The following is a 144,179-nucleotide window of genomic DNA, read 5'->3' as shown; positions in this document are numbered from 1 at the left end:
GGGTAGTTGGGGTCTAATATATCACGTACAACTAAAACCTCGACGCGCATAAATACAGTATAAGCGTAGAAATCTGGCCGAGTTGGTGCTGCATCGGAACAAAAATACAGCGCAAAAAAAAACAAAAACGACGGACCAGTAGACGAGTGTACACACAGACAAGGCGCTGACTTACAACTGAAATTCAATCGAAAAAACATGAAGGCCGCGAAAAACCCCGAACAATCCATCGCACCCACGTCTCCACACACCACGTTCCCATTGGCCGAGATTGATAGAGGGCCACAGAGGGGTCACTGACACACGTGCCCTCCCTACATAGTGACATATAAATGCCTCCCTTATCTCCCTCTCCCTTTGGTTGTTGTGTCGCATCACTATTGTTGTCTCTTCAAACTTAGGGGCGCACCCACACCTGTCGCAACGAATCGCCAAATGACGATCTGTGAGGTCGTCTCCTGCCGGTCATCTGGCGATGCATTTCGACAGGTTTGGGTGCGCCCCTAAGTTTGAAGAGACAGCAATATTGATGCGACACAACAACAAAAGGATGAGGGAGATAAGGGAGGCATTTATATGTTACGATGTAGGGAGGGCAGGTGTGAGTGCCCCCTCTGTGGCCCTCTATCAAAGAGAGAGAGAGAATATCTCGGCCGATGAAAACGTGGTGTGTGGTGACGTTGGTGTGGTGGATCGTTCGAGTTTTTTTTGTGGCCCTCATGTTTTTTGCGTTAAATTTTAGTTGTAAGTCAGCGCCTTGTCTGTGTGTATATCCTTCTAATAATCCGTCGTTTTTTTTTTGCGCTTTATTCTCGTTCCAAGCAGAAATAACCTGTCAGTGTCCCTTTAATGTAGAAAAAAGACCGGTATGTATAAAAACATAGCCAATATGTACGCAAACTGCACTCTAAGTAGAGAAAGGATGTACATGGGTGTATCGCGCACCCTTACATTCCCCTTCGACCGGAGGCACCAGGACCAGCCTCAGGCAGCCTACTCGTAGACCCGTCACGCGAATCCTCCTCTTCCCAAGGAATCGCCGGGCTAGGCGAGTGTATTCCCACGTGCGCCATTACACCACCACGCACGAAAACCGGCTAGCAAGACCGAGCCGTATGGACTGAATTTAGATAGATTTTTTTAGAGCCCCTTTTGATTCTCACATAATTAAGAAAAAGTTTCCAACATATATTTTGATGTATATGTATTGCACTACAATACTTTGTCGTCACAAGAAAGGCCACATTCACAAAGCTATCTTACGACAAGAAACATGCGTACTAAAAAAACTAACAAAACCGTATTCACGAAGCGAAATGATCACGAGTTTTGCGTAACTTACGAAGGAATCCGAGAACACCTTCCGAACTGTCTTCCGCCACTTTTTTGCAGTCGACATGTCCGTCCACGTCGCTCGGTCGCTCGTATTTCGCCAGGACAAGCGACGGAAAATTTTCTAAATACTAGCACCGAAGTTGCTAACTTTTCTTCAAGTGTTTTGGCATCTGTTGAGTCCTTTAGTCAGACTCCGTGTCATTAGTGTTGTGCAGTGCAGGCGAAGGCAACGCCACACGAAGAGAGAAAAAAAGAGCATTTGGAAGACGGATTAGAGGGGAGGGCTACGGAAGACAGGGAAAGCACCTGGAACCTTAGATTAGGGAGGAGGTTACTCTTCTCACTCGCCTTTGTAGTGCTTGTCCTTTTCCCTCACCGGGCATTGCCTTCGACTGTGCTGCGCGCAACTGCAATGACTCGGAATATAGTCACTATTACCAGTATGCAGATAATGATGCTCTGGTAGATAATAAATAACTGTGGGTAAATTTAATTTGCTCAGTGCTTGGACACGCAGCCCGCGACTTATTTGGACACGGGCCACAGAAAACCGGCTGCAAGACACCGCTCACACAACGAGCATTACAAATGGTATGCATTATAATAATATCATGTGTCCAATTCATTTACGCCCACAACGTAGCCTTGTTTTTCTAACATATTCACGTAGTTAATATGGTTCCTGTTTTATTTGTCCAGGTGTCTTTTCCTGCTTTTTTTTCCCGTATTTTTTATGGTGTTTAGCACCCGTACGATGATTCCGCTTCTAGGCTGTAACCACGAGTTCTTTGCTGAAGGACACGCCTCAACTGCTCGAGCTCTCGCTTGACAGAAGCAACCGCAAAAGATAAAGCTACGAGCTCAGGATTCTCGCCCTAAAAAAAATATCACAATTAAAATACAAGTATTTTCTCAGTCTGGTGCTATCAACAATCCTCATAAAAGCAAGAACAGTCGAATGAATACTTTCTTTCGAGACATGTCGAGCTTGAATATTTCACGAGTGAAGAAGCAACGGGAACAACAGTGTAGTTGCCCTCTCGTCCACTTAAAAATAATGCCAGTACGTTGGAGGAAGTACCTTTTTATTTTTTTGTGATTGCATCAGGGAAGGGCCAAAAGTTGCGCTACAAACGAATCAAAGCTAAAACTGTCACTGTCGAAATTGAAAGTTACAAAAAGCAGAGAAGCACCACAGCGTCCTCTTAACAGATTTCTTGACACCCCCCCCCCCCCCCAGTTCTCCCCCACCCCACATTGGCCCCCTCAACCTTTGACGGTTGGGCTATCTGGCCCCCCCCCCCCCCCTGGCTTACATTGGTCCTCAACCTTTGGGGGGTGGGGCAATCTGGCCCCCGCACTTAAATGAGTTTGACAGCACTGTTTTTAATGGTCAAAATTTTGTATAAAGAAAGCTTGCATTAGGGCACTACTAATAGTGGTATTAGTTTATCTGGTTTGGCGGCCACTGAGAACAAAGTTTCTTGTGGCATCTCGCGGTTAGTTGTGTGTTTTAGTATTAAAAATAAACACAGTTGCATAAGAAACAGTCTGTATTTAGAACACATGCATTGTTTGTCTTTTTTGCTATATATAATTTGTGTTTTTAGTTTGCCAGCCTTACGCCTGTACCAAAAGTGGCTGCTTTTGCACCCGCTATACATCAATGGTGCTCAAATAATTTTTGAAATTGGCTCATTTAGGAGCTTTTGATAATGCCCATTAAGTAAGGCGTGGGGCCCTCACAGTGTCGTATATGTATCTAACCATGGTATGCAATTATGTTTTGCTTTTCAGAAATGCTTAATGGCTCTTCTTGGTGGTCAACTCCTGAGGTAAAAAACTAAAAGAGTGAGAGATAAGACGTGCCAAAGAAGGGGAAACGAAACAAGGGACGTTTTTGGCGCATGCCTTTCGTAAGACCACACAGGAAGCCACAAGTTTAATATGAATTTTTGTTGTATATATTTCATCCAGTGTTCATGAGCAATAAATATGTACGACCAGATGCCATTTCTTATAGCTCATTTTGTTCAATATTACACGATCCTGACAGCGTTATATTGACAGAAATGACACAAAAGATGCAGTCAAGCTGTTGGACTTATAACATCGAGCAAACCCGACATCAAGGAACAAGAATGGAGGATACAAACAACAATTCAGATTGTTGTTTGTGTCCCTCTTCTTTTCTTGATCTCAAGTTTCTACTGTTTTGAACTTCGCCTTGACGCAGCTTGGCTTTTGTGGAGTCTAAACAAATTTTGAGTATCACCGTTCGATTTCCAGCATTGAAAGATTCAACGAGATGATGGTAAAACAAGCCTACCACGACACAAACTTAGATTAAACAAAATTACGAGCACACATCATATCACGGTACGGTACAAGTGACAAGTGATTCACGAATACAGTAATATGACACCTAATCGTATAATGCAATGTCGTCGCATATACTCCATTCATTCATAAGATGAGACTGTGGTGGAAGCTAAACATGCTCGGACCAGTAACACGCCGCTCTTTCGCAACAGGATCATGCTCTTGCCCATTCCCACGCGCAGAGAGAAGACTCAGGTGATGAAATGGACGCGGCTGATTGGATGAAATGGACGCGGCTGATTGGATAAAAGGGACGCGGCTGATTGATCCCACCGCAGTCTCAGCTTATGAATGAAAGGAGTACAGTGAAATTGGCGACCGAATTGTATTTCAGATTGGCAAAGGCACGTCAAAATGACGTCGGACTGTATAATGAAAGGACGTTAAAACGTTGAAATGACGGCTCAATTATATTTAAGGTTGACAATTAAGACGTCAAATTACGCCGGACCTAATAATGAAACGACGATAGAACGTAAAATTGACGGCTTTAATGTAATTAAGGTTCACAAACCGGGCGTCAAAATGACACAAAACACTGCCATTTGAAAATGACGGCCTGCCGGTATTTGAAATAAAAAGCTTGTAAATAGACCTGTCAAGAGATTTCCCGTCATTTTGACGGAAAATGTTTTAGTGTTTTTTGTCGACTTCGCATAAGTACATCTAAGAATGGGGTGTATCTCTATTCACAGTTAGTGAAGAGGGTGAAGAAAACGGAATATATGTACACCCCTGGGTGGGGTTTGTCTGCTCTGTACACCCGCTGAGTATCTGGGTATAAGCAAAGGTGCACTTGTGCACCAAAATTAAGGTGCATATGTGCACCCCTTTTTGTGGTGTAACATATATGCCCATGGGGCTGTCGAATATGGGACAAGTCACATACACCTCAATGAGTGTATGGGACTTATTGTTGCATGTTGCAAATTAACCCGACCGAGCTGAAAAACTTTCATTTCACGCATAAAAAACAACATATACATCAACTCAGCTCTACTACGTCACGCCAGGGCGGTGTAGCGTTTTGCACACTTCCGGTCTCGGGCTTTGTGCGGAAGGCACCACGGGGTACTTGTATTCCTGTGTTGTTTTGGAAGAAACCGGCAGTAAACTGCCCTCTCGTCAATCCGCGACAGGGGCTGTACCAAAAAAGCTGGGAAAGAGTTTAAGATGAGTTTTCATGTGTTTGCCGCCTGCTCAGTTCGTCGGTGCACGAGGATGGATACCGTGAAAGAAAAAAAACCAGACACCGTCGGATCACGATTGCCTGTTCAAAGAGCACTTCGGTTTGAAAAAAGAAAGACTTGTGGTCGTCAAATTTATTTCTGTTTTTCCAACATGAACGCGGAAAAATCCGTCAAGCTGTCAGTTCATCTTCAGGTTTACACTGCCTGCTCCTTTTTCAAAGACATCTTTTCAAACTGCCTTCTGCACGTTCAAACGGCAATAAGCCGGAGACCGTACGTTGACGTGGTAATTGCGATACGAAGTAAATGCAACCTCTAGATGCTTTTAAGTCTAAAGGATATTTGGGGTAAGTAGGCTCGATGCAAACCCGGGATAAAAGGGTATATTTGTCATTGTTACCGATGGCCATCACCAACTTGTTATGTCGGTTCACACAGTCCGATTCTGCTTGCAATTTTCTGAATCGATGTCGAGTATCGCAGCTACCGTCCACGCTTCTTTTCTAGCCCGAGTGAAGTCACGACTGATACCAGCGAGCAGTACTTGATGGCGTAGATCAGGCTTCAGCGTACTTTCTGCAACGCCCCCAGGGAATGAATCACTGCATGCCATATTATTCCTGCCAAGCTTTCGTGTGTGACAAGGCTCGTTCATTTCGATGAGGCCACTATAGTAGTGAGAGAATGCCAGGAAGACCTTGAGTGAACAAGTCTTACGCGAAAAGGGGCAGGGGGTTGACACCGACACCGACAACATCGCATTCCAGTGCTTTGTTCATGGGTGATGACGCGTTTCTAGCCCAAACTCCATCGTGCATGCGCGCCGCTAGGCGCGCTCTGGTTTGTTTGTAAACATGAGTTGGTGCATACGGTGGAATGTAATCAACATGGCGTCTTACGAGACTCCCAACTAGAAGTGAATTATGTAAAAGCGCCATAAACTTCACCCCCCCCCCCCTCGGAAAATTTTCCAGATTTTCGCGCACCCTCCCCCACCCCCCTCTTGTTTCCCGACATTCGTTCAACTTCAGACACATATAAGAGGTGTTGAAGCAAAACGGGCTATGGTATCATGGCGTATTAATGCGGAGGGCAAGTTCGTCTGCTTCTTGCGCACAGGGTAGCGGTGGGATTACTACGGTTGATCGAATGCCATTTCATCGAAGCACGTTTTAGAGAATGGGCACGTTTTATCGAAGCAGGGTTTAGAGAAAGCAAAGCCTCAGTTTAAAGAAACGCCGTTTATCGAAAAGGGGACTCTTTTTTTAAAAAAAAGGCTTTCCTACTTCTCGCGTGTATCACTGGTGCGCGTGTTAAGCCATGCCCCCCGCTGCGCTGCCGCCGCGAAGCGGCGACCGTCTGCGGCGGCTTATTGCAAAAAATGTTCACTTACCTGATTTACCCGTACACGGTAAATCGTGTCCGGCGGCCGAATTCGCTAAAAGGAGGCTCATGGCCATTTCTCTAAACTGGGTTCTCTATAAAGGGATTCAATAAACCGGGGTCGGTAAAACGGCGTTTGCTAAAACGAGCTTCTCTAAACCGCCTGCCTCCGGGTAGGAGTGACGTCAGAACGCCGAGCCCTGATTGGCTGATCGCGACCCTCTATCTGAGCGTCGTCTGCTCCTTTGCAACGTCGTCTGCTCGCAACGTCGTCTGCGTCTGTCTTACCTTTCCTGCGACTTTCGGAAGCGCAGGTTTTTACGAGCGAGCTCGACTTTGCCTTCAGAGAGGGCAGACGAAATAACTCGAGCGGTACGTTATTTTCGTCTAACAACTAGCGGACGCGCATGAAGGAGAACGTAAAAAAAAAAACTCACTGGCGAGGTCTCCCGAGGCGCCGAGGTTTGTTTGCTAAGAACGGAGAGTGAGTGTGGCTAGCGTCCGCAAGTTCCCTCCCAAATACTTTTTCCCTCGTTTGGTGTGCGGCGAGATTCCTCACTCTTTAACGGCGTCGGCGGGTTGGTGCGGTTGGAGCAGTTAACATCGTCTGCTTTACGTCTGCTGGTCAAAGCGATGACTGCTTTATTTTTCCTGCGTCTGTCGGAGATTCATCGCTCTCTGAAAGGCGAAGTCGAGCTCGCTCGTAAAGACCTGCACTTCCGAAAGTCGCAGGAAAGCTAAGACAGACGCAGACTAAGTTGTGAGCAAACGACGTTGCAAAGCAGCAGACGACGCTCAGATAGGGGGTCGCGATCAGCCAATCAGGACTCGGCGTTCTGACGTCACCACCACCCCCGTGCGCAGGAAGCAGACGAACCTCCACATAAAGCTAGTTATGAAGAGAGATCTAGGTGTTAAAAAGAAGGAAAATTACTCACGTTCGTCCCTACGACCGATTTGCAGACGTCAACAGCCTTCAAAAAGAAATCAAATAATCGGTCAATCAGAATTGCTACCAGGGAGTGTACTGCCATCTGACATAGCGGCTTCGGTCACCGTATACAATGTTGCAACGTAAAATCTGGGGGAGGGTATCGGCCCACAGCATGCCTTTGTCACTTTTTGTCAGGCTTTGGCTCCAACGGGGCCCAAGTGCTATTAGAGGTGGAATGCCGCAAATCCTGTTCGAGTCCAGCCTCTACTGCAGATATTTCCTAGCGACAAACCACGAAACCACAAGTGCATTCATTTCTTCCATTTTGCAATTCGGTCACACTTTGTATAAAAAATAAAAAGTCATGCAGGTAATGATAAACTCATATAAATTGTAAAATAACTTTTCATTAAGGTCAAGCTTAGTGAAACGATTTTTTTGGGCAGGTCTTCGGCATTTCTTGAAGCCTGAATAAAAGGGCGAGGCTCGGCAGCCTTTGGCAGTGGCATATCGTCAGGGGGAAAGGGGGGGGGGGTATGGAATAGATAACGAACTGTGCTTGATCTAGCTATATATGGTATGTAGCAAAATACAAGATTAACGCATATGAAATATAGGTTACATTTCATACATGGTAACGGGAACGAGTTCCTTTCTCTCAAATGGAACTTGTAACGGGAGCCCGTCCCAAAAATAGTAAGGAACAAGGAACGAGCTTTCGTTCCTCTTTTTGAGAAACGTGTATAAGACGGGGCTCCGCTAGCGCGATACACGGAACACGGAAACGGTTAGCTAAAAACATTTTTACTCTACTAATAATAACCGGACCTTGTTATTTCATGACAATAGGTTGTACCCACACCCCTCTCGAATGAATTAGGCCATGATAGTATATGAAACCAATCAATCAATCAATAATTTTTTTTAGCGCTCGCATATTCAAAGCTGAGTCTTGAATACTCTAAGAAAAAAAAGGAGGAAAAATATAGCAACGGCGTGTTTTCCTCCCTTTTGCTGACGCACCCTTCATCCGCACACGAGGAGAAGGGAGGAAAGAGACGTTCTATTTCTAGTCCAGGCAGTCTGCACAAAAATTCCGTCCTATCTTGCGGTTTCGTTTCTTCGGGACGTTGTGCGAGCGTTGTTTGATAAACGTGTTTCAGCTGATAGAACATGAGTGTTGGCAAAAAACGCCTGTAATTCCGCCTCCCCATTCAAATAGTCAGAGCATCTCGGTTGCATTGATGTTTTTACCACTAATTTTGTCAAACGAACAAGCAAGGTCGTTAGGAACAGTGAAGATCAGAGCAGCGCCAGCGGCGCTTCGTACACTGGCTTAAGATGGCCGTTTCGGATTGCGGAAAGACCTTACAACGATACTGGACTTCGATTTGGTTTTAAGCGGCATTTTTGTATGGACAATTGACGTCAGGAGACGTATGATCACGATACAAGTGCACGATGACAAAGTGTTTTGACGGGGGGAGGCAAGTTGGGCTGCCGTTTCATTTGAAGTTCAGACACAACTCCCCTGGCGACGATCATTACTCAGAAAAGGTCCATTGCGATAGCATTTGTCATGAGACTAACGACGCAGCTCACGGTGAATACGACGACAAAAATTTTGAGCAAACACTTTATTTTATGAATTGGATTCTGTCACCAAATTTAGCGGGGAAACTGAAATGATGCGTACGTCACGTGACGTCACTTTCTCCACTAAATTATGCGGGGTACCTCAATTCGTGCATAGGTCAAGTTACGTCAACTTTCAGCTAAATCTAGCGGGGAACTTGACTCTTCTTGTAGATCCCGTGACGTCAGGTCACGTGACACATTTAGCGAGGAAACTGAATGGCGCATAGTTCATGTGACGTCAATTTTTCCGCTATATTCAGAGGGTAACCTTAATTTTTCTTTAGGTAACGCGACATCAATTTTCACGTCAAATTTAGCGGGGAAATTTAAAAGAAGGAGGCCAGAAACGTCCACTGAATGGAGGGGGGGGGGGGGGGGGGGGGGGAGGCGGGGGTGGCTAAACAATGCTATCACATTAAAAATTTCAGCCGGTACAGGAATTCAACTCCGGCCACCGGCGTGGATGCCGAGTGCGATAGTGACTGAGCTACGGCCCCAGGACGCAGGAGCGGGAGAAGCACAAATAGGTGGTATAGAAAGAGCACGCGAAGCGATGAGGACTGGAAAGGGCAGGAAAGCCCCTCTCTTGGTGACCCGGAAAATTTAGCGCAAAAGCTTTGTATCCTGGTGGTCCGGAAGGGAAGCACCCGCAGTGACACAAAGAGACAATGGTGTGATGTAATTTCTTTCCATACAGAACCCTGGCCTATGCACCACCTGAACTGATTACCGCCCACCCCAGGCACAATACTAAGGGTCATCCTGCAATAGGCACTACCCGAACAAAGTGCACCACCCAGCCAATAATTCTTCCAGATTTAAGCATTTTTAACCAAAAAAAGAACCCACAAAAACCAAGCATGCCGCCATTTTTTTGTGTATTTGTTGGCACTGGTTTAGGGTCGAAGGTGGTCGCGGGACGAGCTGCCTACAGACTGTAAAGTACGCCAGGTTGTAAGTTCGCGTTCGCGCTATAAGTTTGCTTTAGAGGAGTTTCTTGTTTAAAAGTTTCGCCTAAGATTGTTCCTTCAATTTTCACGGGCCATCTCGGTTGTAGTGCCTATAGAAACAGCTTGCTGTTCATTCCAACGTATTTTGCTGCACTCCAATGTGGCAAAATATTCGGCACCGGTCCGTGAACTTATGGAACCAAGACACTATGTGACGGGGCACCAGCTGGCCAAGCTTCTTACGTCCATGACTTCACCTCTATTTTATTCACTTATCTGGGAGCTTATTGGACGCCTGTCATGCAGTGCTAATCGCGAGTCGTATGCAATTTAAGTTATGGCCGCTGTAGCATTTTCGAAGTGAAACCTGCGCGCTCACATCTTCTATGTGAGCTCAAGGAACAGTAAAATATGTTCAGTTTCCCATTTCTTGTACTACGCTGTCAAGGTTACTGGTCCGAGCGCGTGCGAATACGCGGCCCTGACGTCACGTCTCTGCGGTGGCGCTGTGGTCGCCACGGCGCCTGCGCAGAAGCTCCACCTCACGCGAACCTGGTTTCTGGGCTTGCACAGTGCCCACACCTGGTGGGAACCGACGAAGGCTTGTTTGTAAACAGCGTGTCAGTCTATCAACGCTAAATGAAAACACCCATGCCAGCAGATTTCTCAGAGTTGTACACACATGAAACGTAGAGCAAGTGCACTTTGACCGTGTAACGACAGAAAGTTGTCCTCGTGCATACCATCGCCAGTATAATTCATGCTCTTTCACTCCTTTACGGTTACAAGAGAAAGTAAGGTGCATCTTGGAGGTTAGACTTTCCGTGTTATTGCGCACGGCGTGCTCTTTCTCATTTCAGAAGTGAATACATACATGCTGGGCTGTGAGAAGGCACTCTGGGCTGTCGATTTATTAACATTTTTAATGAAATGGATCGTCAAGATGCCGCCTGACCTCGGTGTAATGTGCATATAAGCGTGGAGACCGCGCGCGTCGCAGTTGTGAGATAAATTGTTCTACTCCACCTGGTTGCACGCGGCGCCAGCAGATGGCTGCTCTATACGCGGCTAATGGCAGCCTTCTTGAGGTCCGGTTTTCCATGCTTCTCTATGGGAGACATGCTTGATTTTAAGGCCGGTTTTTGGCTGCACCAAGTCATGTAGAGCTTGGTAATTGTGGTACGCGTGTTGCCTACGCTCTGCTTCGTCATTCACCCTAATGTCGTGCCTCAACGGTGATAATGACAGTTATATGCAGGACTTCATGTTGTCAATCGCTTCGTAGCATTCGCCGTGCTTAGCGTCCTCACCTGTAACCAAGGTGAGCGCGTCTACAGCTTTGCTGTGCTTCTCGTCGAGCTCCAGCGTGCCGTTTGGGGCCGGTTGGTAGTCCACTAATGTTGACGTTATGTGCAGGCTTTGTCTTCTAGGTAGTTATGCTAGTGCTAGCTGTCAGATCTACTCGCTAATAGTCGCCACTAGATCCCTAAAGGGTGATAAAAAAATTTCAAGTTGTCTACTCTTTTTTTTAAGGCGGGAGGGGGTGTTAAAATGGTAATTTTAGACACCTCTCTATACTAACCTTCAAATACCTGTCCCTCAGGAGATTCATGTCCATGAATCGTAGGCATCTTGCAATGCCAGCATAATCCTCAAGCACTAAAAGAAAAGAAAGAAAAAGAAATTGTCAGTGTTTAGAGAATTAATTTTGTATGTTGTTTTGCAACATGCTTTCGGAATACTCATAGTGAAGCTCATTCCTTTATTATTCATTGAACATCCCTCCCCATCTCCAGCACATCATACGGCATCAAAAGCAAAGCTTTCAAGTGAGGGACCAGGAATATATCAGTGCCAATCAAAGATATATCTAAGGGTGTGACCAAACAAAATGATGAAGTTGATTTTCTGTGAGGAGAGCAAGTCGTCTGCTTCATGCTCAGTGTTTGCGGCGACGTCAGAACGCGCCCATTTCTGCTTGGCTTTGATTAAAATGATAGTGGGTAGACCTCAATGCTAGATGCCTTGAGGCCTATTCACAATTTTCTTCAATCATCCAATAAGAGCTTAGCGTTTTGACATCATCGCAAGCCCCTCTGCAAGAAGCTGACTAACTTGCGCCCCGCATTAGGAAACGCACGTTTTTAACGAGAAAAATTTAAAGGAGCCGTGGTGACTTGCAATCAATTCCTTCTTCAGCATTGAAAAACATTGTGACGCGTATTTTTAGTTTTCTTGCGTTTTTATTAGTTTTTGTTTTATTATGTCTTTTATCGTGCACCACTGCAGGCCAGGACCAGTGGATTCTGTTGGTCTTCCATTAAACACCCCACAGACAACTCAACTTTCCAATTGGTGCGCATTCCCCTGTTTTTGTTTGTTTTAAGCTTTTTGCTTTATTGTGTAATAAACCAAGATCGTTGCTTGAGATAGTGGTCATTTATTTTGGCTACACGCAATGTTGGCGGAAACGCATTTTCTTTTTCAGTGACGTAGTGATGTTCTCGTTATATATATTTTTTTTTCAAAAGATTAACGGATGGTGTACTTGAGTTACTCCTATCGAGTAACGGGTAACGTATTTGTGTTATTCGTTTCATTTTCTTTCCCAAGTACTAAAAAAACCACACTTTAACTTCTTTGTTTCTAGGCGCCAAGTCATGTGAATTCTTGCATTCATCTCACATACCTCTGAAATTTTTGTATCTGGCTCCCCATGCCAATAATTCCACTTTAGAAAAACCCAACGCCAATGCCCTTTGTCTCGTCGAAAAACGCTGTACTAGTCAAGCGCAGGCAGGGTGGAAGGACGCCATTCAAGATCATCTCCTAATTTCCCGACAGGACCGTGGTCCGGGTCCATTCCAAAAGAAGCCAGCAATATCTTGTCGGCTTATTTGTGGCTGTGACATATACCGTGACATGGAATACGGCCGTTCGTCGAAAGACAATTCGTAATAGGGCAACTTGTATCAGGGCTATTCATCACATAAGGCTATTCGTAATAGACCGATTCGTCACTGGGAAAACTCGTCGAAAAACCGGAGATAATATTTTAAGAACTTGCTGCCCGCGTACGAAGGATTTTAGCTTTCGGTCGCTTTTGTTATTCAGATTCTGCGTAGTATGCACTTCAGAAAGATTAGTCTTTTTTTTTTCCTTTTTAGTTTGGTAAGGATTTTAGTTCACATTAGAGGCATATATACATAAAACCTTCAGGAGCGCGACACAGCTACTGCGCATGCGCGACATAGACGGCAGATACTCGAAACAAAAAGTTTCGAGTATCTGCCATCTAAATTATTGTCATCTGGTTTGGGGAACCACAACATTAACCAATATAAACAACCTTCATGTCTCTCAGAAAAAGGCCATACGGAGTATCGTCAATGACCCATATGATTCTCATACACAGCCCCTTTTTAAGACTCTGTATATCATTCCAGTTACCAACCTGTATGACTACACAATAATTTTAGGATACAGAGCAGGCATTAGACTGAACAATTCTTTATTTCAAGAGATCGCTGGTCTATTACGAAGTATAAATTTTTATTCTACTCGTAATGAGGATGTCTGCAAGGTACCATACAGCAGAACAAACCATGGAACGCAGATGTTGAGACACCACCTCCCATCATTATTGAACAGTTTAAGGAGCAACAACTACACCACAGAAACACTAACACCTCGTGCCATCAAAAATGTTTCTGTAGCTCACTTATTTTTGTATTGTGCCTCATGATATCAGTGTTCTACTTCGCGGTTACAAGTGTCTACATGTTTTTTATGTTTTTTTTACTCGTCTTTGTACTATATAACTATCGATTTTGTTTGCATTTTCTTACAATTTGCTTATCCGCCTCTGTGAAGACAACGGGGGTGGGGCCCAGTCGAGCCAACATGTGTTGGCTTTTTGCCTATGCCCCTGTCGTCTGTACATATAGACGAAATAAACTGATTCTGAAAATGATTCTGATCTAACACCTAGAGGTGCGCGACACCGCAAGCGGGAAACATCCAAACATGGCGCACGGCCGACCTAAACGTTTAACATACCTCCCCACAATTGCGAAGCGATTTGCAATCCCCATTTTGCAGAAGTGTCTAAGAGTGGTTTTAAGAGTGTGGTGGGCAGGACATAATTAGTCAGTGTCTATTAGAAATAACTAAAGAACTCATTTGTTTCGCCGAGAGAAAAAAAAGATTACATCACGGAAGGGGGTAGCTGGTAATTGTGCCCACTTGAAAAACTATGCTCGATAAGTATTTCCAAAATGCTACAAAAATATTTTTAACAGTTTGACGAATTGCCATATTGACGAACTGCCTTATGACGAATACTCTATGTGACGTATAGCCCTACTGCCAAGTTACGTGTGACGAACGCTCATTCGATGAGCTGTCCTACAGTCACGTTACCTAGATACCGCTGACTAGACACCAAAGAAGGCATCTTTCCATCTGCATGTCACGCGGAAAGAAAAAAAAAATGGTGACAGTTCTACTCTACTCTTGTACCCAAGTTTCTAAATATCGGAGATTATCAGGGCTGAAGTTAACGGAACTTCCTACAAAAAGTGAAAAGCCATCCTCATCGCAAGCTGTTATCGTGTAGAATAGTTTCGGAAAGTGCGCGATCCGCACCACGGCCAAAGCTAGCAAATATGTCCAGCTGCTCAAGTTAAAGATTAAATTTTAATTATAAGTGTCTTTTTTGTTCTATTACTCAAACTGAAGCTCTGCTTCGTCTTAAGCTGGTTCAATGAATCAGCGAGGATGTCGGCATTAGACGGGTGGAAACTGCCGAAGTTGTCATCCTACAACTATTTCCCCTGGGCAGTAAGGGCAAGAGCCGCTCTTGTACAGAAAGGATTCAAGGAAGCGATCGACTTGGCTGCTCAGAAGGTGTAATGAGTGAATAAGAAAAGAAGACTGGCATCAGGTGCTATTAGCAGCGAGATGTTTCGGTGGCGCCCTTGTTCGGTTACCTTTCGTGACGTCATTACCTTGTGAACAACAAGTTCAATGGTGTTTGTAATGGGCATGGTGGAAGCCTGAAATCATAGCGCTCTCAAAGCAACACTGCTAACACCGTCAAAATTGAAGTTCTTACATTCCTCTTATTTCCGTCGATGAGACATTCTTTGCTGACGTCACAGTCAGCATTCGGCCAATTGTGGAGGGCCGACCCCAGCGACGCTTTCGATCGCGCACGTCGCCAATATGTGTTGCAGGTGCTCGTGCCATGACGTGCAGCGTGCGCGCGAGGCGGTCGCGTGAAGTGTTTGACCACGGCCACTCGATTAGGTCGAGTGGCCGTGGCTTGACTGACTGCCTACTCCAGCGATTGCATGCAGCCGTGTTCCAACCGGGCTGATTTCTGTAACCCGTTTTTCTTGTACATACACTACATTTATTGGCGACGAGGGTGAGATTCTCGGAAAGAATTCCTGCTGCAATTGGGTCGACGGGTTTAATCATCGTCTGCATGCTGTGGCCTTGACTTGTGCCAAGGATGCCCAGAATCGAAAACCTGGAGCGGCCATCAAGCGTTCAACCCCTCACCAAGGACCACGAGTCTCATCGGGCACATTGTGTTTTTCGACAATACGATGAGCGACTGGCGCTCCTACAAAAAAGACTGGCGTCGTACCTCCTGGTAAACGAGGTTCCCGAATGTAATAATGTTCATGCCTTCTTGAATCATATCGGTTCGGAGACATACGCTTTGTTGGAGTAACTCACGGCCCGAAGTCACCGTCCGAAAAGTCGTTTACCGCGTTACTGAATCGTCTGGGCGGTCATTCTGCGCCGCAGTCATCCGTTATAGCGGAAAGGGCGAAGTTCTACAACCGGTCACAAGAAGAAAGCGAGTCGATCGCCGAATTTCTACGTGTACTTTAAGACCTAGCACAGAGCTTCGATTTTGGAAGCTTTCTTGACGAAGCGCTCCGCGACCGTTTTGTGTGTGGCCTTCACCGAGAAGATGTACAGCGCATCCTCTTCACAGAAGACAAAAAGCTGGGTTTCCAGAAGGTGGGAGAGCGGGCTCTTGCGATGGAAATAGCAATTAAAAGTGCAACGTTAAAACGACATCACAACATACGATGCAACGTCTTCAGGACTTGCTTTGCCGTTTTGGTGTACCTGAGAACATTGTTACGGAAAACGGCCACCAGTTCGTCTCAAGAGAACTCAAAAGATTTATCAAGAATCTAGGAGGTCGTCACATCTTGAGCACGGACTATCATCCGAGTACGAATGGCCTCCCGGAGAGATTTGTTCAGGCATTGAAGTCTGCTATCCGAAAATTACGACCTCAAGGCTCGCTGGAGTTGACGGTACAAACATTTCTTCTGATGCATCGCAATACCCCTCACAAGACGACTAAAGGAACACCTGCCAGTTTGTTCTTAGGCAGAAGACTTCGTAAAAAACTCGATGTCATCAAGACTTCAGTTGAGGAATGAGTAGGACATCAACAGTTCGTCCAGAGCTCACAGCGAGAGCCACAAAGGAGTTTTAGCGTGAACGACAATGTTCTCGAAAGGAACTATAGAGGCTCCGAGAACTGGGTTCTGGGCACGATTCTGAAGCAATCTGGCCCAGTGTCGTTCCAGGTTCGAGTCACAACGGCTCGGGGCACATATATCTGGCGCCGTGATCAAGACCAGACACTTCATCATCATGAAAACGCGATGCAAGGCAGAACGGACGGATTCCTGCGCGACCTGAGAGACCCAGATAACTCCGTTCACGAACCTGTGATCAGTGAGTTTGCAACCACTCCACAGACGTCAACATACAATCCCGCAGTCGAACACCAAAATGAAAAAGTCATTTGTATGAGAAATTTATTCTGTTTCATACATCTTGTATGATTCATGTGTTTATTGGGCACAGAAATTTCTCGTACAAATGAGATTTCTCATTAGGGCAGCGCTACACCACAAGACATCGTCGTCCTCCAGACTGATACGACGCATAACATTTCGGCAGTGTGTGCAGTGCTGCTTTTTGGGGGGTATTCTTCAATTACGCCTGGGAGAAACCTTATGTGTGTCGCAGGTACTCGCGCCATGACGTGCAGCGTGCGCGCGAGACTGTCGCGTGAGGTGCTTGATCGAGTGGCTCCTCGCGCTTTAGCATGCAGCGGTGTTCCAACCGGGATGGTTTCTGTAACTCGTTTTTCTTGTAAATACACTACATCAAGCTCCCGAGTTTTCTGTTTCTTATCGTCGAGGACAACTACCTGGATGACATAGGAAGAAGGAGAACTGCGAAGGAAGCCAAAAAAAATGCTACGGGAAATTCACACAAGGTTCGCACTAGTGCACATACATCAGTTGATCAGTGACTTTTTCAACATAACGATGAAAAGAGGCATGTCAATAGTAAATGGAGGACTACCTGTGGAGTTTGATGGAGCTCTATAGGAAGTTGTCCAACGCAGGCTACGTATTTAACGGCCGAGAGGTTGCATGAGTGACGCTAGTTGGACTTCCCGCTACTTGTGAACCGCCCGAGAATGAAAATACGCTGACGCCCAAAAGAGTGAAGACGAGGCTGCTAATTGGAGAGAACAGAAAGCTCCTTCGTGACAAAGACCTGGCAAGCGATTAAAGTTGTACAGGCTGCAAGCAACAGCGTTGACGCAGGGAGCCACAGTGGCCACACAATCAAGTTTGAATTTGAACAGAGCTCACGTGAGCCGCATAATGTAAGCAGTGCAGATACCGATCACAGTGATACTGAAAAGTTGGATCATCTGCTAATCAGGAAGCAGGAGCTACTGGGCGACCGTCCAGTGTCACAGATTGTGATACACAGATGCCAAGACGTTCGGGGAGACTGGTAAACAGGGTACCATGTTCAAGGGAATGTCACGAATGCTACATAGCCAAGCAAAGCAACCGGAAAGATTCAGACTGGATTCACGAACCTTATCTGCACCAAACAAGGCCGAATGGAAAGCAGACATACATCTTGAAGTAGACAGCCTCAAGGCTTCAGAGAAACGAGGAAAAATTCCACGATCAAAATATAGACAGGTCGTGAAATGTAAGGCTGTATTCCGCAAGAATTATGATGAAACGGTGACTTGAAGCGGCACAAAGCACGACAGGTAGAATGCGGATACTCGCAACTGAAAGACACCGATCACAAGGAGTCCTTCTCTCCTGTAGTGAAACTGAACTCCATTAAAACGCTATTCTCCATTGCATCGGAAGATCCACCAGGTTAATATGACGGGAACATATACTAAAATGGTCCTCTGAAACGGATCGATGACATGGAATAACCGTAATTCTTTGGTGGCTGTAAGAAGAATCAAGTCCACCTTTTCAAAAGGAGATTATAGGCTACCATAGTGAAAAAATCATTTTCATGAGAAACGTATTGTGTCCAATAAACAAATATGAATCATACAAATTATATAAGAACATTTAAATACCATATAAGGACTATATAAGAACTATATAAGGTATATAAGAGCATATAAGAACCGTATAAGAAACTTATAAGAAAGTTCTGACAAGTTTCTTTTTACGGTTCTTACATGTTCTTATATATCGTATATATATTCTAAAATAACTTGTGCGATTCACACTGTGAGAATCACGTGTTCCCCACATCCCTATTTCGGCCTAGCTCAGGCAGGCCGTGGGACGTCGCCATGTGGGGGCGCGTCCCGGATGCGAGGGCGAAGCCGTATTTCCTTGTGGACGGCTTTCTCTCGCCCTTCTCGGGTGATTTGCCGAAGGCACACCCGTCGGGATCATGACTTGGACGCGTCCGCCCCTTCGGGGAGCCAACCTACATCCGACCCACACGGGCGCGTCCATTCCCGCAGGCTATATAAGACGGCCCTGATCCAACGGGCAGGAACCTCGCTGGGGGATGCTCTGCTCGACGGAGCCCTCCTATCTTTATTTGATTCTCTCCCTCCGTGATACTGTCAATAGCGGCAGCGCGGACTCCGACTGGCGATCCTGTCAAAAGCGACAGCGCCGTCATCTCCACCATTGTTGGCCCTCGGGCAAACGTGTGGCGTTGTCGTGAAATAAAGACGTCATTATCCGGACCCAAGGAATCTTCTGTGTTTCTTAGTGGTACCCAAAAAAGGGGAAACCCACAATACGTGTTTATTGGACACAAAAGTTTCTCATACAAATGAGATTTTTCAATAGGGTTGGACAGTCTGGAAGGGAGTGTAAACTCATTTTGGGTACACTGCTGAAGTCGGAAGGGATGGCAGGATAAAAATTACACCCCTGTGTGTATGTCAGCCAGAAGAAGACGCTCATCGAAGGATTCTACGTTGTATACTTGATCTTCGCGAAATATGTGAAAGAAATGGACCAGCTCTGGAGCAGCTTGAATTAAGAATGTTTTTCATAGGATTTAGGGAAGCCATTCGCATATTGTCCATGCGACTGGGTGGAAAAATGAATAGGAAGCTGTCTTTCCATTAGAATGCTCATGCCAATCATATTCCATAGGGCGTTTTCAGATAAGATTGAACAACCATGTCCGCTGACCAATTTTATTTCGATGAAAAAAATAATTTGCTGGCTTTACGCATAGAAGAGTAAAAACAATCTTCGTTTTTGAAAAAAAAAAATTGACTTTGCGAAACAAAATTTGTAAGCACCCACTTGGTCACGTGTGCGTTTTGCGTATCGCGCGATATTGACATCTCGGGCGGCTTCCCCTCCCCAAACCGGTTCTGGTTACGGGTCTTGAAATATTCACTGTCAAATTAGACATAGCAAGGATTGAAAAAATGTATTAATCATTGAGTATTAGGGTAGCTATTTCGAGAAAAAAATCGCAAACACGGCACATATCGCAGTACCGCTCTGGATTAAATATTTTGCTCCGTGTCTGTACCGTGTCTATAAAAGCTAAGGTCTTCAAACTTTGCCAGTGTCTTGCCCTCTATACAGTTCATCTTTGCGTGAAATATTGCTTTCCTGGTTAGCGGGAGAAATTTAAAAGAATTGCTCACACAGGGGCACTTAACTAAAAATGCATGATTTTGAAAATCAATAAAAAAAAAGGCCATCTTTAATCATTTTTAAACTCTCTGAAATTAACGTTTATAATATGTACTAACAGAGTCTGTTAAAACATGATGCAATATTTGTGTGGCGTTTGTGTTATAAAGCGAGAAACATGGCCGGATTAACGCTAACGCGGTTGCTTTAAATGGGGCGTGCACATACCCGTTTTTTACAATTTCATTAATATGAAAAAGCGTAAAAATCCTACAGGGTGGTCTGGAAAAGACAAATTGACAGCACAGAGGTGGACGGTAGTTTTGAAGGGAACATTCCGAATACATTTTCGTACAACCGACCTAAAAATACCGATTGACCGGAGCGATCGAGGTGCGCTACCCTGTAACTTGCTTCGCGGTACCTGTTTCAACAGCCGGCGTATAGCGTTTCCGTCTACGCGACGTAAAGGAAGCCTTTGAAAACAGATCAGCCTACAACCCTGGCGGTTACATGATATACGAGGTAGGGCGCGGCAGCCGCCTGTGAGCGCCAATAGATCCGCCGCGGTGGAGGGCCGCACAACGCCTAGAAAAGAAAAGTTACTTAAACGCACAAAAATTTCAATAGCCTCAGATTGTTTGTAACGGGCGTTTTCGGATAAGATCGAACCATCATGTCCAGTCGAATTGTTTTTTTTTTAGCAAAGTGTATATCTTTTACTTGTTGTGCAAGCGCAAAAACATTTTAAAACTTTTTTGCGGAAAATAAAATTGCTCTTGAGGGAAAAAAAAATCACAAAGTAGCTGTCAGTATACGCTCTTGTTTTTGCGACATTGGTGAAACCGCTCGTTTCGATATTTATTAAAGAAAAACTGTTGTCGTCTTAGGTTTAATATTATCATTTTTTTGTGCAGAGACTCCACATAAAATAAAAGGAGGTAAACATGCATTATCGATTACGAAGCAATTTATTTAGAGCTTTATGGATCCGCATCTTAAAAGACTGGAAATGCAAATTTTTAAAATGATTTGAACGTGTCTGTTCTATATTCGCAAAAATTGTCATTGAAATTGAAAGCGATAGCCTTTATAAAATACATACACAAACATTAATAGGTTACCGATTTCGCAATAATTGGAAAATCAGTTTATAATGAAAGCCTTCGCAATTTTTCTTCTACTTTTCACAGATCAAGTCTCATAATCTGTCCCGCCAGACCCTTCAAAAATGCTTTGCAATATTTTATTTTTGTTTTACAGTGTTTTAAATATACAGAATTGACGTGACGGGATTGGAAAAAGATAGGACGTTTCCGATTTTAAACAAGGGAAAACAAGGGACTGAAAAAATGAAGGAAGTATGTGAAGAGAAAGCACTGTGACAGGAATTCGTGAAAAATTAGAATTCATACAAAAAATTACAGCTGAGTTTGAAGCACAAGTCAACATTTTAAATACAAATTTCTCGGATCAGTGAATTCCGGAGCCTACCCTTCGGGGGAGGCTGGGCTGCTGACGACCAGGTTTAAATAGTGATAAGAAAAAACACATGTTTAAAGTGGGACAATTAAAACGAGTTTAATTAATCAAGATCCTGTGCCCAGATCCGGAGCTTGTCGCGTGAATTCTTTCTGCCGGATGCTGACATGAGTCGATCACGGCGCTGGCCTGGCACTCCAAGGAGGAACCTTTTTTCCCGTTTTGCCTGTAGCGATCACTGTTCGTTTCTTCTCAGTGGCACCGCAAGCTCGCAACGTTGATCTGCTTGCGCAGCCGTGGGAGACTTTACTTTTAAAGATATATCTTTTCTGTGGGTACTGTTCTTGCTAAAACAGCTGTGGTTGCGAAGTGTCGGACCGCGTATACTGCCACAAAAGACAGGACTGAATTCCACGCACAACGGAAACAGAGTCCCAGTCCTTTGATTTCATGTCGCTGAACTCTTTGACGCCAGCTTTCGGTAGGTTGATTAGTTTCACGTTCGGCAGTTTAGTGTTCAGTGGAGTAACCATCTCTGACACCGACTTGATCACCGACTTGGTGGTCCGTCGGAGGCTTTACAAAGTTGTTTGGTGCTTGAAACAACCCACGACTCAACCACAGGCACTCTAGCCATGTCGAGCTGTGAAAAAAATACATATCGCTGACGTGTATTTGTGGATCTTCAGCTCCTGTAGTTGGTATTGTTCTTAAAGTGGCTTGTTGCACCATCACTTACCTAGGTCACATAGGGCATACCCGAATTGAATTTCACGATTCTCCGAACAGTTTTCTTATAAATTAAGTTACAGACAATCTCATTCAATCGAAATTCTTTTTTTCTTTTTTTTATGGATCTTTATTTTCTACGCGTCGTACGGCCCTCCACGGCGGTGGATCTATTGCTGCACACAGGCGGCGCAGGTTGAGGTTCTGCCGCGTCCTACCTCCTATATCATGTGACAGCCAAAGTCGTAGGCTGATCTGTTTGCAAAGTTGCTGCAGTTACCTCTTTTACGTCGCGTAGGCGAAGATGCTACACGCCGGCTGTTGAAACAGGCACCGCGAAGCATGTTACAGCTGGTGGCACACCTCCATCACTCCGGCCCATGGGCGTTTTTGGGTCGGTTGTAAAAAAATGTATTAGGAATTTTCCCTTCCAAACTACCGTCCACCTCTGTGCTGTCAATTTTTCTTTTCCTGTCCACCCTGTAGCATTTTTACACTTTTTAATAATAATGAAATTGTGAAAAACGGGTACGTGGACACCCCATTTATGGCAACCGCGTTAGCGTCAATTGGGCCATGTTTCTCGCATTATAAATTAAAAGCCACACACATATTGCATCATATTCTTGCAGACTCTGTTAGTACATACTATAAACGTTATTTTCAGAGACTTTAAAAAAAAAAGATGGAATTTTTTTTAATGATTTTCAAGATATTGCATTTTTAGTTAAATGCACATGTGTGAGCAATGCTTCTCGCTTTCTCCCGCTAACCAGGACACAAATATTTTACGCAAAGATGAACTATATACAGGGAAACACACTGGCAAAGTTTGAAGACCTTAGCTTATATAAATACGGAGAAACATATTCTTTATTCCAGAGCGTTATTGCGCAATGTGCCGTGTTTGCGATTTTTTTCTCAAAATAACTACCCTAATACTCGGTGGTTAATAGTTTTTGTCAATCCTTCCTATGATTATTTTAACAGTGAATATTTCGAGACCCTTCGCTAAAACAGTTTTTTTTTTTGGGGGGGGGGGGAGGGGGGGGAGGGGGAGGGGGGGGAGGAGGGGGGGGGGGGGGAAGCCGCCCGAAATGTCCACATCACCGATACGCAAAACGCGCACGAGACTGAGAGGGTGCTTACAAATTTTTTTCGCAAAGACAAACATTTTTTTTTAAACAATGATTGGTTTTATTCTTGGCATACACCCAAGCAGCACGTTGCGAATGGGCCATCGCAGGCAAGTGTACTATGACCAACCAGATTTTCGATGGCCCAAGCTTGGCCAAAGTGCTCGGCAACAGCAGGGTTTTCGTCCTCGTCTGGTGACTTGCCATTCACTTTATGCCAGTCGCTGGCCATTCCCTTTAGGCCAGTGACTGGCCATTCACTTTAGGCCAGTGACTGGCCATTCACCTTTGTCCAGTGGCCGGCCACTCACTTTAGGCCAGAGACTGGCCATTCACCTTTGGCCATGGCTGGCCATTCACATTTAGCCCGTGACTGGCCACTCACTTTAGGCCAGAGACTGGCCATTCACCTTTGGCCATGGCTGGCCATTCACATTTAGCCCGTGACTGGCCATTCACTTTCGGCCAGCCACTGGCCATTCACATTTGGCCAGCCACTAGCCATTGACTTCCGGCCAGTCACTGGCCGAAAGTGGCTGTAGTTATACACTTAATACATAATTTATCACAGACTGCCAGAAAATTAGGGTGTTCCTCAGAAGACTGTCAAGAGTTTTGGGAGGTCAAGTTTGAGAACTCAACCCCAGAAACTTTTACATAGTACGCGAAGCTGCTGCAAGGCTGCTCAATATTTATTGGACTTTTTGAGTACTAAGTCTTACGAGGCTGGTTGCGACCACCTTTCCAGTCGTCGTGGGTTCAGGGATGGTATGTTGTCCCACCATTAAGATCCCCCGGTAGTGCAGAAGTAAAAGAAAATAAAAAGAAGTCACTTTTGGTGAAGGGACAGTGCAACAATAGAGAGTTTTAGTTGATCGTTCCGAAACCTCCGATAGCCCCGATAACGATACTATGCATGCGCAAGGGAGGCGGTGGCGGAGTATCGGGTATCGTTATCAGAGTCATGGGAGCGATCTACTAAAACTCTCTACTGTTCAGTTACAATATTTTTCACTTTACACAAGCTTACTGGCACTAATGGGAAAGAGAAGCCTTGAGTACACAGTAAAAGTTTTTACACACTTAAGGGTGTAAATCAGTTTGTTTCTGATCTAACCCCCTTATGGCGTTCAGGCAAGCACCCTTCATAAAGGGTGCTTGCTAACACCCTTGGTGGTAAAGGGTGCTTGGCGCGAAATGGGCACCTGGGGCCCTAAACTCGTGGAACACAAAGTTGGAGCCGAAAGTTCGCGGAGCACGCCGATTGGATGTTGGCGACAAAAGCGCAAAGTCATCGTCGTGATCGTCCAATCGGTGCGCTCCCTCAACTTCGGCCCCAACTTTAAGTTTGACGAGTTTAGGGCCCCTGCTGAGGTGGTGGCCCAGTGGATGCTGGGCCACCCCAGCCAATCTGGCGCCGGGAGAGTATCATGCGACGTTTTGGTTATATGGAGTACAAGGTCACATGACGCCCTCTCGACGCTGGATTGGCTGGTAGCGTCCGCCGCGCTCGGACGAAGGGTGAAATGAAGTATAGACCCCAGTGAACATTTCATTGGAATGTGTCCAATACACATATCAGGACTTGTAAATTGTACAAAAATCATATATGGTATTGCATATTCTTATATTATTATTACATGATTTACAGCTTATCATGTTTACTGAACACATTTACACTTTTTTCATTTAGAGGGATTGCCACATCACCACATACGAGGCATGTGATAAAGAAATAATGAGTCACACTAAACACAATTCACTTCATGAAGTAATACAAAAGAGCTCCTTGCAAGCCACATCATAACCGCGTGGGCAATTGGGAAGTGCTACGGCACCCCCCACCTCGAACTCCAAGTGAGCAAGCAGTGGCCCCAAGCATCGCACTGCACGGCTGAACCATTGTGAACATCATGGTCTGCCACAAACGAAGCATGTAAAGCTTTCCTGTTTGGAGATCAAGTGACATGTTTTGTTTGTCTCAGTGGATTGCAGGCAACCCACGCTTCGCTTATCAATTGTCTCCTACTCGCATCTGGCTCGACTCACAAATCGCGCATTGTACCAAACGGTCCAAGAAGACGGAAAGGAAGGACTCCCCTCATTCTCGGACCCTCGTTCGTGCAACCAGAAACAGCCATTCTCCCCCTAGAAGATTAGCCCGTCGCTCAAAACTCGAACAAAAGTTGCTTTCCCCACCCCGTTCAGCCCTAAGCTGACAGTGTTGTAGAAGCTACGTGCTCCTTGGGCCAGCCCACGTGGGCCAGCCACACGCTCGTCACGCCACGGGTACTTCGAACGGCTCGGTTGTAACGCGCTGACGCTATTGACACCACCACAACGCTGCCAGCGCCACCAAGGGCAAAGCTGATAACCACGCCTGCCTTGCTACTCTACGAACGCGGGGAATCTTTTCTTTCTGCTTTTGTTTGCGCCGGATATCCCATGACGCATCGCGCTCTCCGTTCGCTTCTCTTCGAGCGCTTGCTCGAGTGCACCGTTTGGAACGCAAAATGTAGCCAGTCGTTCAAAATACAAACGTGCGATTATCATTTACGGTTATTATTCCTCATACTTGATTCACTTCCGAACGAAATTTGAATATTTCAATTTTTGTTTCCGTACCCCTTTAAAGAACACAACTCTGATGATGATTTAATGAATGATGATGATGAAATAATTTTGACTAAAGAGAGCGACCACAAGGGTATACTGAAATAACCACTAACAATGATGAAACCCAGAAATCTATTAGTTCCTTCCCTGTGTTTTGCCATTGAGTGGAAGAAGTTTCTCGGCTTATATTTTTGTTAGAAACAGGTGTAATGCGTCCGTCTGTTTTTTTTTTTTTTTTTTAATCTTGATGTTGTGCATATTTTTTATCTCCTAGGTTGAAAGCTCAAGGCATTCCCTGTTGTTTGTTCAATCACATTTACCCAAAAGTTAGTAGGTTGCTTTTTTATGTTTACTGTCCTTGGGTATGTCAGGGGTTGTGAACAGTAAAACGCTGTAAGGCCCAGGAAGGAATTTCCTTTGTAAAGTGGTGGCAAGCAGAAGAGAAATTGAAAGACTGACTTCATGTCTTCTCCTGCGTTTTCTTTTCTGGGTCGCCTATTCATTTTTGCCCATTAATACTCAGCTGTGTTTGATACTTCTCTGCGTTTGTGTCATCCTTCAGAGAACCCTTCTTTAATAAATTATGTGTTTAGCCTGTTTAGCTAGCTTGCACCCTCCTTTTTGTTTTTGTCCATTAATAAATGACTGTAGGATTCAACTGCAAGCACGGTGTTAATGCATACTAATAAATAGCAGCGTACTTTTATTGACTAGTGCTGATGATTGGACTAGTTAGTAGCCAATTATTGCAAAGAAATCATGAAGAATATGGGAACAGAGGATATGAACACAACACAGCGCTGTGTTGATCTCCTCCTTCTTGTCCGTGCCATTCACATTCCATGTTTTTAATAACACATTTATTAATAATTTCCTGCTTGGTATCATCTGTATAGGGGTTCACTGGAACGACCCATCTGCTACTCTTGACGGTGACAGCGCAGGAAAGCTTCCATCCTATCAAGTTACATCTGCTATAGCATTCACTTTAGGGCAGCTCCCCCTTCCTCATGGTGCCATCGTTCAGGAAGCGCAAGGCGGGTGTCACTCTCACTCTTGTGGTTCAGTTCCCCAGGTTCCCATAGGTTTCAAGCTGCTAGTCAAACTGCCTCAGGCCTTCCAGCCCTGCAGGAAATGTCAATTCCACTCTTTTAGACGTAGACACCCACATTTTGCGTGTACGTGAAAGAAGCTCTAACAGAGAGGAAACAAAATGATTGGCTCTTTTTTAATGCATCCTTTTCTTTTGCTGAGAACATACATAAACGTTACACGCTATTGTACATTCAGTGGTGCGGCTTAATTTAGGAAGAGCACTTTTTTTCATATAACTTTTATATAAAGAAAAAACTCAATATAATGGGTCGGGCATAAATGGTTGCTATGAACTGCCCTATACATTTACACATCATTACCTGATATCATCAAAAGAGTAGAGTAGCGTAGGGCTGCAGTGCACCAATTACGACTTTGTAACCATTTAATAGTTGGCATTTATTTGTTTATTACTATTGGCTATTATTCTTTGACAGAAAGGATAACCGGGCGAGTTGGTACGGTGGGAGTCTTTGAACACCATCAAATATTCAGGTTTGACATTAGTTAATTTTTTCCGCCTTTTTTCATGTTTTTGCTTTTTCTAGCTGCTCTGATTTTTGTAAGGGCTTTCGCCACTACTAAAAAACGCGACATCTAAACTCCTTTTATTTTTTGCATCACACAATCGTGAACTTAAAAAGTGTGCCGGTTCGGTAAACGCGAAGAGACCTAAATTCCGAGGGTGAAACCTCTAAAAACAACGGACAACTAAAAGAAACAAACAACACAGGGCGTTGTTTGTTCGTTGTTTTCAGCGCTTTTACCCTCGGAAATATGACGAAGAGACCGCGCGTCTCTACGGCACAGGCATTAGCTTATGCAAAAAATCATGCTGCATGCTCGCTCTTCTAACGTTTTCCTCGCTCCCACTTTATGAAACAAATCGGTGGCGAGCGGCTGTTAGGACAAGACGTCAGAACTAGCATGACCTGTGATTAACACTTTGGGACGGCGACTGAATGCTTGAACTGCCGCCAGACGGCACTTGAACGCTCCGCACAAGCGTCGTCGGACGAGCGCCGCACGACGGCGCAAAGAACATGCCCACGGTTCCGCCGCGCGGAAATCTTTCTCACACTGCGGAGCGAGCCACAGGTTTTGAAGATACGCTCTTTTCAAATAACTAAATAACACAGAGCAGAAGCATAGTTAGAATCAAGCATAGCTTAGCAAGCACACGGTACACGACAAAGTTTGAAACAGCAGCCCACTTCGCAGAAACAAAAGAAAGTTGCTAACCAGCGTTTGCACGAGTCGTGCATGGGCGGTTTTGAACTTACGGGCGTTGGCAAGACGCAGCGTCTCCCAGCTTTCAGTCATCGATTGTTATTCTTGAACACGGTATTCGTAAGGAAGATATTTAAAATATCCACTAAAACGGCTAAAACGTAAAAAAAAGGAGATTTCCGAGGCCTCTGGAACTTCAACGACCATTCAACCGAGCCCAACGGAAGCTGATTGCGATAGCGATGGTCTTGCGCAGTCTTCAAGAGTCTCTTTTCCTTTTTATTTATTGTTATTTTTTTAGAACGATTCTAAGCAAAATATTATTATATTAGTAACAATAAGAGTGTCACTAAAATGATAATGTAAAACATTACAAAAAGTGAGCAAATCTTAGGTTTTATTTATACTTTAGGTTGTTTCTTTTTTGTGTAAACCGACACCGAAACTAACTTAAGCAACGTTTCCTTCGTCGTAATTGTTTGCGTGTGTGTGTGTGCATGCGCGTGCGTGTGTTTGTGCGCGCGTGTGGATGCGTCCGCGTGCGTGCGCCTGTGCGTTTCTAGTTGTGCGTGCGTGTGCGTCTGCGCGCGGGCGTGGGTTTGCGCGTGTGCATGCGTGTGTACGTGCGCGCGTGTATGTGTGCGACTGCGAGCGCGCAAGCGTCTGTTCGTGCGTTCTATTGCACTGCGCCCGCAAGAAGAACAATTGGATGTCCCTGGACACTGTTAAAACACTAACTTATTGATTATTATTATTATTATTATTATTGTTGTTGTTTTCGAAACATAGCCCTGAGACTTTAGACACAGGGCCCTAAACTTTTCTATAGCTGGCTGTAGCTGTATCTATAAATTTCTAAGGCCGACCATGCAAAGCTACAGGGGGTGATAGCCTCCCATTAAATTTCCCATGGACGACCATAGGCCATTTTTTATGGGGTTTCTCGGACTGGTTTATTATGGGATTTGCCTCTTTATGTGTGTGAGTTTTTGTGCATGTCACCATATTCTCAAATGAATATTTTACTCGGGTTGACATGGTCATGAGACAGGTTCTAGCAGCATGTCATGAATATTTGTCAAGCATTTTCACAATATTTTGATTTCATGTTGCCAGATATAAACTCGAGACTACTAACTGAATTTCTTACTGTACACTTCCATCAATAAATATTTGTAAAAAATGCTAGTATAGAGCATTTCACCCTACTTTCCAATTTCTGAGCGTGGAGTGATTTGTAAGGAAATTAAATACGAACTCATATATAAAATTTTGTTTGCAAACATAAAAACTGTATGCAAAAGAGGCACTTTATTATCAGCTATTTGCATGAATTACAACTGACATTATAAGAAACTAGACTGCTAACAACTGTTGCTTTTCAAGCAGAAATCTTACCTGTGCATTATGTACAAAGCCATATATAAGCTTTCCAAAACCATTTCACATTATTTATTTAGCACCCTCTTCTACACACTTCTCACATTCTTCACTAAATGTAGGGTGTAACACGAAACAGCACCTTTTTCGGTAAAATTATGAGGTTGTATTCCTAGTTTTAGGGTGTTAAAAGGGTGCAGCCGAGCGTGTAAGTTGCTACAACACCTCTTTTACACCCTTAGAGGTGTAAAAACTTTTACTGTGCAGTACGGCCGAGCATCATTGGCGTCAATCACCACGATTGCGTCAATAGCGTCACGGCGTTGCCCACCACCCGCCAACAACCACGTTGTTAACAACAAAACCAGCGTTCTGCACATCTAGGTCGAGATGTTCATTTTCTTTTTCTTTTACGTGTGGTTCGATTTTGAACGTTTCCGTTGCGGTTTTAACCGAAGCTGTTAGCTTTCCTTGGCTCAGGAAATCAGTCTCCTAGCACCTATATAAAACATTACTGAGACTAGCTTAAGTTTAATCAATATATGAGAGACGTCTTGTTTAGGCTCTTCCAAAACACAAAGCCTGAAATATCCAATTTTATCCGATTCAAGCACAAGCTGATCGGGGTGCGTGGCTAGCGTGGCGGTTTACTAAGCTGAGTGCATTGATACACCTATAGGTTTTTAAGATAGAGAAGGGGGCTTATTGTCGGTATACAGGTACACTGGCTGGGTAACGGAGGGTGCGTCTTCCAGGAAAGGGGAGCATGTGCGCCCGATGCACCCGACTACAACTTTTGTTTCTTCGAGTGCAGTTGGGAAGTAAATATGTGGAGCACTAACCAAAAAAAAAAAAAAAACACGCGGATGTGGTATTTGCGCTAAGAGTGCCGCGCAGCGACAGAGCGGTATTGTTAGCGCGAAGATGACGTCGGCGCTGCTTTCGTATTTTATTTTCATAGAACAACGACGGGCACAATATTTTCCCACTTCTGGTAATGTTCCAAATGAACATATCACAAAACAGTGCTAGTTAAGACAATAGCCTTTTAAGCCTAACGAAAAAAAAAACTGAATAAAACGGTGATCGTTTGCTTGCGCTAACAGTGTTCGCGCGATGCACGCACTAATATCCTGCCAACCACTCGCTGATGATGCTTCTCTAGCTGCCTGTCGTTATGCCAAAGTTTTGTCAACGCGATGAAAGTTTAGATTATGGGTGTCCCTGCGGCGAAACTGAAAATCAGCACTTTTGGCCGAACACTTGTCGGCCATGTTTATGTCCACGGCGCCAAGCTGAGAATCAGCACTTCTGGCCAAACACTCGCCGGCCGTGTTTATGTTTCCGGCGCCCAAGCTGAAAATCAGCACTGCTGACCAAACACTTGCCGGCCGTGTTTATGTCTCCGGCGGCCAAGCTGAAAATCAGCACTACTGGCCAAACACTCGCCGGCCGTGTTTATGTTTCCGGCGGCCAAGCTGAAAATCAGCACTACTGGCCAAACACTTGCCGGCCGTGGTTAGGTCTCCGGCGGCCAAGCTGAAAATCAGCACTTGTGGCCAAACACTTGCCGGGCGTGTTTATGTCCCCGGTGGCCAAGCTGAAAATCAGCACTTCTGGCCAAACACTTGCCGGCCGTGTATATGTCCCCGGCAGCCAAGCTGAAAATCACCACTGCTGGCCAAACACTTGCCGGCCGTGTTTATGTCTCCGGTGGCCAAGCTGAAAATGAGCACTTCTGGCCTGGCGCTTGTCGGCAGTGTTTATGTCTCCGGCGGACAAGCTAAAAACAGCTAGTTTGTGGCCGGACCCTTGCCGGCCTTGTTTATGTCTCCGGTGGCCAAGCACTTAAAGTGGCCAAGCTGTCCAGACACTGGCCAACCGTCGGCCGATCGAAATTCACTTTCTGGTGCTGCTTGGGCAGCCAGTAAAATATTTTTTTTTGTCAAAATTAAAAATGGTCACCGGACATGGTTGTTCGATCTTATCTGAAAACACCCTGTGGTCGTTTGGCATGGCGCATGTAAAAAGGGCATCATCACCTTGAGATGCTGAAAACCAGCGTTGCGGAGTTGCCACTCTGTAATTGGTATGATTTCAAAATCCTTCGGGATTTTTGCGACTATAGAATGGCATAGGGAATGGAATTGCGGCTGCGCTGGGAGGAATAGAGCAAGCGCATCGATCTCAAGTATTTATTCCTGAGAAACAAAAATCAAAGAGGGACAGCTTTAACTGCAGTATTTTTAAATATCGAGTGACTCTGCAAGCGTCTTCCTCAAAGCTTCGGACGGGAGAAAGACTGTAAGCGCTGTGACAGTTTCTGTGTCAGAAACGTTTACAGGGTGGCAATACATCAAAGGCCAACTCCCCTTCATATTTGTTATTGAAAAAAATAAAAAATAAAAAATACAATGCAGTCCTCTTCAGTATCACCTCAAAACACAACACGTCAAATATTATGAGCTCTGTATAAAAGTTTCTTAAGCGTTCCGGCAAGCTTTGCAACGCACCTAGTTGCCGAAATAGGCTGACTATAACGGGCAAATTGAGGCGCAAACAACAGCACTCATGGCAACCGCGTTGGCGGTTGCCATGACTCCTGTCACTGCTGTTTAATCAACACCCCATCTTTAAATTGACTAATTGAAATTTAATTGATTTTATTAATAGACAAAATATGTACTAATATACCGAACGTTATTTCTTACCTCGTTATTTCTCTCCTTGGCAGCGACGAATTAATCAGACGTTAACCTTTTTTTTTGTTTGTTCGACGCGTTATTTTTTCAGGAAAGGCCCGCGACTCGAAAAACAGCCACCGTATCGAATTGCCAAATTTTGGGCGGAGATCTACGGAATCAAATTCCACTGACAAGAAACAAAGCTGCAAATGTGTTAGATTAATACAGCTCTCCATACAATTACAGCCATTCTGCTATATGAAGCAATCTACTTACATCGTTTAAAGTCCACGCCAAACATACCGAACCCACTGGCGCAGTATAAAAGGCACAATAGTACGAGAACCACACCCTTCATGTTCCTCGGTGTCCCTCTCGGATCCAGATATGAGCCTCTGTCTCCGAAGTCCTTTATATTCTTTCGCGACTTGTTTGTTTCACCTTTCAGAAAATGCATAGAGCGGCAGACAGTTGTGTGCACAATGGCTGGCGCTCAACTTTGTGCGTGCAGTAATCTTATAAAGGCGCTTTGGCACGATTGCACGCGGTCTCGTGAACTCACCTGCATGCCTCAGACCTAAAACCCAGTACTCCGGGGTCCGAATTTCCTAGTCTTGATCAGAAGCACTCAAAATAAATGCTCGTCTATTTTTGACTTAATAGACCCTTTAGGATGTCAATCTACTCACTCTTTGCGGAGCCAACCCAAGGCTCCCATGGCGGCGCTACAAAGCTTCTCCGCACCAGAAAAGGCAAACGTCTTTGAAAGCATACAGCAGGAAGGGGAAAAGACGTTGGTCCTCTATGCGTTATCGTCATTTCACGAAATCGAGAGTGCTCGATTTAGCCGAGTAGGATATCCTATCACTTCCATTAGAGCGGCAATAATGGAGATTTGGGAACTCTCAGAAGGTGACTCTGACATTTGAAAAGGGTGTTTTGTTCAAATTTTCCTTATAACTTTTTTTTCTTATATACGCCAGTAGGAAAGCTCACCAGATAAAGGCGTTATGGAGGTCCAATTACACACGAATTCAATAACGTTATTTGCGTTTAAAAAACAAACAAATGTGAGCGGATAAGATATTGTCCAGTTTGCACATAACTTGAACCGCAATGCTTTAGGGCCTGATGCTTTGTATGTATAGGTTATAAAGCATACGTCTAAAAATCTAATTAAAACACATTTTAACGTTTTGTAGATTGCTCTTCATTCTTTCATGATTGGAGTCACTATGCGTATCTATCACGCTAAAGTCACTGGATCATGGGAAAGTAGCCTCATTGCCTTCCCGGCCTGCTAGCCGAACACAAACAAATACTAACATGCAGACGACCAAAACCTCGCATGGGGATTGCCGAGTAAATCCCGAGTAAATCGGGGGACAGGAAGAAATGAACACCATCGTTCTCAGCGTGCGTGTGCAGGCAGCTCGAGATGCCAGACACTTCTTGTCTTTATTCTCGCGTCACGGATGCATGGCGCCGCTAGCATCATCATCACACTCCTCCCCTTTTTATACGAAGGAACAACAATACTGTCTCACAACCTAGACGTCAAAGTTCGAGTATCTATGTTCTAAGGCCTGTAACGATCTACGGGCTTTTTTACTGTCGTAGAGCGTAGCTTTTGGGGACTACTCGGAGTCTGGACGGGTGGCAACGTCTGGCATGAAACTTCCCGAGTTCGAGGAGGTCCTATGTCATGGTGTGCTGTTGTTGGTCCATGATGATCTTCGTTCCCGGAAGATCCGGTTGACCTGTCTCGTTCAGCTGTGTAGTCGGTTGCCCCGTGCTCTCTGTAGGGTGTCACAGGTGGACGATGATGTTCTCGAAGATGGTCACCATGACGGTTCCAACGAGTCCCATTTCTCAGTTCCACTTGCACAGATGATGAACTCGATGGTTGTATAACAACCCCAGGAAGCCATGAAGGCCCTGACCCGGAATTTCGGGCAAACACTTTTTGACCATGCTGAGGTAGAGGGCCTTTGCGTGCTCCTTGGTCACAGCGTAACGTTTGCTTCAGCTGCTTCCAGAGTACTTCACTCCGCATGTTCGGATGTAGGAGCTCTTAGGCTGTCTTTAGCTTTCTGCCCATTAGCAGCTCAGCTGGACTATGACCTGTTAGTGAATGCTTTGTAGTTCTGTATGTCAGAAGCATCCTGTCAATCTTGGTCTGAAAATCTCCAGATGACGCTTTCTTCAGCATTCCTTTCACGGTCTGCACGACGCGTTCCGCAGCTCCGTTTGATGCTGGGTGGTAAGGGGGAATCAGCATACGTCGGATCCCATTGCGGCTCAGGAATTCGCTGTACTTGTCGCTTACGAAGGCCGGACCGTTATCCGAAACGACAATATCTGGTAGACCGTGTGTCGAAAAGATGTTCCGAAGGCATTTGATCGTAGCGTCAGCAGAGGGTGACGATACCGGTATGACCTCAACCCACTTCGAGTAGGCGTCGACCAATACCAGGAAATAACGTCCTTGGAATGGACCACCAAAGTCAACATGTAAGCGGGAAAAGGCCACGGGGTTGACTGTACTTTCCGATCGGAACGGTGATGTTCTTGGCATTCACGACAATCTTGAAGCTTTGCCGTGATACTGTGGTCTAGCCCATCCCACCAGACGTGACTTCGTGCAATGGACTTCATCTTCTCCACTCCTGGATGGCTTTCGTGCAGTAATTGAAGTACATGCTCTTGTAACCTGAGTGGGATGATCACTCTTGATCCCCACAGTAAACAGTCTTCTTGGACGCTGAGTTCTGTCAGCTTTGTTCGAAAAGGCGACCACTGTGGTCCTCCTGGGAGATCGCTACCGGACCACAGTGCTTGTCTCACTCGTGACAACACTGGGTCAGTCGCGGTATGCTGTGCAACGACTGCGGCGGAGAGAACAGCAGGGTACGCCACTTCCAACATGAGTACATCAGCTGCTTACTTGGACTGGGGCCAGCTGAACTTTGAGGAGAGATGAAGCGTGAGAAACAGGGACAGAAAAAGACATAGACACTTTGCTGGACTACCAACTACGGTTTTAATTATTCTTTTTCTTTTTCTTTCCTCCCGTGATCCTCTGCTGCTTTTGTTTTCGAAATTCTTGCTTTCTTATCTTTTTCTTCTTCTTTTCGTTTTCGTTTCTGGAGCTCAATGTTTAAAGGACATTTGGACGCCTGCGGGGCGGAACATGCACCAACTGGCTCAACTGAAACCCGTTACATCAGCTGGCCGCGGAAGTTGGAAGTTGTCCACTGGTAACGGTAAGCGACTCAGCGCATCGGCGTTACCTATGCTCGGGCCGGGTCGGTAGACCAGCTTGTACTTGTACGCTGCTAGTGTAATTGCCCAACGTATGACTCGAGGTGATCCTCTCTCTGGAATGGCCTTGTCAAAACCCAGAAGTCCAAGGAGAGGTTTATGGTCAGTGACGGCTTCAAACTGGTTACCCAAAGGTACTGATGAAACTTCGTCACTCCGAAAACGAGTGCCAAGGCTTCCTTATCAAGCTGACTGTAATTTTGCTCAGCTGGTAGGAGGCTTCTCGAGGCGAAGCTATGGGACGTTCCTGTCCCCATTGAATCTCGATGGGCAAGAACAGCGCCGAGTCCGTAAGGAGATGCGTCACAGCTGAGGATGATCTCTTTGTTAGGATCAAAGTGTTGAAGTACTGCTGCAGACGTCAAAAGCTCTTTGCTCTTGTGAAAAGACTTCTCCTCTTGTTGCCCCCCTCGCCATGATGTATTCGCAGCGAGCAGGTGGTACAACGGTTGAAGTACCGAGGACAAGTTGGGAAGGAAACACCGGTAATAGTTGACGAGTCCAAGGTAGCTTTGAAGCTGCTTGAGGTCAACTGGTCGAGGCGCATTTAGGACAGCTTCTACCTTGCGTGCCGTTGGCTTCAGTCCTCCAGCTTCAATCACATGCCCAAGGTATTCCACTTCGGGTGCCATAAATGTGCATTTTTCTAGCTTGAGCTTGAGACCTGCGTCCTCTAGACGCTGCAGCACTTGTTCAAGATTTTTTAGGTGGCCTTTGTCATTGAGTCCAGTCACGAGAATATCGTCAAAGTATACGACGACATGTTGCATATCCTGCAGTAGGTTTTCCATTTCTCTCTGGAAGATTGCAGGAGCCGAGGATACTCCAAATGGTAGTCTGGTATATTGAAAAAGTCCTTTTGGAGTGTTGATGGTGACAATCTTCTGACTTTCAGGCTCGAGCTCCACCTGTTGGTATGCGTCCTTCAGGTCCAGTTTGGTAAACTTGACGCCTCCTGAAAGTTTGGCCCACAGATCTTCCAATCTGGGTACCGGGTACTTCTCGAGAATGGTTGCAGGATTTACAGTAACCTTGAAATCACCGCAGATCCGCACTCGGCCGTCATGCTTTAGAACAGGCACGATCGGTGCTGCCCATTCGGATGTTCTCACAGGACAGATAATTCCATCGCGTTGAAGTCGTTGCAGTTCTTGAGCAACCTTGTCCTTGACGCAAACGGAACCGTGCGAGGCTTGAAGAACTTGGGCCGCGCTCCCTCTTGGATGGTGATCTTAGCTTTCACGCCTTTCAGCGTACCTAGTCCGTCCGAAGAAACTTCTTTGTGATTTTTTAGAATTGCTTCCATGCTGGATGCAGCGGTAACTTCTTTCACATCGGCCAAACTTATTCCAAGGGCGTTGATCCAATCTCTTCCAAGGAGTGTAGGAGTCTGGTCACGTGCGACATACAAAGGAAGCGTTGCCTCTTTGTTTAGAAATCGAACAGCTACGACAACCTTTCCCTGAACCTTAGAAAGGTCACCGCGATACCCTTACAGAAATGTCATATATGACCCAGATATATTTGATATAGGGCCGTATATGGGCATATAAGTAGACATATACGGTCATATATTGCCATACAAGGGCTGAAATCAGGGCAGATATGGTAAGGTGACACCATATATGACGATATATATTGCCAGATAAAGTCATATATGGTGCCAGTGGCTGCCATATATGACAGTATAGGATGCCTGATACTCCTGTATATGGCACTATATGGTGCCAGTCAACGTGTAGATGCAGGTAGCACTCCGCGTCGGCCGGTATCGGGACTACGCCGGCCCGCCCATGGTAACAGGATGGCAGCGCCTGGCCATGGGCACCGGGGAGCTACCGGCCCCGCCCGGCGTCGGAATTTCGTCTTGCTCATTGGCCAGTCCAACCGTAGAAGTTACAGTGACTGGCCGGCGTCGGGTTTTTGCTGTCTTTGCTGGCTAGTCTTTCCTTGGAGGTTCCAGTAACTGGCTGGCATCGGTATTATGCTGTCTTTGATGGCCGGTATTTACGGAAATTCAGTAACTGGCCGGCACCGGTATTTTACTTTCTTTGATGGCCAGTATTTACTTGGAAGTTCAGTAACTGGCCGGCATCGGGATTTTCCTGTCTTTGATGGGCAGTTTTACATGGAAGTTCAATGACTGGCCGGCATTGGCGCTTTGCTGTTTGCAGGCTGGCGAGCCCCGGGAACTTCCGTTTACAGACCGGCATCGTTCTATTTTTTTTTGCCTGTTTTTACAATGCAGTCACGTCATTGAGATTCCGACGAATTGCGGCGATTCATATGTAGCGAATGGAAATGTTCCCGTTGATCAATCCTTCGTAAATGACTGCCGACGCTGGCGTATTTGATCGCACCATGGCAAGGCTGACGTGTTTTATCGCGAAACCGCGAAAAAAAAAAAAAAAAAAAAAAAAAACGCCGTGAGGAAAATTTGCAGTCCAGGATTTGAGAACCTGACCCCCTACGCCACGAAAATGAAATTTTACAACGCCGAACGACACTTTTTTCAGGGAGTTAGTTTAATTAGATGTACTATACTTAAGGTCTGGCGTTATACGCAGGTGTTTGGCTCTGATAAAAAATAAAAACGGTATAGCGGAGCCTCGAATGAAAAAAAAAAAAGACGTGGCATGATCACGCGCTTTGAGCTACAAAACAATAATAAACATTACTTTCCAGGAACTAGAAAAGTAAGAGATGTGTTTTTTGCTTATGACGCTACGAGAGGTACATAAATCTCCTGAGAGGTCATTTTAATGGTGATTTTAATCTAGTGTGAAAATATGCTATTTCAGGCAGGAATTGACTGTTTTATGTGGTAGTTACCATATAAAACGATCATCTAAGAGAAATATTTTAAATGTTCACATAGGCCAAACGGTATCTGTCTCTTTAATAGCTTATGTTATACGACATACCGTACCAGAGGAACGCGAATATAAAAACTTTTTTTCTTTACTCAAAAAAACGACAAACACCAATGCGTTCTGGATGTACACACTGCTGGGTTTGTGAATGTGACCCCTTGACACTACGAAAAATAAATGTCACAATGCCGAACGATAGCATTTCTGAAAGCTAGTTTAATTATCCGCGCTGTACTTGAATCTCAGGAATAAAAAAAAGTGTTTAGGCCTAACAATAAGTAAAACTGCGGAGCGCAACCTGTATAAGTAAGACCTGGCGGCACGCGGGGAATAGCACTGATCTACCATAACAAAATTAAATACTACTTTCCGGAAGTCAGAAAATTAAGAAACGTGCTTATGAGCTATGAGCTCAACTAAATTACTGCCTTAAAATGGCGGTATTTTTGTTTCAATAGTGGGTGAAGATGGACCGCTTTCATGACAAACTTTGGCTTCATCACTGTGGCAGTTTTATCACTTACATTTTCCCATTTTTCTCTAAATGTACCCATTATTATTAATTGCATTTCTTCGTTGAAAGGACTTGCGCTGTTTGCCTACTACACTGACCCACCTATTAGCACGAAGGGAGCGAATCATACCGGCAAAACAAGAGGGACAGGGTTTCTGAATTGCATCAATTCAAATGTGGGCTCGCACTTTTTATTTTCACCTTCTGCGTGATTGTTACCCCGAAGAATGGTGCCGACGGCAGCATACAGATAGAAAATATTTAAAATATAAATAACTAATACACAAAGGTGAAAAAAAATTTTAAAATAATAAAAACAATTTTAAAATGGTGAGAGAAAAATATAAATAATAAAAAGTAATACAAAAAGATGAGAAAAAATATTTAAAATAAAAACTAATACAAAGAGGGGAGAAAAAAATATTTAAAATAATACAAAATAATACAAAATAATACAAAATAATATAAAATATTACGAAATAAAATAAAACAAAATACAAAAAAGTGAGAAAAAATATTAAAAATAATAAGAACGAATACGAAAAGCTGAGAAAAAACATTTAAAATTAAAAAACAGTGTAAGAAAACAAATAGCGCTTACCGCGGTTCGAACCAACGACCACCAGCTCAGAAAACCAAAGCGTCAACGCACTACGCTATCGCCTCAAGGATGACCTCCGCTCCCTTCCTAGAAGGTTACATGTCCGCTGAATTAGCCTCTCATCATTGCAGGCTTAGTTTCGTATTTATTATTTTGCAACATGTTCAGCACTTATTCATAATATTGTCGCAAAATTGGCATGCGAAATAATTTAATATTGCTGTGTCTTTTATGAGTTTTATAATGCAGTTTGCTGATCGTTTTATTTCAAACGTGTTGAAGATACGAATACAATGCCATCGAAGCAACGGCCTCTCTTTCGCACGTTTTGCCGGCCGTGTGCGTTTGAATCGTTTGAATGCCTGTGATCACGGCCGGCTAACGGTCCAATTACCCGATTAGTGGTGATGCGTGGAGTTTGCCTTCGTTTCAAATGTGTCCGACGAAGACCGAAGCATCTGTGGGATGTGGAACTACGTCAAATCTGCTCAACAGCCAAGATCATGGCACAGGATCGAAGTAAGTTCGTGTTTTGTTCGTTTGGGCTAGATTATTTCCTGCGTTCATAAGGCTTGTTATTGTCTGTAGATTGCTCGCTTTTACCAGTATTACTAATTGTGCGCGGATGGTGTTATGCGAGGCTGTTTTTCTTTTATCCTCGATGCAGAGGCTGTCTACTCGCTTACCGCTCATTCACACTGGAAGCGGATCCGCGTTCGCAAAGCGGTTGCGAACGCGGTTGTATAATGATTCAGTACAATCGCACGCGCACTTGATATCATCGAGTGCGCGTGCAATTGTACTGGATCTTTATGCAACCGCGTTCGCAACCGCTTTGCGAACGCGGATCCGCTGTCACCGCTCGCTCACACTGGAAGCGGATCCGCGTTCGCAAAGCGGTTGCGAACGCGGTTGTGTAAAGATCCAGTACAATTGCACGCGCACTCGATGACATCAGTGGCGTTCGCAACCGCTTTGCGAACGCGGATCCGCTTCCAGTGTGAGCGAGCGGTCAGTGTGAATGAGCGGTTAAGGTCGATCAGTTGCGGCGGAACTCTTTGGGAGACGGATTGGGGGTGGGGGGGGGGGGGGGGGGGGGGTTGATTTCCTCCCTCCGCCGTATTGTTTACTGATCAGCTAGAATGTCTGGAAGAGCGCGGTGCCCCTCCATCGCCGATGCCACTCTCCGTACTTGCCTGCTGAGAGCTGGACCCGACAAAAAACAGCGATTGATTGATCGAGGAAGTCCGTAGCTTTCGCCGCCCCAGTAGTCTGCAGACGCCTTCATTTTCGCAGTTAAAAAATTGCCAAAAATTGGTGCCTCGATGAATTTACCCCGTGGTGATTAATGCATAGCATACCACTTCCGATCGCAAGAATTTGTGCCCGCGAAATAATTTTTACGCTGGCATTTATTCCTCGCGAAATGTCGAGCTCTAAAGATCATTTGCCGTACGCGTGTTTCATATGATCCAACGTACGTGTAACGAATTTCACACCTCCAGAAACACTCAGGCTGCTTTATATGGTGAAGTATTTTTTTCTCTTCCTACTGGTGTTTTTTTTTTTGAGGCTTTGAAGTATTAATTACAAGCTTCTAGGGAAATGTACATGCATGTCCTCAATTAAAGTAGTGTCTCGCCAGTTTTTGGTATCTATATTAGTCGAATACACAAGAGTTATACGTTCAGCGCGTGTGCTTGTCTTTCTGAGCATCTGGTGTGTGATTGTTTCCCTGCACTGTCACCGTAGAATATGCAAAAATGTATAATGACATTGGCATATTTGTCGTGCCAAAGCCTGTCACAATTTTTTCGAACTCTGATCTCCACGAGATCACAATACCATTGTTTCTGTTGTAGTGGCACGGCAGAGTCTATACTTGTTTCGCTCCCGTCTTTGTGAGGGGAACGCTGTAATCCGATTCTACTCAATTATGGTATACTAGATAGCACTATATTTGCAGAGATAGTCTTCGGTTTTTGTAGTTCCACCGAAATATATTTCAGCTTTTAAGTTACTTGTTATTTAGCATGTAAATTTACAAGCTTATCTAGATTCAAGGCAGCGAATATCTTGCCAGCACTCATGCTACGTGTTTGAAGTAAATTGCGTTAACACAATTGACCCACCCTTTGATTTTTATTTGTCAGTGCCTCAAGGGAAGCAAGGAGAAGGAGTGCATCCCCGCCCCTGCCCGTTTCGATCTGGATGAGCATCATACCGACGTGCGGTTGTGTATCACTACTGCGTGGTGCGCGTTAAAGACCCCAGGCTAGCGGTTGTACCGCGCTGCCTAAACTACTCTACAGCTGAGACAGCAGGCGCCCACTGAGGCAAGCTAACTTCTGACTGTATAAACATACACACAATTTTTTTTTTAGGAGTGGTGTTATGTAGAGAAGCTAGTGGGTTTTTCAATGGGTGGGAAGCTGTTCGAACTAAGACCAGAATGGAAAAAGCACCACCAAGTTCCGCCTGGTCCCAAACAGCCACAATAATGAACACGGAATTCAGAAGAATAGTAATACGAAGGACTTACGCAGGCAGCCACACTTTGAGTTCGCAATGACATTTGATTATGATCACAAATATTCCTGCTCTGCTCAAGGTGGCCTAGTTTACACACCATATTGGTAATCTTTAGCGCAGCAGGAATATTTTTTTATCAGAATTAAACGTCATTGTTAACTGAACAAATGAGGCTAGTCCGTCGTGTTTTTATTCTTTTTACTTCTGTGTTCGTTATTTCATTTTTTTTCTCATGATTTAGTCCTTTTGTTTTTGTTTCTTATGTGTTCAATTTTTTATTTTTTTATTCTTATGATGTTTTACTTTACTGATGATGCCCTCGTCATTTTCTAGTCCGGGAAACAGTGGTGACCTCGTCGTGTTCAAGGAGCAGTAATAGCCTTTTCATCTTGTATTGCTTCCGCGGCGAACAACGTTGTCTGTGTGCATGTGTGACGTGTTTATCACACGGGAAGATTTGGCGACCAAACGGAAAAACAACGCCAGCGAGGAGCGACTGGGGGCTTTGAGCATCACACGGTCGAAGAAAGGACTTCAACGACGAGGCTAGCAAGCAAGCCCTTGTCAAAACTGCGGTGCTCGACCGGAGAGTTGAATCAGGACTGTGACTCTGTGAGTAGGAATCAACGACTTTGAAACTTTCGTATAGTTTACAGCTTAATTGTTGCCTTCCGTTTGTTTTACTTTAATAGGTGTCTTTGTGCTATTACATTTTTAGTCCATTTTAATGTTTGTCCGTGCTATATTACAGTTTTGTTTCTTACCATTTTTTCTTGAATGGGGGAAGTACTTGTTTAGAGTTTTTGCGCTTTTATAAATAAAACTTTTTTTGCAAACCATATTCTCCGTCTGCTCCTTCGACAACCAATCCCATCAAAGGGCTGTTTACTTTCCGACGTCGAATAATACATTACAATGTTTCCGAGCTAGCGATCGCCTGCATTCGATATTTGTCGCATACATATTTGTCGGAACGACAGTTTCCCAACCAGACCAATAAGGACTGGTCAGTGGTCTATTCTGTAGATATATCTACGTAAACACGCGTTTGGCAGTGTGGGATAGCAGTAAAATGTATATTATGTGGATATTCATAGAAATGCATTATATGATCCCATGTCTGGACCTGGAAAGTATGGTACCTGCCCCATGGCAATAATTTTCATGTGATGCTAGAAGGAGCATCACATGAAAATTGCTTTTTATGGGGTGGATACCCTATTTCCCAGGCCCAAACAAGGGATCATATAAAGCAGTCCAGATATCGCATATAAGGAATTGGGCAGATATGGTTATATAAGGAATTGGGCAGATATGGGTATATAAGGAATTGGGCAGATATGGCTTTATCAGTCCAGATATGGCCTGAGTATGCATATCTGGCCATATCTGCCCAATTCCTTATATATCCATATCTGTATTTTTTAATATAAATCCAGATATGACATTTCTGTAAGGGTAGCTTCTTAGGATGACATTCGAAGGTTCACATTGAAGCTCTGGAAATTCTTCTACGAAAGTTCTTTGTCCGATGATGGAGACGCTGGCTCCGGTGTCCACTTCTAGCCGAAGTGGTTTCCCCGCCACTTCCAAAGTAGTAACATATGGAGGTGATGATATGGAGGATTTCAGTGACCACATGTTGTACGTCACGGGTGGCTGACTCGTGGACGACTGTTCGGAATGGTCAACAGCATAAACAGGACGCTTGTGAGCGTTTTTCTTCTGTCCGCCATTGTTGGATTGGCCTTGCTGCTTCTTTGATTTGCACACACTGGCAAGGTGTCCCGTCTTTTGGCATGCGTTGCACTTTGTTTTCGAGTGCTTGCACACAGACGCGTAATGAGGCCCTCCACAACGATAGCAAGTTATGCTCTTCGATGAAGTTAAGTTTCTTTGGCCACGTTGATACCTTCGGACGCCACTTGACATTTTCCTTGTTTCATTAGCAAGTTCGAATCGTTCTTCGCAGTTTCCATCGCTAGTAGAAGCTGTATCGCGGACTCGAACGTGAGATTGGGCTCTTCAAGCAACCGTGTCTGCATTGTGGAGTCATTGATGCCGCAAACAAGTCTGTCGCGAAGCATGTCATTCAGGAATGTTCCGTACTCGCAGTGCTCGGTTAGTTTCTTGAGTGCGGCAACATAGTCGCTCACAGATTCTCTCGTGTGTCGACATCGGCTGTTGAACTTGCAACAGGTGACTACCACAGAGGGTTTTGGGGTGAAGTGGTTGCTGAGAGCGCCAAAAATTTCCTCTATGCTCACTTCGTTAGGAGCCTTGGGGGTCAGAATGCTCCGCAGAATGGAGTACGTTTTAGCACCACAGGACGTCAGAAAAACTGACCTTCTTTTTGCAGTAGGAATGCTGTTGGCCTCGAAGAACAGCGCGGTGCGTTCCATGTACTCTAACCAGTCCGCTGGTTCCCCGTCAAAGACTTCCAGGGTCCCGTACTTCGGCATGGTGGAGCTGAACACGGCTAATGCTTGCCGTAAGGAGATAATACAGGTTTTACTCTCGTCGCCAATTTGTTATAAGCTTTCCCGAGTAAATCGGGGGACAGGAAGAAATGAACACCATCATTCTCAGCGTGCGTGTGCAGGCAGCTCGAGATGCCAGACACTTCTTGTCTTTATTCTCGCGCCACGGATGCATGGCACCGCTAGCTTCATCATCACAGTTATTTGCGTTTAAAAAACAAACAAATGTGAGCGGATAAGATATTGTCCAGCTTGCACATAACTTGAACCGCAATGCTTTAGGGCCTGATGCTTTGTATGTATAGGTTATAAAGCATACGTCTAAAAATCTAATTAAAAACACATTTTAACGTTTTGTAGATTGCTCTTCATTCTTTCATGATTGGAGTCACTATGCGTATCTATCACGCTAAAGTCACTGGATCATGGGAAAGTAGCCTCATTGCCTTCCCGGCCTGCTAGCCGAACACAAACAAATACCAACATGCAGACGACCAAAACCTCGCATGGGGATTGCCTAATCGGCCTTTGTTGCCATGGAAATCGCCATTTCGGCCCCTTTCATTCTTCGAAGCTTCGAGAGGGTCGTTCTAATCCAGTCGCACCAAGATCACCATGGAGCATCATCCTACTGAAGGCGTTTCTCGCCAGTGTAAGCGTCTTTGGCACTGTGTATGCAATCAACGTATTAATCAAGCCGATTTATACAGGTCTCTTACAATTATCTTGTTATTCTTGCGTATTGTTAAGCAGTAAAATTATTTTTCAATGCTTCCAAGCACCGACACAGCATGTGGTGGTGGTACAAAGATGTTCGCTTGTTTCGCCGGTGTGTGGATAGCGAAATCTCGGTATACAAGAAACGTGTCTATAAGGCCACCCGTCACCAGAGAGTTTAGATCGGCTCCCCAAGATTTTAAAGATCAAGAAGAAATTGTTCATTTCGAGGGCCAAAATGGCGCCCATACAAGTAGCTTGGCGCTACTTTGCCACGATCCTGTTACCTTATATCACGCTATAGCAGATGCTCTCAGTCACGTGCGCGCTCAAGGTAGTAGTGCAACGCATAGTTAGACAAGATGGATTGCATGCTGGGAGGGTACTCCTGACTGTGGAATATTTGTCAAGTTGCGCACTCCTGTTTAATATACATCTCAGCTGAGCTTGTTGCGAAGAGGGAACGCCTCGCACCATTTCTCCACCAGCGTCCGTGAGAAGGTAAGAACCGCAGAGCGGCAGAGAGGATCTTTAAATGTCCCGTGTCCAGCGAGAGCTTCCTAGCTTCGAAAACGTTTCGGGGTCTCGTGCATCCTAAGCGCGCTCGCTCGCAGCCAGAGCACGGTGGAAGGCATGGAGCACGTGCTGGAGGCAGGGCGTTTGAATGACACTTCCAGCTGTTCCTATTCTTTCCTTGACTATAAGTGTTCAAGGACGCTATCATTTATTATTGGGTAAGTGGTTTCGCTCTCTCACTAAATATGTTCAAAACTATGAAATACGGATAAGGACATAAAAAAAAGACTTGCTTTTCACCTTCAGTGACATTCATGTGTGTCTGTTTGTGGTTGTTTAAAATATTTCTCTACATCCTACAATTTGGAAATCGCTCTTCAAAGTGTTCGGTTAGAAAACTGCAATAAAGGTCTTACCCGTCGCAGTGCCATACTTATGTCGTCCTTAAAAAATGGACAGATAGGAGTTGTTTCATTTTTGTGAAATTTTCACTACTGCGAAACAGTTTCCAGCACAAACACTCCTGCACTATTTATTTTTAACAATTAATTCTTCTGCAAGGAGAATTGTGGAGTTATACTTCGTCCTACCTGTTCGTTGAATCACTGTCCTTAAGAATAAAGTAGCGGCAACAAGAGAAAACAGCTTGCTTTAGATGGTAGAGCTATTTTTTCCCTAATTTACTGCACTGGTTGATCCATGGCAATCGAGCCTGATATGCAGCTGACACTTCAGTGATGCTTTAATTGCGGAATCGTTCAAAGCGATTCCGTCAAATGCTATAACTACGAGCTTGAATGACCACGACCCTCTCCGAAATTAAGTACCACTTTGTGACTACAAATATCTGTTTAACCTTCCATACTCTAACGTTGGTGAAAATAAAGTATTTTTCCAGGTACCGTCAATTTCGTGCATCAGCGGCAGACTAAAATGTGTTGTTTTCCGCACACTTTTTCAAGATTTGTTTTAGTCTCAATCATGAAAAAGAAAGTGCCGGTCTGAATGAAACCCCAGATAAATCTCACCAGATGGAGGAGCTAATTGTGCGCCTAGTGCGTGTGAATCAAGATGTAGAATAAAAATCAAGATTATTTAAATCACGGTTTTAATCCGATCGATTAGGATATAATTTAAATCAAACACTTTTCGCCAAAACAATCGGAAAAAATATTTTTTTTTCTACCGTTTGTCTATCAGCGTTTGCTCCTCACACGGACAGTTATTAGAATCAAATAATTATTAAGCAGGGCATATTTATACCAGGCAGCCATTAAAAATAATATCTAGTGCTAAAAAGTGTATATTCTAATTGAAGTGGTTTAAATCATATGAGTGTTATTAAACACAATAAATTTTACTTAAATCAAAAAAGTCTAAGCGACATAATAAAAAAATAAGTGTTGGTTTCCACTCTAATGCCAAGTAAAAAATGGAAACGTACTAGGCTGACTACATTAACCAGTTTATTCATCTATACTTCGTTTCAGCTAAAGTCCAGACGCAGCCTATGCTACAAGCGCGAGTTCCGGTCTTTCAGCGTCCCTGCCACGCACGCGCGCTCGTGCAGTGCAAGCATTGTTCAGGGCGACATGCTAGCGCTTTTACCATCTACTGCGTCTGGACTTAAGCTGAAATGAAGCATAGTGTGTGGCATTTTGTATATCATAATGGCTGCCTTTAGGTTGCTCATTAATGAAGAAGTTGACAAGTTGAACACATACACAAAGAAGTGTACACGAAGCTTGAGCATTCTAGACGTTGGCACAACGAGAGACGCAAATTCTATAGATGCGCTGCGTCAGCGTTTATTTCGGGAGCGCACATAATCCGTTGGGTGGAATGTATTCCTTCGAAAAATCTGGAGCGTCCGGGTTCCCGAAAAAGTACATAGAAGATCCAAAAACTTGAATCCATGGTGAGAGCTCTGCGAAAGACATGACTGAAAATATGTTCACCAATATATATAATGTCTGCGTTGAGACACCAATTAGGGTGAGACATTATGCCCAGTGCCACAGCGTATACTGTTCTTTTAGGTCTAAACATTTTGGGAGCCACTGTTTCCCTCCCCCGAGAAGGCGTAAGCCGCGGACGTTCCGGGCGAAGCCGTCTGGTATCGAGCCTGGTCGCTCCGTATCAGAGTTGTGCCCGTTACTCCAAAAAAGCAATCAATTATAAGTACATATACGTGCTCTAAAAAGTAATATATTATCGTTACAAATTACGCCCCGAAAAAAGTGACTGATTAATTACTTCTTTACTTTACTCGATTACGTTTGCGTTACTCCACAGAATCATGCAAAATGCATGCAATGTCTACTGCCTTGTTGAGGGGGAAATTTTGAGCCCTATCTTTTGAAATAAACCACATTTTATATCTACCCATTATTTTAACTTAATAACTTTAGGAGGCCGAAAACATAAATTTTAAAGGACTTAAACAGGTGTTCGAGATAAACGAGTCTTGTGCCGTGTAACCGGGACAAAACTAAATCCCATGAATATGCGACGAATGCACTTGGGTGGTGGAGGCACGCAGAATATTCAAATGATGGCATCGGCGAACTTCAGAACTCTATTCCCCCGAAAATGTAATTCTTCTATGCTTGCTACATGTTGCCTAAATGGAGGCTGGTTTACCCTCTAAAACCTTCTGGCTGTGGGACCTAGATGCGGTTCTTGCCTTGGGTTTCAAAGACTCCTGCTTAATGAAGGTTGTTAGGCCACTGTCACCCACACTGTTAGCAAAAATAACACGCCGAGACGTGTAAACCGTTGTCCCATAGCGGACACGTCGAAACGTGTTTGTTTTACACGCATCTATCTGTGTTTTTCGTCTACACATGAGGTGCTGTGTAAACTTCACACGCTACACCGTGTCTGCCTTCAGCAAAACACGTTTCGAGCGTGTTCTTTATAAAACATGGCGGCCAGCGGCCGAGAACAGGCGAGAGACGAGCCCAGCGAGCCGCGCGCCTTTCACCCGAATTGAAAGCACACAGGGCGCGTTAGTTGTCGTTCGATGTCGTTTATACACAGTAAAGTCTCCAAGCGGCGGACGTACCTACGTGCAAAGGTACGTACTGTACGTGCGTCGTCGACGGTCGGCGGCGTCGGTAGCTTCAACGAGCCGCTGGACAAAAGAACGAATGCCGAACTCACATGGATAAATAACTTGAGCGAACTATTTAGGATCGGGTGGTAACTTGCGCCACCTATCGAGATTTCCAGCAGCCTGTATTTAAAAAAAAGACGAGTCTGTTAACACTGCAAACGACCACGACTAGAGAGCAACCCTACATACAACGCAGGCAAGCCAGTACCACATGCTACACAGCACCGACATGTACACAAACACAACAACGACACTGCGCCCGACACTTCCTTTTTTTTTTTTCTTTATTGCCGGAAAAAAGCACAAGCACAGACACGACACACTAATACAACGTAAATATAAAAAAAAAGCCAGTCAGCCTTTGGCTATCTTTGTACGGTTAAAACTTTTCCATCGTCGGGAGCCGTTCAATATGCGGCAGCCACTCAGGGACATATTGCTGGACCTTGCAAACTTCGACAAATGAAGTAATATTTTCCCGAAAGTACTCCCTTGCCTCACGCGCATCTTTGTCAGCATGGCGCACTGCCATCCGAGATCTCCAGATGCCATGCAAACATAATAACATTACCAGATCGTACGGTACACCGCCCTCGTTTTCTAACGACAGGTACCTGATCCCGTGTGGATCTAGCGGTAACTCCTTTTTCAGGGTGCGTTGAAGGACGTCCCACAAGAAGACACCGTGCCAGCACTCCAGGAACACGTGTTCAACTGTCTCCGGCTTTTTACAGACAAAACAGTGGACCCCCCAGGGAACGAACAGGCCCTTCTCCTCCATCCAGGTCTTTACTGGCAGAGTACCGGTGTGCAACTTAAAGAAAAAAGTCTTGACGCCAGGAGGCACTTGCATTCTTTTCACCCTTTTTAAGACGTCCAGGCCTCTTAGCGAAGAAAACAAAACTCTGTACATAGGCGCAGGGAAAACCACATCACAAACATCTTTATACAATCTTTTGCGTGTCACTTCGCTCAAATAGTCCAGAGAAAAACGGGCTGCTAAGAATCGGCATGACGCCACTAGCTCTTTGAAATACCCATGAATGCCGCCTGGCTCACTTGACGAAGATACTATAAACTCTGGCAGAGCCCGACCTAGCCTTACTTGGCATACGGTTCGCAAAAACGGATCACTTGTATCGCGAAAAAATATAAAACGATTTACTACCTGACGTAGAAACAAGTGCGACAAGCTTAGTCCACCCTCGCGCACACGACGAAAAAGATTAATTTTGCTCATTTTCTCCCAAGAGGAGCCCCAAATAAATACTGCGAAAACGCGGTGCAATTTCTGTACATTCACCCGAGAGCAGTGTAACACTTGCAACACGAACCACAGCTTGCTCACAAGAAACAAATTGCAAACTGTGGCACGTGCAAAAATAGAAAGACCGCTCCCCTTCCACTTTTCCGCTGTGTCACGGAGCTCCAATACCTGTCTGCTCCAGTACGGCTCACTATCGCGGTAGTACTCCAGGGGCTCATCTAAATACTTTACTGGAGTACACACCCATTTTATATTCGCGAAGACGCTCGGCGTTGAAAACCACTCCCCGTGCCAAAAACCTATACACTTGTCCCAGTGTACTGCGCTCCCACTGACGTTACAGAACCGTTTGATTATATTAACTGCTTCAACAATGCTTTCTTCGTTTGAACAAAACAAGGCAATATCATCCGCGTAGGCCAAAACGCGCACTTCGGATGAATGTAGCTTAAATCCACTTATTCTACTATATCTAATAATACTTAAACAAAATGATTCTGTGTATATACAAAAAAGGAGAGGGGATAAAGGGCATCCTTGGCGCACTGAACGCTGCACCTGAATGCGCTTTCCGACCGACTTATTTACTATTAGGCTAGTCGTACTGCCACTGTACGCCATTTTAACTCCTTCCCGTACAACAGATCCTACATTTACATGATCAAGGACGGCCAAAAGGACGTCATGTGGTACCCGATCAAAAGCTTTCTCAAGATCCACCTGAAGCATGGCAACGCGACTATGCATGGCATCGCAACACTCGAGGACACACCTCGCTGTGTGCGTATTTCTAAAAATTGTTCTTCCGGGTGATTTCAGATAAGATCGACCAAAGGGTGGCTGGTCGACATTTTTAAATCAACTGATGTTTTTATATGACATTGTCTAGTGTCTGGTATAAACGAATCCACACTTAGTTTTGACCAGAAAAAAAATTTGGAGACAAGAAAAATCGTAAGGCAGGGAGAGGTGGACAGTTGCAATAACGCGCACTGATGGAGGGGGCAAGTTTGAAAGTGAATAATTAAAACAATAAAATTAGGAGAATTTTAAAACTTTTTACAAACAAACTATGGGTACAACTTGCTTGTAATATAAAGTAATAATATTTATTAAAAATTTATTTAGTTTTCTAAAAATTGCCAAACATGCCTGCTCGAACGACAAATGGCAAACTTTGGAAATCTGTATCTCATGAAATAATTTAATCATTATTACATAACTTGCAGACATTATTTTACTAATATATGGCTATTATTGAAAAAATAAATAAGGTATCTGAGTGACACAATAGTTACAATATATTTAGGCAAACATGGGAAAAACATCAAACAAAGAAAAATTCCAATGCGAATAAAAAAAAAACACCACCTTCGATTTTTTTTAAATTTGGGTACCCTGTTATACTCTATTTCGGCATTCTTTTCTATTAAAAACATGTTGCATCATTTTCTTGAGAAAGAAGAAACAACTCCCCAAAGTAGGGTCCTTTTTCAAAGCCTACACTTAGCAGTGTCCTATACAAGAAGTGACTCTGAGTTCCAGTTTCATGAAACTTGCACAAATCTTTTATATACATTTATTCAGATGAGGTCATTGATAAAAAGAGCGATCGGTCACACAGTAAAAGGGAGGAGAAACTATATACAGCATTTTACATAAGCGTACAAAGTGGTATCATATTAGAGACTAATGATTTGAGAAAAGATGATGCAGTGTGAAGTTGTACCTTCCGGTATATTTTACATCTAGAGTAAAATAAATAACATTACTTCCACACATAAAAACAAAGATATAATAATAAGATATTTAGGTTGGCTGTGTATTTACGATTACAAACAATTTCAGGTGACGGATGCCATAGTGCCTAACTGGAGCAGCTTCGATACTCTCGGTGTATGAATGAATCGTGGCAAGCCGATATATTTTATCCTGCTCGAGGATAACATTTTGGGATTTTTTTTATAGTGATCAGATAAAAATTATTAGTAACCACCAACAAAAACAGTAGGTTAAATACCCCGTGAAGAAAAATGTGATAAATAAGATGTCCCTGCATTCAAAATGAGCAGTCCTTGGGAAATCAAATTCGGCACTTTACGCTGTTTTCCTTGCTGTACCCATTTAATAAAGTTGCTTCCAAGCAGATCCGACTGTCCGTGCTACATATACGTCACAGGTCCCTTCTGTTGATGACTTGCTGAGCCGCCACGCGTGCCAAGACTGAATGCCAGGGAAGGCGCGCACCGTCAGCCACTCTTCTTTTTTTTTTGTTCACGATACCGAACAACCTCATTTTCGTCCAGATATAAAAGATGCACGCCTTTCAGTTTCTTTGATAGAACGCTCACCATTGTCCTGGCCGTCTGAATTGCGCTTACTGAACGTTCTCTCAGGTTGTTCAGCGTGGCCTGGTGCTTCACGAGTCCGCCAACTCCGTCACATGCATTTTTCCCATGTCCAGATGCAGAAAATAACCACTGGGCTTGTGGGCAATCGTCCTTTGCAAATTGGTGAAGCTGGTAGCGATTCTTGAAATGACTGGCGGCGCCGTCACTTACGTACGTCACGTACGAGTATACCGCAACGTTGTCTTCAACCCACTCCTTCACTTTTTCTAGAGCCAAGCAAGCGAAAGCGGCGTCGTGACACAGGTCCTCACTGATGATGGCAAAGCTGTTTGTAGATTTTCTTGTCGTCACTACACATGTAAATATCGAAACTTGTTTTGTTTTCCAGTGATATGCTTGCACTTCGTCAGGAAGCACGATGGTCCAGTTTTCAGCAAAGTCAAAATGAAAGACAATGCTCCCGCGTTGCATGCACTGTTTTTCATCGTAGATCGCTTTACCTTGCGTTTGCCGGATATGGTTGTGAAGTACCCAACTTCCAACCGTCACTTGGATGACTTTTAGGAAAGTCTCAGGTTCCAAAGTTTTTTTCACAAGGTCGCCGGACTCCCATGTTGCAAGCACAATCTCTTCATCCTCCGGGATATCAAGTTCCTGGAGTGTAAGAAACTGGCCTTTTGGGCAGTGATCACAGTCTCCTTGAAGGCACAGTTCTGTTGCTGGGTCGCACAGAAATGCCGAGTTCATTTCACCAGTGTTGAACGTTGAGCCTGTAACGTTCTCTAGAGCGGCAATACAAAGAGAATAAATGGCGCAGCGCACACAAACGCACACTTCCTGGTGTGGAATACATTGGACCCATCTAGGGCGCAACGAATAAAATTTCGTTAGCCCAACGCCGGAATCGGGATGCTTGTCTTTGTATATACGGAAGGCCTCTCGTATTGAGCGTGTCATGAAGCGCTTTGGCACGAACGTTTTCTCTCCGTTGAGCATGACAGAGATGACGTCCTTCTGCTTGGGACTTTGGCGCGAACATTGTAGCTCGTCTTTCGTGAAGTACTCTAGGGCAGCAGGCAGGTTCTCAGGGCTCATCTTGCACCTCGTGTAAGGATACGGCTCATACCACACGCCATGCTTTTCCTTGAGTTTTCGGGATTTACTGATGAGGTACATTGAGGCCTGTGGAATCATCTTTTGAACCTCATTCTTCGTCAGTGTTGACGGCAGGAGTGTAAGCAGTTGACAACGTTCCCGGAGAGAGGTGGCGGTTTCAAAGGCCTGCCGAAAGTTGTCCACCCACTCAGTGCATGTGGAGCATGTTGGTTCGGACGACCCCGATGGTGCGTCCCTGTCGTACGCAATACGTAGCCTTGAGCGTATATTCTTGAAAGCAACCTGCTCCAGTTCTGTCTGCTTTCTCTTGACATAGGCAGGCCTGTCCCGACTTCTTACGACGCTTGGTTGTCTCAGCGGCGACACATCTGTAGGTAGTATGCTGCGATTTAGATCTTCAATTGCTTCTTCAGCTGGCACAAATATGTCAGGGCACTGCTCTGAGCTTCGCATCGAGATCTCCTTAGTGATGTGCATGAAGCAATGGTAGCACAGGTAGTCCGTCGCACTCACTTTGGTGGAACAGTCAGGCGGAAGAATTTGCTTCAACGAGTTTAGGTCCAACTCGCCAACACTTCAAAAATTCCGCTGCTTTGGTATAGTCTTTTTGTGTTTGCAAAAGTAATCTGCACAAAACACTCGTTCGGAGCTTCAGGACGTCTTCATAATGTATACATAAATAATAGAAATTAAACCCCAACTGATGGCATATAATTGCCAAGTGAAAGAACTACTGGGTGCACAAGTGACAAGTCCGAGGCTGAGGAGCTCACTCACTGCAAACGTACATTTGAAAAGAGAGGTCACAACTGAGGCTGTCGGCAAAGCTTGATCCACGTCAAAGGAAGAAAGAGGGAAAGTCTCCAGACAAAAAATTGTGGTCAGCGGCCTTCGAAAAAGACTTTCCGGAATCGCACTGTCGTCCCTCCACGCGCTGATATGAAAGCACCCGAGCTTCTACCACGTGGTTCATGACACAGCCTGAGCCATGTCGGCGACCGGTTCGCGAGGGGTTGGCGGTGGGGTTACGTTGATGGTCACTCGGATTAGCCCTTGCTGTACTGAGCTACCGCCTGCAGTGCCTTATCGCCGGCTGGTCCTCTCCCTCGACCTTGGTCTCTTGTAGTGCAACAATATCGAGGTCGTGGTCTACGACTAGGCGGTACAGTTGCCTCTGCCTTCGACGGTCCGCGAGCCCTCGCACGTTGAGGGTCGCAAGTCGTACAGGCCTTTCGATAGAGATCATGAGCTATAGAAGGGCCAGACCAAGCGCGCGGCGCTTACCTTTTAAGATCATCGTCGCACGGGGCAGTACGCTCGCACAGTGGCTTACTGAACCAGATTGTCGCAGTCCATCGGTGACGAAGACGGCGGCTGGCTGTTCGAGCCTTTCCAGCCCTCCACCACCTTCCATTTCTTCTCTTGTTGTCGCTGCCGTCCGTCCTTGGAGGGCGCTGGGAAGTCCTCACGCGGGCGCTTAGCAGAGCCAGGCTCGGTGTCCACCTCTTCCTGGGTGGGTCCCCCCTCAGGAGCCTGAGCCGCGCCCGCCTGGGTTCTCCCAGGCGCTGCGGCCGACTGGGTCCCAGCTGCTTGCGGAGGGGACGAGGCCGCAGTTGACTTAAGGCCCGTTCACACTCTTGCGACCGAGTACGACCGAGAGAGACCAGACCGGTTTTTAAGCCTCTTGCGATCTCTTAGGACCAGCCCCGCTGCAGCGCATCCGGAACTAAGAAAACCGGTCTGGTCTCTCTCGGTCGTACTCGGTCGCAAGAGTGTGAACGGGCCTTGAGGCTCAACTGCCTGCGAAGGGGCAGGAGGAGTGGTCGACGGTTGCTGCAGTGACAGGGTGTTCCCCACTGTAGGGACGATGTCGGTCGAGTCGTCCACTTCCTTCGGCTGCTCGGTTGTGGTTCCGGCGGGTGCAGCCGCTTTCTCCGCCTCGTCCTCGTCCATGAGGTCGTCAGTGTTGTCGTCGTACGCCCTTCGACCGGCGGCACGGGCGTAGGAGCGGACGCAGTCGGCCCTCTCGTGCCCGAAGGCACGGCACTCTGTGCACCCGTGCCGAAGGCCCGGCAGTCAAGTCGGATATGGCCCGTCATGCGGCACCGGAGGCAGAGGGGGGCCCGCCCAGGCACAACGACGAGCACCATGCCGCCGCCGAGCCGAAGCTGGTGCGGTAGACGGTCTAAGCTGACACCCTCCCGGAGAACAAGGCGCACGACACGGGTGGTTGACTCGACGCCGTCGAACCCCGGCACCTTCCAGCGCTCGTGCGCCACTTCCTTCACCTCTCCGTAGTCGGCGAAGGCCCGAAGGATGGCGTCGTCAGTGACGCCGAACGACACCCAATGCAGCTTTACCCGTAGCTCCTGCCTCTACGGGTCCACGATGAGGCACTTGCGGCCCTTGACAACGAGTTGCCCGGCCCCGAGAAGCCTCTGCTTAGCCGCATCAGTCCTCAGGTCGAGCAGCCAGACATGGGACATTTGGAAAGCCCCGATCCTGGCCACTTCCCCGAGGACACCTGCATCGCCGAGTGGTCTACGGAAGTCCTCGAGCCGATACGGACGAGAGGCCATGTCCGCGTGTAGCACGACGGCACGCTTCATCGCTTCTCTTGAAGGCAGCTGGGGTAGAGCAATCCGGTATTCCTCGTCACCGGAAAAAGCAGAGCCACCGCGGCCGGCGGGGGCCGTTATCACCGCTCCTGCGGAGCTCATGATTCTGCGTCCTTTCGCTACGGCGGCCGGAAGAAGAATGCGCCCGAAACTTCCTACTCCATATCCATTTCTCCCCGCGGCGCATATAAGCTTGACATGTGCGGGTGAGCTCTTTGGTCGCTGACGATTACAGATTTATAGAAGAATACACAAAACACGGCACAATGGACAGCCGTGTGTTAGAACTGTTTGCATTTAAGAAGTATGGAGGCAAAATCTATAATGTTAGTCCGTTGCAATAAATAATGATACGTTAACAATAAATCTTAAACCGGTCATGAAAAAGTTCAAATTTTTGTTATTTTCTTGCTTGACCAGTGTTATGAACATTCCGACTAGCTTGAATCAGATAGGAAAACAAATTATTGGGATTTTGTCATTACGTATACAATAATAAATGAAAATGATCCTTCTGCAAAGCATTGTTTATATATTTTTATGACGGACATCCGCTCAACACTTCACTTCCGCTAGTTGCAGTACGGGCAGTACGGGAGCAGACGCCTCCACTTTAGGGGCGTTTTGATGCAGTTTGTTGTCGTATGGGTGTCGAGTGGAGCGGTGGGGCTCGGGAGTTTGTGACCGGTGTTATTCGTAAACACTGGTGTGAGGCGCTGATGCGTCTTCTTTTTTATACTGCCACCACCCCGAACTTTGAAAAAACACGGGCCCGTAGCACTGCATTATGCTGAATCGCGAGCTCCTCCTCTGTTGACGTCGCTTTCCTGGTACCACTCGTGGATACTGCAAGTGTTTAAACAGTGTGCGCCGTCTCGCCTACATCCCCGGTGACGTACTCGACCTGTTGAAACTTATTGCTTCCGCCATTTTGGAGTACGCAAGGCAGTTACTCGTTGGTGTGGTTTCGGTTATAAAAGCAAGGCAAAACGCTCGTAGTTCCCGCCCTCAGTACACGTTGGACATCTTCCACACTTTGACACCGGATAACTGAATGAACTAGGATTTGCATTTACTTCTGAGGTTACTCTCGCCCTTCCTCACCGTTGAGCAGAAGGATGAGCTGGCGACAAGCCGCGGATGAAAGGCTTGAGCATCAACAGCCCAAGCGCACTCGGTGCCGATGCGGGCGACGCGGGTTTCTGTCAACCGGGAGGCCAGCACAAACCGTTACCGTTCCAGCTCTTCGTCATGACACGGTGTTGCAGAGAGCAGGATAAAATACAGCTACAGGGATCACCGAAGCAAACGGACTGCTATCGTAAATATTGGCTTGTGATTGCGCCTTTGTAGTAGATCCTTTTATTTGTTTTGCTGGAGAGACGCAAACGACGGGCATAACAAAATCGCTTGCATATTCGGCATACCTCACAAAAGCATTTACCCGTCACCTTGGGAAAAGCGCGAAACACGGAGTCCGCACCGTCCTAAGCTTCCCGTTTTTTAACTGCTTTAGAGCAGTCTGTACCTGCTAGTAGATATGCCTACTGAAACTGAAACGGGGCAGTGCCAGAGAGAAAGAGACAAAGTTGGGAAAGCTTGCTCGCTCTCCAATTTCTCAACTCTCAAGTGATTGTACCATAATACATGCACCAACGCCTCTTCCCAAAATAAAGAAAAAGCACTACGTTCACTACGTAAAAAATGGTCTCAGTACATGCGTCTGTGGGCAGGTAGGAAACCTTGCCCTAATTTATTCACGCCGCATGATTGGCGCAACAAACTCGTTGCAGGACCGAATCATCTACTCGAGAGGTGTACGTCGCAGTGCAAACGCAGTTCAACACGAAGCATAAAAACGGCAGATTTAAGACAACAATCCGGAGTCCAATATTCAATTAAAACGACGTAATTTTGTTGAAAACGCCCGCTGCTTCTTACTCACGGTATGTGTCGGGATATCTTCACAGTTTGAGACGGAACGAAGGAACATTTACTTTTAAAACCGCTCGCTGCGTCCTCCCGGACCAGCTGACGACGACGGGAGTGTAACCGTTGAACCTCCACCCCGCAACAAACAATTTGCGCTCCCTGTTAAAAGCGCGGTTCAAACAGACCCGGAATACAAAACATCGCACCACACACGACGAACGTTTCAGCTCTTTTTCGCATCGCCCTGTTGCACCAAACCAAAACGAGATCGCCGAAGTCAACGTCGCGCTATCGTGAACCTTGGCTTGTGGTTGCGTAATCGTGGACCCTGTGACTCCCTTCGCTTTCAAAGCACACAGGACGATTACGAATGGTACTTTCCGTCTTCCGGGAAAATCACAGGGGCACTTCTCCGGTCACGTCTTCACTATGTGCTCGCAAACTGCGTAGCTTCTCGCGTCCCGTCAAACCAAAACAATAGCGGCGCCATGCGTACTTGCCATACTTGCCAGATTTTCTCCGGTCAAACAAAAACAACGAAAGCCAACCGGCTCTTGCTTCCAGCGTACATCGGCGTTGCGCTTGCGCCGTGGCCAGATCGCTTGCAGTTGAAGCAAAAACGAAACCAAGTGCAATGTCACGTGTTCACATCGAGGACACGCTTTTTATATCCATTTTAACTGTTTGGAACGAATAATTAGACCCATGACTTTATTTGTGGTGTATAAGAAATTATTATCAAGACCCCTAAGCTAAATACAAACATAGGCGACATGAAGGAAGCCGCAATGCCATCGACCAAAAAATGGCGGCGAGTACGGTAAGCGCGGGTTACGCCAACGTCCTGCGACATGGCGCAATTGCTTTCGGTGCATATCTGTCTCCGAGACATGTTTCTTTCCGCGGCATTTGTCTCGACGGTCCTTTCTAGGTGTGTCCCCAAGCATCCCGGTGCTTTGACAGCCGGCAATGCCGCGGTCGTCGCCGGGGGCGATGCGCGTTATCGAGGCCGGCTACACGGTTATGCGTGTATGACCGAACCAAAACACGTTTTTTACAACCTTGCATGATTTCTGGACGAATTATCCGTTACTGATCGTGTAAAATTATGGTAATTTGTGTAAATAGCGTGTTTTTCACCCCAAATACTCGCCAAATACACGGGACTTGCTAACAGTGCACTTGGTCTTCTTTCTTGATCACCAAACTTATCAGAACCAATGCTCTACACAAAATATTAATTCACAAGATTTCAGCTGAACTGATTTTGTCGTTTAGAAATTATTAACAAAAGCACAATTGTCAGTGAACAGTAGGCCTTCATGTCTCTCACACGTTTAGAGCCGCCTTGCGCTGTCTCAACTCCAGTGTCCAAGCCAGCCACTGTTTCTTCTAAAAAAACTGGGGCTGGGCTCCCTTTCCCTAAAATTTCGATCTAGGTTCCCGCGGATGCAATCCATTGACAAGAACACCAGCATTCTCGCTTCTAAAAAAAATAGGGGTTCAGCTTCAAAGTCCCAAGCCGTTTTCGCTGTGCCCCCCCGCTCAGCTTATTGCCTGCTGTCGAAAGTTACTATTTGGACTGACAGTAGGTTTGATGCTATATTTACTTTTTTGGTCCAATGTGGTGCTTTCATCGCACCCCTCATGTTTCTGCTTTACGCATCCGCTTGTGCGAAATCAAGTGACCGAAGCTACATAGCTGCATGGTTGGACCAGGCAGCATTTAGCGTTCAACGAGCTGTCAAGGATGAGTAGGGACGTTGATTCATTAGAGCTTTATTCTGTGTTCGCGGGTGGGCGTGTGTCGGCAAAAACATCAACAAGCAAAGTACAGTTTCGCGCGACAACCACAAAAAAAAAATCCTGATTGGTTTTTGGGAGACAAGGCGCAGAGGGGTGCGGAAGAAAGGAGGAGGGAAGAGGCTTGGGGGAAGGGGAAGTGGACGTATGCAATACGGTCACAGTGTCCATGGTCCTAGTCCTCACGATCCTCCCGCGGCGCTTTTATGGACCATTAGTTTTGTGCGGCTTGATGTCCTTTCGGTTTCCAAGAAGTCGAAACCTGTTGCCTTTTTGTAGACAGTCGAATCCTCCCCAGCCTGGCTGACCGTACAAACGAATCCAGAAACGGGCTCTGGCTGGGCTGTCGTTGTTTCCGTGAATTAATTTCCCTCGCCAACACACCATGCTAAAAGTGCGAAGGCCGTTGCATCGCCCTTCTAACACTCTATTTCTCCCTTTGATGGGACGGAAGAATTGTAACGAGTAATTTCAGTTATTCGTTACTGAAAAAGTAATGAGATTACATTAAAATAAGTTTGAAAAAAGTAACCAATAAAATACAAAATTACAAGAAAAGTAATAATTAGAAGTAATCCCATTACTTGTAATGGATTACTTTCAGGTCTATTCCGTATCGTGTCGGCGAGAGTACGTCACCATGCTGGCCTACTCTCTCGCACTCCTCCACGCGTCTCCTATTTTCGGAGACGAGCGAGATCACGCGGGAGAGTTGGGCCTGCCCTCCGAGTCGATGGCCGTCTGGTGGAGGAGTTCTGGATTGGAGCCCTGGCGACGGGACGACTCGCGGCCTACGAGCTCGTCTAACCGGCGATGATTCGACGCTAGCGTTTCCCCTGGCTCTGACAGTCGGCGTCCCCACAACCTGTGGACGTCCGTCTGCCGAGAGCCCTGGCTCCGAACTCCTGCGACGGCGGGTAGCGGCGTGAGCCTGTCCGACCGGCGATGACTCCGCTCGCAATTACCCCATTGGCTCTCAGCTCGGCGGGCGATGCGGGCACACTGTGTCTACGGCTCGCTTGACCGCAGTGTCTTGTTGGGGACCCCTGGTACTCAATAATTAACGCTGTTGGATACCGGAATCATCGTGATTGGCATGGCGTTGGACCATCCCGGCGCGGCGATCGCTGGTAGCCGTCGGCCGCGCAAGTGGGACGGGCATCGGATTCCCACTTGAGCACCAGTCCTCGGACGTAAAAGTACGTAATCCTCCTTTTTCCCAACAACATGTCCTCAGCCTCGCCATTCTGCGAGATCCTTCCGTGGACTGCAGCATTTGACTCCACCACAAGTGCTTTGCGGCAAATTCGACACTAGAGATTTCTCAGAGTTTTACACACTCAGCCCACGATCAATTGCATGGGGTGAATTTTATCGTTGGTTTGATTCCGGTAGGCACTTTGTACACAACGCTAGCTTCTTCGTCGCCGACAAAAAATATCCGTGACGAAATTGTGCGGCGATAAACCTATATCTGTATTCTGTTGGCGTATTAGAGTCACGGTGCCCACTCAAGTAGACTACATTTTTTAAATCACTATCGAACTAAAAACAGAACTGATGTTTGTGGCCCATCAGACTTGAAAAAATAGTTGATTAGTTCCGACGTATTGGCCACACAACACTCGAAGGGATGTACCGCGCACTTCTTGCGGCGCAAGCAAGAGTATAATGCTGGATCGTCTCAGACAGGTCCGACCCAACTTGCCAGTCTTGGTCAATACTTACGCTACGCTACTTACAGAACACTCCTTCTTTTTTAAGCAAAATATTTCTGATAGCGCAGCAGGGGTCGCTTTTGGCGCTGAGGGTATCTAGAAACCATTGAAGTTTCAGTCTGGCTTGGTGATGGCAACTCAGATGAAGGGCTGCCAGGCGGGCGATGCAAAATTTTGGAACCAAGTGGTTGTCGTTCCCCAGACAGTAACATTTGGGGGATGTTTAGGGGTGGGGGTTGAGGGTTCTAGGGCTGCCTCGTAAGCGGGGACTGGTTGGAGCATCGCGAAATTCCAGTCTTGTAAACAACAAACTGCAAGATAGGGGCCACTGCACATGGTTGCGTCATAATAGCTAACTCCCCCGAGGACCGAGTGGGCTTGCATCACTTAGGAGTTAGCCAATGTACTGCCGCCATGTGTAACGATCCAACAGGTGAACACCTCTGTGCAGTAGAGATCTAGTGACGGGCCGATGACTTCGATCACCCGCTTGTTACTGCTTTGATATTTCTGTGAATGCACATCATCTACCAGGCAAAATTGTTAGTATTTGTTTAGAGCTGCACAGGAAGATAGGCTTGAAGGATGCTCCATTATATTTTTATTAGTTCACGGCGTCATTGCAATCATTTAACAACGCATTTTTTCATTTAACAATACTATCATTCCTTGGAAGGAATACAATAGGAGCGGCACAATTCAACACAAAATGAACAATGATAACACAACGTGGTCACGTTCCAATACAACACTACGATAGCAAATACAGATTAGAATCGACATCAGACAAGGCTTGGGTCAAAGCAAGTTGAAAAAAAAAAACTATGACAATACATGCACAAATACAAATTCAAGGTCCCGCAGCACCAATAAAGCAGAAGGTTTATTTCGATAAAGTAGTTATACTTAAAGCCCTGTTCCAGCTACAAAACAATCTGTTTAAACATAAGGTGCTAGTTGGCCTAAAAACAAAGAAACATTATCGCTGTCAACAACATGCCTGGGTAGCTTGTTCCACTCCGATATTGTGAGTGGGAAAAAAGAATATTTAAAGGAATCAATTCGGGACCGGTATTCAATAATCGTTTTCGGATACGTAAATCTGGTATTAGTTCTAGTCGTGAAAGTTATTTATTCGTCCTGTGGAATTTTAATGGAGCGATTGATGATTTGGAAGAGGTTTTAAGGCGGGCTATTTTTCTCCTAGTTTGCAAGTGTATTAAATCAGTTTGACACATTAGCTTTGTCCGTGAAAACTGGTATAGACCGCACTGTCCTCCTTAGCATGCCTGTAGAAAGCGAAAATCAGCTTTCAATCGCTTTGACATTTATATATAAGTACCCATTGGATAAACGATACAGCCTGAGTGACTTTCACTTTTAACTTCTTCAACAATAATTCGAGTCGTGTAATCTTTATTGTTGTGTTGAGGGTGTGGCTCTATTAAAGAATTCCGAACTACTTAAGGATTTTAAGTTATCATAAGCTTTATTTCATTTTGCACTGCGATAATAAATGCTGTATTTAAAGTTTAGTCGAAGAGTCTCTAACAGACAAGAAAAAGAGTCAATATAGTGGTGTCTAGCGTATTTTTATCATGCGATTCGGATCATAGCAGTTTCACCCAAAAATGTTCCCAAATTCCGAAATGTGCATCTTACGCTTACCGATAAAGTTCGGAGAGACAGATTGCGGAGCGTGTTTCGACCTTTGCTGGGAGAGCGTGGAACAAAAACGGTGTCACGTGTCTTTGTGACGACACACAGCGCTGCGACGTTAGGGGATACCCTGAAGTGTCGCATGCCGTTACTGCACGCCATCATGTCATCTTGTCAGGTCATGATGTGACGTGACGTCAAATGGACACCTGAACGGCAAATGAGTTGTTTCTTACCTCTGAATAGTGTCCACACGCTCCCCGCAATCTGCCAAGAGTAAATTTAAATATGAAGGCCTCGTCTCGATGTCTCTCGTCATTCGAGAGGTCTACCAAATTAGGTCGTCGTTGATAGACACACTACGTGCAGTGTAACAAAATCTGTTCCACTTTCCTTTTTGTGTAGTAGTCAATAAAAATACGTTGCAAAAAGTTGTATCTTTTTTTACTCAGGCTGCACTCTCACTTTTGGAGGTCAGAAGTCTGTTGTCTCCGCGCTGCTCAAACGACCTGGTTCCTAAGTTGCAACCATTTCGTGGCGGGCCTTGCTTCGTATTTACAATGGACATAAAGGACCTCTATTACTCGCTTAAACCTAAACTTTACTGAGTGGGGTTAGTCAATTTTCGGAAAAGAATCTCGACAGGTTTCAACAAAATTCTGGAATCGCTGTGTCGGAATTCCTCAGAATTTTAGAACTGTACCTACAGGCTACGGTAGTAAAGTACGGTGATAAAAATGTTATTAAGAAACAAGAATTATGTATTGGTTCGGCAGTAGCTCCAGTTTGTTCGGAAATTTACCAAAGTTCTTTAGATCTACAACTACATGGCTTCATTTTAAACGTGCATCCTGACGACGTCCTTATAATGCGTTATGTGTATGAAATTTTGGTTTGTAGTATTGATCCTTCTCTCTGTGCACCGCTAGAGAACTCCGTGTATGAAGGTGATCCAAAGCTTGTTTTTAGTGGAAAGGCCGAAAACGAAACCTGCGCTTGATTGATATGGGTATCCTCATCATCATCGTGTTTCTTTACCGAGCCTGTAAGCAACCAATGATCCGTGATGTGGCACAACGTATTGTATATGTAAAGAGTGCTCGACTAAGATACTAAAGTGCCTATGATAGATATCAAACTCACATGCATGAAACAAATACACTGAAAAATAATAAAAGAATCACCTCAAGGAATTTCGTCTGAATCAATTTTATCAAGCAGACTTCTCACCATTTGGATTTTCGATCCATATAACTAGCAAAATGCTTCAGTCTCTAAGAGATCAACCCAATCAATGTAAAAAGGAAACCAGGGTTCCTGGTGAGCCCTATGGGCCCACTAATACATCACTTAGGGCCTGAATAATGGCCTGGAAAACTCTGGGTGTGGAACTTACAATCAATGTGCGTGGAGATGCTAGGCCACCAAACTCTGCTTCGTCCAAAATGTTCATCCGTAATACTCCAAGATGTGTGGTGAGTAGGCTGTCCAAGTCTTGAGCCTTTGTGAAACCTGGAACTTTACTGGAAATTCCCCCTTTTCGTGCTGTATCATTAAAAATGTCATAAAATCGTTTCACGGTTTCGTATTTAAAAGGAAATTGAGGCAACGCAGCTCTACACCGATGCGTTTTTTTTTCCCATAAGCATATTGGCTCGCGTTTTCAGGAACATAAAGTACATCAATTTGCAACCTGCGCCTTTTTGTCTCTATTGACCAGGAGCGCAGTTCGGGTTGGCGTCATTCCAACTGCAGCTACCAGAAAAATAGAACATCAACTTTCCTAAAACAGCAACAGGATGGAAAGATTATATACTATATACTTATTTAGAGCGTCGTAAATGTTTTTCGCAGTTTTCAAATGAACCCCAAAAAACTAAGAAAAAACTTGCTGATATTTTTTTATTATTATAGATTACTTTCTATTACAATTTCCTTTTGACAAGGTGTTCCAATATTAACGTTAGTTTCCCTAGCATTCACCTTTTTATTGACCGCCTATACAGGGCCATACACTGCTGTCCTTCCTATGGAGATCTTCACAACATGCCTGAAAGGAGAAAAAATAGGAGTAGAGTGGCTGCACAATAAACCTTTTGCAAATATCCAAACGGCCACCCGCGAAGACCTGTATGCCTTTTCTGGATTTCAGGGAATTTACCAAGTGGGCCTTGAAAGAGCGAGTGGGTAGCGCTTGCCCCCTCGCATAGTGGCCTCCATATTTTGCCACTGTCGTCTGCTACAACCGATTGTACCTAGCGTTTCAGGAATTCATTTTGGGCACCACGGACGGCGCTGCATGTTTTGCAAATACCAATTTGCACGTGTGTGACGGTCAGTTCAGTGAAACGGCACATAGAAGTTTCCCGACAGACTCAAGCAAAGATGATCCGCTTCTTGCAATGTTAATTGTTGTTAGGAATATAGCGAATTTAGCACTTGTGCAAGGATCGTAGCGTTGAGTGCGGTGTGACTTGAAGTTAACCTGAGTGTAGGAATTCATATTTATGAATCTGCGGTTATTGCGGACAGAGCAGTGGCAGCCGCTCTGTGGCCTTGGCGGCAAGAGCGGCGACGCCTCGTTGCTAAAATTGTTTTTATGGCCTAGCGTGATAAAAGTACCGCCAGCGTAAACAGTGGCATTCATTGTTCATTTGATGAAATAAAAATGTCTTTAGAAATTTTTTAGTTTTAAAAACTAAATAACTGAAAATGTCTTCGAAATTAAGAAATCACAAAAACCAAGAACATACACACTTAAAGATTACGTGATAACAGCGCATGCAACGTAAATTATATTAATAATAATTTCAAAATGCAAGTGAAAATGTACAGCGGGAATGGCCAAAAGACACATCATCCTCGCACCAATATCACGGCGATTTGCGATCGGGAATTTGCCACTGCGCCTATCCTCAACTATGTAGTATCAGTGATGATCAGCAGTCTTCGCTTGGGCCAATTGTAAGCCCCTTCATCAGTGACGTCTTCATCACCAGGAGTTATAAAAGTAATCCACAGGGACCGCCAATTCCGTTGGCCTGGCGGCGCCTCGGAAATAACATGATGCCAAATCAGCTCGACATTTGTGCTCATGTTGGTGGAAACTATCTTGATACTAAGTCATATTGAAGCAGCAGCGTGTTTGCGGCTGCTGCCAGGCCAAATAGTGTCAAGAGTGCTATGTAATTTTAGAAAACTGCATGTTGCTATATGTGTTCACGTAGCATTAATTCTGGGTACTTCGATTTAGGAAAATTTTGAAACTATATCAAAAGATATTGGAGATAATAAGAAAACTGTGAAGCAGATATTAGAAATAAAAGAAAACCTAAACAGTATAGCTTCAAGGCGGAAATTTTTTTTTGAAGGAAAACCAAAAAAAAGTATAACACAAAAACACAGAAAACACTTCACACTGCATTCGTGCAGGACTGTAAAAGCATTCCTACACGCAGTCCATTCCTACAAGCAGAGCCCCACGTCTTCCTTTCCAACACGGACAACCGGCGGTAACATCACGACGGTTTCCCTGACGAGGCATCTGCGTTCCTGTGCGTTTCTTTTTGTTTTATTTCTGAGGAGCGTCCGTTTCGACCTTGAGCGCCCCCGCCGGCTTCACGGCTTCCCTGACGAAGCATCTGCGTTGCTGTGCTTTTCTTTGTGTCTTATTTCTAAGGCGCGTCTGCTTTGACCTTGAGCGGCGCGTGCTTGACACCCATTTTTATGGCCACCCTATTGAAAATAATTCTAAAGGGCCCATCAGCCTTGAAGGATTATGGGACCGCACAGGTTTTCAAAACCCTTCAAAAACACCCTTCAGGTATACCCCTCAGATAAAACCCTCCAGCCCCGCAACCCTTCAACCCAAACCCCTTAGCCCATCAACCCTTTAGACGCCCAAATGACTGTGAACCAGACAAAAATGCAGTTCAAATCGTTATTGAAAATTTATTGCGGACGTTGAGTTGTACATGCGCATTAAAACTCAAAAAGCGATAAAAACCAACGCTTGTTCAAACCCGGGCGCACGCAGCTGTCGACGAAAGAGATCATATCAAATAGGAACAACTAACTTCTTTAACACAACGAAAAATATCTTTCAAAGTACTCACAATGCCGTTGGGTAAATTCCTGATGTATGGTAGTTCTGCTAATAAAACGGAGCAGGTGCACCTCACGTACACATACACAGTCTCAGTAAGCACGTTTAGCGAAAATCACGAACTCGCAAGCAGATCACGTCACCGTTGAGAAATTCCGAGCACAGTCACGGTTTCGTCCACGATGTCGTCGGGGCGGCGTCTTCGGCGTATTTTTCGCTCGCTGGATGCTTCTGAGGCCGGTCGGCCGAAGAGGCGCAAAGAACAAGGCGGGACAGCGGCCGTCATCCACCGTCCCAGGATCCCAGGACCCACAGTGCTATGATCCCGGTGCGCAGGCACTGCGAGTAGGCCGACACCGGCCACCATCTCCATGAATGCGCTAAACACGATGGTGCTCGAGCGGTGCTGAAGGCGGCCAACGCCGAACTGGGGTTCACCTGCGGAACCAAGGAAGAAACGGCACGGATTAAAACAGACCAAGGGGCGAGCCCTCAAAGCAGTGCTTACCTTTCTGGATGTAGGAAACCGGTCCGTTCCAGACCTCCATGGCGGTGAGAAACAAACTGCCCACGAGCGGAAAAAAATGGCTATAGCGGCCTCCTGACTTCTTCAGCTTCCTCACACCACTCTCTCCCGCAGACCATTGGAGAAGCGTGCTGTCCGGAACTGGCGGTATTGCACCCTCTCCCCATTGCCGGGCGGAGAGAAGCGCAGTGTGTGTGTGTAGGCATTGTAAAAGGGGGGGGATTTGAGTTGCCTGTTCGTGTTTTTGGCGATGACGAAAAAGAGAGGACTTCCGACTCTGGTGAAAAGCAAAATGGTTTTGTTTATTTTTTTCCTTTTTGGGGACCGTCCCCCGCGGGGAAACCGGCTCCCGGCACGAGTCGCTGCCGCTTCGTCCTCGGAATCTCCCCAGCGTCCCTGAATTTGTGCAACGCGCTGCTCTCGGCTTGCCCTTTTTCATTATTATTAGTGCAAGAAGTAAATCTTAACGTGATTGTAAACCTGAGACTGGGGCAGAAAGAGAACACAACAGAAGGTAGTAAAAGAGGAGGCAACGTCTCAACTTGAGACGTTGCCTCCTCTTTTACTACCTTTTGTTGTGTTCTCTTTCTGCCCCAGTCTCATGTTTACAATCATGTTCAACTTACACCAGCTCGCCTGCACTTTGGCTATTTTTTCGTTAATCGTACCTGAAGCAGGCTTAATCGCTTTTTCTTATGAATCCACTCTTCCTTCGTCGTCTAATTTGAGACGTTGCCTCCTCTTTTACTACCTTCTGTTGTGTTCTCTTCCTGCCCCAGTCTCAGGTTTACAATGATGTTCAACTTACACCAGCTCGCCTGCACTCTGACTATTTTTTAAGTAAAGCTTGTTCGCCTCAAAACGCCGCTCGGCCAACAACACTCGGCCCGCGCCTTGTCAATTCTCCACATGGGGCGATCGAACCGGTAGCCCCCTTGGCGACCGAACACCCGGCCAGTGACAGACGGGTCGAGGAGCCCAGTTGTGTTTCATAGAAGAGCAGTAATAAAAAAACTGACCGTACACACATACGATCGACATTCTCCAGATAATTATTTGTTTTCCCTTTGTGAACAATACGTAGCTATGTTCGAATTCTGCGACATGTATTTTCTCCACCTAGGCCGTGTCCCCACAGACATCTCAAGAAGCCTGAAAGTTTTCCCGACCCCAATAGAAAAGTCCTTGACAGGCTTTCAGACATTTCAAGGCATTGTAAAGGGGACTTCAGACATTTCAGGAGAGCCTCTGACGGGGCCAACGAACCAACCAGGAAATATCGGTGCACCTTTCAAACATCACAAGAATTCCTGATGTCCCCTTCATACCCTTTAAAGAATTCCTGACGTCTTCTCAGAGCGATTTTCAATAGGGCATCTTTCGGGCACAACGCCGACATCCCCTTTCCACGTAATGGGAGAAGGCTTTCGCTTTATTAAGAAGAATGGAAATACAAAAAACTGTAGCAGTTACGAATAATGATATTAAAAACAGAAGTAGATGGGATAAAGTAGTTATTGACGACGCCTGCGAAATGGAAGAGGAAAGATACGATAAAGTATTTTTTTTTAATTTGTGGTGACTTACATTTTTCTTTCAACGTCTTGGGTTAAAGGTGGATGTTACAACAATATTGCATTGGCTTCAAAAAAAAGAAAAAACGGCAACGAATTTTGAGTCACGTATTATGACATTTATCGGCAACAGGGAAAAGGTTTCCTGTTAAGAATGTGAAAAACTCAGGGGGACCTGACTGCCGCATTACTCAAGATTACTCAAACTTGATTCGGATTGTATAGAATATATTTGAGGCAGTTCTCACCAGCAAAATAAAAATGGCATAAGTGATAAACTTATGATTGGGTAACATGATAGTAGATAACATAACTTATGGGTGGGACCACGTCAGGGATGAAAGGTGTCGAGGCTACTCCCCAAATAGAAAAAGACGAAAGCCACAACAGGCTTTAACAAAACCACGGACATTAACATCTGAAACATGAATGCAAGAGGTATTGTGAATGAAGTGTTAGCGCTTTAAAGTATTCAGTTGACGTATGATCCTGGCATTGTCAACGTAGCTGAAACCTGTCTTAACTGAAACTATCTGAACAACAAAATTCTACCTTCACACTACGAGCTAATTAAGAAAGATAGGAATACTCTTGGCGGAGGTGTTGGTATACAGTGCTTAATTGGGGATTCGTTTTATTGAGATAGAAGAGCAAAGAAATGCTGAGGTACTTTGGTGCAAACTAAAGATATAACTGCTACTTTGTACTGAGAGCATTACTTCCCAATGCACCCTCAGATGAATTAGATGGCATATATTTCAAAGCACAGTAGGAGGGACAGTACAATAATATTAGTAGGTGATTATTATTCGCCATTAATGAATTGTTTTTTTTACTAAAGATCCACGAGTGATAGGAAGTACCGAATGTCTTCTTTATTCCATTTACGTTTGAACTAACACACGTAGTACATTCTTTTACTCGGATCAACGGTAATTAATTGTCCATACTCGATTACGTTTTTCTTAGCAGCATCTTTGATGGGTTTTTGTGTGTCAGTGTTAGATAAGATTTTTGACCAGAAACTGGATTGTTACATTCTCCAATATACAAATATCTAAGAGCTAAGGTGCTTTATTTTTCCAAAGCAGATGACGTCAGTACGATAATTGTTTAGACTGACAACTTGATTTCCCCAAACTGTTAGAGAGTTGTACTAACATAGATGTGCTTTGGAAACGTTTTAGGTTGTAACACTCCTTATAATGTTTCTAGCTTTCCCCAAACATGATGAAAGTAATTATGGACAAAAACCGATGGATTAACCTTGAGATAATTCAAATGAAACAGGATCTCGCGTGCTCGTAAAAAGGCCAAGCCATCTGAGTTGGTCAGTCAAACATGTATATGTAATATGTCGCGGGGACTAAATACAAATGTTATCTGCTGCATAACTCCATGATCATAACTCTGCTTTAGAAGGATATTTGAAATCGTCCGTACTAAAAATTTGGATGCATCTAACACTCAAACCAAAGTGCACCTCTCCACAAAAAAAAAAGCAAAAAAAAAAAAAATTGGGAAGTTATTGAGGACCCGGCCATGATTGCAAATAGCTTTTATGATCATTTCAAGCCAGTTTTTATTCGCGATGATAAAAAAATAACAAACTTCGCCGTTGATCAAATTCGCCCGAAGTTCAGTGATATCGTTTAAAATAAAGAAGTACTTTTAGCTTGGTTTTAAGTGTCGATTTCAAAAGTAGGCTGGTCAAAATTTAACTTTATGCACTTAATTCGTACGTCACTCGAAGTGGATATCTAAATACTTGCAGATAATCTTTCTAAAATTACTGGCGTTGAGTGTGTTCTACTAATGAATGCAAAAGAGCTTTACTCCTACCCGTCTTTAAAAGGAATGAATGTGAAAATGTTCTAAACGACGTGCCTACGTTGGTAACAAGTTAGTTTTGTGTGTTATTAGAACAAATATATTCTAGAAATATTTATTACTATGTAGAAAATGAAAATATTTTGGTAGCTTTTTAGTATGAATTTAAGAAAGTGTTACCTACGGTAAACCAGGTACTTGAAATTACCCATGATTTTTCTCAAGTTATCAACAGCAGTGGACAATTCGATGTACTGTTCCTTTATCTATTTAATGCATTTGCCAAACTTCCCTACAATCAGCTTGTCTTAAACTGAACGCAATTATTATCTCACACAAACTAGAGAACTAGCCTCGCACCGAGAACGGAGAGAACAATACCTGTATTTCAAAGGCGATGAATCTTACTTGATGCTCGTTGACTCTGGTGTGCACCAGAGTTTTGTTGGGACCCTTTCTTTTGTGCTTTACGTTAATGATATGTCTAAGACTTGCATATCGAAATTCAATTCTTCGGAGACGATTGTTTTTCATACAATGATGTTAAATCTTCTCAAGATCAAACTGCATGAAATAATTGCTTACAAAAGACATTCGCCGGGTTTCGGAATTGGACAATGGAATTATATAGCTCAAAAACCGGGTCGATGTCAATCACGTGTAAAATATTTTTATGATGGAGTTCAAGTATACCATTTATTTATTTTATGTATTTATTTATTTTACCTCGGGACCGGAGTCATTAAAGAGCGAAGTGATGAAAAAAGTGAATAAAATACCAGTGGAAAATACAAAATAGTTAATAAACAGGGAATGCATTTCTTGGAACATTTGAACAAAATGGAACACAATCAATAATCGCTGTAAGTTATACAGAAAGCTGATTCCATTCATTCGAAACTCTAGAACAAATTAAGCGAAATATGTTATAATGGAAAAACGAAACGCCTCTATTGTGACGCTGATGGAAGCGTGCAAAAACCAGCGATGGCGAGGGTATCAATTGATTTCTGAGTACAGTGTTGTGGTGCGAAATTTAGTGAAAGAGACAAATACTAGACTTTTTTCGGCGATGCGCGAAACTGGTTAGTGATAAAGTATTTTTTATTGATGTTACGCTAGCGGTACGATTATAATTAACCAAAATAAAACTTGCGGATGTATTCCTAATTAATTCGAGGAAGTCAGTTAGGGAAGCCACACTGGGATTACAGATGGAGACTGCATATTTAAACTTTGACCTCCCGAGTGTTTTATAAAAAAATATTGCTCATAATGACGGAACTATGGATAAATTATGGGACCCTAAATAACCAAGCATACGGTTAGCGTTGTTAGTCACATAAATAATATGAGGGTTCCAAGAAAGATTTGAGCTTAGAATCACTCCTAGATATTTATAAGAGTTTACAAGCTCTAGTGTTGTATTGTGTTATTAAGGCTATACGCACAAGTAAATGTAACCTGACGAACCATGCGCATTCTTTTGAACTTGTTATTATTTTGTTCCATTCACCAAGCTCACACAATTTTAACATAAAATTTAAATCATGCCGTACTTGCTTGGAGTCAGAGTAATAAGATGAACTTCAATAAATGGCACAGTCGTCAGCAAATAATTTGCTGAAATAAAATTGCAGTCCGTAAGGGGTACCTGATCAAAGGCGACATGAGAATCGCTAGTAAGGCTGAATAGTTGTGTTTCACAAGAAGCGTTTTTTTATAAATCCATGTTGAAACGGAGAAACTAATGAGCTGAATTTATGGAAGGCAACTAGTTGTGTGTAGATGATGTTGTCAAAGACTTTACATGGAATGGTAATCAATGAGATGGGCTTGTAATTTTTAGGGGAGTGCTTTTCACCAGCTTTGTAAAAAGGATTTACTTTTCTGATTCTTCAGTTGTTTGGTAGAAAGAGGCATCGAGTGACAGTTGGATTAGACTCGCAAGTTAGTGAAAAAGTATTCAATTGTTGGCTTTCAAAAAATTTTGAACTGAATGCAACTATACAAGTGGCTGATGGTAATTTAAGGCTATTTACAATATTTTAAACACCGTTGGGGTCAACAAAAACACGGTTCATTAATGAAAAAAGTGTTAAAATGATAGGTCGTAGTGGGTTACTCTGAGGATTAGAAAATGATTTAGTAAACGCTTCACAAAAAATTGTAGCACGCAGAAATTTGTCAATCGGAGCGTTATTTGCTGTTTGAAGTGAAATATTGGATAACCTATCACGGGTTGAGATAACGTTCCCAAAATTGTCGAGGATCATTTTGTAGCATAGATGTCAATGATTGGATAACGAACTTAAGTTTAGTGCTATAAATTTCGTTTTTTATAACACTCGGCAGGCAGTAGCATATTTCTGCCAGCGAACTGGACGAAGAGCACATTTGACGGCTTTAAATGAACGTTTCTTTTAGAGCGCAGCTCTTAAGCGCGGTCCAAAGCAACGAGTTTTTGTGCCCGCGTAGGTCGCGGGCTTCCCCAAAATTGCGTATTTCGCGACGTCGCGCTGATGCCTTCAACTTTTTGTAAACATGCACAAAAACGCGCTGTGACGTAGTAGGGCACTTCTCTCCCATATCCTCTCCCGGCCAATCGACGGAGGGCACCAGTTCCGGCTCCGCGCATCTTCGCCGTCGGGGGCAGATGCTCTCCGCTTGCCCGAAAGCGCACCGTCCTCACCAACGCTCACGCCTGTTATTCAGAAAACGTACCACAAATAGCAAAAACGTCTCGAAATACGCAATTTCCGGGAAGCGCACGAGTTTCGCTCGCACAAAAACGCGTTAGTTTGAATCGCGCTTCAGGCGCCCGTCCCCGGCTTGAGCGGCGTCGCCGTCGCCGCCAGCGTAACCACGCGTTCCATTATGAGACGTTTCCCATAATGACGTCACCGCCCGTTACATTATGGGTAAATTTCCCCGCTAAGTTTAGCGGGAAACTTTCCCCGCTAAATTTAGCGGAATATATTCCCCGCTAAATTTAACGAAAAAAATTCCCCGCTAAATTTAGCAAAAAAATTCCTCCGATAAATTTAGTTGAAAACTTTTTGTCGCTAAGTTTAGCTGAAAAATTTTCCGTTAAATTCAGCTCAAGTATATCTCCGCTAAATTTAGCAGAAAAAATTCCGTGCTGAACTTAGCAGAAAAAATTCCCCGCCAAATTTATCAGAAAGAATTTCCCACTAAATTGAGCGGAAAAAATTCTCCGCTGGAATAACCGAAAAAAATTGCACGCTAAACTTAGCGGAACAATTTTCCCGCTAAATTTAGCTTAAATATTTCTCCGCTAAACTTAGCAGAAAAAAGTACTTGCTAAATTTAGTGTAAGAATTTCCCCGCTGAATTTGGCGGAAAAAATTTCTCACTAAGTTTAGCAGGAAAATTTCCCCGCTAACTTTTTGCGGAAAAAATTCTCCCCTGAAGTTAGCGGAAAAAATTGCCCACTAAATTTAGCAGAAAAATGTCCCGCTAAATTTAGCGAAAAGAATTCCCCGCTAAATTTACGGAAAAAAATTCCGCGATAAATTTAGCGGGAGAAATTCCCCGCCAGATTTAGCGGAAAATTTTCACCGATAGAAGTAGCGGCATAGTTTCCCCGATGAACTTAGCGGGGAAAACTCCCCACTAAATTTAGCAAAAAACATTCCCTGCTAAATTTGGGGGGAATTTTTCCCACTAAATGGGAGGGGAGCAGGAGAGAAGGAGGGGAGGGTACGTATGAGGAGGAGGGCTATGCCCTCCTCTCCGTACTTTCCCTTCCTCCTCCTCCAGAGCTGCGTTCTAACTCGGCGTTACAAAGGATTGTAAACGACTTTCATATTTTCTTAGAAAGTGTCATGAGTGCTCTAGTGAATTATGGCGAATGTTAATTTACAATAGAAGTTTTCAGAGGTATGCATTTTTCAGTAAGCAACCTTATTTTTTTTAACAAGGCCCCAATTTTGTACCACTGAGTGCTCAAAGATGTTTCAAATACCGGTCCAAGAAGTACATAGATCCACATTACTAACATGAAAATTGGCTCTACTTCAGTCACAAATCAATTTTTTTGGTGATATATTTCACATGTCAAATGAACGGACAGGGACAAGTGCAGTAACGAGTGATCACTGAGTCCAGTAAGATAAGTAATTTGACTAATTTGACTATCTATAGTAATTAGAATAATATCTAAACATTTCGGTATATAAGTTGTTATTCTTGTTGGTTTGACTAGTGATTGAGACAAATGAAAATGGGAAACTACGTTCAAAAGTTAACTCAATTGACAGAGAATCAGACTAGGGACATTTTGAATCTCAAACAATGTTATCGTAGTTAAAATCACCCAGTAACAAAAGCTGTGCATAAGGAAAACATGTTACAATTGTATTTACCACATCATGTATTTTCTCGACGAAGTCAACATCGCACAAAGGTGAACGATAGCAGCATCCCTCAATGTATCTTTAATAATGCATGGTGGTAGATACGAAAATACGTTAAGTGATACTGTTAATATCCTCACGGACACACGAAATAGAATCCCTGACACCAACTAAAACGCCGCCACCATTTCTTATTTCCCTGTCTTGTCGAAACACACTGAAACGTTTTTGGACAGCAAACTTCTTTGCATCTATTAGCTTTGCCGAGAGCTAAGTCTCGGTTGATGCGACAATGTTTGCAACGCAAGTATCAATCAGAGGATATTGTTCGTCACGCTTTCTGATAAGGTTACGCATGTTAGTAAACAACACGGATGCGTTAGAAAGAATGTTGCGACGACCACTGGACGTCACTGACTGCTAAACGGGAATGGTTGTACTCTCGGGTATCGAAATGGGGCGTGCAGAAACATGAAGAGCATGGGGGCGAGACAGCTCCGAGGCGCGGCCTAGATTATAATCGTAGGTGTAACATTAATCGTTTACGAACAGTTTTTTATGGCTGAGCTTGAAAGTGGTATCATGCCATTTTCCAAAATCCAATACTTTCCAGCGCCAAGCGTATCGCAAAGGAAAAAACCTCGCCAGCAACCATATTATCTAATTTATTTTAGCCCTTAATTGCAGCACTTGGTCTTTTGCTTTAAAATATAAAAACTCATCGATGATGGGGCTGCATTTGTTAGCACGAAACTGCCCCGGTCTGTGAGAACGCTTGATATCAAAAGACGCGGCAAACGAGTCTGCCCTTTCCCCACCAAAACAATCCGATAAGGGTGTTCTAATCTTTTGTTCTGCTTGCGACCACGTTTCAGCTGCAAGTTGTTTAGCCTTAAGTGATCTTTTATCTCGTCGAGCCGAGGACGCAGCGCGACATTAGCTTTCCTTTCGTCTCCGCGTTCTTGCCTTAGTGCTCGCACTTCGTTCGCTAAAGCGCCTAGGCGCTTTAGTGAACGAAGTTTTCAAAGGTTGTAAGCCGTTCCTCAAATTTGGTTACTTTTTTCGCGATGAATTTTTGATGTTGTTTTATTTCGTCAGTGGAATTCAGTATACTTGCTTGGCCCGATTCGAAATTTTGTGATTTAGTATTAAGATCCTGCAGAAGTTGTAACATTTGTATAAACTGAGTCAGCTGCTCAGCATTCATGGGACCAGGATTTGACTCTATGTCGCCACAAGAAAACAATGACCAAAAAGAACAAAGCACATGACTCAACATAATGCTTCAGAGAGTATGGAGAGGGCAACAGCAGTAAGAAACCTTCGTCCGAGCGATAACAACAGCCTTCGTTAACATCAAGACATACCTGTACAAACAGCAACAGCATGTAAGACATTGTAGCCGCGCTGCTGCCAACCTGCGCAATCAAGATACTGTTGATGTATCTTCCTTCTATAGCCCCAGAGTGTGAGGTGGATGTCCCATGCTGTTCACATTCGTACAGAGGCATCTGATAGTCAAATACAGTACTAGTCGTCGCGATGTTGCAGAAAGGTGACGTGTCTGACTTCAGTATCACGACACGGCCCTGTGCGTGGATGATGATGCAATCGAATTGAAGATAAGATGATCCCTGGATATATCAATAGTCATTCCATGTGTCAGCAGTAAGACCTCTAAAAAGAAGTGCAACAGCTTGTAAGGCACTGTAGCCGCGCTGGTGCCAACCTGCCCACTCTGTTGGAAATGACTTGAAAGGTAAAAAAGAAAAATCATTGTGTAGGTTGGCCGTCAGTTCAGAAGAAAATAATTTAGGGACTTACCAGATGTCTCCCCAGGCACGCGAGCTTGAAATACAGAAACATATCAGTATATTAACAAGGTTTGGCACTAATTCGTTTCAAAAAAACAAAATCTCTCAGAGACAGATGATTCTAAACCGTAGACGAACGAACGACAAGGGGACAAACAGGGACTATCACGGGATAAGCACACTGAGTTCGTTGTGACAAAAGCGACCCAGCGGCTTTGGCTCTTAAAACGTCTACTTTAGGTTTATTTACAAAAATTATGACATCCAGAGTTGGCCCTCGGCGTTATTGCACAATCAGGCACAGCTTACATTTTATTGCCTGGAAGCGATTTCCCAGAACCAATAACTGGCACTTAAGATTAAGGTTTTTCTCTGGTCCTCATTTCCGGTATGGTTTAAAATATCTGATTTGATCAGGTTTTTAATTTGGATCGAGGATCGACTGGACGTCCTCCTAAATGTCTTATTTTGTATAATTTCTGTTTTCATGTACGTGAATAAAACAATCGATGTAAATATAAACACAATATCTTCTCTCATTGTGTAGGTTGGCCGTCAGTTCAGAAGAAAATAATTTAGGGACTTGACAGATGTCTCCCCAGGCACGCGAGCTTGAAATACAGAAACATATAAGTATATTAACAAGGTTTGGCACTAATTCGTTTCAGAAAAACAAAATCTCTCAGAGACACATGATTCTAAACTGTAGACGAACGAACGACAAGGGGACAAACAGACACACACGGGTTTGTTCCTTTGTCGTCCGTTCGTCTCCCGTTTAGAGTCATGTGTAATGTTAACCAGCTCGCCTGAGTAATACCTTTGACTGCCTTTCAGAATCCTTTTTTTTTTGTTACAAGAGCATATTTTTTATTTAATTTAAAGTGCCACAGCTCTTATCGCCGAAAACCAAAATGGCTGCTGGTTTGTCGGCGAGCGGTACTACAAAGGGTAGCATCACCCTAGCAAAGCGCACATGAAGGCTCCCTAGCCCCCATACTGAAATGAGTTTGAAAACACTGTTTTAGATGGTCCAATATTTTGTATAAAAAAAATCTTGCCTTAGCACACTACTAATGCTGGCACTAGTTTATCTGGTTTGGCGGCCACTGAGAACTATGTTGCTTGTGGCATTTTGCGGATAATTGTGTATTTTATTAGTAAAAATAAACACAGTTGCAATAAGAAACAGGCTGGGCACTGTTTAAAACCCCGAAAATTAGTCATGTTTGACTATTTTCGAAACACGTACATTGTTTTTCTGCATTTTTTTCATTTGTGTTTTCAGTTTGCCAGCCTTGTGCCTGTATCCAAAGTTACAACATTTGCACCCCGCTATTCTTTAATGGTGCTCGAAATAGTTTTGAAATTGGCTGATTTTTTATATTATAGGGCTCATTAAGTAAGGTGCGGGGCCTTGAGAGTGTCCTATATATCTCTAATGATGGCATACAATTATTTTTTAATTTTCAGGAATGGTCCGTGGCTCTTTTTGGTGGTCAACACCCTAGGAACAAGGCTAAAGCGGTGAGAGATAAGACGTGCAAAGGAAGGGGAAAGGAAACAAGGGACGATTCCGGCACTTGGCTTTCGTAAGACCACACAGCAAGCCGCAAGTTTGATGTGTATTTTTGTAATGTATGTTTCATCCAATGTTTATGAGCAATAAATATGTAAGAACAATTGCCAATTTTAGTAGCTTATTTTATCAAATATTACAAGATCCTGACAACGTTATAATGACAAGAATGACACAAAATATAGAGGTAAGCTGTTGGACTTACCCCATCGAGCAAGCCCGACATCAAGGAACAAACAAGAAGGGAGGACAAAAACAACAGTTGAGATTGTTGTTTGCGTCGTCCCAAGAAGGGAAGACACAAACTTCGATGAAACAAAATTACGAGCACACATCACATCACGGAACTAGTCTCAAGTGATTCACGAATACAGTAAAATGACACCTAATCGTATAATGCAGTGTTGTCGCATATGCTCCATTCTTTCGTAAGCTGAGATTGCGGTGGAAGCTATACGTCCTCGGACCGCTCGTCTTTCACCCCGTGAGCATGCTCTCGCCCAAAACCACGCGCGGAGAGCAGGGTCAGGTGACGAAAAGGACGCGGCTGCTTGATCCCACCAGCACGTAGCTCCCACCGGAGTCTCAGCTGCTTGTGGATGAACGGAGAATAAATGAAGTGACGACCTAATTTCATTTCACATTCACAAAGAAACGTCAAACCGACGCCGGACTGTATAAAGAAATTACGATAGAATGTAGAATTTACGGCTCAATTGTATTTCCGGTTGAAAAATGAGGCGTCAAAATGACACAAAACACCGTCATTTGACGTCAAAACCTTGGAAATAAAGCTGCTATAACATTTGTCGTCATTTTGACGAAAAATGTTTACAGTGTTCTTTTTTTTCGACTTCGCACACGTACACCTAAGAATGGTGTGTAACTGCATCAAAAAAAGTGAAGGGGGTGTGGAAAAAGAATATATGTGCACCTAAAAACTGGTTGTGTCGGTATTCCCAGTAAGAAAGGAGAGTAGAAAACGGAATATTTAAGCACTTAAGAAAGGGGTGTATTGGTATTCCCAGTAAGTGAGGAGTGTGGAAAATGAAATATATGTAAAACTAAGAATAGGGTGCATCGGGATTCCCAGTAAGTGAGGAGAGTGGGAAACGAAATATATGCGTACCCCGGGTTGGGCTTTGTCTGTACACCCGCTGAGTATGGGGGAGTAAGAACAGGTGCACACGTGCTCCTCAAATGGAGGTGAATAAATGCACCCCTTTTTGCGGTGTAGCATATATATATTTGGGGGTGTCGTATATGGGACAAGTCACATACACCCAATGGGCTAAGTTCAACAAATTTTTTTTAGGGTGTGCTCAGGCAGACGCACTCGATCGTGTCGAAAATTAACTCAACCGAGCTAAAAAAACTCTGACTTCACGCATAAAAAAAACGACATATACATCAACTCAACCCTGCTACGTCACGCCGCGGTAGTGTCGCGTTTGGCGCACTTCCGATCTGGGGCTGTGTGCGGAAGTCACCACGGGGGCGTGCAGCCCTGTGTTGTTTTGAAAGAAACTAGACTCTCACCTGCCCTCTCGTCAACCCGCAACTGGGGCTGTACCAAATAGCCGGGAAAGAGCTTAATATAATTGTTCATGAGTTTGCTGCGTGCTCAGTTCGTCCGAGCACGAGGATAGCTACCGTGAAAGAGAAAAAATCGACACTCTCCGACCACGATTGCCTGTTCAAAAATCACTTTGGTTTGAATTCACGTAAACTTGTGGCCAGCAAATTTGTTTATTTTGTTCCATCATGAGCGCGGTTAAATCCGTCAAACTCTCCAGATCACCCGCGGACCACACTCAGTGCTTCCTCGCGTTTACACTGACGGCTGCTTTTTTCAAAGACTTCTCTTTCAAAATGTCTTCAGCAAATTCAAACGAAAACAAGCCGTAGACCATACGTCGACGTGATAAAAAGTAAGCGCAGGCCTCTAGAGGCTTCTAAGTTTGAAGGATATTTGGGGTAAGTATATATAGGCTCGATTCAAACAGGGGATAGATGTGTATGTATGTCATTGTTACAGTTGGCCATCAGCGACATGTAATGCCGGCTTCACACAGTCCGATCCTGCTTGCGGTTTTCTGTATCGACATCGAGCATCGCAGCTACTGTCCATGCTTCTTTTGCAGCCCGAACGACGTCGCGATTAAAACTAGCGAGCAGGATATGATCATGTGAATCAGGCTTTAGCGTCGTTTTTGCGACGAACTCAGGGAATGAGTCGGTGCATGTCACATTATTCCCGCGAATCGTTTGGGTATGACAAGCCTCATTAATTTCGATGAGGCCACTACAGTTGTGAGGCATTGCTAGGAAGCTAGGGAGTCGACACCGACAACATCGCATTTCAATGGTTTGTTTATGGGCAGCGGCGCGCTTCTAGTCCCAGGCCTATCGCGCATGCGCGCCGCCGGTGGTCCATCGTAGGGGCGCTCCGGTTTGCTTGTAAACATGAGGTGGTGTATGCGGTGAAATTTCATCAACATGGCGTTTGGCGAGATTTCTAGCCGGAAGTACATTATGTAAAAGGCCATAAATACCCCCCCCCCCCACCCCCCCCCCCCCCCCCTTGGAAAATTTCCGGGACTTTTGCGCGTCCTCCCCCGACATTTGTTGAACTTCAGACACATACACGCCTACATGTGTTGGAGCAGGATGGGCTATAATACAGTCATGTCTTACTAAAACTAGTTATGAACAGAGATCTAGGTGTTAAAAAGACAGCTCGAATGTCTACTATCTTTGACGGTCTTAGAGAAGTTTTTTTTTTTTTTTATGGCAACATTTATTTTTAAATTTAGCTTGACACAGCTCTGAAATTTTCGTGCACTCGGAGAAATGGCTACAGTACATCGTTCTAAATTAAGCATTACAGTGGTTATGGTAGTAGAGTGAACACTCATCAGTAACATATAAAAACAAATGATAAGTATCAATCACGCGCAATGTCCAGTTCTACCATTGATCAAATTCACCTCGCTCTCGAAAGCACACTCGGCACATTGTTGGTAATATTGTTACGCTGAAAATGGGGTTTATTTACAGGTGATTGAGATGGTAGAAAATGGAGGTGACAGTGTCCGTTGCCAGCAAATCCAAAAACCACCGATCCTCTTCTTCTCTCCTCCAAATCGCTGCCAGACCACCTCTTCTTTATCCTCGTAATACTACCCCCCACGTAGAAAACGACGTCTCGTCGTTGAGTTGAAGGTGGTCGTGGTGTCACTGAGTAAGGAATGGTTTGAGGCGTAGGATGTGGACGGTTTGACGTTGTTTGCTGCGGCCGGTGTGGTTTGGCTGGATTGCTTCAATCACGTAGGCAACGTCGCTTACTTTGCGGTGAATTTGGTAAGGCCCAGTTTAACGAGGGAGAAGTTTTTCGGCTAGTCCAACATGTCGTTGCGGAGTCCAGAGTAAAACAAGGTTGTCGAGTGAGAATGTAACGACTCTGTGAGTTTGAGCCTAGCGCGCACACTGGCGTTCTTGAGAATCAAGGGTACGAATTCTCGCTAACTGTCGGGCTTCTTCGGCGTGACTGACTGCATCTGTTGGGTAGGCGGTAAGCGAAGCATCAGGTTGTAGAGGAAGGAGGGTATCGAGCATTAATCGGGGTTCCCGACCGAAGAGGAGGTAAAAAGGTGTAAAGCCAGTTGTATCGTGACGGGAAGAGTTATAAGCGGAGGTTATAAAAGGCAGTGCTGTGTCCCAGTAGGTGTGGTTTGAAAAGACGTACATGGATGACATGTCGGTGAGTGTGCCGTTCAATCATTCAGTTAATCCATTTGTTTCAGGGGTGATAGGCGGTGGTCACCTTGTGAAGTATGGAACAGGACTGTAAGACTTCTGCCACGACTCTTGATAGAAAGCCGCGTCCTCGATCGGTGAGAAGTTCACTAGGCGCTCCGTGCTTTAAGATAACTTCTTGTAAAAGTGTAAAAGAAATTGAGCGATGTCGACTGCAGTGCTAGTGGGAAGTGCTCCAGATACTGCGTATCGAGTTGTATGGTCGACTGCCACTGCTATGCACCGGTTCTTCGCCGATGACAAAGGGAAAGGACCGAGTAGGTCCACGCCCAGGTGCTGAAATGGGGTTTCAGGCGGGTGTAGTGGTTGCAGGAGACCGGCTGGTCGGGAAGGCAGTTTTTTCCGGCGCTGGCAGAGGTTGCAGGAAGAAACGTAACGTTTGAAACATCGATAGAGGTCGGGCCAGTAAAACCGTTGTTTTACTTTTTCATAGGTCCGGACACCTCCTAGATGGCCAGAGGATGGGGCGTCGTGTAATTGCTGAAGGATGCTTGTCTGCAGCTCTTTTGGGACGACGAGGAGCCAGGGTAGTCCGTCAGGTCTAAAATTTTGTCTGTAAAGAACTTGATTATGGAGACGATAGAGGCCGCAAGAAGGAAGATTTGTGCCAGCCGTCACGTCGTTAATAATGCGTTGGAGGATTGGATCTAGACGCTGCTCATGTGCGAGATTGAGGAGGTCAGAGATGCAGAGCACCGGAAGTTCGAACTCATCAGAGCCGATATCTGGTGGGTTTACAGGCTGGCGGGATAGGCAGTCAGCACCTTGATGTAATTTGCCAGATTTGTATACTATGGTACAATCGTATTCCTGCAGTCGGAGTGCCCATCGTCCGAGGCGACCGATTGGGTCTTTTCAAGAAGCGAGCCAGCACAATGCATGATGATCGGTGACGAAGCGAAAAGGGCGACCGAAGATATATGGACGAAATTTGGCGATTGACCATACGACGGCTAGGCATTCTGTTTTTGAAATTGTGTAGTTACGTTCCGCTAGAGAAAGCAGTTTGTTGGCATAGGCAATGGCTTGCTGCTGGTTGTGTTGATATTGCGCGAGGAAGGCTCCAATGCCATGGCCACTAACATCCGCACGAATTTCTGTAGGTGCTGAGTCGCCAAAATTGCCGAGGATTGGGCGTGATGTAAGTGCTGCCTTCAAGTATGCAAAAGATGTCTGCTGTTCTTTGTGCCAGATAAAAGACTGATTTTTCTTGAGTAGCATGGTGAGAGGTTCAGCGATCTGTGAAAACTGTCCAATAAAGCGTGGGAAATAAGAACAGAGGCCCAAAAAGCTTCGGACGTCTTTTGCCGATTCAGATAGAGGGAAATTGTAAACAGGATTTATTTTTTCGGGGTCGGGTTGAATTCCGTTTTTATCGACAAGGTGTCCCAAAATTTTAACTTGTCGGCGGCCAAACTGACATTTGGATGAATTGAGCTGTAATCCAGCGTCTCGAAAGATCTGCAGCACTTGCGCCAAGCGGTCAAGGTGAGATGAAAAGGAGTCCGAAAAAATAATAACATCGTCCAGGTAGCACAAGCAGACGGTCCATTTTAAGCCTTTTAACAGACGGTCCACCATCCTTTCAAACGTGGCTGGCGTGTTACACAGGCCGAAGGGCATTACTTTAAATTCAAAGAGTCCATCGGGAGTGATGAAAGCAGTTTTCTCCCGATCGACTTCTTCTACGTTGATCTGCCAGTAGCCGGCTCGAAGGTCGATGGACGAGAAGTACTCAGCTCCATGTAAGCAGTCGAGAGTGTCGTCTATTCGTGGGAGGGGATAAACGTCCTTTTTAGTTCCTCATCCCGTAGCAAGGGGGGGGGGTCTTGGGCCCTGGGAAGCAGTTGTCCCAGTCACGTGAGGGGTGACACCTTTGGAAGCAGTCCACTATATCAGAGAACCATGATAACAAGCGGAAAATTAATTACATGTTTTAAAGGCGGACGACCAGACTCGAGATTCTGCAAGGCAGAAGATCCTCCTCACCATGGGGGAGAAGGAGACAGGCAACAGTGGACAAAGTAGAAGGGGGAGAGGAGGAAGCTAGAGAAAAGTGGAAAGCGCGAACTGGTCGTCGGTCTTTAAGCAACTAGAGCAGAGCAAAGCAAATCAATATTGAGAAAAAAGCAAACGGCCGCAGTGGAGGCAACGTACCTAATTGTTAATTGCCTAACCACATAATCTCAAAACACTGGGTAATGAAGCTGTCGATGGCATTTAAACATATATAAAATATAATCTTTGGTTTAATAGAAAAAAGAAAAAGAAATGTTCACGGAATTTAGGTCACATTTAAATAATCCATAAAAATCGTGGAAAAATTGACTTCACAACATATAAGGCATGGAAAGTTGACACAACTAGTCAACACGCTTTCGGAAACATTATTGAAGCTATGTAAAGTTTAATATGTCTTTTGTTTGATGTATTATTTATATAAAAAGTTAACATTTGCTGGCCAGGGTTTGTTCTTATGGTTGGTATTTTTAACTATGGATCTGGATACGCATCAGGCCTGTCTTGTGGTGTGGACTCTGCTTCTATATATTGACTAGAAGTTGGAAATGGGATAGCTGCTCTGCCTTATGCATATTATGCTTCAGCCACTATTAACTTTTAAAAGTCATTATTTAATGACTTCGAAATTTGCCTCGGACCACTCCAGTTGGAAAAAATACGAAATGCTCGTGTCTTTAAAAAAAAAAAAAATAATTATTGGAAACTGTAATGCACCTTTTCGACATACATTTTTTTTTCTTACGTTTTCATGAAACGACCACTTGAAATAAACAAATAAGCTTTCGGGATAATATTATTGGTGGCTGTTCCCCAGCATTCTGTTTGCTGTAAAATAAAGAAAATCATTCTCATTATTATTAAAGAATTTTTTTTTTAACGGAACTCGATATTACAAATGTTTATCCGTACGCTGGTTCATGCATTTTCTGGTAAATTTAGTGGAGAAATCTACGTCACGGGACCTAACGTCACGTACCCTTTACAGATAAAGGAAATTGACGCCACGTCAGATAAACGACAATTCAGTTTCCCCCGACATATTCAGCTGAAAAATGGACGTCACGTGACCTCATGTCACGTCACCTACAAGAAAATTAGCTTCCCCGCTAAGTTAGGGGAGCTGGACATCATGTAACACGCAAAATCCCTCTCCTAATTCTATTCTCCCTCAGCCTTGCTTAGGTGACCTCGCCATCTGCGTCCTTCCCCATCGCTCCTTCTCTCTCTCTCTACCTACCTCTTTTTTTTTCTACTTTACATGATATGAGAATAAATGAAATTAATAATAAAATTCATATTAATAGGGAGTGTAAGAATAACGTACGAAAGTCTAGCGCACGCTAGCGCTAAATTTAGCGCTTGCGTTAGCGCACGCGACGCAAGAGAGATTTAGAATAGCGTTTCACCGCCGCGACGCAAAAGCCCAAGCGTCTCGCGCTTGCAACGCCACCAAGATAAAGTGGCGATTTTTATTTCACACACGAAATGCTGTAACTTGAGAAAAAAAAAAACAAGATTTTTGGCCCAGAATAACAATTTTACATTTGCTTAAACGTGAGAATGCGACGCGAGCGGTCGACAGGTGGCGTCCACATGCGTCGCCTCGGAAAGACTGACCTTCACCGATAAATGTTTGCTCGTCGCAAGCATCAAGTTGCCGGTGATCGTTGCCCACCTTACTGGGTTTTCCAAACCGCGTGCAATGTCGTCCCGTTTTCAAAATTGCAATCGCGAGGCAATTGCCGCAGACGTCGCGCTCACGACGCCGCGAAAGCGGCCGTAGCCATGGTCCTGGGGGCCGCCATTTTTTTAACTGTGCTTGTCTTGGCTTTAGCCAACTTCTCATCGCGAATCCTCCTTGGAGGAGCGCAAAGACCCTCCGCGTACGCACGCAATTTCCGAGAAATAGTGTGCGCTAAAATAGCTCGCGCAAAGCGCAAAACGTGGTTTGCGTTCGGCGCAAACGCAGTGGCGACGACGCTATTCTTTGCGTACGCGAACCTTTAGCGAGTGCTGTTTTAAAACTTCCTATTATTATTATTATTATTATTATTATTATTATTATTATTATTATTATGAATCTTATGAATGCAGTGCGGTGTTATGATTAGATAAGTACTGTCGTGAGCAAAAGTCTGGATAACACGGGAGCGCCGACCGAATTGCATCGCCGCGCTCCCTGACGGCGCGGCGCCTGGTGCCGAGACCCGCGCAATGCGCACGCGCGTCCTTTCTTATCTGCTGGCCCACTCTTTCGCTCGCTTCAACGCGATGTGCTCCTGAGCGATTAAATAGGCGCTAGGTGCCGCCCCGGGAACCAAGATTCCGAGAGCGTCGCTCACCGCCCGGGACGAGCTCGCGTGCTCCGTGGCACGCGCCGTTCGCGCATACCTTTCCCGCAACTCGGCGACGCGTTAAAAACTGTCGCTTCCCTCCATTCGTTATTTTTAAGCTTCCCATCCTAAATTTGCCCCGGCTACAATGCAAACAGCTGCTGCTCAGTTTACAATGCAAACAGCTGCCGCGTCAACAGCCGAAATCGAACATTACCAACAATTCAAGAACGCAATAACTAATAGGGACTTTTAGCAAACCGTAATTGTGTTCCGCATTCCGCACTACCGGAACTGAAGCATGCTTTTGAGCACGCGCTGCAGTGATATTGTGATCTTAAAAGGAAGCTTCAATGGCTGCAATAGCGCCGTACGCGGAACACGGTAACAGTTTGCTAAAAGTCTCCATCATTAGAGAATTTCAGCAAAGCGTTATCATGTTCCGCTTACCGCACTACAGGATCCTTTGAGGCATTCTTTTAAGCGGCACCCAGGTGATACCGTGACCGCGGGACTGCCACTTAAAAGCATGCTTCAAAGGCTACGGCAGTGTTGTACGGAACGGCGTTCCTGGAACGCGTCCCTTTCAGGAGGAACGAAGGAACGCCATCGTTCCATCTTGCAGCGGTGGAACTGGAAGCAGAACTCGTCACGTTTTTATACGGAAACGGGAGAAGAAACGGTGTCTATTTTTTTTTTCTTTTTTTTTTCGTCCAGTGAGGCAATTTCTTTTTCTAAGGGGGCGATTTATAAAGAAGTACACAAACAATACATTTACGATTAGCAAGATCTCCTTAACTTTTTTGTTGCTTATTTTAGGGTTTATTTTGTGGGGTCGTCGCTTGGCAACAGTTGGGTGCAGGCGGTCTGGCGAAAAATAATTTATTGTTCACTGACCGAGACTGCGGCACAAAACACAAATCTCTCAGTTTCAATTTAAATCGACTAGATCGTCAACATGTGGCCTCACCTCGTTGTAATATGCATATGGGTGTGGACACCGCGGGCGTTGCAGCTTTCAGGTAAAGTGTTCTATTCTCCTTGGTCGCACGCGGCGCCACCTGATGGCTCCTTCATACGCGGCTAATGGCAGCCTTTCGCAGGTCCGGTTTCCCATCTCTCCATGGGAGAAATTCTTGATTTTAAGGCCGTTTTCTGTGTGCACCCAGTCATATAGAACTTGGTAATTGTTGTACACGTATTGCCTTTACTCCTGCTTGGTCACTTACCATTTCTTCGTGCATCAACGACGCCAATGACAGTTTTATGCGAGCCTTGAAGCGGAGATATCTCTGGTGCGATGTTCAACGTCAGTGTCAGAGCAGATGCTCCAAGCGGAGAGAGCACGTGTCCGGGTGGCATGGAAACAAGACACTTTTTTTTTCTTCGTTCTCAAGTGCGCCGTCCGGACCGCCGAGACACTACCGACCGAGGCTATTCGCGCGCGCGCCAACAGGACTTTAACTTGTCAATCGCGTCACAGCATTTGTCGTGCTGTGTATTGGTGATCTACCAACGGTGACGTCATGCGGAGGTCTTGTCTTGTAGGTTGCTTTCACAATGGAACAGCGCGAATTTTACAGGGATAGAGGAAGGAACTGGACAGGACGAGCGCTGACTAACAACTGAAAGGTTTATCATCAGGAAACCGCGAAAGAAGCATACAACAACAAGACTCTCTAATCACGATGGAAGTGCGCATGCGTCTCACAAAATTGGGTGCAATCTGTTACACAACTCTATATCCGGCATCCCCGATCCCAAAATTCGACCTCACTGTCCAGCAAATTCAAGGAAGCCTGACTCACGGAGGCTGGCCCCTCCTTCTTTATTACGTGAGCTTCCACAATCTCTCGAGCTTTTTGGTCCCTGTGTTTATACAAAACAATGACCTTGTCAAGTAACGGTGTACAGGCGCAGTCCTTGCAGTGCAACGCCAAGTGGGAGCTTGCTGTTCCTGTTAAAGAACTACGGTGTTCCCGCCGGCGAATGTTGAGGCACCGCCCCGTCTGTCCGATGTATACCTTCCCGCACGTGAAGGGTATCTGGTATATTACACCCAAGGTGCATGGCACGAACTCAATGCGGTGTTTTATGCCGCACGGCCTCTCCCCCTGTTTTTCTTCCTTGTTAACGCGCTTTTCTACTGCAGAGAAAATACCGCTTAACTTGTTACATACCAACTCGCCCAGCTATCCTGTTTGCTAGGTTGCTTTGATAGTGCTAGCTGCCCGATCGACTCGCTATTACTCGCCACGAGCTCCCGAAAAAGTAATATCGAATGTTTCACATTTAATCTCATTTTTTTCTGTTTGGGGGGGGGGGGGGGGGGGGGGTATAAGTGGCAACTTTAGAGCACTCTATCTCTCTATCTACTAACCTTCAGATACCTGTCCCTCAGAAGATTCATGTCCATGAATTCAAAGCACTTTGCGCAGCCAGCGGCATCCTCAAGCACTGAAAGAAAGGAAAGAAAAATATGTTTGTCATTGTTCAGAAAACCATTGTGGTAATTTTTAACACGCTTTCGGAATATTCGTACTCGGGCTCATTTCTTTATTATCCATTGAACACCCCTCCCTATCTCCAGCATTTCAAATGGCATCAAATGCAAAGCTTTCAAATGAGGGCGCTGGAATATATCAGTGTCAATCAAAGATATATCTGGTGCACTGTTAGCAAAAATAACACGCCTAGACGTGCAAACCGTTGTACCATAGCGGACACGTCCAAACGTGTTCGTTTTACACGCAGCCATGTGTGTTATTCCTCTACACATGAGGTGCCGTGCAGTCTTGTACACGTTACTAAAAAAAAGTATTCGATTACAATTACTATTACTCTTTGCTAAAAAGCATTCGATTAGATTACTGGATTACTCGACGACAAAAGTAATTGAACATTACTTAGATAAGTAATCGTTACTTTTCCGATTACATTATTGTGTGAAGACACATCTTTAGCGCTGAGAACAATGAACTGCTTCCAACCAATCATTCCCATTTGCACAAGTATTGAAGAGGAAAAGCTTGCTCCCTCTTCGTGGTCGTTGGACCTTCACAATACGGACACAAGCATAGAATTCGTTTGAAGACGTTTAATGATTTGGGCGTTCGCCAGTGTGTGTTTGTGTGGGGTTGGGGGGGGGGGGGGGGGGGAGCGGAGGGGGTTCTAGATCTTGTTAAGCTTGAGAAAGGGTAGTCGCTCAAAGTTTGCGAAGCTCATTTTATTATTCACATGTGGAGAGCTCGCATGTTATACAAAAGAGCAGCAGCTCCAGGATTTGAAACGGATCATGTGTAGTATCCATTAGCAAAAGAGATCGCCCCGACCACTTCTCAACTCGAAACATTGCTTGTCACAAAGACCACGTAGGGGAAATGGGGAAATATTTCAACTGCCTTTGTTATATTTTGCATCCGCTTTGGGCATTCTTCGGTTCTGGTTCTCCTACGGGCTGAGCATAGATAGCCTAAGCAGGATATTTTTTTTAATGTTTTTCTTATTTCTGTGTGTGTGTGCGTGAGGGGGCTAGTTTGAACGAAGGACTCACAAAGCTACATTCTGCTAGGGAGCCTTCATGTGCGCTTTGCTGCAAAGCGCACATGAAGGCACCCTACATTCTGCTTCCTCAGACTTCGCCCTGAATGGCCTTTGTCACGCACGGTGGCTTTCCTGGGGCTTCGCACTCCCAGTCCCAGGCCGAAAAAAAAACAAAAAACGGACATTCCACAGAAACTGTACATAGAAAGAGATTGACCTCGTTTCCTACAGCTCCGCAAAAATCTTTCTTTTTTTCGTTCGAAAAAATCAAATTTTATTTTTGTCGTTTCATAAAAAAAAAGGCGTGTGGCCGGGGGGGGGGGGGGGGGGGGGTCTTGTGGACAAATTGTAATGGTTAGAAGTAATTTTATTACTTCAAAAAGTAATCAGATTACTCTTGTGATTAATGCCTAATAAAAGTAATCAAGTGATTACAAAATTACTCCAAAAAGTAATCGATTACAAGTAATTTGATTACTTGTAATGCGTACGGTACAAGTCTGGTGCCGTGTAAACTTAACACGATACACCGCGTTTTTCTTCCGCTAAACACGGCTGAGCGTGTCGCAGACCTCAACTTCTGTTTTGGTACTATCCCCCCTTGTCCCTACGCCTTCCCCGGGCTCCCGTGTGGAACTGCTCACCGCCGTCGGCACCCCCTCCCCCGCCGCTAAGCTTGCCAGCGTTGAGACCGGCGCCTCCGCGTTTATTGCTCCGTGGGGCGTCTCCTATGCCTCTCCGGAAAGTAGGCAGTGATTGCGACACGTGAGTCGGTTGGTCAGTGGACAGAGAATCGTCGCCGATTCGCAAACTTCAGCAAAAGAAGAATTGCTCTCGAGGAAAGCCGACGGCAGCAACACCAGGCTCGCCTCCGCAGATATTCCGAAAGCAGATTCTAGGCAAATCTTGCCACAAGGCGTCCTGAGCTTATCGGGTACCATGGCTTCACTCACTACGGTTATGTGCGCTCCAGTGTCGAGAACGGCGTTGAGCTCGCGCCTCCCACAAGCCATTCGGGCCGTTATGAGCACACTCGGTGGTGGCGAGCGCAGCTGCGTAGTGACCGGAGCAGTGAGCTTTTCGTTTTTAGATCGTGCTTTGCTGCTCCCGTTTGCCCGGTAACTCGTAGCATGTGGACAGTTAGCTCTTAGGTGGTAAAAGGAGCCGCACTCGTAGCATTCTTTCCGCTGGTCCTTACCCAGTCTGGCGGCCGGACTTGCCGTGAAATTCGTCGTAGCCGCGGCTCCCCCGCCTCATGCTTTGCATAGGCCCCCCGACTTTCTGCGTCAAAATTCTTTGACGCGGCATCTCTGCCCTCGGCTTGCTCGTAGAGCCTCATCAGCCGGCTCAGCTCTGGCACCCTGTACCAGCTAGGGTTCTCTTTCAGGGTGACGTAACTAAGCGCCTCCGGCGACATCCTTGCCTTCAAGTGGTCAGCCACGAGAAGGTAAATTAAGTCGTCCTTAGTCCGGATTCCCTTCGCTTCCAAGTGGAAGTAGAGATAGCTGCGCAGCCGCATGGCGAACGCTTCTTCCCTCCTTTTAGCGGCGTTTAGAAACCGTTTTTGGTACTCACCGGGCGCGAGCTACAACACTTCCAGTACGATCTCCCTTAACTCGAGCGTAATCGTTGAGCTCCGTCACGGTGAGTCGCGTGGCCAACTACCGAACTTTTTCAACCATGTGCTGAAATATCAACTGGCCCTGTATGGCCCTCCGCACCAGATAGGTCACGAAGATGGTCTCTAGCACCTCGAACCACACGGGCATCTCGGCCTCGGATGAAAATCCCTGGATGACGCCTAACAAAGCTTTAGAGAAATGTCGCAGGTCATCCTGCTCCCCACGTTCGCCTGACTAAGCCGGTCTGCCCGCCCCCCCCCCCCCCCCCCCCTTGCCGGCGCGGTGGTTCGCCGATCGAACGCGCTTGAGATCATCTCAAGCTCAATCATTTTTATGCGATCTCTCGCTTCCTCAAAGTTGAATTCACTTTCGCCCTCGCTCAGCCACGTCGTGGTGCTCCCGCCTTCTCCCGAGGCCCCTTCACCGTCCATCGTCCGTCCGGGGCGTTTGTCCGGATTGAAATGCCCAAACCTCAATTCGCACGCCCTTCCCCGGCCTACTGCGACACGACCTCTCCGCCTCCAAAAGGGGGAACTAGACTACGCTTACTACCTTCTAGGTCCTTCTGGGTTCCGTGCCAATGTAGCTTCCTTGCTGGTCGTCTGTGCCGCCGACTCGATGACTCCGTCATGAACAGACTGAGCCCCGCAGTATCAGAGGTTCACCCGACGAGCGACTTGCGCTGGGACACGTACAGGACTCTGCTGGCCCTTGCCACCGGCTCCTGCGGCTCGGGACAGGTTCAGGACTCCGCTGGTCCTAGCCGCCGGCTGTGCTGACGCGGGCTCCCGGGGTCACGTGATGGTCCGCCGTTGCCGTTTTCTCGCCTATACTTGAGTCTCCTTCGAAATCTTCAGCCGCCTCCGATGTTTTCAAGACCATCCATGCCGACTGCGCCAGTATTAGTTCGTTCGTACGTCGGTGGTACTTTGATCCTGCCAAGTTTGGCAGCTGATTGTCGTTGAAGTTCTCAGGAGGGGATGGAGACTTTGCGAGTTTGTTAGCGAACCAATTTATTTTACAAACTATGTACATTTGTACAAACTAGGGGACATTGGCATATTGGCATCGAACAGGTCTAACGGATGTCCATATCAGTGCAAAATTGACCTCCCTCACCTTGTCCGAGGCTTTTGAAGGCACTCACTTTCTCGCCCTCAGGGAATTTTCAACCAATAGCTTCGAAAATTTCGGAGTCACGTGGCGTCACCGGCCCGGCCGTACATCAAGTCTGCAACGGCCACGGCTGACAGATCCGTAACATTGGCACAGCCTTGGGTTGCAGACAGAGTGGTGCAAAGCCAGAGCTCCTGGTCCGAAACTCGATCGTCACCAGCGTACCCTCTGGGACGCTGGAGCACACAACAAAACACGCGCACACACAAAGCAAAACGCCTCCTTCGCGGAAGACACAACGTCTTCGCGGCGGGGTGCCTGCTCGGGAGGACCACAGTCACCCGTCGAAAGTACACTGTTAGCAAGTCCCGCGTACTTGGTAAATATATGGGGTGAAAAACACGCTATTTACAGAAATTGCCATAAATTTACATGCTGAGTAACCGATAATTCGTTCAAAAACCATGCGAGGTTGTAAAAAACGTATCTTGGTTCGGTCATACACCCATAACCGTGTAGCCGACCTGGAAAACACGCATCAACCCTGACGACGACCGCAGCACTGCCGGCTACTGAAGCACCGGAATGCTTGGGGACACACTTAAAAAGGACTGTGGAGACAAATTCCGCGGAAAGAAACATGTCTCGGAGACAGATATGCACCAAAAGCAATTACGCCGTTTCGCGGGACGGGGCGAACCCCGCGCTTACCGTGCTTGCTGACATTTTTTTTTTTGGTCGATGGCAATGCGGCTTCCCTCATGTCGCCCATGTTTGTATTTATTTTAGGGGTCTTGATAATTGTTTCTTACACACCACAAATAAAGTTAGAACTCTAATTACTCCTTCTAAACAGTTACAATGGGTATAAAAAGCGTGCCCTCGATCTGAACACGTGACATTACAGATGGTTTCGTTTTGGCTTCAGACCTTCAACTGCAAGCGATGGTGCCGCCGCTTCCCATACACCCTCCTCAGAATCAATGGCGCTCCGTGGTGACCAGTGTTGCTGCATCTATAGGTAATCTTTAAGTTAGAGCTGACAGAGGAAATCCGGCCATAGCGCAACGCCGATGTACGCTGGAAGCTAGAGCCGGTTGGCTTTCGTTGTTTTTATTTGGTCGGAGAAAATCTGGCAACAATGCACGTTTGACATGGCGCCGGTACTGTTTCCGTTGGACGGGAAGGGGGGAATCTGCTCGGTTTGCGAGCACATGTAGCGAAGACGTGACCGCAGAAGTGCCCCTGTGATGTTCCCGGACGACTGAAAGTATCATTCGTAATCGTCGTGTGTGCTTGGAAAGCGAAGGGAGTCATAGGGTCCACGAGTGCGCAACCACAGGCCAAGGTTCACGACAGCGCCGCGTTGACTTCGGCGATCTCGTTCTGTTTGTTGCAACACGGCGCTGCGACGAAGAGCTGAAACATTCGTGGTGTGTGGTGCGGTGCTTGGAGGTAGAAAACCACACCAACACGGAGCGCGAATCGGTTGTTGTGGAGTTAAGGTTCTCTTGTTCAGTCCCGTCGTTGTCAGCTGATCCGGGCCAGCTGGTCCGGAAGGACGCAGCGACCGTCTTTAGAAGTAAATCTTCCTTCGTTCCGTTTCAAAAGGTGGAAGTATCCCGACGCATACCGTGAGTAAAAAGCTTCGGGCGTTTTCAACAAAATTACTTCGTTTAAATTGATCAATGGACTCCGGATTGTCGTCCTAGATCTGCCGCTTCTATGCTTCGTGTTGTTGGGCTGCGTTTGCACAGCGACGCACACCGCTCGAGTAGAAGATTCGGTTCTGCAAACTACCGGTTAACAGAATTTTAGGGAAACTTAAGTCACCACCGTTATTTTCCTGCGAATCTCGTGCGAGTTTGTTGCGCTCATCATGCGGTGTGAATAAATTAGAGCAAGATTTCTCACCTGCACACAGATGCATGAACTGAGACCATTTTTTAACGTAGTGAACATAGAGCTTTTTCTTTATTTTGGAAAAAAAGGTGTTGGTGCATTTATGGCTGTACAATCACATGAGAGTTGAGAAATGGGGACAGCGAGCAAGCTTTCTCAACTTTCTCCCTTTTTACTCTGGCACTGCCTCTAGTTTCAAGTTTCAGTAGGTATTCCACTAGCAGGTACAAACTGCTCTAAAGCAGGTAAAAGACAGAAGAAGTCAGGAGGGTATGGACTCCGTGTTTTGCGCTTTTCGCAAGGTGAGTGGGTAAATGCTTTTGCGAGGTATGCAGAATATGCAAACGATTTTGCTATGCCCGTCATTTGCGTCTCTCCAGCAAAACGAATAAGATGATCTACAAAGGCGCAATCACAAGCCAAGATTTACGATAACTGCGTTTGCTTCGGTTGTCGGTGTAGTTGTATTTTACCCTGCTCTCTGCAACACCGTGTCAAGACGAACAGCTGGAATGGTCACGGTTTGTGCTGGCCTACCGGTTGACAGAAGGCCGCATCGCCCGCATCAGCACCGAATGCACTTGGGCAGTTGATGCTCAAGCCTTTTATCCGCGGCTTGTCGCCAGCTGATCTTGTTGGTCGACGGTAAGGAAGCGGCGAGAGTGGCCTCTGAGGTAAATGTAAATCCTTGTTCATCCAGTTATTCGGTGTTAAAGTTTGGAAGATGTCCAACGTGTACTGAGGGCGGGAGCTACGAGCGTTTTGCCTTGGATTTATAACCGAAACCAGAGCAGAGAGATAACTGCTTTGCGTAGTCCAAAATTACAAAGCAATAAGTTTCAACAGGTCGAGTACATCACCGGGGATGTAGGCGAGACAGTGCACACTGTTTAAACGCTTGCAGTATTCACGAGTGGTACTAGGAAAACGATGTGAACTGAGAAGGAGTTCACGAATCAGCATAATGCATAATGCTTAGAAATTCGGAACGATAACGATATAAAAAAAAGAAACGCATTAGGGTTACACCAGTGATCACGAATAACACCGGTCACAAACTCCCGAGCCCCACCGCTCCACTGAACACCGACACGACATACAAGGGTGCCTTCATGTCCCATGAAGGCACTCTACATACGACAACAAACTGCATCAAAACGCCCCAAACGTGAACGCGTCTGCTCCCGTACTGCAACTAGCGGAAGTGAAGTGTTGCGCGGATGTCCTTCACAAGAATATATAAAAAATGCTTTGCGCAAGGATCATTTCCATTTATTATTAATTACATAATAATAAAATCCCTACAATTTTTTCATCTGATTCAAGCTAGTCGGACTATTCATAACAGTGGTCTAGCTTGAAAATAACAAAAATGTGAACTTCTTCATGACCGGTTTAAGATTTATTGTAAATACATCGTTATTTCTCGCAACGGACTAACATTATAGATTTTGCTTCCATACCTTTTAAATGCAAAGACTTCTTACATACGGCTGTCCATTCCGCTGTGTTTTGTGTCGTCTTCTATAAATCTGTAACGGTCAGCGACTGAAGAGTTCACCCGCATATGTCAAGCTTATATACGCCGTGGGGGAGAAGAGCGTGTTGACTAGGAAATGTCGGGCGCAGCGTCGGTGTTGTGTTTGTGTATGTGTCGGTGCTGTGTAATGTGTGGTGTTTGTGTTGTCTGCGATGTATGTAGGGTTGCTATTCGCTCGTGATCGGTTGTAGCGTGTAAACAGACCCTTTGTTTTCGTTTTATAGACGTAGCTACGTCCGCCGCTTGGAGACTGTTTACTGTGCATAAAAGTCATCGAACGAAAACAAACGCGTCCTGTGTGCTCTCTATTCAGCTGAAAGGCGCGCGGCTCGCTGGGCTTGTCTCTCGCCTGTACTCGGCTGCTGGCCGCTATGTTTTATGAGGAGCACGCTTAGCCAACACACTCAGCCGTGTTCAGCGGAAGAAAAACACGGTGTATACCGTGTTCAGTTTACACGGCACCTCATGTGTAGAGGAATAACAGACATGGCTGCGTGTAAAACGGATACGTTTGGACGTGTCCGCTATGGGACAACGGTTTACACGTCTGGGCGTGTTATTTTTGCTAACAGTGTAAAGAAAACAAAAGCAGCCCGGGTGCGTTCACTTCCCCTCTTCCCCACATCCCCGCGGGACCTTGGTTCAAATTAATCGTCAGTCCTCTGCTGGGGCGTGCCAAATGCCCGTCGTTGGGTTGGCACGTTAAACCCCCAAATTTGAATTTTTCTCGAAGCCGTGGAACGAGGACCACCCGGTGAGGGGTTCCCTCGCGGCTCATCGACAGGACGCAACACCGAATACGATATTAATGCGAAGTTACCGATGGTGGGATACAACATTGAACAGGTTATAAAATACGAAGTTATCAATGTTGGACACAACATCGAACACGCTATACAATAAGAGGATACCGGTGTTGGGACCCAAATCGAACGCGATACGCAACAATGTCGGTTTGTACGATAAAATAATGAGCATCAATAGGTTTGACAGGTCACGTGCATGTAGCTCCTTCTTACGTGCACATTTATCGATATTGAATCACCTTTCTGTGTAATCCTACGTCGTACACAAAATCCACGACAATATCCGAGCATATTTACCCACTACTCTTCGTAGCCTGTTTCGCGAGATTCTCACACTGTGAAAAAACATGACGTGAAATATTAGTGCATTTTCGCCATCAAACGATACGTTGCAGTCTCGTTTTTTTTTAGAAGATGAGTTTCAATCGTCATCCCGCGCGCACCAGCTCGCACTTCGAAAGAACTTAGCAGAGCCTGCTGGCCTGCGCCGTAGCCACGGTGTAAGATACACTCTTCATGTGAGGACACGGCGGGGCGGAATGCGCGGCGCGAGGAATCAGAAAGCGTTCGTTCGACGGGCATCCGAAAGGCTCCATCATCGACCCCGTAAGTGATGACGTCACAACATGGCGTCTAGGTCCAAACAAACCGTTGCTAGGGATGTTGCTATGGACTAATGCATGGAGACTCCACACGAGGCTAGATTTTTGCTTACAAGTAAATAATTTTTTGTAAGCAACCTAACTTCTTGATGTCTAATTATGAAGATGTTCTTGTCATCTCAGCGTCGGACTCCAACGATGAAAGCCATTTCTGAAGTATTCCACTCCGCTTTGCTTTGGTAGCAGACGGCACGATAGGTTTTCTGGCCTCTGTTGCAGCGGGCATCTTCATTGAATTGCGTCGGTAAACGAGCAACACAAGCAAGTGCATCGCCATGGCCGCGGAGGCCTCAGCAATGTGCGTTTTTTTTTTTTTTCCCGTGAAGAAAGCAGCTTAGTTCAGAGGGTCAGAGGGGTGAAAATTCCGTGAAATCACGCCACGTCATGCAGATCACTTACGACGAAGACCTGAAGTGCATTACCGGCGTAGTGCAGGCCAGCATGAGAAACAAATCATACGCCGTCGAGGTAAGTCGTTTATTGTTACCCTAGCAACGGTTTGTTTGGACCCATGACGTCACACTTATGGAGTCCATTCCGCAGCCACCGTGTTCGCGGCTGACAGTGTCGCCGGCGGCCAAACGGCAAAACTGCGTGAGAGCGAAAAAAAGATTATCTCGTTGCCATGATACCCCGGTACACCGTGGTCTTCCTGTACGTGCGACAACTTCGCTGGAGCTCTGCGCGTGGGGAGCATGAGGTGGCACGACCCGTCTTGTGCACTGCTGCCTGCCTCCTGCGTCTTATACCGTGCCCACGGGTCGACGAGTCATCTGCCGGTGCCGCTTGAAACAACAACTCCTAGAAATAAGGCCGTACCGCTCCGAGTGGGCACGTCACGATGTCAGAAGAATGAAGGCCATGGCGCAACTACTTGAGAAAATTTATGCTGTCGACGCGTATCGACGTGAAAAAAAAAAATGTTTCTTCTCGAGCGGCGCTGTAATGTTAGTGCGCGTTTATCCGACATCAATACACGTTTTAAAAGCGCAGTCTTGTACAATTTATTATATATATATATCAGGGTGTCGAACCGGAACCGAACCGGTATTTTTTCCGGAACTGAACCCGAACCCGAACCGTTATATTGTTATCGCGATGAACCCGAACCGGAACTGAATAAAAAAAAAAAAAAGATAACGGTTACCGGCTCATGTCAAGACGGTTCGGCCACGCGCTGTTGACAATGCATGTGCTATCAGTACCATTTGTTTTTTTAGTGCCGTCAACTGACACACACCTCGCTTACAAATTTTTCTTCTCGACTCAGTCTTACGAATATAAACGCTGCATCTATGAATCTTGACAAACGCTGCATCCATGAATCTTGACATAGGAACCAGTATTGCGCTGGTCGCGGCTTGCACAGAAGAAAAAGAACTGAAAGACTGTGCAAAAAAAAAAAAAAAAAAAAAGTCCGGTCACGGAATTTTATTTTTCTACAATCTCGTAAATCCTAAATGCTGCTGTGTGCTCATTTTATAACACGTTTCTAGAACGCGCGAGTTCTTGAAGCTTGCTTCCATCGAAATGAGAAAAGAAAAGGCTGTGGAGTTTGATAATAATGCATCCGGTTTCGTATAGGCACTTAGATGCTAACATATTTGTGAGACAGCGAACTCTTCTATTTTAATATTTATCCTATTACGTCCTTCTGGCGTTGCGTTCGGTGAAGTGTTTTTCATATTCCGTATCTTGTTTAATGAAAACTTCTTTAAGGGTCTAATTTGAGTCACCGAAGGCTAGTTCAAATAAAGAAAGCTGTATTTTCTCCCCACTGTTCCTTCAATTGCTTACACGCCGAGGTGGCGGGATAGTTAGCAAGTTCTACTTGTAAGTGGGTTTGTAAGGAGGTCGCGGATTTTACAGCTACTGCGTCGGACCCAATTAGATGAAGTCCGAATGCGTAAACGTCGGTGAGGTAACCTTTGAGTGCACATAAAGAAACCATTCCTGGTAGAAATCCCTGAGCCTTACACTACGATGTATCCCGTTTCGTATGTGCTGATTTCAGATGTTTTATTCGTAATTTCTTTTGATGTTGCGATTAGTCATTTATAATTTCCGGACCGGTTCGCGAACCGGTTCGCGGATCGAATTAATCGAACCGGAACTGAACCGGAACAAAATTACCTGAACCTGAACCGTACCCGTATTTTTTTCGGTTCGACACACTGATATATATATATATATATATATATATATATATATATATATATATATATATATACCCTATTGGAAAACCCAATATAAACAGCGTATTATGGATATTGGTAAACAATATCTTTTTATTGTATTGCAATACAATATAGACAGTGTATTGGAAAACATTACCGTTATTGTATTGTATTACAATAAGGATTTGTTATGGGATTCCAATATCCATAATATGCTGAAAATATTGGAATCCAATACCGTATAAACCCTTATTGGATCCCCATGTGTCGTATGGGGATCCAATAAGGGTTTACGATTCCAATATACTCAGCGTATTATGGATATTGGAATCCAATATATTATATCGGCTACCAATAAAATTATATACGAGTTGGAATATCACGTTCAGCGCAACATTTCTCTGCAACGCAGTCTCTTCTTGTGTGCATTTCTGAGTGATAAATTAAAAAAATGTTGCTGTTGTGAAATTGTGAATAAAGAAGCAAAACACTGGACTTATCCATACCAAATATATTTAACATATTCCTGAACTGGAGGATCTGGCATTTACTGCAAAAGAAAGTTAATTGTTTAGGACTCTCGTTCAAAAACTTGATGTTTGAAAACAGAATGTGAAATCCTCACCTTAATGAAAACAGCACCTGCCAGCTGTAGTTATATAGAAACTGCAAAATAAAAATTTGCGATTAGTTCGCGACAAGTAGCAATCCTTCACCAAGCGGGTAGATTCAAAATTATGTCTGCGTTTGATTGTGGAAAAATAAGCTTCAATGCCACTGCCACAGGTCATTCTGAGCTCGGTCAATTAAATATATGTATCCGCTCGTCTGGCTTCACTATTCCTGCTTCGCACCTAACTAGAGTATCTGGAATGCTCACCTTTGAGGAAAAACGAACTGGTGCTTGCTTGCTTGTAGGCCGTGGAAACTGGAAGAGAGATTTGCGGTTAGTTGCGTCCAAGTAGCAGTTACTTTGAGTAGCCACGTAAAGTACACTAAGTCTGAAAGATTCAAAATTACATGCGCGGGACATAGATATCCTCTTGCGACGTAACTGGGCACGTGTCAATGTCGCCCGCTTGTATTACAGAAAAATAAGCTTCAATGCAGGAGCTCCCAGTCGTTCTGAGCTCCGTCAATTAAAAATGCTGTACCGGTCATATGGCTTCAGTATTCCTCCTTCGGGAATCTGGAATTCTCACCTTTGAAGAAAAGCAAACTGGGACCTGCTAGCTCTTAGGCTGTGGAAACTGCCAGAAAGATTTGCGATTAGCTGCGTCCAAGTATCAATTTCTTTGACCAGCCACCTACAGCACACTAAGCCGGATAAATTCAAAATTACATGTGCGTGACATAATATGCCTCTTGTGACAAAACTGGGCACACGTTTTGTCGCCTACAGCAACACTGAAGCAAGACAGCCAAGAGGTACGGCACCTTTAATTGACGGAGCTCAGAACGAGTAGGGACGCTTTCACTGAAGCTTGTTTTGCTGCAATACACACGTGTGTTGCAGCAAAAGAAGCTTCAGTGAAAGCGTCCCCAGTCGTTCTGTCAATTAAATATGCCGTACCGCTTCTCTAGCTTCAGTATTGCTGCTTCAGAGCAATCTAGAAAATCTAGAATCCTCACCTTTGAACGAGAATGAACTGGCGCCGGCTGGCTTGTGGGCCATGGAAACTGCAAGAGAGGTTTGCGATTAGTTACGTCCAAGTAACAATTTTTTTGGGTAGCCACCTACAGCACACTCAAAATTACATGCACGGGACACAGATGCCTCATGCGACGGAACTCTCTTCATCCTTGTTTCCTGTTAACCCTGCTCACCTTCACCACTCGCCTCCAATTTCTGCGCTACTTCTTTAATTTCAATTCCCTGGTTCCCAAAGGCCATGCCATGGCTTGCGCCAGTCACGGATCTATCAGCCCTGCGACTGGCGCTATTGTGGCAAAGGCGCCACAGCACCTGGCGCTTGATGTGCTTTTTCAATATTTTGAGCATGGCTCAAAACAGGTGGATGGGTGTCTGGTATGCCCTTTGCTTATTTGCGGATCGTTCCGAATCAGAGGGTAGGCGCTTCTGCGACCTGGACGCATGCTCGGTATTTTACAATAGTTGAAACCGAACTCTGCAGGAATCTTGAAACATAACAAACATAATGTGCACGCCAAAAGGCATAGCAAATGAAACAAACACCATCTATCTATTTTCGTTTCTTGTCCGCAAGAAGCTGTCGTACATGTAGCCTCCCTTGCTTAAGCCGTTCCTCCCTAGTGTCCCGGTCGGGTCTCGTCCTGATGAATCGTCGGTGGAGACCTGAGGAGCGGTCAACATCAGATTAGACCTTTTTGAGACAGAACCATATACTTGCTAAGAGGAAGTACACCCAAACGAATCTCAGGCATGTCATTTATAGTGTGTTTTAAATTGAGACAAATGATGTAAAATGAGACGTCAATACTGACGCACCCCTTTTGCGAACCCAAAATTTTGAAGGCCTTGTCCCCCTCGCTAGGGGGACAAGGCACAGGAATCCCGGCATGTGGATGAAATTTTTACCTTAACATCCCGACTCAATGCCCATCCCTGAATATTCGATCACCGCACTTTTAGAAAAAAAATTTTTTTTTTAGAAAACACCGAGTTATCTATCACCCCTACAAACGCCTGAACCAAGCATACTCTACCGTGGCTTGTTTGCTCAGTGCCGCCCCCGAGTTAATTCGGGCTGACAATTTTTTTTTTTTTTTTTTCAAATGGAACCCACATTCTTAGTTTTGGTTTGTCTTGTAGAAGCAGGTGGATACTTTTATAAAGCTTCCTCCCTATGCGCTTCCGAGTCAACATTTTTGCAATGGCCAACCCCCGGGCTTTGAATTTGCGCTCCTTGATGAATGCTGAAACTCATATAGGCGGGCAATAGCTCGCCTTGAAAATACTTGCTTTTGGTGGCTGAGAACAAACTCGTGTTCCTGATTGGCAGCCACTTGCTGCCAAGAATTGCTGCACATATCCTAAAGATTAGTCTAACACAGATGCTTTGGCCGGACAGAGACACAAAAGCCTGAAACAAGGCCACTATACAGACAGGAAATAGAGTGTCTGTGAGGAATGAAACGCACAACTCAGATAGGCGTCAATCAATCACCTTGAAAACACTTGCCATGCGCGGCAAAGAGCAAACTTCTGGCCTTGATTGGCTGGTGCTTGCCACCAAGACCTGCATGTATGAGAAAGAACCTGGTCTTAGTCAAACTTGGGTGTTTTTGCAGAAGAGAGACAACAAAATACTAGTGCAAGACCACTACACATAGGAAATGACATCCAAAAGCAATGAAACACAAAACTGATATAGGTGGGCAATAGCTCACCTTGAAAATACTTGCTCTTAGTGGCCGAGAACAAACACGTGTTCCTGATTGGCAGCCATTTGCTGCAAAGAATACCTGCAGATATCCTAAAGAACCGAGTCTTAGTCTAACACAGATGCTTTGACCGGACAGAGACACAAAAGCCTGACACAAAACCACTATAAAGACAGGACACAGAGTGTCTGTGAGGAATGAAACGCACAACTCAGATAGGCGTCAATCACTCACCTTGAAAACACTTGCCATGAGCGGCAAAGAGCAAACTTCTGGCCTTGATTGGCTGGTGCTTGCCGCCAGGACCTGCATGTATAAGAAAGAACCCGGTCTTAGTCAAACTTGGGTGTTTTTGCAGAAGAGAGACAAGATACTAATGCAAGACCACTACACATAGGTTATGGTATTCAAGAGGAATGAAATACAAAACTCATATAGGCGGGCAATAGCTCACCTTGAAAATACTTGCTCTCGGTGGCCGAGAACAAACTCGTGTTCCTGATTGGAAGCCATTTGCTGCGAAGAATACCTGTAGATATCCTAAAGAACCTGGTCTTAGTGTAACACAGGTGCTTTGGCCGGACAAAATACAAAAGTCTGAAACAAACCACAAAAAGCAGGAAATAGTGTCTGCGAGAAATGAAAAAAGACCCAAGTGGAGAGGCTCGTTCTGTTTCACGTTAGTCAAATAGTGTAGCCCATTTTGCTAAAACGATGCATATTTGCTAAAAAAAGTATCTATATTTTGCCCCATTTAGCAGAGTTTACTGCCAGGGTACCTGCACACCAGAATAAGTCAGAATTAGTCAGTTTTTTTTTCTTCTTTTGATGAGCGACAACAGAATCCTAAACAGGTGATGAAACAAAATATGAACCCAGCAAGACAGGCTAGTTTGCCTTGATGCAAGCACAGTGCCTCGGCCAACCAAATGAGGTTCTATTCTTTATCACTTGTCATATTTGGTTAGAATAGTAAAGTAAATGAAAATAAGGCAATCTCTCTTGCAGCCGACAGCTGCAAACAAAATTCATATACCTCGATGAACGACCTGGAAATAAAATTGGGTGGTGGCCAAGTGGTTCAAGGTGTCAAATTTCAAGCTTACAGACTGTAGTTTTGGTTTAAGTCCTCGTGGTGTATATTTTTATCCTTATAACTATATTTACATTGTTCTTTTGTATTTTTGAGGCACAAGTACTTAATTTATATGCTAATTCACCTTTAGAAGCGTTTTAATTACACTCCATGCCTTTCTAGTGCTCGTAATTGATTCTTGGTGAAAGCGGTCTTAAATTTTTCTTTTCTTGCTGTCGCTGCTGCTTGCTTTCTCAGCTTTAGAATGCTGACAAATCGACACAAAAGTAATGAAAAATGTGTTTAAAATGTCATGAGGATCAGCATTTCCAAGCTGTACCCCTGCTTCATGCCCCGACCATGCCACCATACCATAGCTGAGTGCAGTGACAAATGGTCCCAGGTTTGTCACCTGACCGTATATGGGCTTACGGTGTGGCGCGACTCATGCAGCACCTATGCTTCGCGATGGAGCCAGTGAGCGAGGTGTGACACACGAGAGCTGTGCAAGCCACAGCTTTACAGCCTGCAAAGCGTGGGAATATCCCTCTCCCTTTGCAGAGCTGGCATTAGCTCACCGAGAAGCTATTGCAAGCACTAGAAAGCCACAGAGTGTGAATAAAAGCGCTTCTGAAAATGAATTAGTGTGTAAATTATGGATCTATATGTTAAAACTTAAGAAAAGATTATATGTATATATATATATATATATATATATTTAAATACTAAAAAAGACAAAAAAGAAAAAAAAATGTTTCCAGGTGGGCTTGCACCCAAAGCTCCACGGCCCTTGAATTCAATTCCCTAAAGCCCGCTTCAGACGGAACAATTTCGCCCAGCAACTTCATGTCGCAACACCAGCAACACGGGCCGCCCGCGTTCACATGCAGCAACCGAATTGCTACGACTTGCCATCATCATCATGAAATTTTATTTTTCTTACAGTATTTAGACGCACAGTTATATCCTAAAAACATGTTTTTATATCTTTAAATTGCGCTGAGAATACTAACTCATCTTTTTGAAACAGTTTATTTTCAAAAATGATCCATTTCAAACCATAACTAAGTCCTCAGTTGTCATCATCACGACCACAGGGGTGTCACGTGAAAATATGGCATTCCTGATTGGCTGCTGCCGCTTCAAACATCTCCGAGTAGTCAGAGTTGCTCGCCCGCTTCGAGCCGGACCCGATATCAGCAATTCATGTCGATCTAGGGAAACTAGGAAACAACCCACCAGCAGCCCCAAAATTGCTGGAAAGGTTGCCCCGTCTGAAGCGATCCTATACTCTGTTTCATACATAGAGTGCAACGCAGTCAAAGCTAGCGCATCGGTTTGCATTGCTGACCGTGCCTACGTTCGCCCCATAAGATAGTGCGTCCCCTGCAAAAAAATTTTAAAAAGTCGAAAAATGTGCCTCCTCGGGGCTAGCAACTGATAGTGGCGTTATGATTTCAACGGAGCACAAATTTTTTTCAAGAAAAAGGAAAAGATAACGTAAACCACCTTAAATTGTTTTCGTGTTCATCCGTGTGGCAGCCGCTGTGGGTTTTCGGGTTGTGTGGCACTGGCTGGTTTTGAGAAGATGGCGTCTTACGCAGCAAGCTCAAGTACCTCTCCTGCTCGGATGTTTTCGAAGATTCGTTGTGCGAAAATCTTGAAAGAGTGCAAGCAGATGGTCGCTAATGTGTACGGGAGTATAAGAACACATTCCCCGGAGAATTCGGTCATGAAGTCCTGGAGACGGCCAGTAACGACACTGGAGTGTGCCCTGTACTGTCGCGAAGTGCAATTCGCAGTGCCTATCTGGCAAGGTGGCGTCCCCGAAGCAAAGACCTCGCAACGTGTAAGTTTCGAGCACGGGGACCGTCAAGCATGACGAGTTCAGACAGAACGCCATTCGCCTGAAGGTGCATCGCAGGTGCTCCGAGAGGGAGATTCCTACCCTTGACAGCTCTTTCAAAATAAACTGCACAGGCCACAACTATTGTCGATTAACGTCTTATTATAAATTTTGTGACAAGGCCGCTATCAGGGCGATTCCTCATTCCACGCTGCACGAAAGAAAAATATAACTCGGTGCTGGAGGCAAATAACACTTGCATAGCGGCAGACCAGATGGTAGAAATCTGGCCTCTCGGCGACTTATAAATAAAAATCGAGGAGGAACTGAAATATGCACTTCGTCAATGCGCACAATCTTGCACGAAGAGTATGTCTAAAAAAGAAAAAAAAAAAAATCTTTGCGCTTAAAATGGGTTCGAACCACAGCCACCGAAACGTCAATATCACCAGAGCAGCGCCTTCTACCACTCGTCCACGAAACGCGCGGAGTAACACTTTTTCTATTTTTTCATGTGCACGACATTAGTACCTTTGACAGCGTTGCACGCTAAGTATGAAACAGAGTATAAGACACCCTATTGTCTGTACTAAAAACGATGTACTAAATATTTTACAAAAAGAAAAAAAAACATTGGGTGTTTAAACGTTGTACTACCCTTCTTTCAATAGAAAAAGCAACAATAAAAAAAAAACACATTTCAGAAGAAAAAGTTAAGGAAAGGGAATGTACCATTATGTTCAGTGAAGTTTGGTGACAAGACTCGGGACTCGAGCAGGAATGCAGTTATCCTTGGTGTGACCCCATGAGACTGTCTTGCTGCCTTTGCTGGGGTTTATCTAACTGAAGTACCTGTACGAAAAGTAGAACACATGTGCATAACACTCATTATTCACAAGAAAATTTGTCAATGTTCAAAATGACCCGTGAAGAAAATTATGCGAGGAATTTTCAGGCTGCGTTGGCCGAGTCACCTCTCATGGCCAATGTTTCATAGCAACTTTAATTGTAGTGAACAGTTATTGGGTATATTACGGACAAAGTGCAATTTGGTTTTGTAGGAAACTATAACACACAAAACGACACTTGAATACAGTATGTTGAGGCACCTCTAAACAAACTCCAGGGTTTCATGGCGCCTCCTTCAGATACCTGATGTTGAACATGAAATATGTGAACCAAGGAGTGAGCAAACAGCGACTTCAGATTTGTCTCTAAGACCAGCGACATGTCGACAAGGAGTGCAACGTGTAGAAGGTCGTCTAGAAGTGTGCCAAGATGAAAAAGCAAGATGTAACGATATCAGAATAAGATCACACCAACGGGCACCATTGTGGTGAGACAATCTACGATGTAGAGATAGTAATCGTGAGTCAACCGATGTACGGCCGCGATTTACTTTGCGGCGACTGAAATAAAACATGGCAAAAAAATATAAAATAATATAAAACGCTTTTTTTTCTTTTTTTTACATTATTTGTTGAGCGCAGCCGGTAGCAGAGCAGTTGGGCGGTGTCACGAAAATCTGACAGACTCGCTAGCTTTTCTCAACTTCGTACGGCGCCAGTCGGCACCACAGATGAATGGTCGGCACTCTTAGACTACCAGGGAAGAAAAAAGTACGAGCTCGGAGCCCAGCGTCGATCGCGACTTTCGTAAAGAGAAGCTCCGGTAACACTTCGGCGACTCATGAGCGTTAAACAACACCTCTTCGAACGAGCCCACGAATCCAACACGTCGAACGGTTTGCGCAGGTAAGCACGCTGGGAGCCAGGGGGCTGGAAGTTGAATATCCGAAAGAGAAGAGGCGCTGGTTTCTACGTCTATTTCGCACATGAGATAACAAGATAGCGAAGCTAGCCGAGTGTAAACACTGACTGACGTTACATCAGAGTACACGCAGTCGAAATGACGTCTGCAACAGAGCACAGCCAGACGCTTTCAGCAGGGGACGCCTGCGTTCAAATAAGCTGCGATTTCAAAACATCATGTCTCCCTTCTGTCCTTCAGTGTTCACGTTGATCTGTGTATACCAAAGCACTCAATGCTGCAAGTAATAAAGTCGTCTATACGTACCTTTCGAAGGGATTGAAAGTGTGTTGGTTTCACTTGGAACCCACAAGCAAAGTGCGCGACGAACTTGACGAGCTGTCATCCGTCGGCCCCGCCATCGCCGCCGTGTTGGCCGTGTCGCAGGGTTGCCGCGGTCGCGGTCGCTGCGCAATGGCGCAATCGCGCAATCTTGGCGGCTGGGCTAGGCTTGGCTGGATCGGCGGATTCGGCCACTCGGCGGCTCGCTCATCAGCCGCCCGTCTGGCTCGATCTCGCTCGGCTCGCCTCCTGGCCTCCCTTCGGAGTTCGAACTGCCTCCGAAGCTCGAGCGCTCGAGCTTTCGCGCGCGCGGGTTGACGATGGAAATTCTTCTCATAAAACGATTCTGTAACGTATCGTTTGATGGCGCAAATGCACGTATTTTTTCCGTCGTTTTTTTACAGTGCGTGAATCTTGCGAAACAGGCGACGAAGAGTGGTGGGTGAAATGTGCTCGTGTGTGGTTGTGGATTTTGTGTACGACGTAGGATTACCCAGAAAGGTGGGTCAATATCGATAAATGTGCGGGTAAGAAGCACGTGACGTGTCAAGCCCATTAATCCTAATTATTTTATCGTGCGAACTGACATTGTCACGTATCGCGTTCAATTTGGGTTCCAACATCAGTAACCTAACTTTTGTTGCATTAAAACTGCAATAAACATTTGTCTGAAAACCATCACTCCAATGAGCACGTCGTTATTGGGCTTACTCATTGAAAGGTAGGTCGCGGGTGTCCCAGCCAGAGTGTCGAACCGAAATTTTTATCGGTTCTGTTCCGGTTCGGGTTCACGGCTTTCGGTTCGGTTCCGGTTCAGTTCCGGGGAGCAAAAAATAACGGTTCGAACCGGTTTGAACCGCTAAATTGAAAATATATTTTTCACGTTGTTCTGGACATATACACTATTTACGCCGTGAAACGATTAACTTTATAGCTTCTTCGATCGTCCGTGCAATTTACTTTTGTTTTAGGTACCAAAATATGAAATTCAGTTATTTAATTTTGACGCAAGAGTAGAAGAAAATCTACATTAACGCGCATGACGTCGTGTTCATGCGACTCGACATCCCTTTGTTTACCAGTAACACATATTTTGCCTGAATCAAAATGTTTAAGTACAAGAGCGAAGAGGTTAGCTTGTTGGTACATCTGTAAATAGATCAGCTTGAAATTTAGAACTATACTGAATTTTCCTGTCCTTTCTTCGTGTTTAAGTAAAATTCTAACGTTCAACCTGCTTTATTTACACGTTATAATATATTGTCGCGAAGTGTGATAGGTCGCTTAAAATACCCGTGATTGATACAACTGTGTGTCGCAGTATTAAAAGTGAAATCGTGATTGTGTCTTTGAACCAAGGAATTAAATACATCACATAAAATTATAAAATGAGCACCTCGTGGCCATATATATTACCAGATATTGTTTTCGAAATACACTTCACAGTATATATGTATAAGAATACGACGCAACTGAGCTCAAAGCAATGGAATTTTCAAAATGTCACAGAAGTTTTAGAATAATTCCTTTCGGACTATTTTTTATGGGAACACCGAGCGGCAATCAAAATGCTTGTTGTTCTAACCAAACATTGTTTACACTTAGTACCGCATGCATGCGACTAATCATGCAGCAAGAAGTAATCGCAATTGTTCACCCTAATTAATTTATACGCACCTTCGCAATCCGATCGAATCTGCCCCAAAATAGCGCTTGTCCAAGTGAACATTTTCTTGTACAGGAGAAGCTGGCATAGCCTGGCTGTTGAGGTTTCTTGTTGACAAGATGCCGGTCAAATTAATTTGCAAATGAGCATCACCCTTGCTAATTGATGACTTTAACGCGGAAGTGTTAAGGAGCTCATGTCGCAGAAAACTCGATGTCGGTGGCGTGACTAGAAAATCTTGGTTGGTCGATAGGGTGATGACGTCAGAGCTCCATGCCCTCGCGCAAGAATTTCAAACAACCCACAATGCTCATGCGAAACGTAACATCACGCGTGGAATGGGAGTGATTAAAACATGGCATGTAATGCGAATCAAAGTTCGCCGTATGTCTCAAATAATTTCACTTTTTAAAGTAATTCCTTTGCCTTAAAGAAAAAAGTTCAGAATTTTAGGTGGGATTTGAACCCACGACCCTTCGGTTGCGAGTCAGACGCTTTTGACTAGGCCACGCGAGGCACGCTTTTGTGGCAAATGAGAATGCGATGCAAACGAGGCCCGTTAAGCCTATCGCGTTCCACTTTTAAAGGGGAAGCTAAAGCGTCCTCCAAGATTCTTTTTTGTTAAGTAAAACGAGGTAGTATTTCACGTTCTACTCGACATGGCAGCTACTTAATTGGACACTTTCTGACGGTTTGCGTGCGTAATCATCATAGTTCCGCCGCGCGCCCTTGTTTCCTTTGTTTTTGTCCAGCCCATAGACACCATAAAAGTAATTTTCCCCACATAAAACAGGCAATAGCGGACTGCTATATGCCTGAGAAGCTATATGTGGGAGGAACACATAGTTATATAAATTAGCTTCAATATCAGGAATGTGTGCTGTCCCATATCACTTACAACCTGGCTGTCGATGATAAAAACGCCGGAAAAGATTGGCAGAACATTTTTCAGATAATTTGGGGGGCATTGCCTTAAGGTGGTCGGCCACTTATTTATCTTGTCAACTATTGAGTTAGTAATTATATATATTTTTATAACGATCAATAAATTTTACTTTATAAAGTTCCCATAGCCGCTTGAGACCGACGCAGAAGGACGATACTCGAAACTACGCGAGCTGTGGAGTCTTCGTAAAAGTGTTTTTCTGTTTGCTGATTGGCAGTGTGAAACATCGGGTTGCAGTGTACGCCAAAAGGCTTCTCTGCTCACATAATAGATTGCAAGTCAAATACATGAAATGTTCAAAAATAGAGAGATAATTAATGTTATTTTCATAAACAATCCCTTACAAAACGCCTTACTGCAAAAAGATATGCGTAAAAATGCATGCCATCAAATTTATAATTTTACATAAATAGGGCGAAGGACAGACAAAGATTATTAAAATCTTAGTATAAATCGCATTTTATCAGCTTCCATGAGCTCGAAAATTCTCGAAGTACTGCCTGAAGAGGCTAATGTTATATTCGGTTTTACCTGCATTTGTTTTGGCCCTCACTTTAGAACTAGGGTGCCTCGATGTCCTTCTGTTTAGGGTGGTGCCACCCTTTGTAGTACCCGATGCCGACAGCACGCGCTCACGGGTAAAATACAACGAAATCGGCGAAAACAAAATGTCGCCACAGCACAGTCAGCGCCACAGAAGCGTGCAGGGACACGCTCTTTCACGCGCTCCTGAACAAAAAATAAAGATAGAAGTGTGGGACAAAATGGCCAGATGTCTCCACCCTAAGCAAAGCGCACATGAAGGCACCCTATTTAGAACCCTAAGCTCGAATAGTCATGCGCGCTAACATTTTTCTAGGCTAACATATATCATCGCGAGACTGCTATACAAATTGCACAATTTTACAATTAGGACATCTATTGCTGGGTGATTTCAGATAAGATCGAACAGGGGGTGGCTGGTCGACCTTTTTAATTTGCTTCATAATTTTATATGTTGTTTCCTGATGTGCAAAATAAACAAAATCAAAATTATTTTCATTCAGAAAAAAATTGTCGAACGCCAAAAATCGTACATAACATAGAGGTGGAAAGTCGCATTTGCTTGCATTGCCGGAGGGGGCAACTTTGGTGACTAATAACTAAAGTTATACTTCCTAGGTGAGTTTAATAATGTTTAGTACAATCTATATGTACTTAGCAATACGAAAAAAAAATATTGTTATTCTTTAATATGTTTTAAAAATGAATAAAAAATATCAATTTTGGCTCTTTGGCCGTTTTTCCCCCAACTTTGCTGGCCTGTATCTTAGGAAATAATTTAGTCAGAAACGTGATATTTTAATTAAATACACTACTTATAAATGTAAGTACATTCACTAAAATTCAAATTTATTTAAACGCGGGTTGGGGAGATTTTGGAAAACAAACATGAGACAAGCACCAAAATAAATATATTTTAAGGGCGATTTAAAAAAAAAAGCCCGTTCTCGATTTTTTTCAAACTATGACCAGTCATTCTCCTTTATTTGGGGGTTATTATAGATTAAAAACATGTTGCATTATATTGATAGTGTAATAGATGCAGCACCTCTACCGAGCCCCATCTGCGAAGCTCGGCACGGTGTGCGCCCCCGTGGTGCGACGCAGTTATTGCGACTTTTTACTTTGAGAGAAAAGTCTTTTTTTTTTTTTTTGTTATTTGAGTTTAGCAAGTAATAGTTCTCCACATCTTTTTCACGTTATAATAAATTGCTCATTATATAGAATAAATTACACAACAGATACAGGGTGATTTCAGATACGATCGAAAAGAGGGTGGCTGGTCGACCTTTTTAATTTGCTTCTTAATTGTACACGTTATTTAACGATGTCCGAAAAAAAAATCAAGATTATTTTCACCCAGAAAAAAAAGATCGTCGGACGCGAAATGTCGTACATTACGTAGAAGAGGAAAGTCACATTTGCTTGCGTAGCCGGAGGGGTAAACTTTGGTGATTAATAACGGAAATTATACTTCTTAGCTGAGTTTCACCATTTTTTGGCACAATCTATGTGTACTTAGCAGTACGAAAGAAATATTGTTATTGTTTATTATGTTTAAAAAAATTATAAAAAACATCAATTTCGGCTGTTTGACTGTTTTCCCCCAACTTTGCCGGCCTGCATCTTAGTAAATACTGTAGTCACAAGAGTCATATTTTAATTCAATACGCTACGTATAAATGGAAGTAGATTAACTGAAATTCAAATCTGTATATGCGTGGGTTGGGGAGATTTTGGCAAGCAAACACGAGACAAGCACCAAAATAAAAATATTTTAAGTGCGACTTAAAAAAAACAAAAAACGTTCTTTATTTTTTTTTAAACTCTACCCAGTCATTCAACTCTATCTAGCGGTTAATATCCATTAAAAACATGTTGCATCATACTGATGGTGCAATGGATACAGCTCTTCTACCGAGCCCCTTATCGGATATATATATATATATATATATATATATATATATATATATATATATATATATATATATATATATGAAAACGTGGCACCGGGGTCGTCGGAGTAAAAGTGCTCCACATGCACCGAGTGGGCGGACAACATTCGCCGCGCCTTTGCGACTACAGCCTCTCCCCGAGAACGCTGTCAATTGCTGACCATCCTGCCATAAACCTTGACAAGAGATGAAGTCCAGAAAATCATCCCAGAAGCATCGATCTACATCATTAATAGGTCCCGGAAGCTGAGGGAGGACCACGGCGGGTGGTATGTGCTAGATCCCTATACAAGGTGTAAGCTGAGCCCTGAAAACATATCTGCAGCGGTTGAGTACTACATGAAAGACGAGTTAGAGTGTTCTAGGCAGAGTCCCAATCAGAAGGACGTCATTTCCGTTGTGCTCGATGGCCAGAAAACGCTCAAGCCGAAACGTTTTATGACACGGTCAATCAGAGGAGCGTTTCGTGTATATAGGAGTGACCATCCCGACTCCGGCACCGGATTGACGAAGTTTGACTCCCTGCGACCCCGATGGGTTAAATGCAATCCCCAGCAAGAACCGTGCGTTTGTGTGTACTGCGCAAACTATAACCTCTGTGTCGCCTCTCTACAAAACGCTGCTGGCTCACAACTTGACGCAGCGGAATAGAACTCGGCATTCATTTGCAGCCCGCCATCGCGCCAGTGCCTTTTAGGCGAATGTGACCACTGTCCCAAAGGCCAGTCTCTCACACTTGAAAAACTCAACATTTCCGAGAATGAAGAGATAGTTTTGGCAGCATGGGAGTCAGGCGAGCTCGTGAAAAAGACTTTAGATCCGGTCACTTTTCTGGAGGAGCTTCGTGTGTCTGTCTCAAGGTGGATCATTCACAACCATATCAGATAGACGCAAGGCAAAGCCATCTATGAAGCAAAGCAGTGCGCGCAGCGTGGTAGCATTGTCTTCCACTTCGACTTCGCTGAAAACTGAACTGTTATCCTTTCTGACGAGATTCAAGCGTACCGCTGGAGAAAAAAAAACAGGTCTCAATATTTACGTGTGTGGTGACAACTAGGAAGTCGACATACACTTTTGTCGTCATCAGTGACGACTTGCATCATGACTCCGCTCATGCCTGTCTCGCTGTACAAAAAGTGAAAGAGTGGCTCGATGACAACCTTGCTGTGTACTCTCATTTGACTTATGTTAGTGACGGTGCTGCCAGTCACTTCAAGAATCGCTTCCAACTTCATGAATTCCAAAAAAAAAAAAAAATTTCCCAAGGCCCAATGGCCACTGGGCACAGAAAAAACGCGTGTTACGGAGTTGGAGGACTCGTCAAACACCAAGCAACGCTTCACAACTTGAGACAGCTCCCAGGAAAGGCCATACAGTCTGTAAAATGCATGGTGAACAGCCTTTCCCAAAAACTAAAAGGAGTGAGTGAATTTCAGAATTCTTGACGAAGACGAGGTTGTTGAATCCCGTGAACGCAAAAATGAAGGGTGGGTGGGAGTGCGCGCCTTTCCTGGTATTTAGTCGTGGCATGTGTGGCTATGAAAAACATCAGCAGCTTCGACCTGTGACTTGGACGTGGCGCGGACTGTCGGGTCCTTTTGGAAGAAACTCTAAGTGCACACCGTCAGAAAATGTTTGTGTCAAAATCTGTCAATCTTGAAACCCATGAAGGCAGAACTGTGTTGTATGTGATGTGTAATTTATTATATTTAACGCTCAATTTATTATAACGTGCCAAAGATGTGACAAACTATTACTTGCTATACTCGAATGAATAAAAGAATACTTTTCTCTCAAAGTAAGAAGTCGCAATAACTGCGTCGCACCACAGGGGTACACCGTGCCGAGCTTCGCGGAAGGGGCTCGATAGAGGTGCTGTATCTATTACACCATCAATATAATGCAACATGTTTTTAATTTATATTAACCCCCAAATAGAGCAGAATGACTGGTCAGAGTTAAAAAAAAATCAAGAACGGGATTTTTTTTTATTGCTCTTAAACTATTTTTATTTTGGCGCATGTCTCGTGTTCGCTTGCCAAAATCTCCCCAACCCGCGCTTAAATAAATTTGAATTTTAGTGAATGTACTTACATTTATAAGTAGTGCATTTACTTAAAATATCACGTTTCTGACTAAATTAGTTCCTAAAATACAGGCCTGCAAAGTTGGGGAAAAAACGGTCAAGGAGCCGAAATTGATGTTTTTTATTTATTTTTTAAAACATACCAAACAATAACAATTTTTTTTTCGTATTGCTAAGTACATGTAGATTGTGCTAAAATATTATGAAACTCACCTAAAAAGTATAACTTTAGTTATTAATCACCAAAGTTGCCCCCTCCGGCTATGCAAGCAAATGCGACATTCCACCTCTACGTGATGTACGATTTTTTGCGTTCAATCTTTTTCTTGCTGAAAAAAATTCTGATTTTGTTTATTGTGGACATCGGGAAATAACATATAAAATTATGAAGCAAATTAAAAAGGTCGACCAGCCACCCCCTGTTCGATCTTATCTGAAATCACCCTGCTAGTGTTGCAAATATCACATTTCACCAGAAAGCTTAACTATTTAGCATGGTATGCACGTGACGTCATCACACTATAGGCTGGTGGTCATTGTGATTTCTTCTTGCTGAGGAAATAGAATTCGATGGTGCAAAATGCATGCTGCAGGAGGTTCAAGCTCAGTGAAAGCCAAGTATTCTAAAAGCACGTATTACTATTCTTGGTGCATCGTCGTGAGGAACGGCGTGAGCGTCTGGCACGACAAAAACGTGCTATTTGGCAAGAGCCTTTTGCACACAAAGTAGTTTCCGGGGTCACGCTTTCTGGTCTGGAACAAAGATGCGGGGAAGAGGAACCTTTACAACACAGTAGGTGTTTAAAATTAACCCCCTTTCCCCCCCACACGCACGCACACAAACACACACACACACACACACACACACACACACACACACACACACCTCTTTTTGCAGCGGAGCTACTAAGGGCTAGTTGCCCCAGTATCGTGTCCGTCAACAAACAAATGATGACACTAAACTCTGGACAGCTACCGACACCTATAAGTGACGACGGCAACCAGACAACCGGCTTGCCGGTTCTCTGGTTGCCGTCGTCGTGCATAGATGGGGGCAACCTCTACAGCCTTTCCACTCTGGCTTGCCGACTTGCGGCCGACCATGACTTCATTCCCACCATAGTACAGCTTCGCTGGTCTTCCTTCTTCACCGGGGTGGAAAGGCTGATATTATTCCTGAGAACTTGCCTCCTCCGTTCGTGTGTGCTAATTCGACAATTTTAGTTTTCACTTGTTAACCGCAACCCTTCACTGTTTTTATTTTGCACCCCGTAAAGTTTAAAGGGGTCATACAACGATATCGGGTTGGAATGTTCATGACTTTACAGAGGCCTATTGGTCGTAGTCTCGCCCAAATATACTCGCACAAATATACCCCTATTGAAAAAGGCCAATATGAACTCGGCTTATTGGAAATATTGTATTCCAATGAAGATGATGGAAACCAATAAAAACTTATTGTTATCCGATTAACCCAATACGCACGATGGGAATTCATATCGGAGCACAATATCCCGATATAACTTGCGGTTATTGGTATACAACACGATATCAGAGCACAATACCCCTATATACTACACGGTTATTGGAATAGAATACGACATCGCGTGCATATTGGTGACCGACATGGACATACTGTACGGCCACACGATATACAAATATTGGTCGTCGATCATGGGACCAAAGGAGAATACAATATGATATCGCGTGCATATATCTCAGAACGCGGGTACCAAGTTACCAACATGCATTACGTTGGCATATCCACACGGCAATACGCGAAAAATATATTGGGTGTGGATACACACATAACATAAACGTTCTGCGTTGCGAACACATTAACATTGATCGACAGTGCAAGTATGTACAGCTGTTAGTACGGCACACAGTACACACAGCCTCGCGCGCTTGAAACTAGACAACCACCAAACCATTCAGAATAACTAGCCGGAACACCCGCCGCGACCTACCTTTTAATGTGAATCCCAATAACGACGTGCTCATTGGAGTGATCGTTTTCCAACAAATGTTTATTGCAGTTGTAATGCAACAAAAGTTGATCGCCAAACGATAAACCCAACGTACCGGGATACAATTCGATGTTGCAACACACCATCGCAATACAACAAGAAACTATCGGTGTTGGGACACGACCACCACATCGAATACGATATCAATACGAAGTTACCGACGGTGAGAAATACATCATGACACGATATACTAGTTACCAGTGTTGGGACCGAAATCGAACGCGATACGTGACAATGTCGGTTCGCACGATAAAATAATGAGGGTGAATAGGTTTGACAGGTCACGTGCATGTAGTTGCTTCTTACGCGCACATTTATCGATATTGACCCACCTTTCTGGGTAATCCTACGTGGTACACAAAATCCACGACGACATGCGAGCACATTTCACCCACCACTTTTCGTCGCCTGTTTCGCGAGATTCACACACTGTCCAAAAAACGACGTGAAAAATACGTGCACTTGCGCCATCAAACGATACGTTACAGCATCGTTTCTCGAGAAAACAATTTCCATCGCCAACACGCGCGCGCGCGCGCGCGCGCAAGCAATTTGGACCACAGTTTGGACTTCGAACTGTTCGAACTTCGAAGGGAGCGAGCCCGGCTGGCCCGGCGCGATGCCGGCAATGCCGGCGTCGCCGGCGTGCTGGCGAGCCGCCAAGACGAGCATGCGCAGTGCGCAGCGCGCAGCGGGCGGGCGTCGGTTGCGCCGCTGTCACCACTGTGTCTGTGTCAACGACTGTGTGTTGCGCGACCCGGGACCCGGCCAGCCTGGCCAGCCGGCGTGATTGGCGTTCGTCGCGCTCTGTACTCGTGGGCATCGAGCGAAACCTACACACTTTCAATTGCTTCGAAAGGTACGTATACACGACTCTATTACTTGCAGCATTGAGTGCTTTGGCGTACGCGGATCAAAGTAAACACCGAAGGACAGAAAGGAGACGTGAAGTTTTTAAATCGAGGCCTTTTTGAACGCCTGTGTCCCTTGTTGAAAGCACCTAGCTGTGCTCTGTTGCAGGCGTCATTTCGACTGCGTGTGCTCCAATGTAACGTCAGTCACTGTTCACACTCGCCTAGCTTTGACAGTTTGTTATCTCATGTGCGAAATAGACATAGAAACCAGCGCCGCGTCTCTTTCGGATACTCAGCCTCCAGCCCCCTTCCTTCCGGCGTGCTTTCTGCCGCGCCCGTTCGGCGCATTGGATTCGCGGGCGCGTCAGGCTCGTTCGAAGAGGCGTCTGAAGCTGACGAGTCGCCGAAGTGTACCGGAGCTTCTCTTTAGGAAAGTCGCAATCGACGCTCGGCGGCTCGGCTCTGAGCTCGTACTTTTCTCCTCCCGGGTATACCATGAGTGCCGATGAACGAATTTGAAAAAGCGCTAGCGAGTGACTTTGTGACGCCGCCCAACTGTCCTTCTATCAACGGCGCAGAACAAATAATGTACAGAAAAAAAAAAAAAAACGCGTTTTTTATATTTTGTTGGCCATGTTTCACCTCAACACAAAGAAAATCGCGGCTGTACGTCGGTTGACTCATTACTGTGCCTAGATTGTAACGGAACCTTTTTGGTGTGATCTTATTCTGATATCGTTATATCTCGCCTTTTCATCTTGGCTGCACACCCCTAGACGACATTCTACACATTCCACTCCTTGTCGACATGTCGCTGGTGCTTGAGACTAATTGGAAGTCACTGTTTGCTCACTCCTTGGTGCACACATTTTATGTTCAACATCAGTTATCTGAAGGAGGCTCCATGAAACCCTGGAATTTGTTTAGAGGTACCTCTACATACTGTGTTAGAGTGCTGTCTTGTGCGTTGTAGGTTCGCACAAAACCAAATTGCACCTTGTAATATACCCTTTGACTGTTTACTACAATTAAAGTTGCAATGAAACATTGGCCACGAGAGGTGACTCGGCCAAAGTGGCCAACAAATTCCTCACATAGTTTTCTCCATGGGTCATTTTGGATGTTGACAAATTTTCTTGTGAATAATGAGTGTTATGCACATATGTTTCTTCTACTTTTCAGACAGGTACTTCAGTTAGATAAACCCCAGCAAAAGCAGCAAGAGAGTCTCGTAGGGTCACACCAAGGATAATGGCATTCCTGCTCGAGTCCCAGGTCTTCTCACCGAACTTCACTGAGCATAATGGTACATTCCCTTTCCTTAACTTTGTGGGAGCCAAGGGTGAAAGACGACGCAGAGGGCACGTGACAGGCGGTCGGCGGAGAAAGAAGTCACGAGCTGGCGCGAGACAGTGCGTGCTGAGCGAGGCTGGAGCTGGGCAGGAACATCGGAGCCAGGCTGCCTGGCTTGGAGCGGTCCACCAGCGAGGTTCAAACCGGACCGGTAGAAGCGGCGAGTCCTGGCCATATAGCCTAGGCCACGACGATCCCGGGGTGGTTCCGCAGCGAGACTCGGGCAGTGATAGCCCGGGACAGCCAGCCTACGCAGCGCTGGCATGGGAAGGACGATCCGCAGGCCTGGACACTGACTCCGACTGTGAGCTCTGATCGACGGACGACAACAAGGGTCGGCGTGCCTGGACTGCTGGCTCTGAACGACGGGCAACCGTGAGGTAGTAAACTTATTCGCTGTCTTCTCGGTGCTGTATGTCACTCCCTGGGTGACGGGCGGAGCGCATACCGATTGGGCGGTGATTATTAGTAGCTAAGCAAACTCCATAAAGAAACCAGTATTAAAATGGCATATCCAACGTGAGGCTCATTCGGTATGCCTCTGCTTCTAGTTTTCCCCAGGGAGTCATACGGATTCGTTGAGCGGGTTGTTCACTAACGCTAACAATGCCCGTTGAGACAAATATGTTGGAATTTTGGCGACTTGTCTCACGGCAGACCTCAGCAGGTGTCTCCTCGAATCAAGTACCTAAAGGGCTCGAAGAACGAGGTTGAATACACGCTTTCTCGGGTACTCTAGAATAGTTGTTGGCAGGAGACGGGGAGCGCGGTTAAGATGTAAGAAAGTCGTCTCGAGAGGCGGAGGAGAGTCACGGCATGTTCGCTGGAAGGCAGGATAACGGGTGGCAGGAGGGGAAACAGCCAGGACTCATTGCAGATTTAGGATTTAGGCTTGCGGTGATGCGGTAGGCAAGTAAGCGCTTGTCGAGGCCTGGAGTGCAGATGGGTTTTTGACAGTGGGTGTTGGAAAGATTGCGGAAATGGCAGTTGACACCGGGAACACTGGCAGACGAGATTGTCAGCGGGTGTCGGGTAAACTGGCGGAAATTGCGGTTGGCACCTGGAACGCTGGCAGGCGAGTTAATGAGCACTATGATTTGTAACTGCTGGGCCAAGACGGCTAGTTTCTTCGCGTCAGTCCAACAGTCGACAAAAGGCGGAGGGACGACTCTCCCTTGAGGGGGGTCGTTCCAAGAAAGCTATGAATTGATTTAGATGATTCTTTCTCGACTTCACTCTGGCCGGTCGTGGCACTGACAGCAAGACTTTTAATAAGTTATGTCGCGTCACGGCCTGGCCGGGGATGCGGCGGTAGACCTTTAGGTGGCTTGTAGCTGTCCAGCTTGCCTTGAGGTGTGAACGGTTGAAGCAGGCTTGCTCGCTGAGCGTGAACGGTGGAAGCAAGCCTAAGGCCCACTTCAGACGGGGCAACTTAACGTCGCAACACCAGCAACACAGGCCGCCTGCGTTCAGACGCTGCAACCAAATTGCTACGACTTGCCATCATCATCATGAAATTTGATTTTTCTTGCACTATATAGACGCACAACTACGTGCTAAAAACATGTTTTTATATCTTTGACTGGCATTAATACTCACTCGTGTTTCTGAAAAAGTTTATTTCCAAAAACGATCCATTTGAAACCAGGACCAAGTCTTCAGCTGTCATCCTCACCACCACAGGGGTGTCACGTGAAAATATTGCGTCCCTGATTGGCTGCTGCCGCTTCAAACTTTTCCAGTTTGTTCGAGTTGCGTGTCTGTTTTAAGCCGAACCTGATCTCAGAAATTCGTGCTGATCTGGGAAAACCTAGGGAATTACCCGCCAGCAACCTCAAAATTGCTAGAAAAGTAGCCCCATCTGAAGCGGGTTTTAGGGAACTGAAATCAAGGGCAGTGGAGCTCTGGGTTCAAACCCACCTGGAGACGTTTCTTTTCTTTTTGCCTTTTTTTTTAGTATACAGTATATATATATTTATATTTATAAATAATACTTTTTTTAAAGTTTTAACGTATAGACGCATAATTTACACACTAATTCACATTCAGAAGTGCTTTTATTCACACACTGTGGCTCCCTAGTGCTTGCAATAGCTTCTTGCTGAGCTATTGCAAGCTCTGCAAAGGGAGGGGCATCTTCCCACCCTTTGCAGGCTGTAAAGCTGTGGCTTGCACAGCTCTAGCAGGTCGCACCTCGCACACTGGCTCCGTCATCAAGCATAGGGGCAGCATGAGTCGCGCCACACCGTAAGGCTATATACGGTCGGCTCACAGCACCTGGGACCATTCGTCGCTGCATTCCGCTGTGGTATGGTGGCATGGCCAGGCCATGAAGCAGGGGTACAACTTGGAAATGCTCATCTTCATCACATTTGAAGCACATTTTTTTATTACTTTTGTGTCGAGTTGTCAGCATTTTAAGGGTGAGGAAGCAAGCAGCAGCGAGAGCAAGAAAAAAAATTGAAAGCCGCTCTTATTGAGAATTTATTACAAGCACTAGGAAGCCGTGGAGTGTTCTTAAAACGCTTCTAAAGCTGAATTAGCGTATAAATTATGTGCTAGTGCCTCAAAAATAAAACAAACAAACAATTTAAGTATAATTAATAAGGATAAACATATACACCAGGAGGACTTCAACCAGAACAACACAGTCTGTAAATTTGAAATTTGACACCATAAACCGCTTGGCCACCACCCAATTTTATTTTTAGGTCGTTTATCGAGGTATATGAATTTCGTTTGCAGCTGTGGGCTGCAAGAGAGATAGCCTTATTTTCATTTACTTTACTATTCCCACCAAATATGGCAAGTGACCAAGAATAGAACGTCATTTGTCGGCCAAGGCACTGTGCTTGCATCAAGGCAAACTAGCCTGGCTTGGTAGGCTTATATTTTGTTTCATCACCCGTTTAGGATTCTGTTGTCGCTCATCAAAAGAAAAAAAAACTAAGTCTGACTTATTCTGGTGTGCAGGTACCCTTGGCAGTAAACTCTGCTAAATGGGGCAAAATATATATTATACATTTTTTAGCAAATATGCATTGTTTTAGCAAAATGAGCTACACTATTTGACTAAGGTGAAACAGAACGAGCCTTTCCACCTGGGTCTGTTTCCATCTTTCGCAGACACTATTTCCTGGTTTTTGTGGTTTGTATCAGACTTTTGTGTCTCTGACCGGCCAAAGCATCTGTGTTAGACTCAGACTGGTTTCTTTAGGATATGTGCGGTATTCTTCGCAGCAAATGGCTGCCAATCATGAACACGAGTTTGTTCTCGGCCACCAAGAGCAAGTATTTTCAAGGTGAGCTATTGGCTGCCTATATATTATTTATTTATTTATTTGGTGATACTGCCAGCATTCTGTGGAACGCCCAGGCAGGAGGTGTACAAAAACAATATTCAAAGACAAGCGGAAGTAGTACAAACAAGCAGACAGCGCCACTACTCAACAAAGTGCGAGAGTAGTGCTTCAATAAAAGCATCTAATGATCTCAAATCAAAACACGTTCAAGAAGCTTATTCCACTCACACGTGGTTCTAGGAAAAAAAGATGCTTTGAACAAAGTGGTTCCACACAATGGTTCGACAAGTGTTAATTGGTGTTTGCCTCTCATGGGCCTTGTTTCGTTAAATGAAGTGTAATCACAGAGACGCAGTCGCAAATTACCCTGTATCATATTATAAAGAAACTTCAGCCGTCCTGTTTTTCTCTGGGTTGCCAAATCACTCAATCCCGATCTTGGGTACAAATCTGAAACTGATGACATAAAACCATAATGGTTGTACACAAACTGCAATGTTGTTTTTTTTTTTGCACAGTCTGTAACATATCGATTGACAGCTTTGCATGAGGGTCCCATACAATACATGCGTATGCTAGCATTGGTCTTATGATGGTTTTATAAGCAGTCAGTTTAGTTTCAGGTGAACACAGGTTAATATTTCGTCTTAAAAACCAGAGCTTCCGCATTGCTTTACGAGCTATAAACTCAATGTGTGCACTCCATGACAAATCAGAGGTAATTAAAGCTCCGAGGTATTGATATTGGTTAACAGTATCGAGTGGTACTCATTTGATAGAATATGTAAAAAAACAAAGGGTTGTTCTTCCGCGTCAAGGCCATTTGAACACACTTTTTACAGATTTAGAACCATATTCCATTTTATGCACAATGCATGAACCAAAGATAGACATTAATTTAATTCTTCTTGATCAGACGGGTTGTTTACCTTAGCAAATAAAACAATCGTCAGCAAAAAATCGGCTTTGTACATTGGGGTGGTGTATCTTTAAATCGTTAATAAAAATTAAAAACAAAAGTGGCCCAAGGACCGAGCCCAGGGGCTCGCCCGAGAAAACGGGTGAGTCGGGGGGGAAAAAACAGTCAACACTAACACACTGCGTTTAGTGTTTCATTCCCCTTGGATGCCATTTCCTATGTGTAGTGGTCTTGCATTAGTATTTTTTGTCTCCCTTCTGCAAACACACCCAAGTTTAATTAAGACCGGGTTCTTTCTTATACATGCAGGTCTTGGTGGCAAGCACCAGCCAATCAAGGCCAGAAGTTTGCTCTTCGCCGCTCATCGCAAGTGTTTTCAAGGTGAGTGATTGATGCCTATCTGAGTTGTGTGTTTTATTCCTCACAGACACTCTATTTCCGGTCTTTATAGTGGTCTTGTGTCAGGCTTTTGTGTCTCTGTCTGGCCAAAGCATCTGTATTAGACTAAGACTGGGTTCTTTAGGATATGTGCAGGTATCCTTCGCAGCAAATGGCTGCCGATCAGAAACACGAGTTTGTTCTCGGCCACCAAGAGCAAGTATTTTCAAGGCGAGCTATTGCCCGCCTATATCAGTGATGTGAAGGCTGCGCCAATTGCGCCAAACTGCACCAAGGGGCTAACCCTGCTACATTTTGTCAAAATATGGGTAATCTGCGCCGAGCCTGCGCCAAAGGGCCAATTTTGGTCGCCTTTCAAAACCGAAACTAAACTAAGTACCGTAACTGAGCATGCATGAGCTAGGCGGCACAAACGGCCGCCCGACACAAAATATCCTGCATCAATCGTCCATGGTTTTTTTTAATGGTCTTTTCCCGCCATGCCGTCTCTTCTTTCACGCTCTCGTCGTCTCGTAAGCAATAATCTCGTCTCGCGATTTTTTTTTTTTTTTAAACGATAGATGTTGGCTTGTGTGTGTGCTGCAACGCTAGCGTGCTGGGTACCAGCCATAACGTGGCGCTGTGAAACGAAACTATGTTTTGGCGCGGCGGGAGTTGCTTTTTGAGCTGAAGCTCTCGCTCCTGAAATCAACGGCCACACGACATTGCAGATATGGAGCTGCCTAAACTGAAACATAAGAACCGCCGCATGTTCATCAACATTCATGTTCTTGTTTAAAACATACGCTGCTACAAAAAATCCCTCTCTAACTCAAAGACTGCTGTGTCGAAGTATTGATTACCTAGGTTTCTCTTGGTGGGCTTTCTTTCGAGAGGGACCCCGGTACGTGTAAAATGTGTTCTGAAGCAAAGAAGGGAATGTCCGCACGCTGAACCCGCAGAGAACGCTTGTTTGTCTCGAGTTCAGTCGTTGCACAAAGCGACCCTGGCTCGCGATGTCTTGCATCAATGCGCTCAGGTTCTTTTTTTCTGTGTCTAGCTCGTACCTCGCCTGCCGGCCTTGCAAGCACGCGGCGCTGGACTCTTTTTTGTCGCATGCTGGGCAGTTACATTTCGCATAGATTTTTGGCAACCAGTTGGGACGGAGCGGAGAGGCATGCTTTCGGTTTCGATTAAACAGCCGTTTCGCTAGCGCGACAAAGCACATGCACCTGCAAGCCTGCCGGAGTTGCCCTCACGTGCATGCGAACCAACGATGCGAACATAATTGCACGACAGAGGCACTAGTCGGGACGCTTGCAATTTAGTGTTTTACATTTAATTACTTTTGACGAAAATCTGGCACGTCGGCAATCAGTAAAACGGTGGCAAGCGGTTTTTCGGAATTGCTTGGCAATGCCTACAGCACTGTACACTTGTGGGATGTCGCAATGTCTCTTTGGAGACATTAAAATTGGACAATCAATACTACCCTAAGCTAAAGCAAAGCTTGCTCCAGCTTTGCAGAATGTTTCGAAAACCAAAAAGAAATGTGTCATGTCATTGGCATTTCAGTTACATCTTGAAAGACTCCCAGGTGGCCAAACTTGACCATAATTGGTTTATTTCGGCGAGCAAGATTCCCTTCGCGTGTTTAGCATTTAAAACAAATATTTTTATTTTTATTAGAATATCTGCTTTAAAAGCTACTTTTGCTGCTCCAAAACACTGTTTTGGCTGCTCCGAAAGGTGCTCCAAAACGGCTTAGGCCAATCACATCACTGCTATATGAGTTTCAGCATTTGTCAAGGAGCGCAAAAATCAAAGCCCGGGGGTTGGCCATTGCAAAAATGTTGACTCGGAAGCGCATAGGGAGGAAGCTTTACAAAAGTATCCACCTGCCTCTACAAGTGAAACCGAAACTAAGAATGTGGGTTCCATTTGAAAAAAAAATTGTCAGCCCGAATTAACTCAAGGCGGCACGGAGCAAACGAGCCACGGTACGAGTAGGCTTGGTTCAGGCTTTTGTAGGGGTGGTCGATGACTCGGTGTTTTCTAAAAAGTTATCTTTTTCTAAAAGTGTGGTGGTCAAATATTCGGGGATGGGCATTGAGTCAGGATCTTAAGGTAAAAATTTCATCCACATGCCGGGATTCATGTGCCTTGTCCCCCTAGCGAGGGGGCAAGGCCTTCAAAATTTTAGGTTCGCAAAATTGGTGCGTCAGTATTGACGTCTCATTTTACATCAGGCCTCTCATTTTAAAACTCACTATAAATGACGTGTCTAAAATTCGTTTGGGTGTACTTCCTTCCAGCAAGTATATGGTTCTGTCTCAAAAGGTCTAATCTGATGTTGACTGCACCTCAGGTCTCCACCGACAATTCATCAGGACGAGACCCAACCGGGACATTAGGGATGAGTGGCTTAAGCAAGGAAGGCTACATATACGACAGCTTCTTGCGAACAAGAACCGAAAATAGATAGACGGTGGATGTTTCATTTGCTATGCCTTTTGGCATGCACATTCTGTTTGTTATGATTGAAAATTCCTGCAGAGTTCAATTTCAACTATTGTAAAAAACCGAGCATGCGCTCAGATCGCAGAAGCGCCTACCCTCTGATTCGAAACGATCCGCAAATAAGCAAAGGGCATACCAGACACCCATCCACCTGTTTTGAGCCGTGCTCAAAATATTGAAAGAGCACATCAAGCGCCAGGTGCTGTGGCGTCTGCCACAATAGCGCCAGTCGCAGAACTGACAGATCCGTGACTGGCGCAAGCCATGGCATGGCATTTGGGAACCAGGAAATCGAGATTAAAGAAGTAGCGCAGAAATTGGAGCCGAGTGGTGAAGGTGAGCAGAGTTGACAGAAAACAAGGACGAAGGGAGTTCCGTCGCATGAGGCATCTGTGTCCCGTGCATGTAATTTTGAGTGTGCTGTAGGTGGCTACCCAAAAAAATTGTTACTTGGACGTAACTAATCGCAAATCTCTCTTGCAGTTTCCATGGCCCCCAAGCCAGCCGGCGCCAGTTCGTTTTCGTCCAAAGGTGAGGATTCTAGATTTTCTAGATTGCTCTGAAGCAGCAATACTGAAGCCAGACAAGCGGTGCGGCATATTTAATTGACAGAACGACTGGGGACGCTTTCACTGAAGCTTGTTTTGCTGCAATATACGTGTGTATTGCAGCAAAACAAGCTTCAGTGAAAGCGTCCCTACTCGTTCTGAGCGCCGTCAATTAAAGGTGCCGTACCGCTTGTCTGTCTGGCTTCAGTGTTGCTGTAGGCGACAAAACGTGTGCCCATGTTTGTCACAAGAGGCATATTATGTCACGCACATGTAGTTTTGATTTTATCCGGCTTAGTGTGCTGTAGGTGGCTGGTCAAAGAAATTGGTACTTGGACGCAACTAATCGCAAATCTTTCTGGCAGTTTCCAAGGCCTAAGAGCCAGCAGGTCCCAGTTTGCTTTTCCTCAGAGGTGAGAATCCCAGATTCCCGAAGCAGGAATACTGAAGCCAGACGACCGGTACAGCATTTTTAATTGAGGAAGCTCAGAACGACTGGGGGCTCCTTCATTGAAGCTTATTTTTCTGTAATACACGCGAGCGCAATTGACGTATGCCTAGTTACGTCGCAAGAGGTTATCTATGTCCCGCGCATGTAATTTTTTTAATCTTTCCGACCTAGTGTACTTGAAGGTGACAGCGCAGGAAAAATCGAACTCACACCAGACACTCAGGAAGACAAGCACACGCGCTGAACTTACAACTCTTGTGTATTCGACTGCTTCATTTTTCTCTTCAGCGTCTGGGTTGACTTTTCAGAACGTGATAAGTAGAAGAAGTAGCACGAAATACAAAGGAAAATTCTAAAGAGAAGGCAAAAGAACAGTAAAAGAGAAGACAAATAAAGAAACGGAAAAAATATCTATACGAAACACATTTACAAATTGTCCCTCTCCCTCATCGCTATCATTTAGATAGAAATTGCAGCTCTTTGGTCGACAGCGCTATAGAAGGACTACTTACACACTTGTCCTTCAACTGTGCTATCCTTTCCGCTTCCATTATTTCTCTAGTCAATGCGTCTCTACTCCTACCTCTTACAGAACAATTTTCAAAATGTGCTATACAGCCACAATCGCGACAATGGATTCCCAAGTGTCCAGCTACGACTCGGTGGGTGTTATAAAAATGCTCTCTTAAACGATCAGTCAAACACGTTCCAGTCTGGCCTACATACTCTCTAACACATGAGAGTGGGACAAAATATACAACTCCTTCAGTACAATTTACAAAGCTCTTTTGGTGCTTTTTCGAACAACCAACTTCCCGGTGTGCCGATCCGTTTACCTTCCGGCACAGGCTTAGAAGCTTATTTGGTGCTGAAAACGCAACATTAATGTTAATGCAGTTACCTATCTTTTTTGGACCGTGCGAAACTTTATGTATATATGGAACAACGGCCGTCCTTTTCTTTTCTGTATTGCGTTTAGGTCGTTCACCCCATCTTATTCTCTTTAATAAATCCTCTGCCACGGCTGTTAGTAATGCACTAGGATATCCTGCTGACTTTAACCTGGCGATTTGAGCATCAAAGCTAACCTTAATTGAATGAATACAGGACTTATTGCTTTTCAGACCGCGTCAGGATTTTTGCAAGGTGGTTTCCTTGAACTGCTCACCGTATATTTTAAATCTATGTTTGCATGTTGGGAGGGTAACACCTTTCTCCAAAAAGCAGGGGTATGCATTGGTTCATGCATTGTACCAGTTTTGAGTAACCTTTACATCGCGCATCGGGGCCGGATTCTTTCACGTAGCTTAGATGCTTCTTCAGTTGTGAAGGTGTTTCGCTTTGTAGATGATTTTTTGATTGTGCTAGATTGTGCAGCTAAGGACTTTCAAATATTAGTCTATAATGTTCTTTCCTGTTGTAAATCCTGTATAGATCCACCAGAAATCACTCATGAGCTCTCCACAGAAGGTTCCTTACGGTTCTTGGACCTCAGATTAATTTTTTCGGAGCATCGTGGTATGTTGGTCATACGAACCGAGAGGGAAGAAACCTCTTAATTTTCAGTCAGCACACTCCAAGCTTGTTAAGCGAGGCATTGTTAAATTATGTCTCACCAGTGTGCTAATAAGTCTTGTATTCATTCACTTAAGGTTAGCTTTGATGCTCAAATCGCCAGGTTAAACTCAACAGGATATCCGAGTGCATTACTTACAGCCGTTGCAGAGGATTTGTTAAAGAGAATAAGATGGGGTGAACGACCTAAGCGCAATACAGAAAAGAAAAGGATGGCCATTGTTCCATATATACATAAAGTTTCGCACGGTCTAAAAAAGATAGGTAACTGCATTAACATTAATGTTGCTTTTTCAGCACCAAATAAGCTTCTAACCCTGTGCAGGAAGGTAAATGACGGCACACCGGGAAGTTGGTTGTTTGAAAAAGCACCAAAAGAGCTTTGTAAATTGTACTGAAGGAGTCGTATATTCTGTCCCACTCTCATGTGGTAGAGAGTATGTACGCTAGACTGGAAGGTGTTTGAATGATCGTTTAAGAGAGCATTTTTATAACACCCACCGAGTCGTAGGTGGACACTTGGGAATCCATTGTCGCGATTGTGGCTGTATAGCACATTTTGAAAATTGTTCTGTAATAGGTAGGAGTAGAGACGCATTGGCTAGAGAAATAGTGGAAGCGGAAAGGATAGCACAGCTGAAGGACAAGTCTGTAAGTAGTCCTTCTATAGCGCTGTCGACCAAAGAGCTCCAATTTCTATCTAAATGATAGCGATGAGGGAGAGGGACAATTTGGAAAAGTGTTTCGTTTAGATATTTTTTCCGTTTCTTCATTTGTCTTCTCTTTTACTGTTCTTTTGCCTTCTCTTTAGAATTTTCCTTTGTATTTCGTGCTACTTCTTCTACTTATCACGTTCTGAAAAGTCAACCCAGACGTTGAAGAGAAAAATGAAGCAGTCGAATACACAAGAGTTGTAAGTTCAGCGCGTGTGCTTGTCTTCCTGAGTGTCTGGTGTGAGATTAATTTTGCTGCGCTGTCACCGCCAAGTATGGTTCACCAACTCGCCCAAGCTTCCGTCCTATCGACTTAGTGTACTTTACGGGGCTACTCAATGTAATTGCTACTTGAACGCAGCTAATCGCAAATCTCTCTCCCAGTTTGTCCCAGTTTCCACGGCCTACAAGCAAGCAAGCACCAGTTCGTTTTTCCTCAAAGGTGAGCATTCCAGATACTTTAATTAGGTGCACGGTGTAAGATAATACTCTTCAGGTGAGGACAGCGCGCTCTTGGCCACAACCCGATGAAGTTCGCTCTTCACACTCTCTCACTTTGGTTTCAAGCAATGCCAGCAGGTGACTCGTCGACCCGTGGGCACGTTCAAGACGGCTCGTGCCGCCTAATGTACCACACGCGCAGAGCTCCAGCGAGGTTCTCACACAAGCAGAAAGACCATGGTGTACCCGGGTGTCACGACAACGAGATAATGTTTTTTTTGCTGTCACACAGTTCCGCCGTTTGGCCGCCGGTGACACTGTCAGTCGCGGGCACGGTCGCAGCCGAATGATGCAGTCTTTCGGATGCCCGTCGAACGAACACCATTTGATTCCTCGCGCCGCGCGTTCAGCCCCGGCGTGTCCTCACCTAAAGAGTGTATCTTTCACCGTGGTTAGGTGCAAAGCAGGAACTGTAAAGCCAGACGAGCCGATAGGTTTACTGTATTTAATTGACGGAGCTCAGAATGATCCGTGGCAGTGGAATGGGAGGTTATTTTTCCACAATCAAACGCAGACATAATTTTGAATCTATCCGGCTTAGTGAAGGATTGCTACTTGTTGCAAACTAATCACAAATTTTTGTTTTGCAGTTTCTAGATGGCTACAAGCTAGCAGGTGCTGCTTTCATTAAAAGGTGAGGATTTCACATTCTGTTTCCAAACAGCAAGTTTTTGAATGAGGGTCCTAAACAATTAACTTTCTTTTGCAGTAAATGCCAGATCCTCCAGTTCAGGAATATGTTAAATATATTTGGTATGGATAAGCCCAGTGTTTTGCTTCTTTATTCATAATTTGACAACAACACTTTTTATTTTATCACTCAGAAATACACACAAGAAGAGACTGCGTTGCAAAGAAATGTCGTGCTGAACGTGATATTCCAACTCGCATATAGTTTTATCGGTAGCCGATATAATATATTGGATTCCAATATCCATAATACGCTGAGTATATTGGAATCGTAAACCCTTATTGGATCCCCATACGATACATGGGGATCCAATAAGGGTTTATACGGTATTGGATTCCAATATTTTCAGCGTAATATGGATATTGGAATCCCATAACAAATCCTTATTGTAATACAATACAATAAATGTAATGTTTTCCAATACACTGTCTATATTGTATTGCAATACAATAAGAAGATATTGTTTACCAATATCCATAATACGCTGTTTATATTGGGGTTTTCCAATAGGGACGCCACTGATTCAGAAGCTTCTTTGTCGCGGTGAAATTGCGAGGCCAAAAATGAGACTATTACTTTTAGTCTTGCCTTCGCAAAGATTGATGTCGTAATTGTGAGCTCAAACCCACCCGTTTGACGACAGTCGAGCGCGGCTCATGGATTGGACACGAGAACTGCGTGAGCGCTTGATTTTAGCTCGTAACAACCCATGCCTTGGTGGACACTTGGGTAGTGGCTCGTGTCCAACCACTGCGGTAATAAGAATAGCCGAACCCTAACAATGCCTGGAGCTCCAGCACGGGTTTTCTTCCTTTCCAACCCCAGCGCGGGGGTATGATTAACGTTGGCGGCATAAGACAAGCACCAGGCCACGTGGTCGCTTCTGGCTCCGAGTTGAGAGAATGAACGGTGCTCATATTTCTCTAACTTTTTGGCGACTACCATTGCCTAGAAAAAAGAGCAAAGCCAAGTTCAATCAGTTATTAAAGTTAGAGAGTGATCGTGAGCAGAATTTAGTGGTGTATAGAAATCTCTTTATAGCGTCTTTCAGCAAAATACAGAGGGGATTGAAACTTGGGCAATAACTTGAGAACGACGCTCGTGTGAGACTTATAGCGACTGCCATTGTTCGGCTGTCCCTCTGAGGTCACTCAATATTTTTTTTAAGTATTCCTTTCGTACATACGTACAGTTCTATGGAACGTCATATTAATAAGTCGCATTTAGTCATTTCAATATTTAGACTCTCGGGTACATCTTTCGGATGCAGTTCAGCAGTAACGAAAAAATGTCTGGGTGCCTCAATGATGTAAAATTGGTCTGGAAACATCTTTTTGTAGTTTCAACAAATACTGCTAAAAAGTAACCCCTGACGTTTATAGCTTGCGAAAATATGCAATAGCAGAGGCAGCAAAAATAAAGGGCAGAGACAGCTATCGATATCTCCTCGACTCGCAATTTGAACAAGCGGCCACGTGATCTGACGCTAATTATATACCGCCAGTGTTCATCACAGTCATGCCCTAGGCGGCTAGGGTTTGGAAAGCAAAAGCTTGGGCTGAGTTTCAGATATTGTTAGAGTTGGGCTATTAATTCTCATATTTAATTGACATTAGCCATTACCAGAATATTTGGCGATGCTGATTGTGATGAATCCGAGCACTCAACTAGGGGTTATGGAAATCGCTTACGTCACGGTGTCACGTGACTCTCGGAGCGAAATCGTAATGTCATGTTACGTCATGCTGTGAACAAGGTTAATACATCTAATGACTTCCTCAAATTAAATCGAGTTGACGCAGTGAGTCACGTGACGTCACGAGGCCACGTGACATTACTTGACAACATGTATGGACACCATAACGTCACGTGACAACGTGACACATGGTTAATCATAGCGCCAATACAAAAGCGCCACGAAAATCCACAATTTACCATACGTTGCAGTTCTGTATATGACGTAACAGGCTTGAGCTGAGCTAGTTGGTTCATAGTTCACTTAATATAAATATAAATATAATCAATAGAAATACAGCCGCCAATTTTTTATTCCCATATGTTCATCTTGTGATACTAAAACAAATAAAAAAAATTACCTTGAACCGTTTTGAACCGGTTACCGTTATATTTTTTTTCGGTTCGGTTCCGGTTCAGTTCCAAGATGGCGGCTAAGATATCTGTTCGGTTCAGTTCCGGGTCGGCTAAAAATAACGGTTTTGTTCCGGTTTTCGGTTCGGTTCGGTTCCGGTTCGACACCCTGGTCCCAGCTAGTTATTCTGAATGGTTTGGTGGTTGTCTAGCATTTCAAGCGCTTGAGGCTGTGTGTACTGTGTGCCGTACGTACACTTGCGCTTTCGATCAATGTGAATGTGTTCGCAACGCGGAACGTTTTTGTTCTATGTGTATCCACCTCCAATATCGTTCCCTCTCGTATTGCCGTATGGTAACTCCTGCTGTTTTACGATATCATTCACGCGATGTCGTATATGTGGGCGTGCCGATATCCACATGTTGCTTCACGGGCGATCAATACTGTGTTACGTATCCTCTTAGTCCGCGGAATATGCCGACGTAATTCATGTTGGTAACTTGGAATTCGTTCTGAGATTTATCCACGCGATATTGTATTCTCCTTTGGGCCCGTGATCGACGACCGATATTTATATATCGTGTGGCCGCACAGTATGTCCATGTCGGTCACCAATATGCACGCGGTGTCGTATTCTATTCCAATAACCGTAAGTTCTGTCGGGATATTGTGCTTCGATATCGTCTTGTATACCAATAACCGCAAGTTATATCGGGATATTGTGATCCAATATCCTGTTGTATACCAATAACCGTATACTATATCGCGATATTGTGCTCCGATATGAATTCCCGTCGTGCGTATTGGGTTAATCGGATAACAATAAGTTTTTATTGGTTTCCATCAACTTCATTGGAATACAATATTTCCAATAAGCCGAGTTCATATTGGCCTTTTTCAATAGGGTATATATATATATATATATAAACGTAACATACAACGCGTTACCAAGGTTGAAAGTGCCAAATTTATATTTATGATTATCCCCGTAACCGCAGGACTACGCGCAATCCCGCAGCTCCCCACAATTTTCGAATGAACCGGCTCCGAATTTCCGATGCGACATCTTCTTCCCTCGTACGGGCTCTGATTCTGGTAAATTTGCGTTGCGTGTGAGCTGATGACTGTCTGCAAAGGTACGCTGAGACATTTCAGGAGGGAAAGGGAGCGAAAAAAAATCCAGTCATCGCCGCAGGGAGGCAGCGCACACGAGCAATAGATGGGTCGACAATGTTTAGCCTCTCGTCCCACACTGCTGGTGCTGCTCTCGCGTGTGTGTGAGTGTGAATGGTTCTTTTGATCCTCCCACCCGTCGTTTTTTTGTCGTCACCGCAGTCTCGGGTAGTTTTTCTTCTTTTGTGTGTTCGCATGATACTTCGGCATTTACGGGGATTCGCGAAACAAGTGCTGCTACGGCTTGAGTGACGTGTGTGGCAAGTTGGCAACTGGTCAACGATGACACTGGCCGATGACCTCTCTCTCGACAGAGAGACTTGTAGTAGTTCGTGTGCAAATGTTTTCGTGATGGATCATGTGGGACGTATGGATACGATCGACGGGTGAGGAACAACTTAATTACGGGCTTTCTTGGTCATGTAAGATGCAAGTAAAATGCTGCAGTCGTTTTTTTTTTTTGTTCTGTTTTTTAAATCTTGTGATAGAATGGAATTTTGTTCTTTGTCGTTATCCGTTTACTATTGCGTCGACATTTGTAAATATGCGTGGTAATATTCTAGTTCTTCCCTATTGGAAAACCCCAATATGAACAGCGTATTATGGATATTGGCAAACAATATATTTTTATTGTATTGCAATACAATATAGACAGTGTAATGGAAAACATTACATTTATTGTATTGTATTACAATAAGGATTTGTTATGGGATTTCAATATCCATAATACGCTGAAAATATTGGAATCCAATACCGTATAAACCCGTATTAGATCCCCATGTGTCGTATGGGGATCCAATAAGGGTTTGCGATTCCAATATACTCAGCGTATCATGGATATTGGAATCCAATATATTATATCGGCTACCAATAAGACTATATATGAGTTGGAATATCACGTTAAGCGCAACATTTCTCTGCAACGCAGTCTCTTCTTGTGTGTATTTCTGAGTGATAAATTTAAAAAAAATGTTGCTGTTGTCAAATTGTGAATAAAGAAGCAAAACACTGGACTTATCCATACCAAATATATTTAACATATTCCTGAACTGGAGGATCTGGCATTTACTGCAAAACAAAGTTAATTGTTTAGGACTCTCATTCAAAAACCTGATGTTTGAAAACAGAATGTGAAATCCTCACCTAAATGAAAACAGCACCTGCTAGCTGTAGCCATATAGAAACTGCAAAATAAAAATTTGTGATTAGTTTGGGACAAGTAGCAATCCTTCACCAACCCAGATAGATTCAAAATTATGTCTGCGTTTGATTGTGGAAAAATAAGCTTCAATGCCACTGCCACAGGTCATTCTGAGCTCGGTCAATTAAATATACGTATCCACTCGTCTGGCTTCACTATTCCTGCTTCGCACCTAACTAGAGTATCTGGAATGCTCACCTTTGAGGAAAAAGGAACTGGTGCTTGCTTGCTTGTAGGCCGTGGAAACTGGAAGAGAGATTTGCGGTTAGTTGCGTCCAAGTAGCAGTTACTTTGAGTAGCCAGGTAAAGTACACCAAGTCTGAAAGATTCAAAATTACATGCGCGGGACATAGATATCCTCTTGCGACGTAACTGGGCAAGTGTCAATGTCGCCCGCTTGTATTACAGAAAAATAAGCTTCAGTGCAGGAGTCGTTCTGAGCTCCGTCAATTAAAATGCTGTACCGGTTGTATGGCTTCAGTATTCCTGCTTCGGGAATCTGGAATTCTCATTTTTGAAGAAAAGCAAACTGGGGCCTGTTGGCTCTTAGGCTGTGGAAACTGCCAGAAAGATTTGCGATTAGCTGCGTTCAAGTATCAATTTCTTTGACCAGCCCCCTACAGCACACTAAGCCGGATAAATTCAAAATTACATGTGCGTGACATAATATGCCTCTTGTGACAAAACTGGGCGCACGCTTTGTCGCCTACAGCAACACTGAAGCCAGACACACAAGCGGTACGCAACCTTTAATTGACGGAGCTCAGAACGAGTAGGGACGCTTTCACTGCAGCTTGTTTTGCTGCAATACACACGTGTATTGCAGCTAAACAAGCTTCAGTGAAAGCGTCCCCAGTCGTTCTGTCACTTAAATATGCCGTACCGCTTGGCTGGCTTCAGTATTGCTGCTTCAGAGCAATCTAGAAAATCTAGAATCCTCACCTTTGAACGAGAACGAACTGGCACCGGCTTTCGTGTGGGCCATGGAAACTGCAAGAGAGATTTGCGGTTAGTTACGTCCAAGTAACATTTTTTTGGGGTAGCCACCTACAGCACACTCAAAATTACATGCACGGGACACAGATGCCTCATGCGACGGAACTCCCTTCGTCCTTGTTTTCTGTTAACTCTGCTCACCTTCACCACTCGCCTCCAATTTCTGCGCTACTTCTCTAATCTCGATTCCCTGGTTCCCAAAGGCCATGCCATGGCTTGCGCCAGTCACGGATCTGTCAGCTCTGCGACTGGCGCTATTGTAGCAAAGACGCCACAGCACCTGGCGCTTGATGTGCTCTTTCAATATTTTGAGCACGGCTCAAAACAGGTGGATGGGTGTCTGGTATGCCCTTTGCTTATCTGCGGATCATTCCGAATCAGAGGGTAGGCGCTTCTGCGACCTGGGCGCATGCTCGGTATTTTACAATAGTTGAAACCGAACTCTGCAGGAATCTTGAAACACAACAAACATAACGTGCACGCCAAAAGGCATAGCAAATGAAACACCCACCATCTATCTATTTTCGTTTCTTGTCCGCAAGAAGCTGTCGTACATGTAGCCTCCCTTGCTTAGGCCGTTCCTCTCTAGTGTCCCGGTTGGGTCTCGTCCTGATGAATCGTCGGTGGAGACCTGAGGAGCGGTCAACATCAGATTACACCTTTTTGAGACAGAACCATATACTTGCTGAGAGGAAGTACACCCAAACGAATCTCAGGCATGTCATTTTTAGTGCGTTTTAAATTGAGATGCATGATGTAAAATGAGACGTCAATAGTGATGCACCCCTTCTGCGAACCCAAAATTTTGAAGGCCTTGTCCCCCTCGCTAGGGGGACAAGGCACATGAATCCCGGCATGTGGATTAAATTTTTACCTTAACATTCCGACTCAATGCCCATCCCTGAATATTCCACCACCACACTTTTAGAAAAAAAATATTTTTTTTTAGAAAACACAGTTATCTACCACCCCTACAAACGCCTGAACCAAGCATACTCGTACCATGGCTTGTTTGCTCCGTGCCGCCCCCGAGTTAATTCGGGCTGACAATGTTTTTTTTTCATATGGAACCCATATTTTTAGTTTTGGTTTGTCTTATAGAAGCAGGTGGATACTTTTATAAAGCTTGCTCCCTATGCACTTCCGAGTCAACATTTTTGCAATGGCCAACCCCCGGGCTTCGATTTTGCGCTCCTTGATAAATGCTTAAACTCATATACGCAGGCAATAGCTCGCCTTGAAAATACTTGCTTTTGGTGGCCGAGAACAAACTCGTGTTCCTGATTGGCAGCCACTTGCTGCCAAGAATTGCTGCACATATCCTAAAGATTAGTCTAACACAGATGCTTTGGCCGGACAGAGACACAAAAGACTGAAACAAAACCACTATAAAGACATGACAGAGTCTCTGTGAGGAATGAAACAAACAACTCAGATAGGCATCAATCACTCACCTTGAAAACACTTGCCATGCGCGGCAAAAAACAAACTTCTGGCCTTGATTGGCAGGTTCTTGCCACCAAGACCTGCATGTATAAGAAAGAACCCGGTCTTAATTAAACTTGGGTGCTTTTGCAGAAGAGAGACAACAAAATACTAGTGCAAGACCACTACACATAGGAAATTGCATCAAAGAGGAATGAAACACAAAACTGATATGGGTGGGCAATAGCTCACCTTGAAAATACTTGCTCTTAGTGGCCGAGAACAAACACGTGTTCCTGATTGGCAGCCATTTGCTGCAAAGAATACCTGCAGATATCCTAAAGAACGGAGTCTTAGTCTAACACAGATGCTTTCACCGGACAGAGACACAAAAGCCTGACACAAGACCACTATAAAGACAGGACATAGAGTGTCTGTGAGGAATGAAACGCACAACTCAGATAGGCGTCAATCACTCACCTTGAAAACCCTTGCCATGCGCGGCAAAGAGCAAACTTCTGCCCTTGATTGGCTGGTGCTTGCCACCAAGACCTGCATGGATAAGAAAGAACCCGGTCTTAGTCAAATTTGGGTGTTTTTGCTGAAGAGACACAACAAAATACTAATGCAAGACCACTACACATAGGTTATGGCATTCAAGAGGAATAAAATACAAAACTCATATAGGCGGGCAATAGCTCACCTTGAAAATACTTCCTCTCGGTCGCCGAGAACAGACTCGTGTTCCTGATTGGAAGCCATTTGCTGCGAAGAATACCTGTAGATATCCTAAAGAACCCAGCCTTAGTGTAACACAGATGCTTTGGCCGGACAGAATACAAAAGTCTGATACAAACCACAAAAAGCAGGAAATAGTGTCTGCGAGAGATGAAAAAAGACGCAAGTGGAGAGGCTCGTTCTGTTTCACGTTAGTCAAATAGTGTAGTTCATTTTGCTAAAACGATGCATATTTGCTAAAACAAAGTATCTATATTTTGCCCCATTTAGCAGAGTTTACTGCCAAGGGTACCTGCACACTAGAATAAGTCAGAATTAGTCCGTTTTTTTTCTTCTTTTGATGAGCGATAACAGAATCCTAAACAGGTGATGAAACAAAATATGAACCCAGCAAGACAGGCTAGTTTGCCTTGATGCAAGAACAGTGCCTCGGCCAACCAAATGAGGTTCTATTCTTTATCACTTGTCATATTTGGTGGGAATAGTAAAGTAAATGAAAATAAGGCAATCTCTCTTGCAGCCAACAGCTTGAAGCAAAATTCATATACCTCGATGAACGACCTGGAAATAAAATTGGGTGGTGGCCAAGTGGTTTAGGGTGTCAAATTTCAAACTTACAGACAGTAGTTTTGGTTTAAGTCCTCCTGGTGTATATTTTTATCCTTAAAGCTATATTTACATTGTTTTTTTTGTATTTTTGAGGCACAAGTACTTAATTTATACGCTAATTTAACTTTAGAAGCGTTTTAATTACACTCCATGCCTTTCTAGTGCTCGTAATTGATTCTTGGTGAAAGCGGTCTTAAATTTTTCTTTTCTTGCTGTCGCTGCTGCTTGCTTTCTCACCTTTAGAATGCTGACAACTCGACACAAAAGTAATGAAAAATGTGTTTAAAATGTCATGAAGATCAGCATTTCCAAGCTGTACCTCTGCTTCATGCCCCGACCATGCCACCATACCATAGCTGAGTGCAGTGACAAATGGTCCCAGGTTTGTCACCTGACCGTATATGGGCTTACGGTGTGGCGCGACTCATGCAGCACCTATGCATCGCGATGGAGCCAGTGAGCGAGGTGTGACACACTAGAGCTGTGCAAGCCACAGCTTTACAGCCTGCAAAGCGTGGGAAGATCCCTCTCCCCTTGCAGAGCTGGCATTAGCTCACCGAGAAGCTATTGCAAGCACTAGAAAGCCACAGAGTGTGAATGAAAGCGCTTCTGAAAATGAATTAGTGTGTAAATTATTCATCTATATGTTAAAACTAAATGTTAAATGTTAAAAAGAAAAAAAAATTCCAGGTGGGCTTGCACCCAGAGTTTCACGGCCCTTGAATTCAGTTCCTTAAAGCCCGCTTCAGACGGAACAATTTCGCCCAGCAACTTCATGTCGCAACACCAGCAGCACGGGCTGCCCGCGTTCACATGCAGCAACTGAATTGCTACGACTTGCCATCATCATCATGAAATTTTATTTTTCTTACAGTGTTTAGACGCACAGTTATATCCTAAAAAATGTTTTTATATCGTTAAATTGCGCTGAGAATACTAACTCATCTTTTTGAAACAGTTTATTTTCAAAAATGATCCATTTCATACCAGAACTAAGTCCTCAGTTCTCATCATCACGACCACAGGGGTGTCACAAGAAAATATTGCATTCCTGATTGGCTGCTGCCGCTTCAAACATCTCCGAGTAGTCAGATTTGCTCGTCCGCTTCGAGCCGGACCCGATCTCAGCAATTCGTGTCGATCTAGGGAAAACTAGTCAACAACCCGCCAGCAGCCCCACAATTGCTGGAAAGGCTGCCCCGTCTGAAGCGATCCTATACTCTGTTTCATACATAGAGTGCAACGCAGTCAAAGCTAGCGCACCGGTTTGCATTGCTGACCGTGCCTACGTTCGCCCCATAAGATGGTGCGTCCCCTGCAAAAAAATTTTAAAAAGTCGGAAAATGTGCCTCCTCAGGGCTAGTAACTGATAGTGGCGTTATGATTTCAACGGAGCACAAATGTTTTTCAAGAAAAAGGAAAAGATAATGTAAACCACCTTAAATTGTTTTCGTGTTCATCCGTGTGGCAGCCGCTGTGGGTTTTCTAGTTGTGTGGCAGTGGCTGGTTTTGAGAAGATGGGGTCTTACGCAGCAAGCTCAAGTACCTCTCCTGCTCGGATGTTTTCGAAGATACGTTGCGCGAAAATCTTGAAAGAGTGCAAGCAGATGGTCGCCAATGTGTACGGGAGTATAAGAACACATTCCCCGGAGAATTTGGTCGTGAAGTCCTGGAGACGGCCAGTAACGACACTGGAGTGTGCCCTGTATTGTCGCGAAGTGCAAGGCGCAGTGCCTATCTGGCAAGGTGGCGTCCCCGAAGCAAAGACCTCGCAACAAGAAAGTTTCGAGCAAGGGGACCGTCAAGCATGACGAGTTCACACAGAACGCCATTCGCCTGAAGGGGCATCGCAAGTGCTCCGAGAGGGAGATTCCTACCCTTGACAGCTATTTCAATATAAACTGTACAGGCCACAACTATTGTCGATTAACGTTTTATTATAAATTTTGGGACAAGGCCGCTATCAGAGCGATTCCTCATTCCACGCTGCACGAAAGAAAAATATAACTCGGTGCTGGAGGCAAATAACATTTGCAAAGTGGCAGACCAGATGGTAGAAATCTGGCCTCTCGGCGACTTATAAATAAAAATCAAGAAGGAGGAACTGAAATATGCACTTCGTCAATGCGCACAATCTTGCACAAAAAGTATGTCTAAAAAAGAAAAAAAAAAAAAAAGCTTTGCGCGTAAAATGGGTTCGAACCACGGCCGCCGAGACGTCAGTATCGCCAGAGCAGCGCCTTCTACCACTCGTCCACGAAACGCGCGGAGTAACACTTTTTCTATTTTTTCATGCGCACCACTTTAGTACCTTTGACAGCGTTGCACGCTACGTATGAAACAGAGTATAAGACACCCTATTGTCTGGTACAGAGACCATTTATGAACGCTTGGGTGTTTAAACGATGTACTACACATGTTACAAAAAGAAAAAAAAAAACATTGGGTGTTTAAACGTTGTACTACCCTTTTTTCAATAGAAAAAAGCAACAATAAAAAAAAACACATTTCAGAAGAAAAAGTTAAGGAAACGGAATGTACCATTATGCGTAGTGAAGTTTGGTGACAAGACTCGGGACTCGAGAAGGAATGCAGTCATCCTTGGTGTGACCCCATGAGACGGTCTTGCTGCCTTTGCTGGGGTTTATCTAACTGAAGTACCTGCACGAAAAGTAGAACACATGTGCATAACATTCATTATTCACAAGAAAAATTGTCAATGTCCAAAATGATCCATGAAGAAAATTATGCGAGGAATTTTCAGGCTGCGTTGGCCGAGTCACCTCTCGTGGCCAATTTTTCTTAGCAACCTTAATTGTAGTGAACAGTTATAGGGTATATTACGAACAAAGTGCAATTTGGTTTTGTAGGAAACTATAACACACAAAACGACACTTGAATACAGTATGTTGAGGTACCTCCCAACACACTCCAGGGTTTCATGGCGCCTCCTTCAGATACCTGATGTTGAACATGAAATATCTGCACCAAGGAGTGAGCAAACAGCGACTTCAGATTTGTGCCTAACATCAGCGACATGTCGACAAGGAGTGTAACGTGTAGAAGGTCGTCTAGAAGTATGCCAAGATGAAAAAGCAAGATGTAACGGTATCAGAATAAGATCACACCAACGAGGCATCATTGTGGTGAGACAACCTCCGATGTAGAGAGAGTAATCGGGAGTCAACCGACATACGGCCGCGATTTACTTTGCGGCGACTAAAATGAAACATGGCAAAAACAACAAAAAAAAATTTGAAAAGTAGTAAACGCGTTTTTTTTTTTACATTATTCGGTGGTCGCAGCCGGTAGCAAAGCAGTTGGGCGGCGTCACGAAAATCTGACAGACTCGCTAGCTTATCTCAACTTCGTACGGCGCCAGTCGGCACCACAGATGAATGGTCGGCACTCTTAGTCTTCCAGGAAAGAAAAAAGTACGAGCTCAGAGCCCAGCGTCGATCGCGACATTCGTAAGGAGAAGCTCCGGTAACACTTTGGCGACTCGTGAGCTTTAAACAACGCCTCTTCGAACGAGCCCACGAATCGAACACGTCGAACGGTTTTCGCCGGTAAGCGCGCTGGGAGCCAGGGGGCTGGAAGTTGAATATCCGAAAGAGACGAGTCGCTGGTTTCTACGTCTATTTCGCACATGAAATAACAAGATAGCGAAGCTAGCCGAGTGTAAACACTGGCTGACGTTACATCAGAGTACACGCAGTCGAAATGACGTCTGCAACAGAGCACAGCCAGACGCTTTCAGCAGGGGCGCAGTCGTTAAAATAAGCTGCGATTTCAAAACATCATGTCTCCCTTCTGTCCTTCAGTGTTTACTTTGATCTGTGTATACCAAAGCACTCAATGCTGCAAGTAATAAAGTCGTCTA

Source organism: Ixodes scapularis, unplaced genomic scaffold, assembly GCF_016920785.2.
Source record: "Ixodes scapularis isolate PalLabHiFi unplaced genomic scaffold, ASM1692078v2 PGA_scaffold1__304_contigs__length_218370807, whole genome shotgun sequence".
Lineage (NCBI taxonomy): Eukaryota > Metazoa > Arthropoda > Arachnida > Ixodida > Ixodidae > Ixodes > Ixodes scapularis.
The sequence above is the reverse complement of the archived record's forward strand: the minus strand, read 5'-3'. Positions refer to the sequence as shown.